The following is a 139,801-nucleotide window of genomic DNA, read 5'->3' as shown; positions in this document are numbered from 1 at the left end:
GCAATTTTGGACTTGTTGGATTTTTGGGTCAAAAACTGACTTTTTCGATGATGCCGGCTATGGAAAACGTTGAAGTTTTGGGGCATTTTGTAAAAAATCTAAAAAAGTCTTTTCTCACTGGATACTGAATGTAATGAGTTGAACTCTTCAGGGAATTCAATTCTGGCCTCTAGGCACCTCGTGTAAACTTTTGAGCAATTTTGGTGATGTTGGATTTTTGGGTGAAAAACTGACTTTTCGATGATGCCGGCTATGGAAAACGTTGAAGTTTTGGGGGCATTTTGTAAAAAATCTAAAAGTTTTCTTTCTCACTGGATACTGAATGTAATGGTTGAACTCTTCAGGGAATTTCAATTCTGGCCTCTAGGCACCTCGTGTGAACTTTTGAGCAATTTTGGTGATGTTGGATTTTTGGTGAAAAACTGACTTTTTCGATGATGCCGGCTATGGAAAACGTTGAAGTTTTGGGGCATTTTGTAAAAAATCTAAAAGTTTTCTTTTCTCACTGGATACTGAATGTAATGAGTTGAACTCTTCAGGGAATTCAATTCTGGCCTCTAGGCACCTCGTGTGAACTTTTGAGCAATTTTGGAGATGTTGGATTTTTGGGTGAAAAACTGACTTTTTCGATGATGCCGGCTATGGAAAACGTTGAAGTTTTGGGGCATTTTGTAAAAAATCTAAAAGTTGTCTTTTCTCACTGGATACTGATGTAATGAGTTGAACTCTTCAGGAAATTCAATTCTGGCCTCTAGGCACCTCGTGTAAACTTTTGAGCAATTTTGGTGATGTTGGATTTTTGGGTGAAAAACTGACTTTTTCGATGATGCCGGCTATGGAAAACGTTGAAGTTTTGGGGGTGTTTTATAAAAATCTAAATAGTCTTTTCTCACTGGATACTGAATGTAATGGGTTGAACTCTTCAGGGAATTCAATTCTGGCCTCTAGGCACCTCGTGTGAACTTTTGAGCAATTTTTGAGATGTTGGATTTTTGGGTGAAAAACTGACTTTTTCGATGATGCCGGCTATGGAAAACGTTGAAGTTTTGGGGCATTTTTGTAAAAAATCTAAAAGTTGTCTTTTCTCACTGGATACTGAATGTAATGAGTTGAACTCTTCAGGGAATTCAATTCTGGCCTCTAGGCACCTCGTGTGAACTTTTGAGCAATTTTGGAGATGTTGGATTTTTGGGTGAAAAACTGACTTTTTCGATGATGCCGGCTATGGAAAACGTTGAAGTTTTGGGGCATTTTATAAAATCTAAAATTGTCTTTTCTCACTGGATACTGAATGTAATGGGTTGAACTCTTCAGGGAATTCAATTCTGGCCTCTAGGCACCTCGTGTGAACTTTTGAGCAATTTTTTGAGTTTGATTTTTGGGTCAAAAACTGACTTTTTTCGATGATGCCGGCTATGGAAAACGTTGAAGTTTTGGGGGTTTTTTATAAAAATCTAAAATTGTCTTTTCTCACTGGATACTGAATGTAATGGGTTGAACTCTTCAGGGAATTCAATTCTGGCCTCTAGGCACCTCGTGTGAACTTTTGAGCAATTTTGGTGATGTTGGATTTTTGGGTGAAAAACTGACTTTTTCGATGATGCCGGCTATGGAAACCTTTGAAGTTTTGGGGCATTTTGTAAAAAATCTAAAAGTTGTCTTTTCTCACTGGATACTGAATGTAATGAGTTGAACTCTTCAGGGAATTCAATTCTGGCCTCTAGGCACCTCGTGTAAACTTTTGAGCAATTTTGGTGATGTTGGATTTTTGGGTGAAAAACTGACTTTTTTCGATGATGCCGGCTATGGAAACGTTGAAGTTTTGGGGCATTTTGTAAAAAATCTAAAAGTTGTCTTTTCTCACTGGATACTGAATGTAATGAGTTGAACTCTTCAGGGAATTCAATTCTGGCCTCTAGGCACCTCGTGTAAACTTTTGAGCAATTTTGGTGATGTTGGATTTTTGGGTGAAAAACTGACTTTTTCGATGATGCCGGCTATGGAAAACGTTGAAGTTTTGGGGCATTTTGTAAAAAATCTAAAAGTTTCTTTTCTCACTGGATACTGAATGTAATGAGTTGAACTCTTCAGGGAATTCAATTCTGGCCTCTAGGCACCTCGTGTGAACTTTTGAGCAATTTTGGTGATGTTGGATTTTTGGGTGAAAAACTGACTTTTTCGATGATGCCGGCTATGGAAAACGTTGAAGTTTTGGGGGCATTTTGTAAAAAATCTAAAAGTTGTCTTTTCTCACTGGATACTGAATGTAATGAGTTGAACTCTTCAGGGAATTCAATTCTGGCCTCTAGGCACCTCGTGTGAACTTTTGAGCAATTTTGGTGATGTTGGATTTTTGGGTGAAAAACTGACTTTTTCGATGATGCCGGCTATGGAAAACGTTGAAGTTTTGGGGCATTTTGTAAAAAATCTAAAAGTTGTCTTTTCTCACTGGATACTGAATGTAATGAGTTGAACTCTTCAGGGAATTCAATTCTGGCCTCTAGGCACCTCGTGTAAACTTTTGAGCAATTTTGGTGATGTTGGATTTTTGGGTGAAAAACTGACTTTTTCGATGATGCCGGCTATGGAAAACGTTGAAGTTTTGGGGGTGTTTTTATAAAAATCTAAAATTGTTCTTTTCTCACTGGATACTGAATGTAATGGGTTGAACTCTTCAGGGAATTCAATTCTGGCCTCTAGGCACCTCGTGTGAACTTTTGAGCAATTTTGGATTGTTGGGATTTTTGGGTGAAAAACTGACTTTTTCGATGATGCCGGCTATGGAAAACGTTGAAGTTTTGGGGCATTTTGTAAAAAATCTAAAAGTTGTCTTTTCTCACTGGATACTGAATGTAATGAGTTGAACTCTTCAGGGAATTCAATTCTGGCCTCTAGGCACCTCGTGTGAACTTTTGAGCAATTTTGGTGATGTTGGATTTTTGGGTGAAAAACTGACTTTTTCGATGATGCCGGCTATGGAAAACGTTGAAGTTTTGGGGCATTTTGTAAAAAATCTAAAAGTTTTCTTTTCTCACTGGATACTGAATGTAATGGTTGAACTCTTCAGGGAATTCAATTCTGGCCTCTAGGCACCTCGTGTGAACTTTTGAGCAATTTTGGTGATGTTGGATTTTTGGGTGAAAAACTGACTTTTTTCGATGATGCCGGCTATGGAAAACGTTGAAGTTTTGGGCATTTTGTAAAAAATCTAAAAGTTTTCTTTTCTCACTGGATACTGAATGTAATTGTTTGAACTCTTCAGGGAATTCAATTCTGGCCTCTAGGCACCTCGTGTGAACTTTTGAGCAATTTTGGAGATGTTGGATTTTTGGGTGAAAAACTGACTTTTTCGATGATGCCGGCTATGGAAAACGTTGAAGTTTTGGGCATTTTGTAAAAAATCTAAAAGTTGTTCTTTTCTCACTGGATACTGAATGTAATGAGTTGAACTCTTCAGGGAATTCAATTCTGGCCTCTAGGCACCTCGTGTGAACTTTTGAGCAATTTTGGTGATGTTGGATTTTTGGGTGAAAAACTGACTTTTTCGATGATGCCGGCTATGGAAAACGTTGAAGTTTTGGGGTGTTTTGTAAAAATCTAAAATATGTCTTTTCTCACTGGATACTGAATGTAATGGTTTGAACTCTTCAGGGAATTCAATTCTGGCCTCTAGGCACCTCGTGTGAACTTTTGAGCAATTTTGGAGATGTTGGATTTTTGGGTGAAAAACTGACTTTTTCGATGATGCCGGCTATGGAAAACGTTGAAGTTTTGGGGCATTTTGTAAAAAATCTAAAAGTTGTCTTTTCTCACTGGATACTGAATGTAATGAGTTGAACTCTTCAGGGAATTCAATTCTGGCCTCTAGGCACCTCGTGTGAACTTTTGAGCAATTTTGAGATGTTGGATTTTTGGGTCAAAAACTGACTTTTTCGATGATGCCGGCTATGGAAAACGTTGAAGTTTTGGGGGTGTTTTGTAAAAATCTAAAAGTTGTCTTTTCTCACTGGATACTGAATGTAATGGTTGAACTCTTCAGGGAATTCAATTCTGGCCTCTAGGCCCTCGTGTGAACTTTTTAGCAATTTTGGAGATGTTGGATTTTTGGGTCAAAAACTGACTTTTTCGATGATGCCGGCTATGGAAAACGTTGAAGTTTTGGGGGTTTTTGTAAAAAATCTAAAATTGTTCTTTTCTCACTGGATACTGAATGTAATGGGTTGAACTCTTCAGGGAATTCAATTCTGGCCTCTAGGCACCTCGTGTGAACTTTTGAGCAATTTTGGTGATGTTGGATTTTTGGTGAAAAACTGACTTTTTCGATGATGCCGGCTATGGAAAACGTTTGAAGTTTTGGGGCATTTTGTAAAAAATCTAAAAGTTGTCTTTTCTCACTGGATACTGAATGTAATGAGTTGAACTCTTCAGGGAATTCAATTCTGGCCTCTAGGCACCTCGTGTAAACTTTTGAGCAATTTTGGTGATGTTGGATTTTTTGGGTGAAAAACTGACTTTTTCGATGATGCCGGCTATGGAAAACGTTGAAGTTTTGGGGCATTTTGTAAAAAATCTAAAAGTTGTCTTTTCTCACTGGATACTGAATGTAATGAGTTGAACTCTTCAGGGAATTCAATTCTGGCCTCTAGGCACCTCGTGTAACTTTTGAGCAATTTTGGTGATGTTGGATTTTTGGTGAAAAACTGACTTTTTCGATGATGCCGGCTATGGAAAACGTTGAAGTTTTGGGGCATTTTGTAAAAAATCTAAAAGTTGTCTTTTCTCACTGGATACTGAATGTAATGAGTTGAACTCTTCAGGGAATTCAATTCTGGCCTCTAGGCACCTCGTGTGAACTTTTGAGCAATTTTGGTGATGTTGGATTTTTGGGTGAAAAACTGACTTTTTCGATGATGCCGGCTATGGAAAACGTTGAAGTTTTGGGGCATTTTGTAAAAAATCTAAAAGTCTTTTCTCACTGGATACTGAATGTAATGAGTTGAACTCTTCAGGGAATTCAATTCTGGCCTCTAGGCACCTCGTGTGAACTTTTGAGCAATTTTGGTGATGTTGGATTTTTGGGTGAAAAACTGACTTTTTCGATGATGCCGGCTATGGAAAACGTTGAAGTTTTGGGGGCATTTTGTAAAAATCTAAAAGTTTTCTTTTCTCACTGGATACTGAATGTAATGGTTGAACTCTTCAGGGAATTCAATTCTGGCCTCTAGGCACCTCGTGTGAACTTTTGAGCAATTTTGGTGATGTTGGATTTTTGGGTGAAAAACTGACTTTTTCGATGATGCCGGCTATGGAAAACGTTGAAGTTTTGGGGCATTTTGTAAAAAATCTAAAAGTTGTCTTTTCTCACTGGATACTGAATGTAATGAGTTGAACTCTTCAGGGAATTCAATTCTGGCCTCTAGGCACCTCGTGTGAACTTTTGAGCAATTTTGGAGATGTTGGATTTTTGGGTGAAAAACTGACTTTTTCGATGATGCCGGCTATGGAAAACGTTGAAGTTTTGGGGGTGTTTTATAAAAATCTAAAATTGTCTTTTCTCACTGGATACTGAATGTAATGGGTTGAACTCTTCAGGGAATTCAATTCTGGCCTCTAGGCACCTCGTGTGAACTTTTGAGCAATTTTGGTGATGTTGGATTTTTGGGTGAAAAACTGACTTTTTCGATGATGCCGGCTATGGAAAACGTTGAAGTTTTGGGGCATTTTGTAAAAAATCTAAAAGTTGTCTTTTCTCACTGGATACTGAACGTAATGAGTTGAACTCTTCAGGAATTCAATTCTGGCCTCTAGGCACCTCGTGTGAACTTTTGAGCAATTTTGGTGATGTTGGATTTTTGGGTGAAAAACTGACTTTTTCGATGATGCCGGCTATGGAAAACGTTGAAGTTTTGGGGGTGTTTTTTAAAAAATCTAAAATATGTCTTTTCTCACTGGATACTGAATGTAATGAGTTGAACTCTTCAGGGAATTCAATTCTGGCCTCTAGGCACCTCGTGTGAACTTTTGAGCAATTTTGGTGATGTTGGATTTTTGGGTGAAAAACTGACTTTTTCGATGATGCCGGCTATGGAAAACGTTGAAGTTTTGGGGCATTTTGTAAAAAATCTAAAAGTTTTCTTTTCTCACTGGATACTGAATGTAATGAGTTGAACTCTTCAGGGAATTCAATTCTGGCCTCTAGGCACCTCGTGTGAACTTTTGAGCAATTTTGGAGATGTTGGTTTTTGGGTGAAAAACTGACTTTTTCGATGATGCCGGCTATGGAAAACGTTGAAGTTTTGGGGTGTTTTATGAAAATCTAAAAGTTGTCTTTTCTCACTGGATACTGAATGTAATGGTTGAACTCTTCAGGGAATTCAATTCTGGCCTCTAGGCACCTCGTGTGAACTTTTGAGCAATTTTGGAGATGTTGGATTTTTGGGTGAAAAACTGACTTTTTCGATGATGCCGGCTATGGAAAACGTTGAAGTTTGGGGTGTTTTATAAAATCTAAAATATGTCTTTTCTCACTGGATACTGAATGTAATGGGTTGAACTCTTCAGGGAATTCAATTCTGGCCTCTAGGCACCTCGTGTGAACTTTTGAGCAATTTTGGTGATGTTGGATTTTTGGGTGAAAAACTGACTTTTTCGATGATGCCGGCTATGGAAAACGTTGAAGTTTTGGGGGTGTTTTATAAAAATCTAAAATTGTCTTTTCTCACTGGATACTGAATGTAATGAGTTGAACTCTTCAGGGAATTCAATTCTGGCCTCTAGGCACCTCGTGTGAACTTTTGAGCAATTTTGGTGATGTTGGATTTTTGGGTGAAAAACTGACTTTTTCGATGATGCCGGCTATGGAAAACGTTGAAGTTTTGGGGGCATTTTGTAAAAAATCTAAAAGTTTTCTTTTCTCACTGGATACTGAATGTAATGGTTGAACTCTTCAGGGAATTCAATTCTGGCCTCTAGGCACCTCGTGTGAACTTTTGAGCAATTTTGGTGATGTTGGATTTTTGGGTGAAAAACTGACTTTTTCGATGATGCCGGCTATGGAAAACGTTGAAGTTTTGGGGCATTTTGTAAAAAATCTAAAGTTGTCTTTTCTCACTGGATACTGAATGTAATGAGTTGAACTCTTCAGGAAATTCAATTCTGGCCTCTAGGCACCTCGTGTGAACTTTTGAGCAATTTTGGTGATGTTGGATTTTTGGGTGAAAAACTGACTTTTTCGATGATGCCGGCTATGAAAACGTTGAAGTTTTGGGGTGTTTTGTAAAAATCTAAAATTGTCTTTTCTCACTGGATACTGAATGTAATGGGTTGAACTCTTCAGGGAATTCAATTCTGGCCTCTAGGCACCTCGTGTGAACTTTTGAGCAATTTGGAGATGTTGGATTTTTGGGTCAAAAACTGACTTTTTCGATGATGCCGGCTATGGAAAACGTTGAAGTTTGGGGCATTTTTAAAAAATCTAAAGTTGTCTTTTCTCACTGGATACTGAACGTAATGAGTTGAACTCTTCAGGGAATTCAATTCTGGCCTCTAGGCACCTCGTGTAAACTTTTGAGCAATTTTGTGATGTTGGATTTTGGGAAAAACTGACTTTTTCGATGATGCCGGCTATGGAAAACGTTGAAGTTTTGGGGCATTTTTATAAAAATCTAAAATTGTCTTTTTTCTCACTGGATACTGAATGTAATGGGTTGAACTCTTCAGGGAATTCAATTCTGGCCTCTAGGCACCTCGTGTGAACTTTTTAGCAATTTTGGTGATGTTGGATTTTTGGGTGAAAAACTGACTTTTTCGATGATGCCGGCTATGGAAAACGTTGAAGTTTTGGGGGTGTTTTGTAAAATCTAAAATTTTCTTTTCTCACTGGATACTGAATGTAATGGGTTGAACTCTTCAGGGAATTCAATTCTGGCCTCTAGGCACCTCGTGTAAACTTTTGAGCAATTTTGGTGATGTTGATTTTTGGGTGAAAAACTGACTTTTTCGATGATGCCGGCTATGGAAAACGTTGAAGTTTTGGGGCATTTTGTAAAAAATCTAAAAGTTGTCTTTTCTCACTGGATACTGAATGTAATGAGTTGAACTCTTCAGGGAATTCAATTCTGGCCTCTAGGCACCTCGTGTGAACTTTTTAGCAATTTTGGAGATGTTGGATTTTTGGGTGAAAAACTGACTTTTTCGATGATGCCGGCTATGGAAAACGTTGAAGTTTTGGGGGTTTTTATAAAAATCTAAAAGTTCTTTTCTCACTGGATACTGAATGTAATGGTTTGAACTCTTCAGGGAATTCAATTCTGGCCTCTAGGCACCTCGTGTGAACTTTTGAGCAATTTTGGTGATGTTGGATTTTTGGGTGAAAAACTGACTTTTTCGATGATGCCGGCTATGGAAAACGTTGAAGTTTTGGGGCATTTTGTAAAAAATCTAAAAGTTTTCTTTTCTCACTGGATACTGAATGTAATGGTTGAACTCTTCAGGGAATTCAATTCTGGCCTCTAGGCACCTCGTGTGAACTTTTGAGCAATTTTGGAGATGTTGGATTTTTGGGTGAAAAACTGACTTTTTTCGATGATGCCGGCTATGGAAAACGTTGAAGTTTTGGGGCATTTTGTAAAAAATCTAAAAGTTGTCTTTTCTCACTGGATACTGAACGTAATGAGTTGAACTCTTCAGGGAATTCAATTCTGGCCTCTAGGCACCTCGTGTGAACTTTTGAGCAATTTTGGTGATGTTGGATTTTTGGGTGAAAAACTGACTTTTTCGATGATGCCGGCTATGGAAAACGTTGAAGTTTTTGGGGGCATTTTGTAAAAAATCTAAAAGTTTTCTTTTCTCACTGGATACTGAATGTAATGGTTGAACTCTTCAGGGAATTCAATTCTGGCCTCTAGGCACCTCGTGTGAACTTTTGAGCAATTTTGGTGATGTTGGATTTTTGGGTGAAAAACTGACTTTTTCGATGATGCCGGCTATGGAAAACGTTGAAGTTTTGGGGCATTTTGTAAAAATCTAAAAGTTTTCTTTTCTCACTGGATACTGAATGTAATGGTTGAACTCTTCAGGGAATTCAATTCTGGCCTCTAGGCACCTCGTGTGAACTTTTGAGCAATTTTGGAGATGTTGGATTTTTGGGTGAAAAACTGACTTTTTCGATGATGCCGGCTATGGAAAACGTTGAAGTTTTGGGGCATTTTGTAAAAAATCTAAAGTTTTCTTTTCTCACTGGATACTGAATGTAATGGTTGAACTCTTCAGGGAATTCAATTCTGGCCTCTAGGCACCTCGTGTGAACTTTTGAGCAATTTTGGAGATGTTGGATTTTTGGGTGAAAAACTGACTTTTTCGATGATGCCGGCTATGGAAAACGTTGAAGTTTTGGGGGTGTTTTATAAAATCTAAATTGTCTTTTCTCACTGGATACTGAATGTAATGGGTTGAACTCTTCAGGGAATTCAATTCTGGCCTCTAGGCACCTCGTGTGAACTTTTTAGCAATTTTGGAGATGTTGGATTTTGGGTGAAAAACTGACTTTTTCGATGATGCCGGCTATGGAAACGTTGAAGTTTTGGGGTGTTTTATAAAAATCTAAAATTTGTCTTTTCTCACTGGATACTGATGTAATGAGTTGAACTCTTCAGGGAATTCAATTCTGGCCTCTAGGCACCTCGTGTGAACTTTTAGCAATTTTGGAGATGTTGGATTTTTGGGTGAAAAACTGACTTTTTCGATGATGCCGGCTATGGAAAACGTTGAAGTTTTGGGGGTGTTTTATAAAAATCTAAAATATTTCTTTTCTCACTGGATACTGAATGTAATGAGTTGAACTCTTCAGGGAATTCAATTCTGGCCTCTAGGCACCTCGTGTGAACTTTTGAGCAATTTTGGTGATGTTGGATTTTTGGGTGAAAAACTGACTTTTTCGATGATGCCGGCTATGGAAAACGTTGAAGTTTTGGGGGTGTTTTATAAAAATCTAAAATTGTCTTTTCTCACTGGATACTGAATGTAATGGGTTGAACTCTTCAGGGAATTCAATTCTGGCCTCTAGGCACCTCGTGTGAACTTTTGAGCAATTTTGGTGATGTTGGATTTTTGGGTGAAAAACTGACTTTTTCGATGATGCCGGCTATGGAAAACGTTGAAGTTTTGGGGGCATTTTGTAAAAAATCTAAAAGTTTTCTTTTCTCACTGGATACTGAATGTAATGAGTTGAACTCTTCAGGGAATTCAATTCTGGCCTCTAGGCACCTCGTGTGAACTTTTGAGCAATTTTGGAGATGTTGGATTTTTGGGTGAAAAACTGACTTTTTCGATGATGCCGGCTATGGAAAACGTTGAAGTTTTGGGGCATTTTGTAAAAAATCTAAAGTTGTCTTTTCTCACTGGATACTGAACGTAATGAGTTGAACTCTTCAGGAAATTCAATTCTGGCCTCTAGGCACCTCGTGTAAACTTTTGAGCAATTTTGTGATGTTGGATTTTTGGGTGAAAAACTGACTTTTTCGATGATGCCGGCTATGGAAAACGTTGAAGTTTTGGGGGTGTTTATAAAAATCTAAATATGTCTTTTCTCACTGGATACTGAATGTAATGGGTTGAACTCTTCAGGGAATTCAATTCTGGCCTCTAGGCACCTCGTGTGAACTTTTTAGCAATTTTGGAGATGTTGGATTTTGGGGTCAAAACTGACTTTTTCGATGATGCCGGCTATGGAAAACGTTGAAGTTTGGGGCATTTTTAAAAAATCTAAAGTTGTCTTTTCTCACTGGATACTGAACGTAATGAGTTGAACTCTTCAGGGAATTCAATTCTGGCCTCTAGGCACCTCGTGTAAACTTTTGAGCAATTTTGGTGATGTTGGATTTTTGGGTGAAAAACTGACTTTTTCGATGATGCCGGCTATGGAAAACGTTGAAGTTTTGGGGGTGTTTTATAAAATCTAAAATATGTCTTTTCTCACTGGATACTGAATGTAATGGGTTGAACTCTTCAGGGAATTCAATTCTGGCCTCTAGGCACCTCGTGTGAACTTTTGAGCCATTTTGGTGATGTTGGATTTTTGGGTGAAAAACTGACTTTTTCGATGATGCCGGCTATGGAAAACGTTGAAGTTTTGGGGGTGTTTTTATAAAAATCTAAAATGTCTTTTCTCACTGGATACTGAATGTAATGGGTTGAACTCTTCAGGGAATTCAATTCTGGCCTCTAGGCACCTCGTGTGAACTTTTGAGCAATTTTGTGATGTTGGATTTTTTGGTGAAAAACTGACTTTTTCGATGATGCCGGCTATGGAAAACGTTGAAGTTTTGGGGCATTTTGTAAAAAATCTAAAAGTTGTCTTTTCTCACTGGATACTGAATGTAATGAGTTGAACTCTTCAGGGAATTCAATTCTGGCCTCTAGGCACCTCGTGTGAACTTTTGAGCAATTTTGGAGATGTTGGATTTTTGGGTGAAAAACTGACTTTTTCGATGATGCCGGCTATGGAAAACGTTGAAGTTTTGGGGTTTTTATAAAAATCTAAAATACGTCTTTTCTCACTGGATACTGAATGTAATGAGTTGAACTCTTCAGGGAATTCAATTCTGGCCTCTAGGCACCTCGTGTGAACTTTTGAGCAATTTTGGTGATGTTGGATTTTTGGGTGAAAAACTGACTTTTTCGATGATGCCGGCTATGGAAAACGTTGAAGTTTTGGGGCATTTTGTAAAAAATCTAAAATGTCTTTTCTCACTGGATACTGAATGTAATGGGTTGAACTCTTCAGGGAATTAATTCTGGCCTCTAGGCACCTCGTGTGAACTTTTTAGCAATTTTGGAGATGTTGGATTTTTGGGTGAAAAACTGACTTTTTCGATGATGCCGGCTATGGAAAACGTTGAAGTTTTGGGGGTTTTTATAAAATCTAAAGACGTCTTTTCTCACTGGATACTGAATGTAATGGGTTGAACTCTTCAGGGAATTCAATTCTGGCCTCTAGGCACCTCGTGTGAACTTTTGAGCAATTTTGGTGATGTTGGATTTTTGGGTGAAAAACTGACTTTTTCGATGATGCCGGCTATGGAAAACGTTGAAGTTTTGGGGGCATTTTGTAAAAAATCTAAAAGTTTTCTTTTCTCACTGGATACTGAATGTAATGGTTGAACTCTTCAGGGAATTCAATTCTGGCCTCTAGGCACCTCGTGTGAACTTTTGAGCAATTTTGGAGATGTTGGATTTTTGGGTGAAAAACTGACTTTTTCGATGATGCCGGCTATGGAAAACGTTGAAGTTTTGGGGCATTTTGTAAAAAATCTAAAAGTTGTCTTTTCTCACTGGATACTGAATGTAATGAGTTGAACTCTTCAGGGAATTCAATTCTGGCCTCTAGGCACCTCGTGTAAACTTTTGAGCAATTTTGGTGATGTTGGATTTTTGGGTGAAAAACTGACTTTTTCGATGATGCCGGCTATGGAAAACGTTGAAGTTTTGGGGCATTTTGTAAAAAATCTAAAAGTTTTCTTTTCTCACTGGATACTGAATGTAATGGTTGAACTCTTCAGGGAATTCAATTCTGGCCTCTAGGCACCTCGTGTGAACTTTTGAGCAATTTTGGTGATGTTGGATTTTTGGGTGAAAAACTGACTTTTTCGATGATGCCGGCTATGGAAACGTTGAAGTTTTGGGGCATTTTGTAAAAAATCTAAAAGTTTTCTTTTCTCACTGGATACTGAATGTAATGTTTTGAACTCTTCAGGGAATTCAATTCTGGCCTCTAGGCACCTCGTGTGAACTTTTGAGCAATTTTGGTGATGTTGGATTTTTGGGTGAAAAACTGACTTTTTCGATGATGCCGGCTATGGAAAACGTTGAAGTTTTGGGGCATTTTGTAAAAAATCTAAAGTTTTCTTTTCTCACTGGATACTGAATGTAATTGGTTGAACTCTTCAGGGAATTCAATTCTGGCCTCTAGGCACCTCGTGTGAACTTTTTAGCAATTTTGGAGATGTTGGATTTTTGGGTGAAAAACTGACTTTTTCGATGATGCCGGCTATGGAAAACGTTGAAGTTTTGGGGCATTTTTATGAAATCTAAAATACGTCTTTTCTCACTGGATACTGAATGTAATGGGTTGAACTCTTCAGGGAATTCAATTCTGGCCTCTAGGCACCTCGTGTGAACTTTTTAGCAATTTTGGAGATGTTGGATTTTTGGGTGAAAAACTGACTTTTTCGATGATGCCGGCTATGGAAAACGTTGAAGTTTTGGGGGTGTTTTATAAAAATCTAAAATACGTCTTTTCTCACTGGATACTGAATGTAATGGGTTGAACTCTTCAGGGAATTCAATTCTGGCCTCTAGGCACCTCGTGTGAACTTTTGAGCAATTTTGGAGATGTTGGATTTTTGGGTGAAAAACTGTTTTTTCGATGATGCCGGCTATGGAAAACGTTGAAGTTTTGGGGGTGTTTTATAAAAATCTAAAATATGTCTTTTCTCACTGGATACTGAATGTAATGGGTTGAACTCTTCAGGGAATTCAATTCTGGCCTCTAGGCACCTCGTGTGAACTTTTGAGCAATTTTGGTGATGTTGGATTTTTGGGTGAAAAACTGACTTTTTCGATGATGCCGGCTATGGAAAACGTTGAAGTATTTGGGGTGTTTTATAAAAATCTAAAATGTCTTTTCTCACTGGATACTGAATGTAATGGTTGAACTTTTCAGGGAATTCAATTCTGGCCTCTAGGCACCTCGTGTGAACTTTTGAGCAATTTTGGTGATGTTGGATTTTTGGGTGAAAAACTGACTTTTTCGATGATGCCGGCTATGGAAAAACGTTGAAGTTTTGGGGGCATTTTGTAAAAAATCTAAAAGTTTTCTTTTCTCACTGGATACTGAATGTAATGGTTGAACTCTTCAGGGAATTCAATTCTGGCCTCTAGGCACCTCGTGTGAACTTTTGAGCAATTTTGGAGATGTTGGATTTTTGGGTGAAAAACTGACTTTTTCGATGATGCCGGTTATGGAAAACGTTGAAGTTTTGGGGCATTTTGTAAAAAATCTAAAAGTTGTCTTTTCTCACTGGATACTGAACGTAATGAGTTGAACTCTTCAGGAAATTCAATTCTGGCCTCTAGGCACCTCGTGTAACTTTTGAGCAATTTTGGTGATGTTGGATTTTTGGGTGAAAAACTGACTTTTTCGATGATGCCGGCTATGGAAAACGTTGAAGTTTTGGGGGTGTTTTATAAAAATCTAAAATATGTCTTTTCTCACTGGATACTGAATGTAATGGGTTGAACTCTTCAGGGAATTCAATTCTGGCCTCTAGGCACCTCGTGTGAACTTTTAGCAATTTTGGAGATGTTGGATTTTGGGGTCAAAAACTGACTTTTTCGATGATGCCGGCTATGGAAAACGTTGAAGTTTGGGGGCATTTTAAAAAAATCTAAAGGTTGTCTTTCTCACTGGATACTGAACGTAATGAGTTGAACTTTTCAGGGAATTCAATTCTGGCCTCTAGGCACCTCGTGTAAACTTTTGAGCAATTTTGGTGATGTTGGATTTTTGGGTGAAAAACTGACTTTTTCGATGATGCCGGCTATGGAAAACGTTGAAGTTTTGGGGGTGTTTTATAAAAATCTAAAATGTCTTTTCTCACTGGATACTGAATGTAATGGGTTGAACTCTTCAGGGAATTCAATTCTGGCCTCTAGGCACCTCGTGTGAACTTTTTAGCCATTTTGGTGATGTTGGATTTTTGGGTGAAAAACTGACTTTTTCGATGATGCCGGCTATGGAAAACGTTGAAGTTTTTGGGGTGTTTTATAAAAAATCTAAATATGTCTTTTCTCACTGGATACTGAATGTAATGGGTTGAACTCTTCAGGGAATTCAATTCTGGCCTCTAGGCACCTCGTGTAAACTTTTGAGCAATTTTGGTGATGTTGGATTTTTGGGTGAAAAACTGACTTTTTCGATGATGCCGGCTATGGAAAACGTTGAAGTTTTGGGGCATTTTGTAAAAAATCTAAAAGTTGTCTTTTCTCACTGGATACTGAATGTAATTAGTTGAACTCTTCAGGGAAATTAATTCTGGCCTCTAGGCGTCTCGTGTGAACTTTTTAGCAATTTTGGAGATGTTGGATTTTTGGGGTGAAAAACTGACTTTTTCGATGATGCCGGCTATGGAAAACGTTGAAGTTTTGGGGGTTTTTATAAAAATCTAAAATACGTCTTTTCTCACTGGATACTGAATGTAATGGGTTGAACTCTTCAGGGAATTCAATTCTGGCCTCTAGGCACCTCGTGTGAACTTTTGAGCAATTTTGGTGATGTTGGATTTTTGGGTGAAAATACTGTCTTTTTCGATGATGCCGGCTATGGAAAACGTTGAAGTTTTGGGGCATTTTGTAAAAAATCTAAAATATGTCTTTTCTCACTGGATACTGAATGTAATGGGTTGAACTCTTCAGGGAATTCAATTCTGGCCTCTAGGCACCTCGTGTGAACTTTTTAGCAATTTTGGTGATGTTGGATTTTTGGGGCAAAAAATGACTTTTTCGATGATGCCGGCTATGGAAAACGTTGAAGTTATGGGCATTTTGTAAAAAATCTAAATTTTTCTTTTCTCACTGGATACTGAATGTAATGAAGTGAACTCTTCAGGGAATTCAATTCTGGCCTCTAGGCACCTCGTGTGAACTTTTGAGCAATTCGGTCAAGTTGATTTTGGGTGAAAAACTCACTTTTTCGATGATGCCGGCTATGGAAAACGTTGAGGTTTTGGGGCATTTTGTTAAAAATCCAAAAGTTTTCTTTCTCACTGGATACTGAATGTAATGAGTTGAACCTTCAGGGAATTCAATTCTGGCGTCTTGGCACCTGTCGTGTGAACTTTTGAGCAAATTTGGTCAAGTTGGATTTTTGGGTGAAAAACTGACTTTTTAGATGATGCCGGCTATGGAAAATGTTGAAGGTTTGGGGGCATTTTGTAAAAAATCAAAACGTTTTCTTTTCTCACTGGATACTGAATGTAATGAGTTGAACTCTTCATGGAATTTAATTCTGGCCTCTATGCACCGCGTGTGAACTTTTGAGCAATTTTGGTGAAGTTTGATATTTGGGTGAAAAACTTACTTTTTCGATGATGCCGGCTATGGAAAACGTTGAAGTTTTGGGGTCATTTCGTAAAAAGTCGAAAGTTTTCTTTTCTCACTGGATACTGAATGTAATGAGTTGAACTCTTCAGGGAATTTTATTCTTGCCTCTATGCACCGCGTGTGAACTTTTGAGCAATTTTGGTGAAGTTTGATTTTTGGGTGAAAAACTGACTTTTTCGATGATGCTGGCTATGGAAAACGTCTAGGCACCGCGTGCGAACTTTTGAGCAACAACAGTGTGATATTACACAAATATTGAGTGGCTCGGACTGAAATGTGAGGATTATTATCGCAAGGTAAAATCTGGACGTTTCCATTTCACGAGGCGAAGCCGAGTGAACTAGAAAAGTCCAGTTGGAGTGCCAGTCATTGCAAAAATGATAAGACATGAATCGTGGACCGAGAAATATTTCCAATTTTGTTCGGAAATACTCTGGAAAATTTTCTTGACTCTCCAAAGACTTTGTACACAACCGCTGAAGTGGCGTCAGGTTGCAACATTTTTTCCTTCTCTCTTTCCACCTAATTCAATATTGTTTCAATTATAAAAGTTATTCTGAAAATGCAAGAAGGTTTGAATATTAAGGCCTTTTCACACTATCGTCTCAGCTACCCGTGTTGAAATCAATCCGTCGTTAGCAGAACTGGGTCCCGTCGAGCACGTGTCGGCAAGGCGTACCGTTCACACTTACCTGGTGCGTACACGGGTCGGCTGTAGAGTTTGGATTTGCTACCCGGGTAGAGCCTCTTAACCCTGGTCCTGACCAGGGTTTGATTATACTAAAGCCCAAGTCACACATTCACGGTTGGAGCTACGAATATCCACGGTTTACCAACAATCAATCGATCAAGATGAACCGTCGAGATTCGTGGAGAAATCGACTTTCTAAGAATGCTCTACGGTTTCAGGACGGATAGCCACGACTGTCCTAAGGTTTCTCTACGAATACACCACGGTTTGTCAAGAATATAGACAGATTGTTGAAGAATATCGACGGTATCACTAAGAATAATGACGTTAACGCCACGGTTGTGTGCGATTGGGCCAAGGATGACCAAGGTTCTGCTACGGCACATTCGTAGTACAACCTCAGCAGAACCCTAGCACATCCGGGCATATCCGTAGGACATTCGTAGCGAATTCGTAGAGATTTCTACCACGAATGAGCTACGAATCTCCAAGAATATGCACGAACAGCCATGAATAACACTACGAATAAATACGGTTGTCCTCCGGATGTCCCACGGTTGCACTACGGATTAATTTCATGACAGTTCACCACGGAAGATATGAACAGTTTAAAACTTCCGTAGCCCCTCCACGAATACCCAAGGAAGATGATGGATTACCACGGATGTACTAAGGATGAATACGGTACTCCCACGGTTTATCACGAATTTCAAACCGTGGAGATCCGTAGCTCCAAACCGTGAATGTGTGACTTGGGCTTAACTCTCCTGTAGTTAGACCATTCAAAACACCTCAAAATCTGGGTTCTGGCAAATTGGAGGACAAAAAATGCAGGACCTTTTAAAACCCTCCAGAATTTATTGTTTCTGCACTACCACACCTTTCAATTCCTTTCGAAAGGTATTGAAAGGCACCTTACTGAATTTGCTTACAGAGTTGCTTCACCTTTCCTAAACCTTTCGAATAGTTTCAAAGTTCCAGCACTATTTCACCTTTCAAAACCCTTTTAGCCCTGCTATGCCCAGTGCAGTTGGCAGAGAATTATCAGACCTTTCAAAACATTTTAAATTTGCCTGACTAAAAGGGTTTTGAAAGGTGAAATAGTGCTGGAACTTTGAAACTTTTCGAAAGGTTTCGGAAGGTGAAGCAACTCTGTGGGCAAATTCAGTAAGTTGCCTTTCAATACCTTTCGAAAGGAATTGAAAGGTGTGGTAGTGCAGTAACAATAAATTCTGGAGGATTTTAAAAGGTCCTGCATTTTTTGTCCTCCAATTTGCCAGAACCCAGATTTTGAGGTGTTTTGAATGGTCAAACCACAGGAGAGTTAGTCAGGCAAATTTAAAATGTTTTGAAAGGTCTGATAATTCTCTGCCAACTGCACTGGGCATAGCACGGTTTTATGTAGAGCACCGGACCCAATGTAGAAGCCGTGTTGGACTCTAGTGCGAAAGGGGGGTCTCTGATATCAAGATTTCAGCTAGTGTGAACGGCCCTTTTGATAATTGGTCAAATATCCAATATTTGAGGATTCAACAGTCATCGTTTTTAGTTATTTCTTTGATCTTTGGCAGAATCCGTGTCCTGAGGCCTCCGCCTCCTTCCTGTCCAGGCTCACTTTCTGGTGGTTTACAAGGTCAGTATTTCTGTTTATTTCTTTACACCCTTAATTTAACCCTAACCCTCCAGGGTATTTTGGCTAGAAACCCTGCCAAACGCAGCAACATGCAACACTTGTCTAAGTGACAAGCCTGCCCAGTGTAGCAAGATCCATCAGGTCAAAAGTCTCAAGGCCAAACTGCCTCAGAGTCTGTGGTCACCCACTGCAGCAGGATACAACTCGGGCATTGTTCCATGGGACTAGCTCTCAGTGTCTCAGAAGTGGCCGGTTTCTGCACTGGTGTTGGTAGCATTTTCCATCAAAGTGCACCAGACTTTTCCACCTGATGCACTGTGCTGCGTCTGGCAGGGTTAGGGTTTTAAAGCTGTTCTTATTGAAACTTGTGGAAGATTGTTTCAAAGACCTCAATCCTTACCCGCCAACATCCTTTAAAAATCAACCCAAACGTTTGTGAAGATTTTGCAGGATTTTTGCAACAGCAACTATCCAGGGCTTGATGCACCCTATACATGTAGAGAATCTGCCATTGGTTTGAAGTTCAGTGGAGGATGTTGAAGATACAGGAAGTTTCCCAGCAGAAAAGCCTTGGAATCTAGGGCTGTGTACCAGACTTTTGGGCTGTGTTCCCATGGGCGTCAATCGGTGGGGGATGGGGGGTCCCCCCCCCCCCCACTTTTTAAAGTGGGGGGATATCATATCGTTTGCCCCCCCCCCCCCACTTTTTTGTACCCCTCCAAAAAAATGTAGCCTACATATGATTCTGTAGCTCAGAATAGCTGATTCAATTACTCCAAACTCAAAAATGATGTTTAAATTATGATCTTTTGCTCAAAAGAATTGTTTAAAGTGGTCAGAAATTGCCTCAAATCGCACCACAGAGTGTCTAGAATCCAAAATTTTTCAGGGCCCTGAAGTCGACCCCGACCCCCACGCCGTTAGGGCTTCACGCTTCTCGCTCGCAATAGTTCAGATCAATGAATGTCCCCCCCCCCCCCCACTTTTAGAAAGCGAATGAGGCCCTTGTGTGTTCCATTTTCGAATAATTTAGTATTCAATTTTTCAAAACTGTTCTTGACCGAATATTCAAATATTCGAAACTTGCCGACCAATTGTTTACACGCGCCAGCTGCAGCTGCCTTTTTGGATGGTCAACAGTTGCATACATACGGTAGCACGCTGGGTAAAAATTGTATGTGATTGATGGATGTCATTGAATGTAGAGTGTTTTGCAATAGCAGTAAACACTGTATCGGTCTCTGTATAGGTGGTTACATGGTGACAGAGGCTTGCATATTTTAATATATATAGACCATGCAGTTGTGTTAAAGATATAGTCCATCATTTGTAATTTGTGCATTTTGTTCATTGGCAAACCAAAGTGTTCAAAATCTAATGAAGGATACTGAACAACTAACCTGATGAAGTTTCAGCTAAGCTTCAGCTGTATATTCCGAGAAAAACAGCATTCTAGGATCTCAATTTCAAATCAAAAGTTACTGAATCATGTTTTGAATTGTTTTGAATTGCAGCTATATGCGAAGTCGCGCACTGATCCGACGAATTATAGCAACCGCGTGTGCGTCGTGCCAATGCTTGCGCGCGCTTCGCCGAATAACAAAACGAGCTTCTAATTTAAATTTTCCTACGGTGCGTCTTTTAAGACGCACCGTTGGAAAGGCCTTCTTTCGTTGATTACTTCAAAATGACAGCTTCCCAGAAAGAATAATTTCACAGGGAGTTTAGTTCCCTTACTATCTTTCAACCAAGTTTGTTTTTCAACAATAATTACGCCAGTTACTTTTCGGATGGCTGCAAATGATGGACTATAGCTTTAACTGATTCAGAATAACAGGGTTCTATAACATTTCTTTAGGACATGAATTTTTTTATTTTACGATTTCAGTCTCCTTGTATACTAACTGAGTACAATTTATTTTCATGGAATAACAGCCTTGAATACAATGCTCAGATAAACTTCAGTAAATCTCAAAAACTGTGGAGTGCTGTGGCAACATGGTTAAGGGCACTGATTCGTGGTCTGTGGGTAAAGCTGCAGGTCGTGGGTTCGAGTCCTGGCGGGGTCATGGTGCGTGTGCCCTTGAGCAAGGCACTTTGTCACTCATTGCTTCTCTCCACCCAGGAGTAAATGGGTACCTGTGAGGGCAGAGATGGTTATTGTGATTGAATTAGCTTCCTTGCGCCTAACAGGCAGCATCGAGCTGTATACTCCCCAGGGAGCTGAGATGGTATATGGAATGTTTAATTGGCCCAATGATTAGGGGTAATAATAATGTAAAGCGCTTTGATCTTAGTTAAAAGCGCTATGTAAGAACCTGTTATTATTATATAGAAGGTCACAATTGTTTGTTTGTTTTTTGTTCCCTACAAATTCCAGCATGGTTATACAGGGTTACAAGCGTGCCCTGACCACCACGGATCTGTGGAGTCTCTTAGACAGGGACAAGGCCAGGACAGTGGTGCCCAAATTCCTGACAGAGTGGGACAAAGAAAGGCAAGTCACTGGATTCAGTTATGCACATGTGGAAGGGTTTGCACTCAGCAGTAGTCTGCTCTATTCAAAACAGCCATAGATGAATCAAAACTTCTCCCGCACATTGTGTTACGATGAAACCAAAATGGGGCGTGACGAACCGGTAAACAGGTTCCCGCCACGATAAAGATAATAGTCAGAACCAGGGAGCACTCAGAGAGCGCACACCTCCGCCAAGGCTAAACAATATCCCGCCATTACACACAGCACCAATGCACAAATGCGGTTTCTAAAAAAATCCTTAAAACTCAAACATTTTGTAGTTTACATGTATATGCCTGTGTTGGTCTACCTTGCCACTCCCTGATTGTATAAAATGGTCTAGTCCATTGACCTGTGTGGTTAGATTAATAGGTGGGTGATAAGGCATACAGGGTCACCGGGTCAGAGCCACGCACACAAAGCTGGTCACACAAGGTGAAAGTTTTCCACATGATGGAAAAATCCTAAAATATCCTCTTGACGGAGGTAACAACAATGAAAAGCTCTGAGAACAGAACTTGGCCCCCATGATGGCAATAGAGTGTACATGTTTGAAATTACAACAACGAAAAAACGATCAAGTAGCTTTTTTGGAAAGGGTTCCATTTTCCCTCCCAGGTTAACAAAAGTGAATTGATTGGTTGTGAACTGCTTTCTTGTCTTTTTTGTTTGTTTTGCAACCCCTACAGAAATCCAAAGCATACATCCGGTCACAAAAGGAAGCAGAGAACGCTACGTGTCCACACAGATTCAGTCAGGTACACCCCTGGTGATTGGGCCGACGAGCCCTCAGTGACTCTTCAGACATCGGAAGTCCGTCCAAACGCCTCCCTACTCAAGGCAATCCTCCGAACCTTTGGGGGCGTTTTTCTGATCGGGTCCCTCTTGAAACTGGTGACGGACGTTCTGGTGTTTGCCAGTCCAGAACTGCTCAAGTGAGTTGTAATTTATCGCTATTATAGCTTACACTTATCCAAGTTAAACACATACCCAGACCTGCAGTTTTACATTTGCCTGTTTTGTTTGCTGCCCCCAACGACAACTTTTACACAAATTGCACGTTCGGGTCAAAACAGGACCTGAAAAAAAAAACAGCTCTCAAAAGTACCTTTTGTTCTCATTTCATGACAGACACAATAGTCGTTTTTATTTCATCACACCTTAAGCTACATATACCCGAAAAATGACGGAAATGTCTTTGAGCATTCCACGACCTCTTTAATATTATTATTTACTTCGCTCATCCCTATTCCAGGCAACTGATTCGTTACACAGAAGACAAGAGCATCCAACGCTGGCAGGGCTACCTCTACGCATTTCTGATCTTCGCGGCGGCGTTCGTGCAATCCATACTGCAGCACCAGCACTTTCACATCACCACCACCGTTGGGATGCAGCTACGCACGGCCATCATAGGCGCTGTCTATCGCAAGGTGATAAAATAGGCCGCATTTTTGTTGATGAATATTACATGATGAAAAAATGTATTGAAAATTTTGTTTTGATAACAGCAATATGTAAACTTTTGCCAGTAACCTAAGATTTACATCCTTGGTGTTCTTTCTAGGGATGTGCATATACTGGTAGTATGGGAATCGGATACCTGATTAAAAAAAAAAAGGTACCCGGGTACCCGTTAAAGAAACCCGACCCAAAAATTCAAATTTCTGAAGTTGCTGTTGAATATACATAAAGGTCCACGCAATAAAACTACCACATCGGTGCTTCAATGCAGCAAGATACAAGTGTGTACAGTGAGCTTATAGCTTTGTGGTGATAACTGCAACTTTTGGGAACGTCATAAACATGAAATCGGTTTTGTTTTTCCATGTAGCCTGGTTTTCAGTTTGAAATGTCCCCACCAATGACATTCGAAACCATATTTTTTTTCTTGTCTGAGCAGTTACTATAAATGGAGCATTTATAAAGCGCTTTTAACAAAGATCAAAGCGCTGTACAAAACTACAAACTACAAATCTACAAATAAACAAGGCAAAAACAAAAACAAAACAAAAAACTTAATTTAAGAATAACTCAAGGGAACCAGGGGATAATGAGAGGTAAAGATGAAAGTGAATTGATTAAAGAAACAGATGTGTTTTGAGCGATTTCTTGAAGGTGATGATTGCCGATGCAAGTCGGATGTTTTGAGGGATCTTGTTCCACTCCCTGGGGCCAGCAATCCAGAAAGCTTTGTCACCTGTGGTTTTAGTGTTAATAGGAACATGTAATCGGGAAGTGTCTGTTGAAGACTTAAGCCCCGCCCTACCTGATTGATACAAAGAGAGTAAATCGGTCAGGTAGGAAGGAGCCAGACAGTGTTGTGTTTTGTAAATGTATAGAATTAATTTGAAAAGAATACTAGTTACTAAGTAGTTTGTAAAGTTGGTTACGGGTACCAGATCCCATAATCTGGAACCGGTTCCTGACATCAGTGGATGCCTGGTTCAGATGCACAGACCTGGTCCTGACATTGTCCTCATTTGCTAATTATGCGGCCTCTGTAAGAATTTGATTCCTGGAAACAGTGGAGTCATGATCCTAAACTTAGAATGAATTCTTTTTAAATTCTGATTCAAATCTAACTCGCGCTACCCAAGCTTACTCAATGACCTCATAGACTCCAATCCTTGTTATCGCACTTGACTAGAAAGTATCCTGAATCCGCCAGAATCCACCTCTTGTGTCATGCAAAATATGTTGGTGTTGGTGACTGCTCAGTATGGAGGTATCCTGAGTCCATCAAAATCCTGCAGTACAGCTAGGCTTACAATCCTGAATCCATAAAAAATTCCCCTGTATGCAATATGGAAGTAGCCTGAATCCGCCAAATTACTCCAAAATGGGTATGGATTTTGATGGATTTAGGGTGGTTAGGGTTCATATCAGTCTGGTATTTATATGTGTGGATTTTGATGGATTCAGGGTGGTTAGGGTTCATATCAGTCTGGTATTTATGTGTGTGGATTTTGATGGATTCAGGGTGGTTAGGGTTCATATCAGTCTGGTATTTATGTGTGTGGATTTTGATGGATTCAGGGTGGTTAGGGTTCATATCAGTCTGGTATTTATGTGTGTGGATTTTGATGGATTCAGGGTGGTTAGGGTTCGTATCAGTCTGGTATTTATGTGTGTGGATTTTGATGGATTCAGGGTGGTTAGGGTTCATATCAGTCTGGTATTTATGTGTGTGGATTTCAATGGATTCAGGGTGGTTAGGGTTCATATCAGTCTGGTATTTTTGTGTGTGGTATCCCCAACAGTCCTTACTCCTGTCCAACTCAGCCCGGCGCTCCGCGACCACCGGTGAGATCATCAACCTGATGTCTGTAGACGCCCAGCGCTGCATGGACCTGTGCACCTACATCAACACCCTCTGGGCCTCCCCGCTGCAGGTGGTCCTGGCCCTCTATCTGCTCTGGCAGGTCCTGGGACCCGTGGTCATGGCCGGCTTTGCTGTCACCATCCTGCTCATACCGATCAACGGGGTCATTGCGGTCAAAATCCGCAAATTCCAGGTACATTGCCTTCCTGAATCCTCCAAAACTCTTATCTGCATCGGAAACCATGGCAACTATTCTTTGTACTTTTAAGGGAATCCAGCCCCATGTAAATCTGTATTGTGGTTTCTTCCCTAACCCATTACTAAGTTTGTTAACCTGGGTAAGTCTGTTAGTGGTGTAATTATTTTCATTCCCTAGGAGTCTGTCCCAGAGAGTAACATTTCAGTAGCCACTGACAAAAACACCCGTTTCGGATTGGGTTTTAGTTGGAGATTTACTGCTTTTCAGTCAGTTGCAAAACTCAAAAAAGTTGGGCTGGAATTATAGCCTCAAAGGTCGCAATGAACTCAATAAATGAATACCTTTAGACTTCAAATAATGTTAAGTTTTAAGTCCACTTGACATTTCCGCTGTCCGGCCGCCATTTTTTTTCCGTTTCTTGGAATGAACAACGCATGCATGTGACTTATTTCCACCACTGACTCCGCTTTCCGAGCAGGGTCTGTGGTAATTGACCCGGGTGAGCCCCAAGAATGAGGTCAGAGCTAAGGAACGGCACGGGGCTGACCCGTGTCGACCCGGATGAGCTAAATGAACGCGCCCAAATAATGGTCACAAAGTGCCCTCTACTGTTCACACGCAGAGTCCATAGTTGTCATTGATCAGAGTCAGTCAGAAATGCCAAGCCCTCCAACCTTGTCCCCAGGGTGTCGAGCAGTACGCGCCCGCCACTACCTGCTCTCTCACCCTGGTATTGGATCATTTGCATGTGCAAGATTTTTGAACACGTATGTAAATGAGGAACAGTCTGGTGCCTAGATATGCGTTACACATTAGCGTTTGTTTTTGTATGCGGTGTCTGGGGTAAAAACAGAGTCAATTCGTAGCAGCGCGAGCACGGCGTGAGTTACGAAAACACGATTTTTGAAATCAAACTGTTACGATCTTATCGAGACAACATGCAGTATCATATTTCATATTAATATGAGCAAATTGGAAAGGAAATTAGTATTTTCGAGAAGGCGTGGACGAATGATCGCGAAAACACGTACTGCACGTTGTGAATAATAGCACCAAGTACACGATAAAAATCCATTACTAGCCAATTGCGGTATCCAATCAGGATACAGGAAGAAAGTTTCCTATCCAGGTTTACTATTGGAAACGCGGTTGGAAATAAAGTAAGCACTGGGGACGAGGTTGCAAGCCCTCTTGTTGAGGAATCAAATGTCATCCTATTTTGAATTTTGGTTTTTGTGGAATTGCTGTCCTTTTTTTCCCCGCCACTTGTGGAAACCCAGGCCCAGCAGATGGCGGCCAAAGACGCGCGCATCAAGCTGATGAATGAGGTCCTGAACGGCATCAAAGTCCTGAAGCTGTACGCCTGGGAGACCTCCTTCCAAGACAAAGTCATGGACATCCGGAAGCAGGAGCTCAGGATCATGCTCAAGGCGGCTGTCCTCGGTGCCTTCATGACTTTTGTCTGGACCAGTGCTCCGTTCTTTGTGAGTCCTCTCTCTCTCTCTGGCCAATTTCACGGAACATTCAGCAGAGAAACTGAGCTTGCGAGTCTCACTTTTTTATGTGCATGCCATGGTACCAAACACTGACTGGTCCAGTCACAGACGCCAGTGTTTGTGATTTTCACTTTGTTCTTAGGAGTGCTTTCTGCGGCTGAACAAGACCAGTGATCTAGAGATTTTCCTCTCTACTGATCAATTAACCTATTAGCACCTAGGGCTGTCCCAAATAAACAGAGTTGTAACAAGTCACTGATTTTTGTGACTTGGAGTTGAGTCGAGTTATTTTGAAGATGTGACTCGAGTCGAGTCAGGTCATTTTAAAGAAGTAACTCCAGTCGAGTTGAGTAAGTTTTTAAGAATTGACTCGAGTTGAGTCGAGTCCAGTCATTAGGTCAAGAAAGTCGAGTCAAGTCGAGTCAAATACTTAGCTAGAGTCAATTCGAGTCACAAATATTTAAACACTGTAACAAATAAAGACAAGAAAAAAAAGACAAGAGATAAAGTCATTTGTATCACTAACAGTTAACAAGAAGTGAAACTTTGATTTTATATACGCTAGCTGCTTTGGCGTCGGGTCAAATTGCATTGTAGAAAAAAAATAGGAGGGCATCAATTTAGCCGGTGTTTGAATCCAAGAGCTTTATAAGAAATCGCCCAAAAGCCACTGATGAAACAACGAATTGGAAAATGTGTTAAAATCCGGTTTCTGGATAGTATTCTGTGCCTTCCAGAACCATGAGGTGGTAGTCTGTGACACATTGTATGTTTGTACATGATAAGTGGCCGCTGTACCGTACTGTATTCGCAAAGTGACGTGAACATTACTATTGATCCATAAGTCATTGCAAATATTTTTTTGCAAAGTTTTGCTTTTATTTTTGGGACTCGAGTCTTATTAGCCGTATTAGCCTTTGTTTGAAATCAAGTCTTTTGATGAGGGACTCGAGTTGAGTCGCGTCATTTACCCTTAGCGACTTGACTCGAGTCGAGTCACAAAAAATTGTGACTCCAGTCGGATTGGAGTGGACCAGCCAACCAACCCCTGCAACCTCTTTGGTTCAATGGTAAGAAGTCTCAGGCATGTAACTTTTCCTCTGTTCCGCTGATTTCGTCGTTTTTTTTACACTTCTCATGAATGCCATTACAAATTGAATAGTACTGTACAAAGTCTTGTGTGGTTTGGAGTTTCCTCGTTGTGTCTCAATACCCAGTTGCATGCCTGAAGTCTGCACTAGTAAGCAGGAGGTTCTGGGTTCAAGTCCTACCCAAGTAAGCTTGTGAATTTGAAATTTTTTCCTTGCAAGCCTTCAGGCAACACTGAGTGTACGGTGCTCATGAAATTATACTTGGTGAGTGCAAAAAAGCGAAACCCAAATGTCGGGACCATTGTTTTAATGAAGTTCTGCATGTAGCACTTTCAAAATCTAGGGTATGAAAGCCCAATTCATAATCCTTCTTTTAGTACAGGAATCATTCAAATCACTCATGTAACTTTCAAGTTACAGAATTTTAAAAACAACCACCGTTTTAAAGTTCTGTCCACGGAACACAAAAGTGTACGTGTTCTTTCCGCAAAACGAAAACAAATCACATAGGGATGTGTGTGAATTGTTTTCATTTTGCTGAAAGAATGCACACCTTTTTTTGTGATCCGTGGACAGAACTTTAAAACGGTGGAATTTTGTAGCGTGAAAAGTAAGTGATTTGAATGATTCTTGTACTTAAAGAAAGCTTATGAATTGGGCTTTCATTTCCTGTATTTTAAGAGTGCTACATGCAGAACTTCACTAAAACAATGGTCCCGACATTTGGGTTTCGTTTTTTTTTACTCGCCCACTACTGCAGGATTGTTGTGGCATACATGTATGTTTCTGATTGTCAATCTATTTAGGTCTTGTTATCCACCTTTGCCATCTACGTCAACGCTGACGAGAGTAACATCTTAGATGCTGAGAAGGCCTTCGTCTCCCTGGCTCTCTTCAATGTCCTCCGCATGCCCCTGGCCATGTTGCCTGGTGCCATCTCACAAGTCATTCAGGTAGGCACCGTTAACGCCTCCATTTCTAAATTTGTTCTGGTGTGACAGTTGGTTCTTATGGAGTCAATCACAAGTCAATCGCAAGAAAATCACTAGTCCAACACAAGTCAATCTCAAGCCAATCATATGCAAATCTCAAAGACACTTGCACGTCAATCTCAAGCCGTTTACAAACCAAAGAAAATCACAAGTTAGTCACAAGTTAATAATAATAATTATTAAAATTACCCTGGATTGGACATTTGGGAGACATCCCCATAGACTTGTGCACAATTTTTTTTTCAAACTTAAATGTGCCCTAACCCAATATTCCGTTGTCCTTTTTCCATGAATTTCGCTATGTTTACTGATTAGACCACGAGCAACAAATATAACCTAATTGCGACAATAAAAGTGTGCCTCTAAAGGGGGGCTGTGACATTAGGGAGACATGAAAATGTCTCCCGAATGACCGATGTCTCCCACCGTTCGAAGAAATTACGATACCGATTCTGACTAGCGCCCCTTGAACAAAGACATTGACAAAATTGGGGAACTGCCAACATAGGGCTGGATAGCTTGGTTGGTTGAGCACTGGAACGGCAATCCGGAGGTCGCAGGTTCAAACCCAGCTCTAGTCAATTTCCTTGTGTTACTTTGAACAAACATAAATTATTTGAAAGTGTTGGCATAAACAGCACGTCCCAAAATACCCGCATCAACCGGAAATATTAATTTTATATCATTTTAAAGCTTAACAAGAATCTTATCTTTATCCCTTTATATCAAACCAATACTCACCAGGGAAAAAGTTCAGATTCCAAGCTTTAAAATGATATCAAAATAATGGCGGGATGTGTTTCCACGACGACGCTAGAGCCTCGCAAAAAAAAAAAATTGCGGGTATTTTGGGACGCGCTGTACTGTTTAATGAGGGCCAAATAACATGCAAAATATGCCTGAATGTGTGGGTTGCCCGGCGGTTGCTGTCAGCATAACGTCATAACAAGTCACGTGGTCTATAAAAACAGGAATGGCTACCGGTATTTATTGACTTGACATTTGTATCCACCTTTGCCTATGTGGTACGGCATGTAAACAATGAAGCACATATATGTGACCGGCTCCACAAAAAAGGGTATTAAGTCGTGCTGAGCATGATTGTGTAATGGCCCGCTCAACGTTGAGAGGGTGAAAATTTCGTCAAAATGTGATTTTCATATTTTGTCATGAATAATTTTATTAATACCTAGAGTTTAGGTTTCATTCACAGAAATGTTGATTTTGATGAACAAAGTGGGAAAAAAACAACCATTTTGTGTGCATCGTTCTGTTGTTCTGCACTTAGCCAGCTATTTCAAAGCCTGTTTTCTCAGTTGTGTAATTTGAACTCCAAGGAAGTAATTAATATGCAAATATGTCATATCTCCAGAATGGGAGGGGCTATGGAGCTCTATTATGTACCAAATGAAAGCTTACATTGTGGGCTTTCCAATCATGTATATAACTCAATTTCACTTTTTTGCGACATAATACCCTTTTTTTGTGGAGCCAGTCACATATGTGAGAAGTGTCATCTTTTGAGGAAAATGCTTGATGATGCAGTGTAATATGAATCTGTTTTATTGCTGTAAAGTGTCTTGCCTATGGACAGACATCCATTAATGCATGGTATTTGATATGTTATATTTCATATAACGTAGCATAAAAAATAACATAGCATGGGTGGCGTAGTGCGTAAACTGCTCGCTTCTCACCACCGTGGCCTGGGTTCGATTCCTGGCAGGGGTCACACGTGAGTAGAGTTGTTCGTAGACTCTCTCCTGTGCCATGAGAGTTTTTCTCCGGGCTCTCAGGTTTTCCTCCCTCCGCAAAAATCAACACTTTCAATCTTGCTGTGTGGTCAGGCATGGGTCGCATGGCGGCTGCCTCAGGCGCCTTTACATGCCTTTGGTTCGACCATGTTGCAGAGCTGCGTCCTTCGCAACTCAGCGTCTGCTGCGAGTAAGGATGATTAGCCCCCCAAATTATTATTTGTTATTATTATCATAACTAAGGTTTGGTTCCTAATTTTCAGGCAAGTGTGTCGGTGAAGCGAATACAGAGCTTCCTCAAGAGTGATGAATTGGATCTGTCCAACGTTTCATCCCAAACGAGAGAAATTGGTGCGTACAGAAAATTTGATCTGTTCATAACTTTATCTTAAAGGGAAAATACAACATTTGCAAACATCAAAAAATAAAACTACCAAATCATTTTGAAATACCTTGCTGGACTGTTAGTGAATAACAGTGTAAAGCATCCTGTAAAATCATGGCACCTGGTATACTGTCATTCTCAAGAAAAGTGGTATTTTTGTATCAATTTCCAACGCTGATCGGCCGACCAGCGTTGGAAAAAAACTGGCTTTTTTTCAAATACTGGCCCCAGTTGACCATCGCACTTGTTTGCAATCGATTACACACCTTGAACGGGTACAAGCCAGCTAGACTGGTTCCCTGACCTTACAATTCCCCAATGTATGTAAACTGCTCTGTTTCTTCTTAAATGGAGTCGGGGAACCAGACTACAGGAAAATGATTGTTTTTCTTGGTTTTTATAGCATTTTCGAACCCAAAACCTCAAAAAAGTCAGTGTAACTATATTTGCTATATATTCCCAATTCCATCCATTTCTGAAAATTACAGCAAAAGCAAATGATGTATATTCCCTTTAATTACTAAGGGAATAAATGTGTGATAAGGAGGTGTTAAACACTCTGGTTTAATACCGGTCGGAGTCTGGATGCTGACAATTTTCACCTCGGGTAATTATCAACACACCCCTCTAGCTATACAATGGTATGGCCCTCTGTTAACGACTCCTATTATGGAGATTGACGCGAGTACTGCGTGACGTGGCGCACAAAACAGATGTACCGGTGTAGTGTGAATTTAGGGCTATGACATACTGACTCACTGGTAGTATTTTGCATGACTATGTGAGGTTTGTAAACTTTCAACCAATAAAATAGACTGAGTGTCACCCGTTATCCACGGAGCCATCTCCTGTCTAACGTCTGATATGTCAAAGCGTGCAGATTTATGCAAGCCGCGCGCCAGCCAATCGGAGACGACTTTAATAAACCGTGACGTCATTTCATCCCAAAATCAGGACTAACGCTGTGATTGGTCAATTCGTATGCAGCGTTTTGTAATACAACAACAGCTGGGAGCACATTCGCGTAACATGATACAGAACACCGCGCGCCATGATTGGTCAATTCGAAAGGAAAGCGTTTTGTAATACAACAACAGCCGGGAGCGCATTCGCGTAACATGATACCGAGCGCCGTGCGTCGTGACATTTTTTTTTAAATCCATGTCTATGATGCGCAACGGATGAATGACCGAAGACCCGATAGACCTATAGAAAGCGCCCGCTGATTGGTCAAAATCTAGGAAGTCAAGATGCGGGGTCTTGCCTAATTAATCAGTAAATCTGTTCGCCGTGGTCTATTACATAGACTACCAATAAAATGGTGCTGGCACCGGATTTCATAGGAGTCCAAATTTCATGTGACACTGAAAAAGTGTTTAAGACCAGCCAGCCATGTAAATTAATCGACCGATTAAAAACTGGCCACGTGACGGGCTCTCGACCATTAGGATTGGGTAAACTGTCTTGGGTTATTTACGAATGTTTATTTAATGTTTATTGACTCTATTATATGTCACTTTTTATGTAGTTGTTGAAATATCTGTATCTGGTTATGTCAAGCAGGTTCTTGTCCCAAATCCTGCTTTTGTAAAAGTCTGTGAATTTTTTACAACTTTCTTGTGGAAAATGCAGCTTTCCTACTACTGTATTTTCTTGTGGAAAATATCAGTGACGATGTCTCCACAGACGCTATGAGAACACGCAGGCTAAGTTGCTTGTTCATAAAATGACGTTGGCAAAAATAAAAAGATGCGAAGCACAGCAAATGAGATGCTGAGCTGTTTTCCTGCCTGTCTGCATGCCACCCCAGATGTGTATTCTTTTATTGCTTGATTCCTCCGCTCATCCTCTGTCTTATATTTTAAAATACCCAGGCCAGGCTGTTTTGGTGGAGAACGGTGAATTCTCGTGGTCCAAAGACGAAAGTCCAATTCTGAGAAAGTAAGTTGAGACTACCAGTCAACTTTTACCCCTCTTAGTGTTTCGGGAAAGTTGGAACTTTCTACAATCCGCCAAAATTGACTGCTGTGCAGTACCTCGTTGGCTTTTTACTCTATCCAAAATCTCTGTGTAACCGAGCTGGAAAGGTTACGCAGAAAATTTGAAAGTGACACTGGGTATATATTCCACTATAAATTGATCAAAATTTTATTACTACAGAAAAACGACAGTCATTCTTCAGCAGTCTGAAATAACAGAAAACAGAAGAATAGAAATTAATTTAATTACAAATAAACAATGACTATGAATCCAATATTCAATTATTTAATTATTTGAAATAACCATCTCTCCTTATCCTTGGTTATCTCTTGTCATGAGAAATTGCTTTTCTGGTTCTATAAACCTCAATTTCCATTGATTTGTTCCATAGAAATGTTTCATACAGACTTGGCTTCCAACCTTGAGTATTCATGGCATAAAAATGTGCCGTAAAGTGCTATTTAAGATAACATCAAAATTTACGAAGTTGAAAAACTTACCGGAGCAGTTGCGGCCTGTGTACCTATGCCTCAGGATGTTTGGGCGAACTACACGATATGCATGTACACGATATGTGTATGCACATGCGGCGTGCTAACCATGGCAAAACCACGTGAGAAACACAGTAAAATATAGACAAGCTGGCTCGCAATAAGGTGTGGCTGGCAGCAGCAACGACAAGCAGTCAAGTGACCTACCCATGCTTGCTTACTCTCCAAGAAAACTAGCGAAAAATTCAAGGAATGTACATGGGTCCAAAACCGAGAGTTCAGAAACCCCTTTCACGTCAGCAAGAATCCGACATGGCTTCTGCAGGGTTCCGGCGCTCTACAGGGCGAGTTTAAAAAAAAAAGCAACCCAAATGGCAGGACTAATTTTTGAATGAAGTTTTGCCTGTAGCACTTTCAAAATCTAGGTTATGAAAGCCCAGTCATTAAGCTTTCTTTTAGTACAAGAATCATTCAAATCACTCATGTACTTTTCAAGTTACGGAATTTTTACACCGTTTTAAAGTTCTGTCCACGGATCACAAAAAAGTAAGTGTTCTTTCAGCAAAACGAAAACAATTCTCATAGGAATGCATGTGAATTGTTTTCGTTTTGCTGAAAGAACACTTGCCTTTTTTTTGATTTCCTTTCTATCCTAGAAAGTACTACATGCAAAACTTCACTTAAACAGTAGTCCCGACATTTGGGTTTCGGTTTGTTTTACTCGCCCTGCATATCCACACACATAATCACCCTCTCTTTCATTTTAGAATAACATAAATGTACAATTAAATCTATTAGGCAAAAAAAATAAAAATAAGTCGGTCTCTGGTCAGCGCGCACGTCGATTTTAATCATGCGCGTTGATCTTTTTTTTCCCAAAATGTTCCTCGGTAGCTCCAACAGCGTCCTCTATTTCTGCACCTCCTCAATTTTTTTTTACCAAAGAGCACCAAGGAATGGAAAATTGCACCAAGGCAAATGATCGAAAGCTTGGAGGACACCAATGTACATGAGGACACCAAAAAAGCAAAATAGTACCCCACCTTGTCTGTACAATCCAAGCTTGAAAAAAAAAAAAAAAAGCGAAAAAAAAAAAAAAAAACAACGCGTGGCCGCGTCAATTCCGGAACTTTGGTCTGACCAGAGACTGAATATTTTATTTTTTTGGCCTTATTGTTATTTTTTCTTTTAATCTGATTTGTTTTCAGCATCAATCTTAAGATCAAGGATGAGCATCTTGTTGCCGTTGTAGGCCAGGTGGGAGCGGGTAAATCCTCCATGCTGTCAGCTCTACTAGGAGAGATGGACAAACTACAAGGAACAGTCGCTGTGAAGGTACAGCAATAAGCCTCTGTACTAATGGCGTCACACTTTGCTTATGTGTGTGCTTTCCTACGGTGCTCAGTGGACCGTGGGCCCCCACTGGCTCCATAGGAAAGTGCACATGTAAACAAAGTGTGACGTCATTACTACAGAGGCTTGTTGTCTCTCTGAAGTAATCACTCTGATAGGACTTAAGAGTTGATGTATTTGTTTTCAAAGCAGGTGGATTGTACTCGCACCTCCCCAGGATCTTGGGAGGGCATTACCAGATTTTTGTGAAATTTGGAATGACTATAAAGTCATGTAATTTCTAAAAATAATCCAGTTTTCCTAAAAAAAAAAAGAGACTTAATGGCGTACCGAAGTGTGACGTCATTTAGAATCATAAAGTGTAGTGCAAACGAATGGAGTATGCGCGTGTTTTGGTTCTCGGGCTGAATCACGCGCTAATGTCTTTCACACACATGTTGTTCGCGTGACGTATTCACTTCGGTTCTCCATAATAAGTTTTAAATAAAACTGGGTGTCAGTGTTGGTTTCTGTGTTTTAATTTTGTGAGTGCTGCCAAGTCTTTTTTTTGGACCAAGTCTTTATTTTGGTGGCTATTTTGGACTAGCCTATCAAGTTGTTGTGTATTGCAACATAAGTGAAGAAAACAACCACAAGTTGACCAATGCCCAATCATCGAACGTGCCCACAGCTTTGTTACCAGTTTTGTTGTAAATCAAATTAGGTTTTGCCCTTCACCCACGTGTAAACACTGTATACTCAGTGTGTTACCTCCCGAGTGAAAGTTGGAAAAAATCACTCGGGTGGGACTCGAACCCACGACCTCCTGCTTTCTAGTACAGATGCCGGCCCTACCTTTAATTTTGTTGTGTTGCTTTCAGGGTTCGGTCGCCTATGTGCCACAGCAGGCGTGGATCCAGAACGCCACCCTGAGGGACAACATCACCTTTGGTAAAGCACTGGAGGAGGACAGGTACCATATGGTGATTGAGGCCTGTGCCTTGGTACCAGACCTGGACATGCTTCCCGGTGGGGACCTGACGGAAATCGGGGAAAAGGTGAGGCTGTCTGTTGGTTGGTCATTCTTTGTGTTTGTTTTAGCTCATTATTCTATATCTCCAGGCAGTTTTGCCTGAGGTTGAATAATAACGAGCTGTACCTTCCTGCAAAATCTTTTTAAATTTCTGGTGGATTTTGGAGGGTCGGGGAGGGTGCTGCATTAGTGTCAATACGATATCTTCCCTACCATGCCTACTGTATTAGTCTTGATATATACCATGTAATAAGCCAGTTCGGTATTCCAACTGCACATGTGCACAATGATAATGGTTACGGGTCATTTGGGATAATCGAACGTTTCGAAGGCGCTTGAACGCGGGCGCACGACGCTTACGTGTAAATTACCAGCAGAATGGGCGTGCGCGTAACACCACGTAACATCACGTCAGCGATGTTATCCCAAATGACCCCGGGTCATTGAAATACAGAACTGGCTTATGCTGTTACTTAAGTTAAATTCTCCGGTTATTATCTGAGAAACAGCATTTTTCGGGCTCAAAATTTCCATTCATTACAAAAACCGATGTTCTCCTTTCACTCTGTTGGGAGGACACTCATGTCGGTTTCACTAGACACTGGTTCACACATGCATGACATGCTGCATGTTGAAAAAATGATTCACTTATATAAAATGGTTGGTGTGCAGACTGCTTTCCAGTCCCTCCATTATCGTTCTGTATGAAAATGTATCCAGGAGGCGGGAACCAGTGGCAGGGTTTCTGCTAAATATTGAACTGTCAATGCATGTACACATACATGTACATATTGATTGCATGTGGCCTAACTGCTCTTATGTCACAGGAAAGATGGCATTGAAATGGTGCATCACATATCTCTTTTTCAACATTGAGAAACTCGAGCATGGCGACCATAGACGTGCAGAATTGAATGTGTTTTATTTGAATATTACTTGTCGTTACACTTGACCAGGGAATCAACCTTAGCGGTGGTCAGAAACAACGTGTCAGCCTGGCGCGGGCCGTCTACAACGATGCCGACATCTATCTCCTAGACGATCCCTTGAGTGCCGTGGACTCCCACGTCGGCAAGCACATCTTTGACAAGGTGCTCGGGCCCAAGGGACTCCTCAAGAACAAGACGCGGGTTCTAGTCACTCACGGCATCAGCTTCCTGCCTCAAGTTGATCACATCGTCGTCTTGGTGGAGGGGGAGATCACAGAGGCCGGTTCCTACGAGGAGCTGCTCTCATGCAACCAGGCCTTCGCTGAATTCCTGCGGAACTACAGTAAGGGAACGTTGGATGATGAGAGAAAAGACATCCGAGGTATGAGTTATGAAAAGAAAACCCTAACAGCGTAGAGCAAGTTCAGGTGTGAACTATGGGCTCTGAACTATGGGCTCAGTGGGCCAACAAAAGAGGGCATGTGCGTACTGTACTGTACTGGTTCGCGCGTGAAGTACGCACGACTACCTGAATGTGCTAAAGCTATTAGCCACAGCATCTTCGCGTAAGCGCCAGGCGTCGTTGGCACACAACTTCGTTCAAATTTAACTTGCGATGGTCTCCTAGACTATCCCCTCCCCCAATAACTTTGGATCATTTGAAATACGAAGTGGATGGATCGGGAACCAGTCTAGGTCTCCCCCATCTCTCTCTCTTTCTGGCCGTTGAGGGGGTACTTGTACACGGAGCCCATAGTCAACCATAGTTTGATTAACTTTACTTGAATGAACGATGATTGGACTTCTTCTTGTCGACTAGTTTCAACCAGAGTTGGTTACCAATAGCCGCGCGCATCATAAAGGGCAACAGGGAGCCAGCACCCGATTTCACGAAGCGCTGCGACGTGTCGCAACTTGAGTTATGACATGTAACACGTCGCAACTCGCGACGCGTCGTATCTTCCATTTCACGAAACTTGCGATGTGTTGAATGCGTCGTAAGTTCCTTGACAACGGCTTAAAACACATCGCAAGTTAAGACGTGTCTAGTGGTCATCGCAAAATAAGAAGAATAATTTCTAAGCCAGTTTTATGCCATGAACATTACATTAACGAGATTATAATACCGAAGCAATGTGTGTAAAGTTGTAAATAGGAAATTCATTGAATAATTATGAATTAGACCGGAATATTAGAGTTGAAATTTCAAAGTAGCTATACAGTCCAATGAGAGCTTGTTTTCCTTCAAAATTGCATCGCACGGCCGCCATTTTGTTTTACGTTTTAACAAATTTCGAGCTGAGATCCGACGACTGTTTGTTGAATATCAGACGACTATTTACTGTACGCTGACTAAATACATAAAACAGTCATCGAGTTGTGCTATAAATACACCTACGACGCGTCGCACTTACGACGTGTTTCGTGAAATGGATCGCAGGACGCGTCGCAGCTGCGACGCATCGTAGAGATACGACGCGTCACATCGCTGTGATGCATCGTAAGTTACGAAGAGTTTGATGAAATCGGGTGCAGGACTATTAACTAGAAGCGTTGGCGCTTTGCTTTTGCGCAGGTATAAATACGTCACAAATGGACTTCAGTCAGCAAATTTTAGTAGTCGGATAAAGTCTACATTGTATTGGCTGCTTACTCTTGACTCCTTTATCTTTTGCTTATAGATCCATCCTTATCCGAGCAGATGGCGACGTTGAATGAGGAGGCAACCAGCTCCATCGCCATGCTATCAGAAGCGGACCAGAGCCAGAAACTTGCTGAGTCTATCATGTAAGAGAACCCCAGGGTCTTCATATGCTCAGAAATTTGGCAAAGGGAAGGGGAGTATAAGCGCATAGCCATTTCTTCATTCCAGAAAATATGTCCTGCTATCTTCTTTGTAGTTGTCGGGTGATACCTTATGAACCCCTAGATTTGCCTTTGTCAACAGAAAACTTGTTTGATGTACAAAAAAAGAAAAGAATTTATTTGTAGGATTCTCAGCGATTTAACCACTTGCCGCCGGGATTATTTTCTGCCGAAAAACACCATTTTCGAAGAATACAAGATATATTGGCAACATTTTAAAATTAAGCGGGGGTGTGAAATCTCAGCTTTAAAGCTGATTTCAGTTTTTTTTGTTTTGGCTTTCAGCTTTTTTCCCTCACGTGCTGTGTACAAAAGTATAGGAGATTTCCAAAGTTCAGCTTTTTTACACTTTTTTCCAGCTGTTTTCAGCTATTTTTATCAGTGGTCACTCACACCCCTGATTACTGATTAAAGGGAAAATACAACATTTGCAAACATCAAAAAATAAAACTACCAAATCATTTGAAATACCTTGCTGGACTGTTAGTTAATGACAGTGTAAAGCATCCTGTAAAATCATGGCACCTGGTATACTGTCATTTTCAAGAAAAGTGGTATTTTTGTATCAATTTCCAACGCTGATCGGCCGACCAGCGTTGGAAAAAACTGGGTTTTTTTTCAAATACTGGCCCCAGTTGACCATCGCACTTGTTTGCAATCGATTACACACCTATGAATGGGTACAAGCCAGCTAGACTGGTTCCCTGACCTTACAATTCCCCAATGTATGTAAACTGCTCTGTTTCTTCTTAAATGGAGTCAGGGAACTTGACTACAGGAAAATGATTGTTTTTCTTGGTTTTTATAGCATTTTCGAACCCAAAACCTAAAAAAAGTCAGTGTAACTATATTTGCTATATATTTCCAACCCCCCAATTCCATCCATTTCTGAAAATTACAGCAAAAGCAAATGATGTATATTCCCTTTAAGTCAAACACCACAAAAATGACTCTTGAGAGACATTTGTACAGTATTTGTATTCTCAGCGTAACTTCATATTGTGCAACACTCCTAGGCCCTGCCATGGAGCGATATTAGCTACGACAACAGGCCATGTACAGTGTTCAAGTTCAAAACATAGTCTGTACAAAACCAATGGGAACGACTCACATGTATACACGCTCATCACCAGAGACTCGAGGAAAGCGTGATGATATAACCTGTCACCCGCCCCTGTCAATATACATTACCAGATCTTGTTGACACATCCTCCAGTGCTAACTGGGTGAACAAACCATGACACACATACTGAAATTTGTATCCTTGTGGAGACATTTCTTTGTTCTCGTGTAGTAAAGTTTTCGAGTTTGAAAGTACAGTTTCAAAATGCTCTTTTTTTAACCAGAATTAATTTCCTTGGCTGAAATTCGGACTTAATATCCCTTTTCTAAAACTCTACCATTTGCGACGGATCAACATACCTTGGAAATTCCTAGTTTTTGAGTAAAATCCATGTTTATTTCGTGAAAACCTGATGGAGACGTATTCATCTATAGAAATTGCCCTGTGGAGACGTATACAATGTTTTGTTCCCTATTGTGTGCATGTCTCCAGAGGGCACGGTGTATCAGAACATGTGGGGCTAATAATAGAAACCATAAACAGGGTGTTGTCCACACCTGATTGTATTGTTAACAGTAAATCTGGTTTGTTTAGAAGTTGGTAGTAGGGGATTCCTTACACAGAATAACCTAACAAGGCTTCAATCTCTATTCCCCCTCGTGACAGACAGAAATAAGCCCATGAAAAGGGAGGCCAAGAAACCTGCCAAAGCTATTAGCCAGTGTGCAGTTACTGCGTCCTATAGCGTTTTTTTTTTTCTTCTAAATACGACTCGGATTGGACCATTGACTAAATTTTGTTCTTTTTTTTGCCTCTCACCCCCCATTTTTATCACTTCCCCCTCGTTTTTTTTACTGCTCACCTACTCAAGTTATTTCTTTTTAATTGCCATGTTTTTTAACAACCCCTTTTAACCTGTTATGCTGGCTTGAAGTGTCCCTTTTCTGTATGTAATTTTCATATTTTTTTTTTCCGGTGCTTTGTTCTTACATGTTTGTTTGTGTTCGATCCTGCAGAGTTATGGGAGGGGATATTGCCTCATCCCTTCTCTTGTCTGGAGAAGATCATCACTTTGCTCTTGTCTGTTTGTGACTTTTCAGTGGAATTAGCTAGTTTTAATATTTGTAAATACTGAAATGAATAAATGAAAACATATGACTCCTCCCTCCCCTGTCCAGGATGGGCTCCATCTCGGGAGATGTGATCACTCATGAGCCTAAGTCATTCCCCGAGGAGAGGACCCCTGATGAGAGAGGCAAGCAGACCATGGCCAAGGCAGAGGATGGCGATACGTTGATAGAAGAGGAGACCTCCGAAACCGGCACTGTAAGTCATGAGACTGACAACCATTCTAATGTACTTCAGTGCGACTCCTGGAGTTTTGACAGCTTTTGATTCAGGTTTAAAGGGAAAATACAACATTTGCAAACATCGAAAAATAAAACTACCAAGTTGTTACGAAATACCTTACTAGGATGTTGGTAAATGACAGTCTAAAGCATCCTGTAAAGTTATGGCACCTGGTGTGAAGTCATTTTCAAGAAAAATTGTACTTTTGTATACATTTCCAACGGTGGTCGGCCGACCACCGTTGGAAAAACCTAACTATATTTCAACTACTGCTTTAAATGTACGTTTTTTTTTTCTGTCCAAATTTTGTTTGCTTCTCCATGTTCATGAACGGGTGTAGGTCAGCAAGACTGGTTCCCTTACCTTACAATATTATTTTCCGGCATTTTTGATCCATTTCATCTTTAGTGGAGTCAGGGAACCAGACTACTTGTTTGGTTTTTTTTCTTGGTTTTTCAAGCATTTTCGAACACAAAACTTCAAAAATGTCAGTGTAACAATATGTGATCTAATATACTAACCCCCCAAATAGTTCATTTCTGAAAATTACAGCAAAAGCCAATGATGTACATTCCCTTTAAGCTGTATAAAGCAGTCCTTGGTTTTTCAGTGTACCCTGAAAAACATAGTTTGCAGTTATGGCCCCAGTTACGGCCCACAAGCAACAGAGTAACGCTCCCCTACAGCCGATTTCACAGAAATTTACGTGATGGTGTGACTGCACTTACAATTACAATTTATCGCGTAAGTGCGTACACTGCGCCATATTTCAGTTGTGACACACTTCATGAAAGTTTCATAGTGAGTATGTCGGCGAATAGAGCAACAAAATATGGTGTAACTCGCGCAATCATTTTAGGTGGCGTAGGTTGTGGCGTAGCGACTGAAAATAACTTACTTTCCTAGCAACCCGTGATTGTCGTGTAACCTGTCATTACACAACTTGTCAAGTTGATACAGCACACTCACAGTTTTGTGTTTGAGATAAATAACGAGCTGTAATTTTACTCATGACAGAATGTTTAGAGTTGCTGCACGATTCCGAAGAAAGTCGGACAACATAATCATACACAAAAACAGCCGTCATAAATGCCTTTATTATCCTCGTCCAAGATGTTTAGAATATTATCAAAAAACGTTGTGCAGCTACGCCAAGTTTCATGAAATTGTTCATAAGTGTATTGCGCAACAGTGCTGCTGCGCAACAAAGCATGGCGATTTGAATGATTCTTGTACTAAAAGAAAGCTTACGAGTTGGGCTTTCATATCCTAGATTTTGAAAGTGCTACATGCAGAACTTCACTAAAACAATGGTCCCGTCATTTGGGTTTCGCTTTTTTTGACTCACCCCGTATTGATTTACACACAACTGAACTGATACTTTGAAAAGTTGCAGGTTTCGTATCATTACTGCACAGTTGACGTACAAACTTTTTTGGGTCCTTTTTGAATGGTTTACTTCTAACCCACGTGCTCTCATTAAAGACTCGGTTCAGTCGTCTTGTGAAAAGCGTTATGACAAGATAAACAATAAAGGGGGCCACTTTGCAGCCGTCACGTTAGCAGTTTTTCCAATGGTTGTATTTTTAATTTTTTTTTACAGTACCTGAAACTAACCAAAAAGTTTTTGAAATGTGAATGGACATGTTCATGTAGGCTTATAATACATGTAATATTTGTTGAATCATTTCTTTCTTTCTTAATTTTTAAAATCACCCTCATATTTCCATCAAAAATGGACGGAAAAAGTTACCTAAGTTTTCCATCCACTTTTTGATGGAAATTTGAGGATAATGTCAAAAAGCAGTATAAGTAATCAACTCAAATCATCTTTAGCAAAAGGCTGCATGTCCATTCATGTGTTGTGTTGAAATTCTTCTTTGGTGGTTTCAGGTATTTAACCAAAAAAAATCACAACTGTTGGAAAAACTGCTATAAACGTGACGGTAGATAAGTGGCCCCATTTATTGTGTTTCTTGTCTTATGCATTTTTTTGTCCAATTCAGGTTCAGCTGGCGGTCTTCAAAGCCTACATCAATGCTCTGAGTACCGTAGTCTTCATGTTCGTCATTCTGTTCTTTGTCCTGTTCAATCTTGCCTCCGTCCTGTCCAATGTCTGGCTCAGCAAGTGGAGTAATGAGACTCCAATCAACGGCACACAGCCTGCAGAGGTGCGAGACCGTTACCTGGGGGTTTATGGTGCGCTGGGGGTCGCACAAGGTATGTCCATATCAAGCGGTTTTGTTATTCCTTATGGTATTATTTGGTACAAATTTATTTGTCAAGAAATGTTGACGTTTGTCAAAATTTCTTTACGGGTGTGCATTGTTACCGAGTACCCGACCGTTGATGTCAGGAACCGGTTCCAGGTTATGGGATCGGGTACCAGTTACAAACTGTACAAATTACTTAGTTACTTCTCAGACAATGGTGGAAAAAAGGTTTGTGGGGAATCTTAAAAATTAAAACCTGACTACATGGAATTTCAACTGAAACAGATTTCACATTTATGGACATTTTTATGCAACAGGGCAATTCCATGGTTACTCACGTTACATTTTCGTAGCGAGAGTAACCAATTTTGTGCGTCTTGTTTATCATATATAACACATTTTTCTGGATGTCGTCTTTGGTGCTTAGGTAGGTCTAGGTCTACTCTATCTACCATGGGGATAACAGTTATTAAACCTTTTCAGTAAGGTAATTACAGCCGAAGGACACACAAAAGTACATCAAAAATGTAATGTGAGTAACCGTGGAATTGCCCAACAGATGATGCTCACCGCAGTCGCGCACCCGGAAGGGGGGGGGGCGTGCCTTTTTTCGAAAAGTACGATGGGGGTGTAAGTGGCGCCACCAACGTCAAAATAGCCCCCCCAAAAAAAAAAAAAAAAAAAAAAAACAATTTTTTTTCTGCGGCCAACAATTTTGGCAATTTTTTTGTGAAAAAAATTTGACTTCTCAAAAATTTGAAACCAAAAAAAATTTGCGAGCCCCCTCCTCCCCAAAGCCAAATCCTGGGTACGCCACTGGCTATATGGCCCTTTGGACAACTTCGGCGATTTGAATTTTGGATTTGGGTTTCTTTACCCATGTTATATATTTCAATAGGGTACCCAGTTCTCATACTACCCATGAATGCACACCTCTCAATTTCTTATTATACCATGGTATTGGATTGTGAAATGTCATTGGTTGAGAACTGTTCACGTGACGTACTGCAAATGTTCATTGTATGACTTACCATAGAGCTAGGACCCAAGGAGTTGGAACCCCAAGACTTCAAACGTAAAAGGCTGCGCTCGAAGCAACAATAAGAAGCACCTGGCGGCCATCTTGCTCAGTTGCTCACCAAGCTAATCTCTACACAATAGAGATTCACGCTCACTAATGCTAGAAGAAAAGAGTTTGCATTGCTTTGTAAACAGTACCATGGTAAATACGCATGCGTAGTTGTCATACATCGCCAAAAATGAATGATTTTGAAGTGTTTGTTCGCAGTTGGATGATACTTTATATCAATGTGGTCAACAGCACTGAAACAATCATTTTATGATGAACAAAATGCTCTGTACCTTTAGTATGAAAACTTGTGAAATTTCCCAAAAATCACATTTCATAAAATGATACATTGACAACTAAAATATCCGAAGACATAAATTATCTGAAAAAAATCCAATTTATCTTCAAATTGCAGGGACACATAGTGCTTTCAAGGACCAACAACTGCCCATCGATAACTTGAGTTCCTAACTCACATCTAACAACTGCGCAGTTGTTAAAACCTATTTTGTCGTAAAATATATTTTTCAAAAAAGAGAAGGGATGTGACAGACTCATTTTGCAGCATATAGGGAGGTTGTTGGTTACCAACTAAAAAGGCGGCGGCAATCATCGTGTTCAAAGGCCGCTTGCAGTCACAAAATGAATGGCCCAGGCTTGCGGTCACAGTGCTTTAGCTATGGACATTCTCGAGGGATTGGATTGTTAATGGTCGAAATGTAAATTGCCCAAGAGTTCTGACTCCTTGGGTCCTAGCTCTATGGACTTACTGCGGAAATCCACGGAGTGCATCACCTCATGTTACCTGGCAACATCAACTTTCATCGTTCTCAAGACTTTTAATTATTTTTCATCGCTGCTGCCTTGTACAGCACAGCTAGAATAGACCCTGCGCACATTGTTGGTGATGTTACCTGGGGCATGCACGCGTCAACATGGATCCATTCGCTTGGCAAATTATCGAAGACCAAAGATTTGGACTGCTCAGTCAAAATTCATAGGGCAATAAAACTGAAAAAAAGTCATGTCTTTACAAAAATGACAGTTTTATAATAAAAAAAATAATACTGGAGTCTTATATAGCGCACATATCTACCAACAATTAGGTACTCAAGGCGCTAATTAATATGAATTTAATTTGAAGACAGGTAAATGAAGTATTTGAAATATGAGACCCGTTTTATGTAGCGCCTGACAAGGATTTTCAAACTGCTGCGGCACATGTTGCAGCCACTGCCAGGAACACTGGGGCAAACCTCTTCTCTTAGCGATAAGTGTTATTGGGTTCTTTACCGTGCATTACACAACACACGGGACCGACGTCTTTACGTCCCATCCAAAGGACGAAGCAATAATGGTTGAGTGTCTTGCTTAAGGACACAAGTGCCAAGACCGGGACGCGAACCCACACTCTGCTGATCAGAAACACCAGAGCTTGAGTCCGGTGCTCTTAACTGCTCGGCCATGACACTCTAATACGATGATTTTTATCAGCATATTGTTTCATCTTAAAGACTCATTAAATTTATAAAAAAAAATAATGTCATGATATAACAAAACAGTTGTGCCATTATCAACCCCCCCCCCCCTCCCCAGACTAGATTACAACCCAGATAATTGAATCCGTATTACATTAGGCCAAAAAAAAAAGTCTCCGGTTTCTGGTATGTGCGCGCGTCGCCATAGCCATGCGCGTCGGCAAAATGAAAAAGTTTTTTTTCAATGAAAGATGATGTCTCAAAACCGCCAAACTCACTGGTTTGACTGGAATCCTGCTGCTGCACAATTTTAACGTGCTTTTAGATTGGGTTATGGTCGAGAATAAGCTTTATGTGGCCTCTCTGGACTCTCATATATTTGCATTAAGTTTAGTGGGGCACCATTTGCAGTCATCAGCCGACATTTGAAGCAAAAAAATCAGGTAAAAAAAAAAGCGTCACCGCACCACTTTTTGGGCAAGCTCCATACCAGAAATCGGAGACTTTTTTTTTTTGGCCTTAGACAATCATTTAAAAATCAAAATATTTTCCTTTTTTTGTTTGTTCCAGGCATCATGTTGCTGCTAGCCTCCTTCACCCTATCCTTCGGTGTCCTCCGTGCTGCCCGCTCCCTCTACCAGCACCTTCTCTCCAACGTCCTCCGTGCCCCCATGTCCTTCTTTGACACCACCCCCATGGGCCGGATCCTGAACCGCTTCAGTAAGGACACCCATACCATCGATGACGTCATCCCCAACAACCTGGCCGCGTACCTAGCAGCCTCCATCCGAATCATTGCCACCCTGATCATCATCACCTGGAGCACTCCCGTGTTTTGCCTCATCGTCGTGCCGACAATAATTGTGTACTTCTTAGTCCAGGTGAAGTTTGCTTGGAATAGCACCTGTTTATAGAAGCTTGTAGGATTACTTTCATTTGTCTTTTCGACCTGGTAACAATACATTGAAAGCCGTGGTTGTGCAATCCTACCAAAGTTCCACATGAGTGCATTTATGTATGAGCTGTGCATTCGGAACATGCAGTGTGACACAGAATAGGCCCAGGCGTACATGTACTACATACTCCCCGACAAAGGGACAAAGGATGAACAAAAGATCCTTTGTGTCCACGGGTGTTGCGTCTTGTGTTGAAAACGGTCCTCTATGGTATGGTTACGTGCTTAGTCTATGGGAGAGTGTTATATCACAGGGACAAAGGGGAACACACAGCATTGTCCTCGGGAGTATAGTAAAACACAAGGACAAAGGGAAACACGCTGCATTGTCCTCGGGAGTAAAGTAAAACACAAGGACAAAGGGAAACACACTGCATTGTCCTCGGGAGTAAAGTAAAACACAAGGACAAAGGGGAACACACAGCATTGTCCTCGGGAGTATAGTAAAACACAAGGACAAAGGGAAACACACTGCATTGTCCTCGGGAGTAAAGTAAAACACAACGACAAAGGGAAACACACTGCATTGTCCTCGGGAGTATAGTAAAACACAATGACAAAGGGGAACACACAGCATTGTCCTCGGGAGTATAGTAAAACACAAGGACAAAGGGAAACACACTGCATTGTCCTCGGGAGTAAAGTAAAACACAAGGACAAAGGGAAACACACTGCATTGTCCTCGGGAGTAAAGTAAAACACAAGGACAAAGGGGAACACACAGCATTGTCCTCGGGAGTATAGTAAAACACAAGGACAAAGGGGAACACACAGCATTGTCCTCGGGAGTATAGTAAAACACAAGGACAAAGGGAAACACACTGCATTGTCCTCGGGAGTAAAGTAAAACACAACGACAAAGGGAAACACACTGCATTGTCCTCGGGAGTATAGTAAAACACAAGGACAAAGGGGAACACACAGCATTGTCCTCGGGAGTATAGTAAAACACAAGGACAAAGGGAAACACACTGCATTGTCCTCGGGAGTAAAGTAAAACACAACGACAAAGGGAAACACACTGCATTGTCGTCGGGAGTATAGTAAAACACAAGGACAAAGGGAAACACACTGCATTGTCCTCGGGAGTATAGTAAAACACAAGGACAAAGGGGAACACACAGCATTGTCCTCAGAATATAGGAAAACACAAGGACAAAGCGGAACACAGCATTGTCCTCGGGAGTATAGTAAAACACAAGGATAAAGGGGAACACACAGCATTGTCCTCGGGTGTAAAGTAAAACACAAGGACAAAGGGAAAACACTGCATAATCCTCGGGAGTATAGTAAAACACAATGACAAAGGGGAACACACAGCATTGTCCTCGGGAGAGTAGTAAAACACAAGGACAAAGGGGAACACACTGCATTGTCCTTGGGAGTATAGTAAAACACAAGGACAAAGGGAAACACACAGCATTGTCCTCAGGAGTATAGTAAATTACGACTGGGTGCACAATCTGTTGCCGGCATGTGCAGTGGATTGGTATCTTGTTAATCCGGGGTCAAATCGTGCCTGCCTGCCTGCCTGCCTGCCTGCCTCTGTACGTTTCGGGGACCAAAAGTGAAATAGGGCAAGAAACCGCTTAAAAATAATTGTAACTTATTATTTTTGAAGACTTCTCAAGCATTCCTTTCAACAATTGGCTGTGTCAGCATTTGAACCACAACAGCTGTATTGATAAAACAAACAAATTATCAGTAAGATTTGAGGCTTTGCATGGTGGAGATACTATATAATGAAAGGTTTGCGGAAACACCATGTGCGAATAATTTCTCAACTAAGAGAATGGTTCTGAAAAGAACCAGAGGTATAAACTCGACGTTCCGGTCAGTATGCTCTGACCGTCTTCGGGAGAATTATCTTTTGATTTGTCTTTACACACAAATTTGTGGGTCATTGAGTTATAATTTCTTGCAGGGAACATAAGGAGTGTTTAGAGTTGAATAGAAACACTGCAAGTTTTGCAATACCTTTTAAACTGTAAAAGAAATGCCATTTTCTTTGCAAAGTTGAATATTCTCGTGTTTTGTTCTGACTTTAAACAGAGATTCTACATTGCCACATCGCGGCAGCTGAAGCGGCTGGAGTCCGTGACCAGATCCCCCATCTATTCCCACTTCTCGGAGACCATTGCCGGAACCAGTTCCATCCGCGCCTACCGCCGCTCAGAGCGCTTCATCCATCACAACGAGCATCTGGTCGACAACAACCAGTTGACGTACTATCCCAACATAGCGTCCAACAGGTAAACCCGGTCGATTTAGCCCCGTGCCTGTTGGATTAGCTCTGAAGTCATTCTCGGGGCTCACCCGGGTCAGCCACCTCAGACCCTGCTCATGGTGCAGAGTCAGTGGTGGAAATACGTCACACACATGCGTTGTTCATTCCAAGAAACAGACAAATATGGCGGCCAACAGCAGAAATCTCAAGTGGACCCCAAAAAGCAACTTTATTTGAAGTCTTAATGTAAATATTTATTGAGCTCTTTGCAACTTTAGAGGCTATAGTTTCAGCCCGAGAAGAAAATCTCAAAGTAAGACTCAGTCTGAACAGGGTGTTTTGTCAATGCTACGGACCTCATGTAAGGATCATGACGGCCTGCGTTTTGAGCGTTCGATTAGTAGGGCTTTGGTGGCTAACCCGTCTGCCTTTACCCGAGTCAACCTGATGAGCTAATTGAATGCACCCTTTGACAAATGATTGTTACATAGTATGGGTTAAAATTATGAAGCTTCACTTGAAGTGATCGAACTGAGACAACGGCATTTCCCGCGTTATTGTTCCTCCTCTGTTTATTTTTTTTACTTGACATCAGGTCTGACTCATGATTGAGTTGTAATTCACTGGTGCTTGACTAAACATGTCTGTTTGAAGATTGTTTATGGCCTAACTGGAATTTGTGTTCGCCCATTTTTACAAACCTCCCCCAGATGGATGTCACTGCGTCTGGAGTTCCTGGGCAACTTGCTGGTCTTCTTTGCCGCTCTCTTTGCCGTGATTGGTCGAGACTACATCAGCTCAGGCATCGTGGGTCTGTCCGTATCCTACGCATTACTGGTAAAAGTCAACTTTTTTTTCTTTTCTGACTTAAGATGAGAATGACCAAGTTTAAAAACCTGTACCAAATTCTTTTTTCCTTGAAATTTGAATCCTAGCCCTAACCAATTCTGGCTTACTCAAACTTAGAGATTTGAACCATTGTGTCTGGAAAAACAAATACACCCAAAAAGGAAAACAAAATGGTGTTAATCTGGCATTGAAAAGTTCTCGTACAAACTGCAACCTCAAGGCCTACTATACCACTGACGGTACACACACAAATGCAAAGAATTAGCCTAACTATCGGGTTACAGAACAGTCTTTGGATTTTGGCAAATCGAGAAGTTCTTTCAAGGCTTTTAAGGTGTGGTAGGAATAATTCATTGTTCATATCTTTGATATGTTTGATGTAGATAACTGGGGCGTTGACATGGCTCGTACACGTCACATGCGATCTGGAAGCCAATATTGTTGCCGTGGAACGTATAACGGAATACACACGCGTCAAAACAGAGGTAAGGATGAATGCGGAAATGACTGGACTTCGAAAAACATAAAAGCAAAGGCAACATTCAGGAGCGGATTTTGAAATTCTGAGAGAGTTGGGGTTAAAGGTATAGTCCATCATTTGTAATTTGTGCATTTTGTTTGAAGCAACAAAAGTGCTGAAAATCTAAAGAAGGGTGCTGAACAACTAACCTGATGAAGTTTCAGCTCAGCTTCAGCTGTATATTTTGAGAAAAACAACATTCTAGGATCTCGATTTCAAATCAAAAGTTGCTGAATCATGTTTTGAATTGGGCTTGAATTCAGCGTCCGAGACACGTACTTACTGAGCCGATTGCAGCTATGCGATGTGGCGCACTGATCCGACGAATTATAGCAACCACGTTTGCGTCGTGTCAACGCTTGCGCACGCCTCGCCGAATGAAAAAAACGAACTACTAACACAAATTTCCAACAGTGCTTCTTAAGACGCACCGCACCATTGGAAAGACCTTCTTTCGTTGATTTCTTCAAAATGACAGCTTGCCAGAAAGAATAATTTCGCAGGGAGTTTAGTCCCTTTACTATCTTTCAACCAAGTATGTTTTTCAACGATAATTACCCCAGTTACTTTTTGGATAGCTGCAAATGATGGACTCTGGCTTTAAAAGGACACTTCTCTCTGTATTCTACCAGTCTGTTGTTGACATTTCATTTGCGAGTAACCTCCACTAGAAACTTTTGAGAGAAAACAGTCAATCTAGCTGTAAACTGGCCAGCCCTCTAATCTATCTAAATCCTTCGTCCAAACAGTGGCTTTATAATCCCTAACACTTAGTGTAATAAGGCCACATGTGCTGTCACACAGCTGATATTGACAAGTGCAGGGGATTAGCAGCAGTATCTGATAACAGGGGCCAGTTTGTTGACAAAGGGATTAACAAGATAAGAGTGTACTGCTAGAAGTACTGTAGTCTTTCCGAGTTTACAGGCCTTACTCGGAAAGCTGCTAGAAGCACTTACACCTGATGTTTTTGACAGCTAAGATGGAGAGAGTGCGCTGTTAACCAGTTCATGCCGGGATTATTTTGACCAGAATGGAACGAGGTGCGGGATTACTTTTCACTCGACCTCGACCTCGGGCAGCACACTCATATTTCCAGCCTCGCTCGCTGCGAGCGGGTCGCGGACAGATATTTCCAGCCTCGCTTCCTGCGTGTTTATCTGTCATCCGTTCTGAATAACACAAAACTTGTACGTGTATACATGCATGGCCTCCGGCGCAAACTAGTTAATACCTTTTCTGAGCCTTTGTCCAAATAGAAGCTCTCGTTTCTTGTTTTCTCTGTGCAGGCAACAGCCATAGTTGAAGACAACAGACCAGACAAGAACTGGCCCGCTAGGGGCCGCGTGGAGATGGACGACTACTGCGTGCGCTATCGGGACGGACTGGACCTCGCACTCAGGCAAATCTCCTGTGTCTTCAAGGCCAAAGAGAAGGTTGGTCGGTCTGAGAATTTGTGGAAAACGTGATCCACTCTGAGAACATTTATTAAGCCCCAAAACAAAAACAAACCCAAGACTCCGTACCATTTTTACGTTTTTAAAAAATTGTTATTACTAGTAATGTTGTAAGGACACTTGAAAGTTTGGGATGCATTTGAAAATTAGGTAAATTTGAATCAGCTATCCTGAGGTATTGACTGGTTATGACTCCCTCCCAATGGGAAACTTCAGTATCAAATGATTTTTTTTTATAAGTTTATTAATATAGATAACTATTTATATATATATACCGTAATTTTCGGAATATAAGCCGCGGCTTATACGTTGATTTTGCCCATGAAAATGTTTACTGCGGCTTATACACAGGGCGGCTTATACGCCGAGCCTTGAAGAATAAAAATGAAATTCACATGTGTATTTAATGTACTGGTATAAGAAGAGATATGTTGCTGAAATGAATTATAAATTAAGAAAGTCATTAACAAACCGAAACCACGTCTCACGTAAAGGTACCGAGCGGTAAAAAAGTACGGTGATGAAAGCTGTCTTCGACACTTGCCACCAGCCGTACGTGATACTGGTACAGTAGTGCAGCAGCGATATGCAGGCATGCTTTCCCAACAGCGGACCACACCATTTGTGGTAACAAAGGGGTGTTCTTTCTTGGGAACAATAATTACCAATATTTTCGCTGTTTACAAAAAAAGAAAAAAGACCACTACAATTTTTATGGCGTTCGAAACATTTTTTTATTACATAATCAGTTGTTCAACGTCACAATATATTTTGTTTTCTTGAAATGTATTCAAGAAACGATGTAAAACTCAAAAGAGGGACTAAATCACCCCTTACAAAATTAATGGAATCGTCTATTAAAATGTCCGCTTCGTTTTGACTATTTCCAAAGAAAGTTACGATCGAAACTTGAATTTTTCTCGCAACTAATGGCAACAATTTGATAAGTTTTGAGGTAAAAACGGACCTGTTTATTCTTAGGACAAAACAAATCAGCATCTGTTGCCACAAAGCAAGATTTGTAGCGCTCCAGTCAGACAACACACGTCGGGTTTCATATTCTCTCACGTGCTGTGGGAAAATGTTGCCATTCACCGGCGTGCGTGAACAGGCTGCCGGGCTATGACGGGGCAGCCGGCAGCAGTTCCCGGTGTTTATTTCTCATCAATTCCCATATTTGTTTGTAAAAGTATCAATTGTAAATGATTTGATATAACTTTTGTGGTCCTTTTAATAGCTTCTGTAGTGTGAATGGAACTGGTTCAGAGCATTTTGACTAGAATTTGGAGGCCTTACAAAATTGAAACTGCAGCGGTCGGTGCGGCTTATACGCCGGTGCGGCTTATATGCCGACTTCAAATCTTAATTTGCAGATTTTTGCGTGCTGCGGCTTATACGCCGCGCGGCTTATATTCCGAAAATTATGGTATTAGGGCGACCGTTCCGTAGACATGTGTACAAAACTTTAATGTGACCTAACCCAATTTTACCTTATCCTACCCAAACAAATTTTGGTACTTTAACATTTTGGACCAAGAGCAAACGATTAAGCCTATTTGCGACAATGAAATTCTGTGGCTTTGTATTACCTACATGTATGCATTATGGCGACTGGCAAAATGTCACCATAAAGACGGTGGTCGCCCTAATGCTGCAAAAGTAAGCACAACCGGTCACCGTATGAGTTTATAAGTGTATATAATCATGTGTGTGTGTGTGTGTGGGTGTGAGCTTGTCTTACATACGCAGTGTGGACTTCCGAACAAAAGACGTCCACATAATGTAGGTAGCAGCGACGAAGTGTGGACTTGCCCACGTCCACACAGTGTTTCCCCATTTCTGGAAAACAGGTTTAGAGGCATTTTTGGGTTAGGTTTATCAGTAGCAGAATGAAGAGAAACACTAAAGGGAATCATTGAAAAAAAATTGGGTTGTAAGAGTTTTCACAGTTTGAGAAAAATGAGTTTTTCCACTGGTGTTCCTTAACTACACGAAAAGTATGGTATGTGAAACAAGTCTGGGTGTGGGGGGGTGAGTTTGTCTTACATACGCAGTGTGGACTTCCGAACAAAAGACGTCCACATAATGTAGGTAGCACCGACGTTGTGTGGACTTACCCCACGTCCACACAGTGTTTCCCCATTTCTGGAAAACAGGTTTAGAGGCATTTTTGGGTTAGGTTTATCCGTAGCAGAATGAAGAGAAACACTAAAGGGAATCATAGAAAAAAAATTTGTGTGTGTGTCCGGACAAATCTTGTCAGCGCGATAACTTGAGAAATACTTAACATATGAACTTCAAATTTGGTTTGTGGATTGTTCTTGGTAATCCTAAGAAGCCTTTTGCATTTGGGGCCAAAAGGCCAAAGGTCAAGTTCACAGTGGCTAAAACAATAGAAATCTTGTCAGCGCGATAACTTGAGAAATACTTAACATATGAACTTCAAATTTGGTTTGTGGATTGTTCTTGGTAATCCTAAGAAGCCTTTTGCATTTGGGGCCAAAAGGCCAAAGGTCAAGTTCACAGTGGCTAAAACAATAGAAATCTTGTCAGCGCGATAACTTGAGAAATAATTAACATATGAACTTCAAATTTGGTTTGTGGATTGTTCTTGGTAATCCTAAGAAGCCTTTTGCATTTGGGGCCAAAAGGCCAAAGGTCAAGTTCACAGTGGCTAAAACAATAGAAATCTTGTCAGCGCGATAACTTGAGAAATACTTTACATGTGAACTTCAAATTTGGTTTGTGGATTGTTTTTGGCAATCCGAAGAAGCCTTTTGCATTTGGGGCCAAAAGGCCTAAGGTCAAGTTCACAGTGGCTAAAACAATAGAAATCTTGTCAGTGCGATAACTTGAGAAATAATTAACATATGAACTTCAAATTTGGTTTGTGGATTGTTCTTGGCAATCCTAAGAAGCCTATTGCATTTGGGGCCAAAAGGTCAAGGGTCAAGTTCACAGTGGCTAAAACAATAGAAATCTTGTCAGCGCGATAACTTGAGAAATACTTTACATGTGAACTTCAAATTTGGTTTGTGGATTGTTCTTGGTAATCATAAGAAGCCTATTGAATTTGGGGCCAAAAGGTCAAGGGTCAAGGTCACAGTGGCTAAAACAATAGAAATCATGTATTTATTCTGAGATTATAGGGATTAGGGATTAATTCATATAAAACCTACAGAAGACACTAATGCTGTCAATGAATGTTCCATGTGACCAAGGTACATGTAAGTTGATGTTAAAAGAGTGGTGTTATGTCATGGGAACTGTCACCGTTGCGGGGCATTTGTGTTTGTAAACACACCTGACTTGTTAAAGTTTAAATCAATTTTTAAAGTCTTACTATGTGTACAATTATTTTTTGTTGTTCTACTTGTCAATTGTCTTATCAGCTGCCAAGCGTTTGAATCGTAGATTTGATATTCCAGTCTTGCATTGTCTTGGTCTGAATGTTTTTTGTTTTGTTTCCTAACACCAACATTTTTTTTTCGATGGGATTGGGTTCTTTGGTTTTGGTTTCTTTGTACTTGATAACATTTTTAAGGAGAGTCACCAGATCGTGCTTCGGTTTGCTTTTGGCAATCCTTAAAGGTGTTATCAATATTGTTTTTGTTTTGTTTTGTTACACTGGCACGTTACCTTTAATGTTTGTATTGTATTCTGTGTTTATGTGTGTTCCTACCTGGGATAATAAATGAAATGTAAGTGAAATTAATCATCTCATGCCTGTGACGTGTAACAATTTACATTTCTACTCAGATCGGCATCGTGGGAAGGACCGGGGCCGGGAAGTCCTCCCTGACGCTGTCCTTGTTCCGAATCCTGGAAGCTGCTGGCGGCTCCATCAGGATAGACGACGTGGACATCTCAACCATTGGACTACATGATCTCAGATCACGCATCACTATCATTCCACAGGTAAGATCAGGGGGAGATGATGATTGCTTTTTAGTGCTTATCTGGCAATGTTGTAGTCGAGGTTCTTTTGATAGGTCGCATGTCATCCCAAGTGTTAAATGAGACATAAAGGTTTGCGTGGTGGACTTGATCAGGAGCACATTTTGGCGGCCCTTGAACTGGAACATGTTTCTGACGTCACAGCCGTGACCTGAAACATGTTTCCTGTGCACTGCGAAAACGACTGACCGGAAAATTGTTCATGACGTCATGTTACTGCCTACGTGACTGCACAACCCCCCAAAAAAATCACGCGGCGACCGGATATGATTAACAATAACATTTAAAGCAGAAGTAGGAGGTTTTTTATAGCGTTTCCCTAAAGTTCTGAAAAGAGTAGGCCTGATATTCTGTGTCAACTTTCGTACAAATTGAAGGTAAAAACCCACTATTTAAACCCTATTTATGGTAAAAAGTAACGTCGTCTGCTAAGCTTGTTTACCTTTCCGCCATCTTGAAACATAAGTGAACCGACCGGAAACCTCGGTTCAACTTTGGTCGAAACAATGACGTCATTTCAGTGTAACCGAAGCGCCGAAACGGCCGCGAACCAGAAACATGTTTACGGTCACAGTGCCAAAACGTGCCCCAGTTAATGGGAGGTTTGCGGTAACACCATGTGAATGATATCTCTTAGTGAGTTGTGTGGTTCTGAGAAGAACCAGTTGGTTTAACTCGACGTTTCGAACAGTGTGCTCTGTTCGTCATCAAGAGACTGATTATGAACAGAGCACCATCATCAGGAGGCTGATGGCGACCTGATCATCATCACAAGTCCATCATAGGCCATCCAGTCCCAATTCCGGCAATTCACAATGCAGTGCGCCACCAAGAGTTTGCCATGGAGAGGGCAGTTTTCAAGTTTACGGTCGACAAAGCATGGCCCATTTGAACGAGTGTCAGTAGAAATCTTGAGCTAATTTGTTATAGATTGGGGCATAGCGTTCTGCCGCCTTACAGAAAACTCCATATTGATAAAAAAAAGAAAACATGAGGGCAAACATATATTCGAATCATACTTTTACAAACTTTCTGACCGGAAAAACTAACAATTTCAAATGTCCCACGCTGCAAATTTGTCGACCATCTCCCACAATGCACTGGGAAAAACAAACTCTCCGTGGCAAACTCTTGGTGGCGCACTGCATTGTGAATCGCCCCAATTCAGCTCACAGGCTACTCAGAGTTTCACGGAATCGCTTGTCGGCTATCGCGTAAGTTATGGGGTGTTTCATGAAATCGGCTGCAGGATCCTTACAGTCACAAAACTGGAGCCTGAAGACGAAGCCAGACGTCCTAGCTTTACTATGGACTCGGTGCAGACAGAATAATGGTGCTTGGTGACCATTCGCACGACCTCCATGGACGTATTTGGTGTGTGCACTGTTTCGTTCATGATAGTGCAAAATAATTTAGCAAGTTAGCAATCAAATATTTGTATTATATACCTTTCTTTGCCAACCCGGGTCGGCAAAACTATAAAAGGCCAACGTTGCAAAAACAAAGAATAGTTATAAATACATGCCCTAACAGAGGACGAAGACCTTTCAACTACATTGATGTGATTGGCAGAGACACCCAATGTGAAATTGAAGACCTCCGTACACAATGAGGGATAAAGACACCTGGCGTGGCGTTGTGAACGAGATCTCGGCTGCGACCGCTAGATGATGATGATAATGATTAATACATGTAAACATATCATTGAATTGTTGAAAATACAAAATAATCAATAAATGCTTTAATTGATTATTTTAATAATAACACCTCTTTCTTACATAACGAGAGTGTTAATATGCAATTTTTGGCAAAGTCTGTTGCCAACCACGACTTACATTTATGCCCTTGTGCCAGCGCATTCAAAATGGCGCTCGGTGTTCTCTAACAAAAGAAAGGTCAATATTCTTACACAAGTTTTACTGTAAATGTTAGTACAGGGCATCATTTTTATTTGCCTCCAACAGGACCCGGTGTTGTTCGCTGGTACCCTGCGCATGAACCTTGACCCCTTTGGTCAGTATTCGGATGAGGCATTGTGGGATGCCCTGCGACACTCTCACCTGCACGCATTTGTGTCGCGACTGTCGGAGAAGCTGGAGTACGAGTGTACGGAGGGAGGGGACAACCTCAGGTCAGTTGCTTGTAATTGCTGTCGTTTTAATTCTAAACCCTGTCAGATCCTTCAAATTCCTTTAGGTTATGGAGGATTTTGTGGGATTGAGGAATAACTGATAACCAGGGCTTAAATTCCCTAAAGGCCCATGCGCATGCAACCGTTAGCACATCCACGCTATGAAGTAGTGCTTAAACAGCAGCATGATTTTCTGCTACAGTAAGCACTACTTTTCTGCTATAAACTGATCAGCAAGCGCTATCAAATTGGGCCCAGATGCATGAAAAGACTTCCAGTGAATAAATAGTCATTCTGAATCAATTTAATAGAATCTGGTGCGATCTCAGACAGCTTTATTAAAGGGAAAATACAACATTTGCAAACATTAAAAAATAAAACTACCGAATCATTTTGAAATACCTTGCTGGACTGTTTTTAATAGTGAATGACAGTGTAAAGCATCCTGTAAAATCATGGCACCTGGTATACTGTCATTTTCAAGAAAAGTGGTATTTTTGTATCAATTTCCAACGCTGATCGGCCGATCAGCGTTGGAAAAAAACTGGCTTTTTTTCAAATACTGGCCCCAGTTGACCATCGCACTTGTTTGCAATCGATTACACACCTATGAACGGGTACAAGCCAGCTAGACTGGTTCCCTGACCTTACAATTCCCCAATATATTTAAACTGCTCTGTTTCTTCTTAAATGGAGTCAGGGAACCAGACTACAGGAAAATGATTCTTTTTCTTGGTTTTTATAGCTTTTTCGAACCCAAAACCTCAAAAAAGTAATATTTCCAACCCCCCAATTCCATCCATTTCTGAAAATTACAGCAAAAGCAAATGATGTATATTCCCTTTAAGCTTGTCTTGTCTTGTCTTATTTTCCAGCCTTGGACAGCGGCAGCTGATCTGCCTAGCTCGCGCCTTGCTCCGCAAGACCAAGATTCTCGTCCTGGACGAGGCCACAGCTGCCGTGGATCTAGAAACAGACGATCTCATCCAGGCCACGATACGCACCGAGTTTGCTGATTGCACGGTCATCACCATAGCGCACAGACTCAACACCATCATGGACAGCACTAGGTAGGCTGAGGATATTGGCTTGGCCCTGAGCCTCGGGTAGTCTGATTATCATCCATTAAAGAGAATATACAACATTTGCAAACATTGAAGAATAAAACTACCAAGTTTTTACGAAATACCTTAATAGGATGTTGGTAAATGACAGTCTAAAGCATCCTCTAAAATTATGGCACCTGGTGTCAAGTCATTTTCAAGAAAATGGTATTTTTGTATATATTTCCAACGGTGGTCGGCCGACCACCGTTGGAAAAACCTAACAATTTTTCAACTACTGCTCCAAATTTACAATTTTTTTCAGTCCAAATTTTGTTTGCTATTGGTTACATGTTCATGAACGGGTGCAGGCCAGCTAGACTGGTTCCCTTACCTTCAATTTTTTGGACATCTATAAATTGATCCATTTTATCTTTAGTGGAGTCAGGGAACCAGACTACTTAAACATTTTAGTTTTTCTTGGTTTTTCAAGCATTTTCGAACACAAAACTTCAATCATGTCAGTTAAACAATATTTGATCTATTATACTAACCCCTCAAATAAGTTCATTTCTGAAAATTACAACAAAAGCCAATGATGTACATTCCCTTTAACAGAGCAGGCCCATGTGCTCTGTAACGTCTGTTGATATGTGTGCGTTAAAATTGTATGAGACCTCCGGCAACAGCCAAATTGTGACGTTATTTCAAGCAAAAGTTTGGCCTAAGCTGCTGATTGGTCAATTTGCTGCCATGTTTTTGTGTGTGATACAACGGGTTACCGAAGACCTGATAGAAGGCACCCGCTGTATGGTCGGAATCTGGAGGTCAAGACGCAGTGCTCTTTTGAACAATCTGCACACACACTATAGACACATGTGCTGTGCAACATGTGCAATCGTCTATTCCATAGACTATGCCCTCCAGGTTTGGTCTCAAAACCCTTTCCAACACAACAGCATGCAACTTTTCTCAAAGTGAGAAACATGCGAGAAGATTCAACAGGTCCAGAATCCCAAGGCCAAACTGTCTACAGGATAAAATAGTGGTTTTGTTCAAAAGTCTCAGAATTGAGGTTTTGCATCCACGTGACATTATCACGTGAACGGTGCAAGATCCACCATTTTGGATGTCTAATGTGCTTGATCGATCGATCATTCAGTACATGTACATTGCATTATGCGTAACATGCATGTTCTGCGGTAGTTCCGATTTTTGATTTTTCTCCCAAAAGTCAATGGTTAACCCCCCCAAACATTGGACAGAAAATGAAATATGATGGAATAAAATTTGATGCGCGTCTCAAACACCGTGGAGAGTTGTGAATATTTTTTATGAATTTCAGAAGAAGGCATATTCATCACTGGGAACTATGGCAGTTTATTTACTAGTCTTCAACCGTAGAGGTCCATATAGCGGCAACCTCGTGCCCCGTGGGTACGATCTTGCAGCGCCATGTTGTTTCCCATCATGCCTTGCGCGATCGTAACCCCTGGAATTGTGTAATTTAAATGTGCCAAAATACGGTACATTATAATTAGGGCTGCAGTTTATCCGTTTTACGTGCCGACGCCATCTTTAAAATGTTAAAAGTTGTGATTTTGAAGAATCAATCCTTTCAAACACAACGTTTGGATGTTGTGGTAATTAGCAAAGATTTGTATTAAATGTACGTACCCCTTTCGTGCCTTTACAACCACAGATACAGGGGGTTTTTTTAGTGAAAAACGCGGCTGACATAATCCATATCGTACAGGCATCGCGACTTTTGAATCATAATTTTTTTTTCGTACGTGACGATACGTGCAAAGCTAGGCACGCGAGCGCGAACGCATTATGGGCGCGCCCGGCGTGCAATTTTTCGAAATGCCCGCGCAGTACGCTGTGAAAAGCCATTCAGCGTCATTTACGTCATCATCACAGCCAGGGGTTAGTGTAAGGAACGAGCACGCGCCCCTGGAGTCGAGGCTGATATAGCGGGCGCATGGGTGACCACCGACCTGTGTCATCATGTGAAATTCCTCAATGGGAGACATTGGTGTCAGCAAACATACCAGTCCTTTTTCCATTGTTTGCATCATATTGAGCATGCGCATTTTAGCTTAAACAATAACGTAAACAATTGAAAAAGGACCGGTGTGTTTGCTGCCACCAACGTCTCAAAAGTCTCCCATTGGCAGTTTGTGCACATTTCTACAAAGGTTCAAATTTCACAAATACGTTGAAATATTATGCAGTACTTTCTCTTTTGGCAGGATACTGGTGCTGGACGGGGGTGAGATAGCCGAGTTTGATGAGCCTACGCAACTCCTGCAGGCTGGCGGTATCTTCTACAAGATGGCCAGAGACGCTGGCTTGGCATGACAAGAAACCGTGGTGTCATTTTCATGCAAGAAACCGGTCGAGACCAACGATCCATGGTAGGACTTATGATGCATCAAGGAGCTATGATAAGTTGTTGCTACAGTTAAGAATTTCTATAACCACGATGCAAGTGCAACATGTCCAACTGTTGTTGTACTTTGTCACTTGGGTCTGCTTGAAAGCCTGTGGTTTGATGGAATGTCAGTGAATAATAACACTGTAATATGGTTGCTAATGGGTTCAGATCATTCTATTTACTGTTGTATTACAAAACTGAGGCTAAGGCCAAAAAAAAAAGTCTCCGGTTTCTGGTATGCGCGCGCGTCGCCGTAGCCATGCGCGTCGGCAAAATGAAAAAGTTTTTTTTTCAATACAAGATGATGTCTCAAAACCGCCAAACTCACTGGTTTGACTGGAATCCTGCTGCTGCACAATTTTAACGTGTTTTTAGATGGGGTTATGATCGAGAATAAGCTTTATGTGGCCTCTCTGGACTCCCATATATTTGCACTAAGTTTAGTCGGGCACCATTTGCAGTCATCAGCCGACATTTGAAGCAAAAAAAAAAAAAAAAAAACAGGTAAAAAAAAAAAAAAAAGCCGCGTCGCCGCACCACTTTTGGGGCAAGCTCCATACCAGAAACCGGAGACTTTTTTTTTTGGCCTTAGTCTTTATTTTTTTAGAAAGAGGCTGATCTAACTTGGTCGTTGCTAGTGTTGTACAGACTGGTTCAGGGATGCTCACTTATGTACTGATGGTCATTACGAGGCCGGGTTCCATGACATAATGAATATTCACAAGCACAAGCCAGCTGTCATGACTTTAACTTAATGTTAAGTTTGTGAAATGATATACAGAGTCAAAAAAAAGGAAACCCAAATGTTGGGACCATTGTTTTAGGGAAGTTTTGCATGTAGCACTTTTAAAATCTAGGATATGAAAGCCCAGTACATAAGCTTTCTTTTAGTACAGGAATCATTCAAATCATTTATGTACTTTTCAAGTTAACGAGTTTTAAACACAACCACCGTTTTAAGGTTTTGTCCACAGATCACAGAAAAGGACCTTAAAACGGTGGTTGTGTTTAAAATTCCGTAACTTGAAAAGTACACGAGTGATTTGAATGATTCTTGTACTAAAAGAAAGCTTATGAATTGGGCTTTCATGTCCTAGATTTTGAAAATGCTTCATGCAGAACTTCCTTAATACAATGGTCCCAACATTTGGGTTCCTTTTTATTTTTACTCACCCTGTACATAGTCACTGCACTCATTTCTCTTCCATTTTTAAGGACTTGAGTGTTTTTGAGTCACGTACGAACATGTGGCTCACCGTAACTCAAGCAATTTTGATATCAAAACTCAAGTTGGACACTGAGGAGAGTCCATACTGCGACACTGGTTTTTGTCAAGTTTGACTAGTTAATGCACAAAACCTATGATCATCTATAGGTTCATCTATATTTTATGAAACTTTATAAAGTGACAAAGGCCACACAAACGGTTGCAATTTTTGAAAATATCTTTGGTTTTAATTTGGTTATGTTGAAGTGCAAAACCTATGATGATAGGTTCTTTATATGTTATGAGAAAAAAAAACGGTTACAAATTGTTGAATTTTTTTTTTATTTGAAAATATCTCATTGGAACACTGTATACTAACGGCACTTTTACTTGTACACAAAAGGAAATCTTTTACCAGGAAATGCCTGATTTTTAGAAGATTTTAGACAAACATTCACAGCACTTTTACTTGTACGCGATAAAAAGGGCCACAAAGTTAAGGTTTAGGTTTGGTGCTTTATGTATCTGAAATAATTTTATTCGTAGTCGGTAATACGCAGCAGATATTGGACAAGATGTGCCTTAACCTGCTTTTTAAAAATTTACAGTACTGTATTTCTAAAAGGTTATTCAGACTTAAAGGGAATATACAACATTTGCAAACATCGAAATATAAAACTACCAAGTTTTTATGAAATACCTTACTAGGATGTTGGTAAATGCCAGCCTAAAGCATCCTTTAAAATTATGGCACCTGGTGTCAAGTCATTTTCAAGAAAATTGCATTTTTGTATACATTTCCAAAAAACCTAACAATTTTTCAACTACTGCTCCAAATTTACAATTTTTTTTCAGTCCAAATTTTGTTTGCTATTGGTTACATGTTCATGAACGGGTGCAGGCCAGCTAGACTGGTTCCCTTACCTTACAATTTTCTGACATCTATAAATTGATCCATTTTATCTTTAGTGGAGTCAGGGAACCAGACTACTTAAACATTTTTGTTTTTCTTGGTTTTTCAAGCATTTTCGAACACAAAACTTCAAACATGTCAATTAAACAATATTTGATCTATTATACTAACCCCTCAAATATTTCATTTCTGAAAAATGCAGCAAAAGCCAATGATGTATATTCCCTTTAAAGGCAATATACAACATTTGCAAACAAAACTACCAAGTTATCATGAAATAACTTGATAGTAAGTGAAAAATAGTCTCATCCTGTGAAATCACTCAGCACCTGGTGTGCTGTCATTTTAAAAGAAAAGTGGAATTTTTGTATCAATTTCCAATGATGGTCAGCTGACCATCGTTGGAAAAAAACTGACTGTTTTGTAATACTGCCCCCAATTTACCAAATGTAGTTAATCCACATTTTGTTTGCAATCGGTAACACATCTGTGAATGGGTGCAAGCCAGCTAGTCTGGTTCCCTGACCTAACAATTTCCTGATGTCTATAAATTGTTCCGTTTCGTCTGAAGTAGGGCCGGGAACCAGACTACAAGAACAGTATTTGTTTTCCTTGGGTTTTTCCAGCATCTATGAACACAAATCTTTAAACAGGTCAGTGTAACAATATTTGCTATAAAATGCCAACCCCCAAATCCATTCATTTCTGAAAATTACAGCAAAAGCAAATGTTGTATATTCCCTTTAATTACGTCTTCACACAATGGACATTCCTATTGATACAAAATTTCATGCAAGTATAGAAATAGTTAATTTGTTTTTGGTATATTTTTGGGGTACAAGTTCAAGGCCTACATGTATTCTTCCTCACTTTTGGCTGACTTATATATACATTGTGTAGTATATTTTATAGAAATACTTGTTTTGCAATATATCAATGTGTATTACACGTAATAACAAGAATGTGACGTACTAGCCTACATTTTGGCATGTATGAGGACTGATTTTTATAAGATTTTTATAAAATTTGATTGTAATTTTGATCACTGGTGAGGCCTTGTTGGGAAGTGTTTTTTTTTTCTTGTAAGTATTATATACTTTATTGCACTCTATTTTCAAAAATTATCCAGACTGAAATGTATCCTCCTTTTAACTGCCATTTTAGTGAAAATAGTGTAGTGTTGTTATACGCTCAGGAACAACTTGGTCATTGGTCGTCAAGGCCCATTCTACCTCACATTTTGGCTGAACTATATTCTATATGGTATTTTTTTTAATAGAAATACTTGTTTAGCGAGATATCACTATGTATCATTAACAAGGATGTTGCCTACCGGCCTAGATCATTGCATGAGGGAGATGAATAGAAGTTTTACAAGATTTGCATTTTGTTCAAAAATGTGACTTTTGTTGGAAATTTGGTTGTTTTTTTGTTTTTTTTCTGAAATTTTATACCACTATTTCTAAAAATTAGCAAGACTGAAATGTATTTCTTACAAAACACTCAGTCCCATTTTATTCTTCAAAATGTGAGTTTAGTAGTACTACTAGTAATGGTGCAGCTTTTTAATACATTCAGGTAAAACTTTAAGACCTTATTACACCCTTTTTACAACGCACATTCCCTCTTTTTTTTTTGAAAATGCAATTTTTAGTAGAAATAGTTTAGTTATGTAGTAAAATACTTGTAGAAGAAATTTATTGGTACTAATAACAAGGATGTAGCATAGGTTATGGTATGTTGGAATATAAATTTAAAAAAAACCTAAGAATATTTTTAAATATTCATTTTGGACTTTGCCTTTGTACTAAATATACTTGCTGTATATACCCACTTTATCGCCAATTAATGTTCAAATATGTAATCATTTTTTTGCATTTATGAAAGGAATGAAAAGGATCATAAATAAATAACTGAAATTGTGCACATTGAACAATAGTTTTTGCAAATTTGATTTGTGCATTGACTGTCAAAAAAATGGGTGATATGGCTACTAGACTTCGAGTGCGTATATTAAAGCTCAAATTCTTCTCTAGACTGCTCTTAATGTGAATACATGTACACAATTCTGCGCTTTATACTTCCATGGGTAGTATCTTCATTTCTATTAACAGCAGGTAGGGGCGTCTTTTTCAAATCTCAGGGCCTGTTCAAAACCCCGTTTTCATGATGGCCGACAAGTAGGTCATACATTGTATATTGGAGCGCGGTGGCCTCGTGGTCTGGGGCATTGAATTTGTGGTCTGCTGTAATTCTGCGGGTTGTGGGTTCGAGTCCAGCCTGGGGGTTATGGGGCGTGTGCCCTTGGGCAAGGTACTTTGTCACCGTTGCTTCTCCCTAGAGTCCCTACCCAGGAGTACATTGGTACATGTGAGGGCAGAGATGGTTATTTAGGTCGATTTAAGCTGCTTTGTGCCGAAATGGTAGCATCGAGCTGTATAGTCCCCAAGGCTTGAGATTGTATTTGGAAAATTTAAATGGGCAGGGGTAATAATGATATTAATAAAGTTCTTTTGATCTTAGGTAAAAGCGCTATATAAGAACCCATTAGTAGTATTATTATTATCATAGATTTGTGCCAATATACATTCAAATATTCCAACGGTCAGTGTTGAATGCCTTGCAAATTCCTCATCGCCTAAAGAACCTCCTCTTCATGTGGACATTTCCACGTATGCTTTTTCCCAGATGAGAAAAAACTGCAACAAACTGGCATATCGGGGTTTGATTTGATTGATTTCATTTATTTCTATTCATCATAATTATTATAATAAGCATTTTAATTCACAGACTTTACAAAAATAAATGCGATGAATAGCCGTGGCTGGCAGAAAGCCGAAGCTTGCACTTGGCCAAGGTTATCGCCGTACATATTGTATTCACCATCGGAAGAATCAAACAAATGAACATTTGTGAGGATTGTTGTTGGCATGACCAGATCTAGTCCGAAATTTTGGGTCACTCAATACTGTGTATGACTATGAGAGTCCCAAAACTTAAGGTATTGAAAACATTGCAATACAAGAAAATCCACTGGCACCTGAAACAACCAGTCCAACACCGCTTCAGCACTGCATCAATCAACCAAAAGAATTTAAGAAACGTGTGGCATGAACAGGGAACTAGTCTCAATTTACTACACATTTCTCCAGAGTCGGCCACCAGACTAATGACGCTGAATGAAGAGGTCAGTCTTTTCAAACAGTTGGACCATGGTTGGACATGTAGGCCTACCTATCTAGTCTTTAGCCTCATTTTGAAATCACTGAACTTCCCTTTCATGTGCCAAAAATATTGAAGAAAGTCTCCTTTAAAAACTGAATCCAGTCTGCAAACTTGGGCCAAGTTCGGGCAAGGACCATTAGTCGACTAGTGGTTGATTTGTGTCATCGCAAAACTTCTGGATCCTGGCACTCTGCTAGCGTTTATGAATGCGCGCGGCTATTGGTTACCAGCGAAGCAACCAACCCCAGTAGGCTGGTTCCAAATAGTCGACTAGCGTAGTCAACCACCGTCGACTAGGCAGAGTTCGGGCAAGCGTTAGTCGAACTATGGTTAACTATAGTCCTTGCGCGAACTTGGCCAGAGTTGGTGAAATACTGAGGACCTTTTCTTAGCCCAATGGAATTTTTGGAGAAATTTGCTGGCTAAAGAGTGAGTAAAGTTGGCCTGATTTAGTTTTGCACGTTTTAGAGCACTCCAGGTCCCAGTCTGGACCAGTACACTTGGCATGCACTCCCCCGGTCATAATCAGCATCCGGAGTGCGCTGTTCACTCGGCATGCTCGGGAACGGGCAGAAGGCGATTCTCGAGAGTAGAGTCTGTTCTACACATAGTGATACTTTCCGTACTCGTGATCAATGTTTTTGCCTGCTATGCTAATATATTTACTCCGCGGGGAACATTCAACTGACCATCTTTTGCCCGAGTTGAAATTATTTCCAAATAACAAAAAAAATTGCAATACACTGAAGTTCTCGTGTTTTCACCAAGCTATGAGCAATCCATGGAACTTTCGGTCTGGCCGTCCTTTTGACAGTATTTTCTCAGTTCTGCAAAATGAAAAACAAATAAACAAATGTTAATTCCTGTGACTTCGAAGCAAACCTCAAGAGTAGTCAGAATCTTGAAGTACCACCATACCACTACGAACAACAGCTGCAAGTATTACGAGATGGACGCATGCTTTTTTCTTGAAATTGCTGTGGAAATGTGGGGTGCTGTGGTCCAATGGTTACGGTGTTCGACTCGTGTGCCGTGGTACATGGGTTCGAATTTTGACTGGGAACATGGTGCTTGTGCTCTTGAGCAAGGCACTTTACCATTATTGCTCCGTCCTTCGGATGGGACGTAAAGCCGTAGGTCCCGTGTGTTGTGTAATGCACGTTAAAGAACCCAGTAACACTGATCGCTAAGAGGAGGGGTTTGCCCAGGTGTACTTGTTCTATATCTACATAACCCCCCGAGGACAGACACACAAAGGGAGAACAACAGATCCTTTCAGTCCTCGGGAGTTGGGTCTTTTGTTTAAAGCGGTCCTCTGTAGTAGGTTTGTGTGCCTATTCTATGGGAGAGTGTTATATTACAGCGACAAAAGAAAACACAAAGCATTGTCCTCGGGAGTATATTAAAACAAGAAAGTGTGTTTCTGGCCTGGCTGCAATATGCGACGCAGCATCTTGTATTCTCTTTTAAGGTGCTACATAATGGGTCTCGTGTTTCTCATAAAATTTTGTTCACCTGTCTTTAAAAATAGACATCATTACCAGTGCCTTGAGTACCTAATTGTTGGTAGATACGTGCGCTATATAAGACTCTTGGGATTATGGGATTATGAACAATTCGTATATGTATATATACGATATGTCTCTTCATGGTGCGACTGACGAATTGTGTACACGTAATTCAAATCCTACAACCACATATTGAAAATTTATGTAGCTTGAAAACTGGGTGTGGTCTACTCACTGCTAATGATTGACAGGTAAGATTGTGTCGCAGGGGAGTCTGGTACCTCCTCAAAGAAGGATGTTCCCTCATCACAGCATTTACCTAGGGAACCAGACCGAAGGAATCAGTTAGTTTAGGTTTTAAAAACTCATTGTAATCAGCTGCATTTGTAATTTACTTCAATGTGTAAATACAAAGAACCATGTGATACAAAGAACCTCCACTCCTGAGGGTTTTATCATTTAGCTTTTCTGTACTCGTTACCTATTCTTGGATCCAGGGGCAGCTTTCCTAGGAATGGTATCTTGAGATCGTCGGCCATTTTCTCGGCTCCACCAGTTGTTGGAGGGAAGATATGTGACTCGTTCTGAAAACAAAATAAAGCCATGCCATATATATTCAGCAGCTGTGCAAGAATTTACCCTCCTTATTTTGATCTAAGGCTTTGCACGGTGGCAAGTGAAAACTGGGAGATGTTAGCACACCATGTAAAGCATCAAACAAAACAATGTTTCCTCTTTATAATGAAAGAATTTTCGATATTTAATTCTCAAAACATCCATGAACAAAATTATGTAATGAAGTATGATGACATCACTTATATATTTAACATTGTCACTATATTGCCTTCTATGTATTAAGTTTCGGCCAAAATAGATATGTAGATTTCTAAACAGTTGACTGTACAATGTGACATGTGATACCGCCATGAGTGACATAATTGTTTAAAGCACAACTTTACTACGTGGGTCTGTCTTTGAACCAAGCTATAGAATGCGAGCTTTCTTCAAGTGACCAAAGTTTGCCTTTTCCAATGCTATCAGCATAATCATTTTGATCTTGTCTGTACACACAGACAGGTTGGCAAAGCTTTGGGGAGTCAGGTTGGCGCGTAGCGGTACTTTCCTCGCCTTTTTTGGTTTTTAAAATGCTATTTCCTTTCCACATCATTGCACACACAGCCTCACCCGCAAATACCCCTTGTTCCTATTGAAATCTCAAACTACATACAATAGCATTTCCTAATAAGGAGTACTGAAATTTCTAAAGATCGAGTTATGGGGTACCATTGTCCCTATTGTTACCATTTTTTCCTGGTTCCCCCATGACCATGCACATGTAAGCACACGCACACCCACACATTCCTGTAGCTGAAAAGGACAAACACGTATTTCTCATGACTGGAATTTTTTGGATGAGAAATACATGTCCCCGTGTTATAAATAGAATCGTACTACTGGGGTAGGTTCACGTTGCTTTACTGAGGAAAAAAATTCTTATTCATCAGGGACCTTGTCGGTGAAGCAATCAATGTGTAAGCTCTCCGTGTTTTATGTCTCTTAAACCTTGCATTGGTACATACATGTACATGTAGCAGCTGCCATTTAGTACAAGTTCACCATAGGAGGCGAGTTCTAGGAGGCGAGTTCTAGAAGGCTGTCAAAGAGTCATAAAGGTGAGTAAACTTCCAGTCTACGGAAAATTGCACATACAATTTAAGCGACAAAGTAAGAAAATAGGTGGGTTTTCTTTAGTCTACCTCAGTAGCAGATCAGTAGCCACTGACTAATGTTACACCAGTAAAAAGGGCCCAAAATAATAAATGGAATGCTGAAATTCCTCAATTTATTCTCTAATTGCCTTAGAATGAATGCAGGAATAGCTTTCTAAACTGTTCAGGGGCATGCCGCCGGACCCGGTAAGCAGGGCGTGCCTTTTGCATGCCTTAGGTTAGACCTCCCCCCCCCCCCCCAATTTACAGGCAGGGAAGCCCATGTATAAACAGCGCAGGCAATGCAGAATGAACAGTTGATTCACATCTTAACTGTTACAAATCCATTTTAAAAAATTTGAGCACAAAAAAAACAACAACCCCAAAACAAATTTTCCCCATTCCCCCCCCCCCCCTATTTTTTTGTACTAGGTAACACATCATTTTGGTTGGTCTTTGAAGCAAACAGTAAACACAAACCCCCTTACATGTATGTGTCTATAACAAAAAATGAATAGAGTATGAATTTCCTCAATGGAATGCCATTCAGGGCTAAAATAGCCAAAAATGTGGGCTTTTTTTTTTTTTAGAACTACAGCCTGTCTACAAAAAAATGGTACAATCAGAAACAAAATTGGTTAAATGTGAAATTTCAAAATAAGTCATTCTTGCTTGGGGTTTGATCTTATTTGCATTTGTCAATTCAGAGATATAATCAATTAAGTGCGATACACCAAAATCGATTTTGTGCCACTTTTATGCATGGGCAGAGTTGTTTCGAGTACTGTGCCATGCTGTCTTGAAGCTCACAAAAGATTGCAACTTGGCAAAAGAAACAAACTCGATTTTTGTGTTCTGCAGTATTAAACTGGAGTTATCTCTGGATTGACAAAAGCAAATGAGATGAAACAAAAAGTATCGGAAAGCCTGGTCTTTTTCTTTAATTAATGTGATGCTCAAAACGACTTACTTATGTTGAGATTTAATATTGAAAAAAAATTGTTTTCGATTGTACCATTTTTTTTTGGCAGGCTGTATGTGGCATTCTTTTAACCACTTTCCAATGAAAGCATTGTATCGAAAATGAAAGAAAGGGTCGTTTTGAAAATGAAAGAAAGGGTCGTTTTGAAAATGAAAGAAAGGGTCGTTTTGAGAATGAGATAAAAAAAACCAACTGAGAATTGGAGAGAGGAGGCAGGGCTGTTTTTTCCCCCACAGGATCATCTCGATATACACACTTGAACTGGGAGCTACAAAGCATTTTTTAAACAGAGGTTCTAGCAAATTTGAGTCGGTCAGCTGACAACCAACCGGATTTTGCATTGAATGACTGAAAAATATTGTCTTATTTATCACAATGCCAGCAGCTGCTTATTAGAAGACCCACCTATGAATGTACATATATTTGTCTAAAACATTTCAAATTAACTAAGGGAATAAATGTGTGCTCCGGAGGTTTTTATCACTCGTTTAATACTGCTTAGAGTCTGGGTGCTGATAATTACCCGAGCCGGAGGCGAGGGTAATTATCAGCACCCAGACTCTAAGCGGTATTAAACAGAGTGATAAATACCGACCGAGCACATATTTATTCCCATTCATAAATACCTTATCCGTAAAAAAATATCAAATAATTCGTTCAAAAAATCCTGATTTTGTTCAACAAGTTCACTTCATGCTTTTTGAAACATCCCTCTAGCAAAATAATGGAGTGTTCAGCTGGCGAGAAAGATGTAAACAACCCTTTTATGGAGATTGAAGCGCGCGTAACATTTTCTGCGAGATGTCACGCAGAACGCACCTGGGGCGTTGCGTTTTGAATTTAGAACTATAAAATTCTGACTCCCTTGTAGTGTTGCGCATGCCTACGTGAGGATTGTGAACGTTCAACCAATGAAAGGGTAAGAGGCACTGGATTTTTAGGAGTCCACATTTTATTGTGACACTGGAAAAGTGTTTAAGACCAGCTAGCCAAGTCTTTATCATCCGTTTAAGACCGGCCACGTGACGAGCTCTCGACCAATAGGAATAGCTAAACTGTCTGAGGTATTTATGAATGATAATTTACAGCTGACTGGTGGAAACTATGGATGTCAAACCAGGCAACTGTTGGCGCTGCATGAAACCCCTGCCAGAGGGTCCGGTGACATGTGGTCGTTGCCCACAGGCCAAGTACTGCAGTGATCAGTGCCAAAGACAAGACAGGGTCAGGCATGGCGCCGTGGAGTGCCAGATGTTTGGGCCCAAAAGTTGCAGTTATTGCAAGAAAACGGGGGAAATGAAACCGGTGAGTTGACTTGAACTAGTAAGCCCAGCTCTCCAAATTCAGGCAGTTAGAGCCATACACAATACATACATAGCTGCTGTTGGTGATCTAATTCCTGTTTTATCCCTACATGTACATTATGGGGAAAAGTAAAAATGTTATTGTAGATGTTGCAATTCTGCATTATCCATGTTGGAGTTTGAAAAAGAATTTTATAAATTTGGGAAAAATTATGGAAAATACACTTAATTATGTGATCGGGCACAACCCGATCACCGTTTAAAATGGTCCAAATTAATCTTTCAATTCATCCTTTTCTTTTTCTGGACAATAAATACTTGAGAATTTTCTCCTAAACTGTTTATGGTATAAACTTGTAATTATGAAGATATATTGACCCTGATCCTGAGTGGTGCATATTGTTCTGATGTCGTGATGACATCATCTGGTATCAAATTACAAGCGATTTTAGTTGAAAACGTGACCAACATCTTTCACTTATAACTCTTCAACAAAATGATCGTTCATGTTCATATTTTGTAACCAGATAGATCACTGATTTATAAATATTTTTACGTGAAGTTGCTTGACCTTCCCTTTCTGGGTTTACAGCCAGTAGGTCAATGTTAGGTGAATTCAAAAAGCAAACAGAAGCCTAAAATCAAAAACAAAAGTCCTTCCTAACTGTTCATGAAATAATAAAACCTACTTTGAACTTGAACCCTGGTTTAAAGGTGTGAACAAGTTTGTGACATCATCATGATGTCACCAGGTATCAACTTACAAGCAAGATAAGGTCAACATTTGAATAATTGTTTTGAATTATAACTTTTCAAATTCAATGGCGTACAGTTCTCATTTCTTGTGATCAGTAAGTCAAAGACAAAAAGCATTTTACTAGAAAGACAAACTACGGAAGTGAGGAATGCCTAACACAAAAACAGCATGTTGACACCATCACCTAGAAGGGTGCCCTCTAGCAGAACACCGAAGACAGTTAAACTTGTTTGTTGGCATTTTTGTGAAAAGCCACTTGTCAAAATGTTACCAAATTGCCACTAGATATTATTTGGACATCAGCAAATGCCTTTGCCTGGATTTCAGAATCATGACGTCTGATGACGGGAAGTTATGTAGGGAGAATTTAAAAATGATCGTTTTCAAATTTTTTTTTATAGAAATTCATCATTTGATCCATGACTACTGAATTGTTCGAACCACAAAATAATTATACCCAATACAATATTGACCTTGGGTTTGAAAATGCTGTGACGTCATCAAACTGGAAGTAAGGTGTTGTTAATACATGTACATACACAAAAACATTCATTACTTTCAGCAGTTCTTTTCCCCCCATGATGAACATGTTGTTTGTATCCCCTCTGAACTAAATCAGTGTTCAGTTTGTACCTTTTAACCGCTGATGTCATCAAGCCGGAAATAACGTGTACATGTACGTAAAATGTACTGAAATTTACATACCGGTACTCCAAAAGATGAATTTTTTCCCCTTCAATTAAAACAAATGAATTTACTGGAAAGGCTGAATTACATTATCCCTTTTCCACAACTAGCCAATGTCCTATGAAATAGTTTTTTGCTCAATCACCCAGCGCAACATGTACCTTGACAAACTCTTGTTTTCTTTATTTCAGGCTTGTGACAAAAATGGCATGTTTAATATTGAAAAGCTCCTGTGGGAATTTCCCTTCTGATTTTTAATGTTTTATTTTCTGGCACATACCCTTGTGCATAATGGTCAATTTTCAGAATTGCTAAGTCTCACTGACAAAAATCAGAATGAACACAAACACAATGGGTTTGTTGTTTGAATGTTTTCATTGTTGCGCTCTGTCAAGCTGTTTTGAACCTGTGGTGGATGCAAGTACAAATTGTACATTTGTATCCTAGAATTAAAATGAAAATTATTACCTTCCCATATTTTCTATATTTGTGATGCAATCAAGCTAAATGAGTCGTTTGTCGGGAAATTTCATTTGGAGATACAGACTAAAATAGGGCCACTGCATCACATCACTTCATCATATCTCTTGCTGTTCCAACTTCCATAATTTTTGAGCTAAAGATGGTACCAGCATGCCGTATTCACAGCAGTAATGCTGAGATTGTGCTTTTTTTTTCAAATCTGTAAAAAAAAATTGACCGGGTCTACAAACAACTTTACCTTGATTGCATCACATTTGTCTACATGATGGATATCTACCATTTGTATGACCTCTACAGCACAGTCTCTGTTTGCAAACAGATTCTAATTACCCTATGTTTTCTGTATCTTCCCAGTGTGCAGGATGCAACAACGCATGGTACTGCAATGGCACATGCCAACGGAAGGGCCGGGCAGCCCATAAAGAGGTATGCCAAGACATCCAAGCAATAATCACCGATCTTTCTAATAAAATGACTAAAGATTATGCTGATCTTTCGAGACAGGATGGTTACAGCAAGCGGGATATATACCTAGATCCCCCTTATTACTTTGGCACCACGATGGCATATGATTTCCTTCAGCTTAAACAGAATGAATGGGCAGATGGAATCAGTGAGGAGACAATGCGTGACTTCTACATCTTCTCAGCAGGGTGTGGAGATCTGCGACACACAGTACTGACAGCTGCCTCCTTGCCTGCAGAGTACCAGGGAAAAGTTCATATTGTGCTCAATGACTCGGACCCTTACGTCATGGCCAGGAATGTACTTTTCCTTTACACGCTGATTCAGCACGAAGACAGGGAAGGCATTGCCACCAGCCTAGCCACACTCTGGTACTCCCTGCACATCTCCAAGAGTGACTACGACCTGACCAAGACCAGCCTGAAGAAACTCATCCAAGCTGATGCCAGGGGAATTTCGGAAACCACCAAGGGGTGTGTGTCCATCACCGATGAGGATGTTGCCAAACTTCGCTATGTCTGGAAAGGCTGGTACTCCCTCGAGTGCCAACGCATCAGAAGCTCCTCGGTGAACCTCACGAAGCGAAGACAGTTCGTCCTGACACAGGTTCCCTCCTTCCAACATGAATTAAAGATCTACTTTGAAAGGCTCTCACCTAAGGAAGCCGAGAGCTTAAAGACGTGGTTCCAACATGGCCTATTTCTTGCTCAAGACACCCCGATTGGAAGTCTGCCATTTGACAACCCAACTCTCACAGCAAGAATACGTCAAAATATAGATGGACATTTGTTAGTCACTGAGAATTTTGTGTACTGTATTCATAACAGTAACACACCTTTCAAAGCTTGGGACAGCCTGCAAGTGCAGGAGTGTAGTGCAGGTGAAACAACTTCTGCCACCGTCATGTACCACAAATATGTGGCACAGCAGCTTCAGAAAACATCAACCCTCTTAAGCCAAGGTAGGCTCCACATACACATGCTGGTTTCCTGCTGCTTTGAAATCCCACATGATCACCAGGCTCTGAAAATGGCCAAATTTGACCGCATCTTCACAGCCAACCTGGCTGACTTTTTCGAATTCCGCAAGCTTCTCCAAACTCTCGGGCCACTGCTGAATCCAAACAATAAGAATGCCACGCTAGTTACCGAGATTACGAGTTGGATCATATGGATGCCAGAGGCAAGCGGATGGGATAGACGCACTGGGAGAGATATCAACAATTCCATCAAGACAACGATGCAGCTATGCAAAGATGACACGGGGAAGGAGCTGTCCTGTCCAGAGGCCATCAGATACCGCATAGAGTATTTCAACAACACTCACTGGTTTTGTGCATACCTACGTGCAAACATGATGGCCGGGGGCTTCCATATCCCAGAGCTGGACCACATCCCATCTCTCAAGGAGGCCATGAAGTGTGAAGGGCTGCAGATGCGTGACTTCCGGGAGGAACTCAACAAACTGGTGCCGTTCAAGAAGCGAGTGAATGCCAGGAGCCTTACCTCTCCGTCTGGTCAAGAGAGGGCACTGGAATGGTACTTGCCTTCTGACCGCTAAGCTGTGGTATATCTCGCGCATTCTGATGGAGCGTCAAACCATGCCAATCGTCAAGAAGAACATTCAGACTTTGATCGTGCATGTGTACATGTACATACTCATTTTACGGATTTATTTGATTTAAATCAGATTTTTTAAAATTTAAATTTAAATTTAGACCTTTTAAAAAAAAAAATTGAACTTTCAAAGTACCAGGGGTATTGATATGTCTAATAATGTGTCTTTATCTCCCCATGCACCCTTACACCCATCACTAAGGAGTTTAAACAGGTTCCTAAGGAGTACCGAAGAGTGACGCCATTTAGAACCAGAAAGTGTAGCACAAACGAATGGAGTACGCCCGCTTATTGGTTCTTTGGGCTGAATCCCGCGTTAATGTCTTTCTCACACATTTGTGCACGTGACGTATTCACTTCGGTACTCCATAAGGCCAAAAAAAAAAGTCTCCGGTTTCTGGTATGCGCGCGCGTCGCCGTAGCCATGCGCGTCGGCAAAATGAAAAAGTTTTTTTTTTCAATGAAAGATGATGTCTCAAAACCGCCAAACTCACTGGTTTGACTGGAATCCTGCTGCTGCACAATTTTAACGCGTTTTTAGATTGGGTTATGGTCGAGAATAAGCTTTATGTGGCCTCTCTGGACTCCCATATATTTGCACTAAGTTTAGTCGGGCACCATTTGCAGTCATCAGCCGACATTTGAAGCAAAAAAATCAGGTTTAAAAAAAAAAAAAACCGCACTGATCCTTGTGTAACTTATAGTGTTTGATTGATGGTCCTTCATACAAGGTGCAGAACAGAAATCAGGCCTACACCTTTAAAAGGCATTATATGGCATTAAATCTAAATTGTTTTGGAGAAATGTTAGGGGTAAGACTATCAATTGGGACTTAATACACCTGTTGATGGTTCAGGTCAGCCTACACCAGCACAGTTGATTCCAGTGGTGTAGCACGGTCCTTTTTATTGGGGGGTACAATTTTTTGAAAAGGGCACTTGCACATTCGTGGTGAAAATGTAGACAGGTAGACATATGGAGCTTTTTAGGGTGATACATGTGCCAAATTCAGAAAAAGGCACCAAAAACGGCAGAAGCAACAAAAAAGGGCAACACTTCTTGTCAAAAAAGGCACCTAAAACAAAAAACGGGCACTCTTTACAAATTATTGAGGGGGGAAAAAAGGGCATTTGAATGGAAAAAGACAAGGGCATTTGAATGGAAAAAGGCAGTCTTTACAAAATATTGGGGGGGGGGGTAAATACATTAAAAAAAATCTCGGTCATGTCCACTGGTCTGTTGATAGATAAGGGTACAAAAGCGTGACGCTTCACCTTATACCTAAATGTTGTCGTACATTTGTTCTATAGATCCATGTACATTACTATACACCATTACATAATTCATTGCATTCTGCTCTGTATACAGGTACTTACACGGCATTGTAACATTTTATAGTGTGGAAATGGCAACATTGAAAAAATTGTTTCTACTACTACTATTTAAATCGCGTTTTAAATCAGAGATTTAAATTAGCCAACCCTGTGTGATATTGGCAGGAGTGACAACTGTTTGTAGCATAACTGTACTACGTGGGTTGGTCTTTGAACCAAACTTAAAATGAGACCTTTTGAAGTGACCAAAGTACACATTCTATTGGACTAAAAGTTTTATTTCAAAGGGCTCTGAAAAAATAAAGCAAAGACTTAAGTTCTGAAAGTCTGTCTTGAGAAGAAAAAAAAGCCATGAAAAATCGACACAAAATAGGACATTAGCGTTTGCTTTTGCCAATGCTATTAGGGCATTTTGATCTTGTATGGACCACGTATGTTTGTGTCCCATTCAGCCAATGAGCATTAAATATTTTCAACATGCGCATATGTGTAGACGGCTTCCTAGCTAGATGACAATGCTTGTTTTTCTATAGCAGACAACGCCAAGCCGATGACGACGAAAACATTGTAATAATAATAGCATTAAAATAGTTCTTAACATTTCATTTAATGCATAAATATTGAAGATTCCTTATTAACATATTGTCACAATTTGAAAACGAAAACATCAATCCCATTCTGACCCACAGAATCACGCGAAAAATAAATTAACCTTTCGGTGGCAATATGTCGCGCATGCGCATAATTAAATGGCACCCATGAACATATGTGCCACAAGATCAAAATTTTGAGAGGGGGGGGGGGAAGCAAAAACGTAACCACCTTTCCATGTCATTGCAAATGTGGCTGGGCCAAATTTAATTTGAATATTTTCAATGTATTTTTGTAGTGCTTTAGTATAGGAGTACCCCCCCCCCCAAGGAAATCCAGTGTTTTTATTAAATGTCGATCCCCAACACTATCAGAGTAGTGCTTCCCCCTGATGAACTTTCCCCAGTAACAATTTCGTATTGTATGTAAATTGAACTCATGCCATTGGTCCCCTTCCCCCAAGACCATGTGCCCTGCCACCCTGTAAGACCAAACACCCCTCAGAAGCAGACCAGCGGCAGTGGAGAGAACACTATATTTTTGAGCCTCTCTTTCCTCTTGATTTTTCTTAGGTGCGCTTTGCCCAGTGTGAGTGTTTTTCTGCTAGTCGAGTTACAGATTTTCTGCCTGAGTGTTCTTTAGGCCAAAAAAAAAAAGTCTCCGGTTTCTGGTATGCGCGCGCGTCGCCGTAGCCATGCCCGTCGGCAAAATGAAAAGGTTTTTTTTCAATACAAGATGACGTCTCAAAACCGCCAAACTCACTGGTTTGACTGGAATCCTGCTGCTGCACAATTTTAACGTGTTTTTAGATTGGGTTATGGTCGAGAGTAAGCTTTATGTGGCCTCTCTGGACTCCCATATATTTGCACTAAGTTTAGTCGGGCACCATTTGCAGTCATCAGCCAACATTTGAAGCAAAAAAAATCAGGTAAAAAAAAAAAAGCCGCGTCGCCGCACCACTTTTTGGGCAAGCTCCATACCAGAAACCGGAGACTTTTTTTGGGGGGCCTTAAGGTCCACTTATTATTTTCACACTGTGTTGGTTTTAGGGTTTTAGTTTTTTGGTTTAAGTCCTTGTTTTATTGTTTGTTTTAGGTTATTTATTCTTTGCTTAGTTTCTGGTTTTTGGTTTAAGGTTTTTGTAAATAAATTCTTTTTGGTCCTTTTTGGATTGAAATCTAGAATTGTGTCTCTTGTCTCTATTAATTCAATTTCCTCGCGCCTTTTCCTTTCAAGATCCTGAGTTTAGTTTAGTTGTAGTAGTTTTAGTGCGAGTTCCCCACAGTGAGTCAATTGTCCAGGTTACACACACACCAGCCTCACACACACAAATTCCAGTACGCTGAAAAGGGCAAAGCACATTCATATTTAAAGGGAATATACAACATTTGCAAACATCAAAAAACAAAACTACCAAATTATCACAAAATACCTTACTGGAATGTTAGTGAATGACAGTCTAGGGCAGCCTGTAAAATCATGGCACCTGGTGTGCTGTCATTTTTAATAAAAGTGGTATTTTTGTATAAATTTCCAACGATGGTCGGTCAACCAGCATTGGAAAAAAACAGGCTTTTGTTCAAATACTGCCCCCAATTTACCATATTTAGTTAGTCCGCATTTTGTTTGCAATCGATTACACACCTATGTTAGACTGGTTCCCTGACCTTACAATTCCCTGTTGTCTATAAATTGCTCTGTTTCATCCTAAGTGGGGTCAGGGAACCAGACTACAGTAACTTGATTGCATTTCTTGTTTTTTCCAGCATAGTACAAACACAAAACTAACATACTAACCCCCAAAATCCATCCACTTCTGAAAATTAGGCCTATACAGCAAAAGCAAATGAAATATTCCCTTTAACAGGTATTTCTCATGACTGGAATTTTTTTGGATGAGCAATACCGTGCTATAAATAGACATTTGTCATGACTGCTTGTTTATTTTGGATGAGAAATACACATAGAGCTGTATTATACAGCTCTATGGAAATACATGTCCCAAGCTATAAATAGACATTGGTTGAAGCTGCTATAGTGAAAAAAAATCGTATTCATCAAGGAACTGGTCTGTGAAGCAATCAATGTGTAAGTTCTTCCTGCTGCTTAAACCTTTGACACATGTTTGATAAGTAGCTGCAGTTTAATACAAGTACATGCGAGGTGTGTTCTAGCTGGAAGGCTGTCAAAGATTCAAATATTCAAGGTGAGTAAATGCCAAATCTACAGAAAATGGCACTTCAAACTTTTGGCAACAGTGTGCACAAAGTAAGGTAATAGGTGGGCTTTCTTTTGGCTATCTGTCCTTTGATCATCAATCACTAACACTCAACTTCCAACGAGAATTTCTGCTTCATTAAAGGGAATATACAACATTTGCTTTTACTGTAATTTTAAGAAATGGATGGATTTGGGGGTTAGTATTTTATAGCAAATGTTGTCACACTGACTTGTTTGTGTATAAACATGGTGGATGCTGGAAAAACCAAGAAAAACAACATGTTCCTGTAGCCTGGTTCCCTTGACCCCACTTAAGATGAAATTGAGCAATTTATAGACGTCAGGGAATTGTAAGGTCAGGGAACCAGTCTAGCTGGCTTGTACCTGTTCATAGGTGTGTAATTGATTGCAAACAAAATGCGGACTAACTAAATATTGTAATTCAGGGGCAGTTATTAAAAAAAAGCCAGTTTTTTCCAACGCTGAACGCTGTCGGCCGAGCAGCATTGGAAATTGATACAAAAATACCACTTATCTTAAAAATGACAGCACACCAGAAGCCATGATTTTACAGGATGCTTTAGACTGTCATGCATGCACTAACAGTCCAGAAAGGTATTTCATAATAATTTGGTACTTTTGTTTTTTGATGTTTGCAAATTCCCTTTAACCCTAACCCTCAAAGGGCTGTTTGGGGGTCAAGTACCAAATACCACAGAATACTACATGTGTTGTGCACACTTGTATGGAAAGAAATTCATACTACAGGTTACTCCTCAGTAGTGTTTTGTAGCATATTGGGGGCGGTTAGAGTTTTAATATATTAGTTGTAGCAGGTTATAGGCCTATAGCACTATTACAGTTTAAAGAGGTTGTGGAATGCTCGAAGACATTTCCGTCATTTTTTGGGTATATGTAGCCTAAGGTGTGATGAAATAAAAACGACTATTGTTTTTGTCATGAAATGAATACAAAGGGTACAGTGTACTTTTGAGAGCTATTTTTCAGGTCCTGTTTCGACCCGAACGTGCAATTTGTGTAAAAGTCGTCATTCGTCAAAGAAATTCATACTACAGGTTACTCCTCAGTAGTGTTTTGTAGCATATTGGGGGCGGTTAGAGTTTTAATATATTAGTTGTAGCAGGTTATAGGCCTATAGCACTATTACAGTTTAAAGAGGTTGTGGAATGCTCGAAGACATTTCCGTCATTTTTTGGGTATATGTAGCCTAAGGTGTGATGAAATAAAAACGACTATTGTTTCTGTCATGAAATGAATACAAAGGGTACAGTGTACTTTTGAGAGCTATTTTTCAGGTCCTGTTTCGACCCGAACGTGCAATTTGTGTAAAAGTCGTCATTCGTCAAAGAAATTCATACTACAGGTTACTCCTCAGTAGTGTTTTGTAGCATATTGGGGGCGGTTAGAGTTTTAATATATTAGTTGTAGCAGGTTATAGGCCTATAGCACTATTACAGTTTAAAGAGGTTGTGGAATGCTCGAAGACATTTCCGTCATTTTTTGGGTATATGTAGCCTAAGGTGTGATGAAATAAAAACGACTATTGTTTCTGTCATGAAATGAATACAAAGGGTACAGTGTACTTTTGAGAGCTATTTTTCAGGTCCTGTTTCGACCCGAACGTGCAATTTGTGTAAAAGTCGTCGTTGCGGGCAGCAAACAAAACACAGTAAATCGTGACGTAATAAACAGGACTCGTTTGTGCTACTCTGCATCGGGAGTCCTGTTTATTACGTCACGATTTACTGTGTTTTGTTCGCTGCCCGCAACGACGACTTTTACATAAATTGCACGTTCGGGTCGAAACAGACATGACAGGACTTGAAAAACAGCTCTCAAAAGTACCTTTTGTACTCATTTTATGACAGAAACAATAGTCGTTTTTATTTCATCACACCTTAGGCTACATAATACCCGAAAAATGACGGAAATGTCTTCGAGCATTCCACAACCTCTTTAAAGAACTGTTTCTCTATCTATCGTTGGGTAAAGTCTATCAAGATACATGTGTATATACATACATGTAAGTTTCACTCAATGGCCAGCATAGTACAGATCCAAAAAGGTCCCTTTTGACCACTTTCCAAGGAAAGTGTCGTGTCGTATCAAAAACAAAGCAAAGGGTTATTTTTTATAAGGAAAAAAATGACAAAACTGAGATTTGGAAAAAAAGAAGTCATTTCTGTGTTCTTTTTTTTTATAACAGGGTCATATCTTGATATTCAAAATGTACATGTAAGCACAATATATATTTGACACTGGGAAATAAATGGGGTTTTGTGTGATTCTGGGATAATGCGTATAGGCATTAAAGAAAAAATCAACCAAGTTTAAGTCAGTCACCAATTGGTAAGCTTGCATGGAATATATCTGGGAAAAAAACTTGGTCCTTTTCTGTCCGTGTTGCCTATGAACTTTGTACTTTGCCATCCAAGTGTTTAAAAATGAGTTCATACTACTTATTATTTGTTGAGTGGTTCTTTTGTGTCAACAGTCCTTCTGATTTGAGGCGTGCGATTGCACCTCCACGCCATCACACGCCTAAAAGCTTCCAGATAAAGGCGAATAATCGCACGTCTGAATCCCCTCTGTACGGCACACCTCGGCATACATTTACGGCATAATTATACTTCATCATTTGTGAGAAAAAAACTACATCGGTGAAGAGAAAACGGATTTATTGTAAACCAAGATGAATATAATCTATATATATAAGAGAGAAGTTTACTCGCCCCCGAGACGATGTTTGCTCCTGAAAGGATCCGAGACCGCGGGCTCCCGCGGTCTCAAAATCGCTCCACGTCCGTGGAAAAATGCGGAGGGTGTCTTCCGCCGGGTCGGACGCTTCGGGTCGTCCTAAGTTTCCCGTACGGACTGGCGATCCGTTTCGTCGATTTTTCGTGACTGCGTTTTGCACAGGAATTTGCCGTCGTGTGCGCTTTCACGTTGACTGCCTGGCCGCCCCCTGTGCTGGCTTTTCTGCGAGTCTAGACTGTGCAAGGTCAGCGAGGTCAACGTAGGGGTTTCGTTTACGTGTTCTACTCGGCCCTTCTGCAAAAGCGTTCACCAAACGTTAGTATGTGGTGACCTTGGTAAAATATTTTTTCTCCATGGTGCGTGGCCACCAAGTGTCCCTATTCTTTCATATGCTTCGCTTGCCGCCCCTGCGCCGAGTGCAACGAATACCCAGAAGGACTACACATTAGTATGCCTTGCCGCGGTCCGACCAATCGAAAGTCTACACTGCGTAGTACTTCCGGGCTATGCGTAAAACCGTCACTGGCAATGCGTACTGCAGCCTGCTCCACACCATGGAAACGAGGTTGAGTCTACGGTGCTCGCTATTTGAAGCGCAAGCATGTGACGTCGCGTGATAGAGTGCTGTTGCTTCCATAATGTGTTTACAGCTCCATGCTTCCACTAGCTCTATGCTTCCACCAAGGCTGAGCGTTGTGAGTTCGCTGCACGTCACAGTCAGTGTCGCGTTATAATTTCGGGGGCCTGTTTGGGATCAACGAAGGGTCGATGCATTGCTTCAAATATTGCGATCTTGAACGCAGTCACAAAAAAATCGACAAAACGGATCGCCGGTCCGTACGAAAAATTAGGACGACCTGAAGTGCTTGATTTGGCGGAAGAAATTCTCCGTATTTTCTATGGACATGGAGCCATTTTGGCGTCGCGGGAGACCGCGGTCTCGGAACCTTTCAGGAGCGAACATCGTCTCGGAGGCCGAGTAAAACTTGCTCTTATATAGATGATTGACCAACTTGAATAAAAGTTGAATCGACGTTTTCCTCGCAGACGGTCTCGCAAATTGTAAGAAGTTCAAGTTTACGTTTGTTGAAGAGTCCAATACTGAAACTTAATTATGACCTTCCTCCATCATTCACACCATTTGTAAGTTGATGGTAACACTCAACATTTCCATTGCAAATGACAACTTCACGTTTGATTACATTATGATTTAGTGTCAACACTGTACAATCAGCCTTCGCCTGTGTACTACGGTAACCTTTTCACTACGTTCTCCCGGCAATGCCACTGCCTCACAAAATGCCAATTTAACAGACCAACGGGAACATTTACAGACAGTTATCAGGGTACATAATTATCATGTGCGTAAATCGGTGGGGAACCGGGGACCCCCCCCCCCCCCCCCCCCCCACATTTTAAAGCGGGCACATTGTTTGGTCCCCCCCCCCACACTTTTTCTTCCCCGAATAAAAATTGTAGCCTACTATAATGATTCTATTGCTCAGAATACCGTGTAGCTGATTCAATTACCCCAAGCTCAAAAATGATGTTTAAAAGATGATCTTTTGCTCAAATTGGTTTCAGTGGTCAGAAATTGCCTCAGATCACACCACAAAAATTGTTTTTCTATAACTGCATGTCTCCTCAATGATCCCCCATTTACATTTAACTGCCCACATTTTCATCCCCAACACTACGCCCTATATACCCGATCTACCGGTATGATCGGGTAAATCAGCTTGTAAAAAATATACCAGATTGTTCAGTCCCAGCTTGGAGCACAGAATCACACGCCTAGAAAAATGACACGCCTAGAAAAATGACACGCCTAGAAAAATGACACACCTAGAAGAATCACACGCCTAGAAAAATCACACGCCTAGAAAAATCACACGCCTAGAAAAATCACACGCCTAGAAAAATCACACGCCTAGAAAAATCACACGCCTAGAAAAATCACACGCCTAGAAATATCACACGCCTAGAAGAAAATCACACACCTAGAAAACTCACACGCCTAGAAAAATCACACGCCTAGAAAAATCACATGCCTAGAAAAATCACACACCTGTATGTAGAAAAATCACACGCCTAGAAAATGTCCACCGTTTTCAACACGCCTGTGATTTTCAAAACAGAAGGACTGCTTCACATAATCACTCTTTGAGGAAGAAGGCATCAGGGAGTGCATCCAGAAAATTTACAAAATCATAGATGTCAGATGTAACAGGGACAGGAAGAAATGTGGACCCCAAATTTATAGAATGACCAACTTTTAAACTCTTTGTCTTTCTTTCTGAAACAACTCAAATTTTGAAAATTTACAGCTTGACTGGTGGAAACTATGGATGTCACACCAGGAAACTGCTGGCGCTGTATGAAACCCCTGCCAGAGGGTCCGGTGACATGTGATCGTTGCCCACAGGCCAAGTACTGCAGTGATCAGTGCCAAGAGCAAGACAGGGTCAGGCATGGCGCCGTGGAGTGCCAGATGTTTGGGCCCAAAAGTTGCAGTTATTGCAAGAAAACGGGGGAAATGAAACAGGTCAGTTGACTTGATCACGTAAACCAGGAAAAAGTGAATATGTGGACTGTAGATGTATCAAAATGGTATTCATTCTGCATTATCCATGTTGGGGTTTTCAAAGAAATTACGTGAATCTGGGGGGGGGGGGTGGGGAATATGAAAATACATTAAATGCTTTTTAGGCTTGGGACAAAAATGGAATGTTTAACATTGAAAGGCTGTGATTAGTATTTTCTTTCTGATTTGGAATGTTTATCTTTCTGGCAAATCCTCACATAAACGTACAATTTAACCAGTTCACGCCGGGATTATTTTGACAAAAAAGAAACGAGGCGCGGGATTACTTTTCACTCGACCTCAAGCAAGGCGGGTTGAAGCCATCACCCTCGGGCAGCAAACTCATATTTCCTGCCTCGCTCGTTGGGAGCGGGTTGCTGACAGATATTTCCGGCCTTGCTCCTTGCGTGTTAAATCTGTCATCCGTTCCGAATACCGCAAAACTTTTGCATGTATACACGGCCTCCAGCGTGAACTAAATGGTTAATTTTAAGCACTGCTATAAATTAAGACCCACTAACCAAAATCAGAATGAACAGAAACACAGCAACTTTGTAGTATCATTAATTTTTCATTGTTATGCTTTAGTTGTCAAGCTGTTTTGAAGCGTTGATCAGGTGCACGCACAAAAAATACATAAATTGTTTATATATTATTCGATGGACTTTTTGGAGCATAAGCATAAAACTGACAGACTCTAAATTACACTATGTTTGCTGTATCTTCCCAGTGCGCAGGATGCAACAACGCATGGTACTGCAATGGCACATGCCAACGGAAGAGCTGGGCAGCCCATAAAGAGGTATGCCAAGACATCCAAGCAATGATTGCTGGTCTTTCTCTTGAACTGACTAATAAGTATACTGATCTTGCAAAACGAGATGTTACCCACACACGGGAGACATTCCTAGATCCCCCTTATTACTTTGGCAACACGATGGCATGCGATTTCCTTCAGCTTGGGCAGAATGAATGGGCAGACGGAATCAGGGCAGACGAGACAATGTGTGACTTCCACATCCTTTCAGCAGGGTGTGGAGATCTGCGACACACAGTGCTGACGGCTGCCTCCTTGCCTGCAGAGTACCAGGGAAAAGTTCATATTGTGCTCAATGACTTGGACCCTTATGTCATGGCCAGGAATGTCCTGTTCCTTTACATGCTGATTCAGCACAAAGACAGGGAAGGCATTGCCGCCAGCCTAGCCACACTCTGGTACTCTCTGCACATCTCCAAGTGTGACTACAACCTGACCAAAACAAGCCTGAGGAAACTCATCCAAGCTGATGCCAGGAGCATTCAAGTAGCCACGAAGGGGTGTGTGTCCATCAGCGACGAGGATCTGGCCAAACTTCGTTATGTCTGGAAAGGTTGGTACTCCCTCGAGTGCGAACGCATCAAAAGCTCCTCGGTGAACCTTTCAAAGCAAAGACAGGCTGTCTTTGCAGAGAATTTCTTCTTCAGCCATGAATTACAGCTCTACTATGAAAGGCTCTCACCTAAGGAAGCCAAGAACTTAAAGACGTGGTTCCAGCGTGGCCTATTTCTTGCTCAAGACAGCTCGGTTAGAAGTCTGCCATTTGACAACCCAACCGTCACAGGAAGAAGACAACAAATTGTAGGCGGATATATGGAAGCCACTGACGATTTTGTGTACTGCATCCAACGCAATCTCACTCCATTCACAGCTTGGGACAGCCTGCAAGTGCAGGGGTCTGCAGGTGAAACAATTTCTACTCCCACCGTCATGTACCACAAATATGTGGAGAAGCAGCTGCAGAAAACTTCAACCCTCCTAGCCCAGGATAGGCTCCACATACACATGCTGGTTTCTAGCTGCCTTGAAATCCCACGTCATCACCTGGCTCAGAAAATGGCCAAGTTTGACCGCATCTTCACATCCAACCTGGCCGACTATGTGGGCTTCCGCAAGCTTCTCCAAACTCTCAGGCCACTGATGAATCCAAACAATAAGAATGCCACGCTAGTTACCGAGACTATGAATTGGATCCTATACATGCCAGAGGCAAACGTGTGGGATGAACGTTCGGGGAGAGATATCAACGACTCCACCAAGACAACGATGCAGCTATGCAAAGATGACACAGGGAAGGCGCTCTCCAGTCCGATGGCTATCAGCAACCAGATTGAGTATTTCAACAACACTCACTGGTTTTGTGCATACCTACGGGCAAACATGATGGCCGGGGGCTTCCTTATTTCAGAGCTGGACCACATCCCGTCTCTCAAAGAGGCCATGAAGTGTGAAGGGCTGCAGATGCGTGACTTCCGGGAGGAACTCAACAAACTGGTGCCGTTCAAGTATCGAGTGAATGCCAGGAGCCTTACCTCTCCCACTGGTGCAGAGAGGGCACTGGAATGGTACTTGCCTTCTGACCGCTAAGCTCTGGTATATCTCGTGCATTCTGATGGAGCGTCAAACCATGCCAATCATCAAGAAGAATGTTCAGACTTCAATTGTGCATCTGTACATACTAAGTTAACTTTAATACACCATCCATATTTCAATGGAAGCTGGGCGAAATTTTTCACAATAAGCAGTTGAAGTACGAAGACTGATGAATCCAACTGTATCAAACAACTTCTTCTTTGTCCCGTACACCTCAAGCTCTGTCTGAAAACTTATACAACTTCCAATTATGACAGTGGTGTGCTGTAAGCTAGAGGGTCACAGACATTTTAGACTCTGGAGTTGGCTTCATCAATGGCAGTTTATCATCATCATAATCTGGAACTGCATGCTGCCAAGAAAGGTGAATCTGTTCACCATACTCAGCTTTGGTCCTTGACAGATAAATGCTGGACTTGTTGTTATTGTTGTTGTTGTTGTTGTTGAGTCGCTACATTATGCCTTACCCAGGCTCTGGCACATTGAATGTAGCACTCTAGATCCTCTTGCTTGCAGGACTCTGTCAGTAGAGGGCAGATAAGGTGATGTTCCATTGTCTGAGGGGCAACTCTACAGTCATAAAGGTCATATGAATATCATTGTCGTATCTCCACTTCTGCATTAAGACTTTGCATCTAACTCCAACCCATAATGCCGGATGAGACAGAGCCATCCTTGACTATGGCTCAGTAGCTCCAGGTGGCAGGTTTCTGACATGGTCTTTACTGGTCTAGAGTAACTCCAAGGTACACTGGCTTTGAGATGTGAGACAGTTTCCTGCCATAACAGTGGGCATTAAGTTATCTCTGTGAATCCCTCCTCTTTAAGTGACATGCACTACCTTGTGTTTTCTCTGGGTTGGCTAGCAGGTGGTTGGTTGCATAGCAGCCAGTCAGTGCACAGGTGAGAGACTGTTCTGTATCACCACAAAGCTTTGGGCCTGGGTGGCGATGCAGAGGTCGTCATCATACAAGAAACTCGTTGTGCCAGGGTACATAAGCTGATCATTGGTGTATCCATGAATTGTTAGCCTTCCTTCAGTTTATAAGCCCTTACACCCATGGACGTGTGAAAATCATATGAAAATCAGAGGATTCAGCACCCGATTTCACGAAGCGCTGCGACGCGTCGCAACTCGAGTTACGACGTGTCTATTGGTCGTCGCAAAAAAAGAAGAGTAATTTCTAAGCCAGTTTTATGCCACAAACATTACATTAACGAGATTATAATACCGAGGCAATGTGTGTTAAGTTGTAAATAGAATATTCATTGAATAATTATGAATTAGACCGGAATATTAGAGTTGAAATTTCAAAGAAGCTATACAGTCCAATGAGAGCTTGTTTTCCTTCAAAATTGCATCGCACGGCCGCCATTTTGTTTTACGTTTTAACAAATTCGAGCTGAGATCCGACAACTCTTTGTTGAATATCAGACGACTATTTACTGTACGCTGACTAAAGACATAAAACAGTCATCGAGTTGTGCTATAAATACACCTATGACGCGTCGCTCTTACGACGTGTCGCACTTACGACGTGTTTAGTGAAATGGATCGCAGGACGCATCGCAGCTGCGACGCATCGTAGGGATACGACGCGTCACATCGCTGCGATGCATCGTAAGTTACGAAGAGTTTGATGAAATCGGGTGCAGGATTGTTAGGGTGTAGTGCTCAGTAACAAGAAAGCATCAAAATGTTGACAAACGCTTCTCAATTATGATTAATAGCTCTGCAGTAAATTAGTGCAGCCGAACCATCGAACCGAACAAAATTTCGCTTAAACATAGGACTTCCGAACCAAACAGAACCAAACTCAATTGTTCAGTTTGGCATGTTCAGAAACATGATACTTAGCCCTGTGTGTTTCTAACTGCACAACTGAAATAATCATTTTAATAAAAAAATATTTAATTTTACTTTATATAATTAAAAGAAAACAATATTTAAGGTTGACACGTATACACAACACGCACACACAAGTGTGTATTTCACGCATTCATAATAACAGATTTTTATACAGCACTTTTAACTAAGATCAAAGCCACTTACATTATTATTATTACCCCTGTACAGTGTTTTTCAATTTGTAATGGCAGTCATGAGAATTAAAAAACGAGGAAATCAGCGGATCGAGGAAAAGTTGCATGCTTGGTATTCACCTGCAATCGTGGACCCCCTATTGTCCCTCTTTTGTTTGTACTCCAACTTTTTAGGAAGACCTCCCATATGTTTTGTACACGAATCCAAATTGGGGACCTCTCGGGAATAGGGGACCCTTTTGTCCTCTATTGTTCAACGTCCCCTATTGAATGCAGAAACAAACTCACACCCAATGAAGTGGTGTTCCGAACTCCAAATCACCTGTAATCATTCACACGCTAGTATACACAACTTTGGAACTCTCTCACCAAGACCACTGTCAGGACCGAAGGGCGCGCGAAATTACGGCAAAAAGTGAACAGTCTAAGGCTTTGGCTTTGCGTTTAAAGAGGTTGTGGAATGCTGGAAGACATTTTCGTCATTTTTGGGGTATATGTAGCCTAAGGTGTGATGAAATAAAAACGACTATTGTTTCTGTCATGAAATGAGTACAAAAGGTACTTTTGAGAGCTAATTTTCAGGTCCTGTTTCGACCCGAACGAGCAATTTGTGTAAAAGTCGTTGTTGCGGGCAGCAAACAAAACCAGTAAATCATGACGTAATAAACAGGACTCGTTTATGCTACTCTGCATCGGGAGTCCTGTTTATTAAGTCACGATTTACTGTGTTTTGTTTCGTTCGGGTTGAAACAGGCATGACAGGACTTGAAAAACAGCTCTCAAAAGTACCTTTTGTACTCATTTTATGACAGAAACAATAGTCGTTTTTATTTCATCACACCTTAGGCTACATATACCCGAAAAATGACGGAAATGTCTTCGAGCATTCCACAACCTCTTTAATGTACCGGTAGGTCCCTTTTGTTTTTAAGTCGAATTTCTAATAAAAACATTTTGGGAAAATTTGTAAACGGATTGAAAATTGTTTTCGTTTAAACATGCAAATGCCATAGGCCATCAGCCTCGGTCCAAAATGTTGGCCACCGGTAACAAATGAGGGGAATAATCGTCATAGCGATTTTTGGCAAGGTATACACCTCCAGAGTTGGAAAATATGTGATAACATTGCAACGGTGGCAGCTTTTTGGGTGTTATCACCTTTTTTTTCAAAATGTCCATCAAAATGCTTGTTACCACTCTAGGAACGGTATACCTTTGCGCATGCGCACTATAATCATTTATGCCCTGATTTGATACTGGCCAAACCCCCAGGCTGATGGCCAACCACGTCCTTAGACCATTCATCTTTTTTAGTTTGGTGAAAGCTTTATATGGACGCTCTGTCCACCTATCAAAGGAATCTACGTTAAAAAAGTGTATCGTACAAAATGAAGCAGAACTGCGCAGCACTGAAGATAAGTACATAGAATGAATATAACATATGTAGCACGATATGACACAGAGGGAACCCCCCATTCCTTTGTGTTAGTCATTGTGTGACCAGAATCTCAGGAATTATTTTAAGATATCTAGGGGGATGTATTAGGTAACAATTTTCTAGGGTTTGCATAAGGTATAGAGAGATTGGGGGGGGGAGGGCGGTACCCCTTCATCTCATATCGTGCTGGGTATAGAAAATAAGTTCAAGCAGTGTTCACCAGGAATTTTTGAGCTGAATTTTCGGCCGACTAGGCCTTCATCGGAGCTGGGAGTTGAACTGGTGGTTTGAATGCAGAAAAGTCCACATTCAAACCCCAGAAAATTCTACATTAAAACTGCAGAAAACTCCACATTCAAACGCTCACGCCAGGCCGTTTGAATGTGGAATTTTCTGCGTTTCAACCCCCAGTCCAACTCCCAGCTCCAATGAAGGCCTAGTCTGGCCGAAATTTCAGCTCCAGTACTCCTGGTCAGCACTGCTTAATAACTTTAAAAAAGTGTACTCACCTTGCACTTGGGGCAGACAAAGCCACTCATGTTTTCAACAACACCCAGGATGGGAAGGTTGACCTTCTGGCAGAAGTTGATTTCTTTGCGAACATCCATCAGAGAAATTTCCTGCAAATTGACCAATAAAAGCTGCCTCCATGAGTTAAAATAAAATTAAAAAGGTTGTTCAATTCCTGGGCTAGTTAGTGCGAGCTTGTTAACTCTTTACTGGTAAAACTTTTACATGGGTTTTTTTTTGCCCTTCAAAAGTGTAATGTATTATTTGACCATAAAACCTCAATCACACTTTTGCTTCTTATTATTCTTCACGTTAGGCTTAAAAAAAAGAATAGTTCTGCTTCTGATTACATGGCATTTGAAAAAAATTGGGAGGGGGGGCATTTTTGTGTGTACAATCTTATGGAGGTGTCTGCGCAGGGGTAGCAATTGATGATTTTCGGGTTTTTTCCTCATTTTTTCCCGAAAAACAATTAGGGTAGGGGCTGTCAAAATAGGGTCGGTAGGGTAACCGGAAGCAGAACTATTAGTTTTTTGGCCTTAACATTGCTTTCAGTTAAAGTTTACCATTGTTTAGTAATTAATCTTGTTTGTATAAAAGGCAAAGGCTATAGCAGTATATTCCGTTTAATAGACCTTATAGCTAAAAACTATGTACACGTACTACAGGAGTTTAAATTAAAACAACACTGTACACGTTTAAGTCATGCATTTATTTAGTGTAAAAGTCTCGCTGTTTAAATAGGATTTTCTCTTGTTTCCTTCAAGCCTCTAATAAATGTGAGTCACATGCTAATAAGCTTTTAATGTTACAGTCGATATTCACTGTTCTATTTTAGATTTAACTTGTATTCCGTATCGTCCACTGTCATTATTTTCCACACTGATTACATCTCGGATGTCTTACGGAATCCGTGCAGGAACTATACAAGGTGTTTCAATAAAAAGGAAACCCAAATTTGAAGAACCAGTATGGACAGACTAAATGTTTACTGGCTATAAAACTGGTATCATCTGAAAGCGTAATCTCTATGCTTTTCAATGATACCTTGTTTACATTTCCAGGGTCATGCATCACTGAGCGCCATTGTCATGAGATTTTGATGCAAAATTGCAGTTGGTTCACTTTCATGTCAAACACAATAAGCATGGTGTGCATGAGAATAAGTATTAAAGAAGAAGACACGAGTGCATAAAAAGAAACCAAAAAAAAAACAAGTCAGGTTGGTTTCAAAACTGGATTTTATTGTTTGTCATGAATTTGCCAAACTCCCGAGGATTAAAATTCAAGCCATTTCAGACATTTCCATAACAATAGGCACACCGTGCCCAGTGGTTTTTTATGAAAGTGAACCAACTGCATTTTTGCATCCAGTTTTCAAGACAATGATGCTCAGTGATGCATGACTCAGAAAACCTAAAGATGGTATCATTGAAAAGCATAGAGATTACGCTTTCAGATGATACCAGTTTTATAGCCAGTAAACATATCGTCTGTCCATACTTATTCTTTGAATTTGGGTTTCCTTTTTATTGAAACACCCTGTATAGCACTATTGGAAAGCTCATGGCCATCTTGAGATGTCTGTGGCTTCAGCGTGGCCACTCATCAAATTTGAAAATCCCAAGATGTTGGCAGTAAAACTCCCGAGAATTCCCAAGATATCCCAGTGTAGTACGGATGATGGTAAATCAATCCTTTCCATCAGAAAAGCGGCAAGAAGGGCCCAATTTTGATGGGGCCATTACCAGCGCTGCGTGTGTGGCAAGGGCCAAATTTATCTTGCATTTTTTTCTTGTATTTAATGTATAGTGTATTGGGAATAGGAGTAGCTCCCCTTAGATATAGAAAACCATTTTAGTCTCAGTTTAGATGTCTCTCCCTCCCCCCTTTTGTTGGTAGTGTTTCCCCCTGTTTGTTTATTTTAGCCCACATGTGCCCCCTTTATAAGCTGCCACATGGTCAAGCCACAATTCAGTTCATCCAGCAGACCAGCAGAGACAAGTCATACATGCATATATATTTTCCTCCTAACTGGAGTGCTGTCCTGCTTGGGTTCAAGTCTGTTGTTGGAGTCATTTGGTGAGTTTTCTATTGTCTTAAATGTGTCCTCTTTTTATCATGCATAATTACTTTAGAACCTTATTTCAGTTTTCTTTGAAAGTTTGTTTATAGTTCAAGTAAAAGTTGATTTTGGTCAGCTTAAATCTTTGAAGAACTCTCATGCAGTTTTGAAGTTAAGATGTAGCCCTTTTCACATTATTTGGCTTAAGACATAAGTGTGTTACTTCTTTTGATGATGATTGCTTTGTGACCAGTTGTGACAGCCCCCAGTGGGAGGAACACGTCACGTACGTGTACTCAATTACCAGCATACGGCACACACTGCCGCAAAGTACGTGCGACTAATTGTGACCTGCTCTGCAAAAATGAGTTTGTTGTGGCAAAACTCACGTTTTGAGTTAACTACATCAATGAAATGGGAATGAAGTCAGCTTTGATTTGGTATGTCATGGACCTCTCTGGGATATTTGGTTGCATTGTTGTGCTTGTTTCATTCTGGCCATTTTTTACAAAGCTAGAAACGTCTCAATGGAGAAAAAAGGGTTTGCAAAATGACAAATATACTGTAGCTAACCAAGAAAAGCACAAAAAATCACAATTTTGTTATTATTTTTCGTACAATATTTAAATTTCCTTGTAAGATATTTAAACTAATACTATCTACATAAAACAACCAAAATAAAAAAAAATTACAAAAAATCATCAAAATTCTGATCAAATTTTCACTGTTTCCATTGCAAAACGGCCAAAGCTTGAGTTCAAATTATGCGACATCAGCCTCATGTTTTGCAGAGCGGGTCACAATTGTATTCTAAATCTGCACAAACCCGTAGTGTCTTCGCCTGAGTGAGTGTCAGTTATCTGCAATATTGGCTGAGATATAATGGAAAATTGATTTTTGGGTAATGGCGGCACTAATTTGCATAAATCAATACATGGGATTTTTTTTTAATTTTTCAACATAGCAAATAATTTTTGACGCATTTTTTTTCTGACCTAGAGACATGAATAAGATGTTGATTTCTGAGGGTGAACGATAACCCCTTCTTCCCACTATTAAACTAAGGGAGGATAACAAAAGGATTTTTCCCGTTCCGACACGAGCGCACGGGAGGAACGGGCCTATTGTTCCTAATCCCCCCGGGCGTTCGCCCAGGCCCCGTTCCGACCGCGGGATCACGCCTGAAATTGCCTAACAATAGCACAATGAAATGGTCACGTTGAGTGCCCACAGCACGGTAGTACAATAGACCTGTGCAGTGACGACCGTGGATAATGGCAACTGCTCAGATAATATCCGAAGAAACATCGGCCACACTGAAATTGACAAAGAGACTTTTCAAGATGTTTTCTCATCTCTTGCAGGCGATGTATACTTGAAGATGGATAGTGATTTAACTTGTTAAAATGCTCAACAAATGGAGAAGACGTCTCGGAAAGTAGAGTTACACATGCATGTTTTATAGTGTTGTGTATTTGAAGGGAAATGTGCAACATTTCACAACAGAGTGAAAGTCTGATGGAGTGACTGAAGGAAATATTCCTGAATATACGATCCCAACTGGACCCGCCGACCAACCCATGGACTAAATTAGTGCCCCAACCACGTGTTTCATCTTACGAAAGACGCACTGCTCAACTATGTCACGCACAGCTGGCCACTGGTTATCTACCGTCAGATCAGCGAGGCTGGCTACATTTATATACAATTGTAACAATCGTGAATCGTTGGTGGGTATTTTTCGGTGTGGATCTTGAAAAGCATGAGCAGGTATATAAACCAATGGCCCAATGTCCTACCTGCGGTGTCGTTACCAGCACAGCACCGTCCACATTGGTACAGCTGAGGTACTGCACAATGGACAGGTGTTCGTCTGAGGTCCCTGGGGGCGTGTCCACTATGAGGTAGTCCGTGTCACCCCAGTCTACATCTCGTAAGAACTGCTTGATGAGACCTATAATAATGATGAGGGGCTGACAATATATTAAAGAGGTTGTGGAATGCTCGAAGACATTTCCGTCATTTTTCGGGTATATGTAGCCTAAGGTGTGATGAAATAAAAACGACTATTGTGTCTGTCATGAAATGAGTACAAAAGGTACTTTTGAGAGCTGTTTTTCAGGTCCAGTTTCGACCCGAACGTGCAACTGTGTAAAAGTCGTCGTTGCGGGCAGCAAACAAAACACAGTAAATCGTGACGTAATAAACAGGACTGTTTACTATCTTTTAAAAACCGAGTAAGCTTTTCAATAATACTTTGGTCAGTTACTTTTTTATAGCTGCAAACGATCTACTCTACCTTTAAACTGAATGTACCGAGCAGTGTTTCGTTGAGTCTATCACACAGACCAGTCACAAGGAACAGTGGATGAGCAATATAAACAAAGGAATGCCTTTGTCACAATTCACCTAAATAGCTGGTGACTGGAATTGGGACTGGAGGACTTGTGAGGACTTGCAGGGACTTGTGACAGACTCGACTAGCAACACTGGTACCGAGTGAAACAATAAATTACCGTTTTTCTTGGGACCTCTCCAAATGACTGCATCGTCCGGGCTACTCAACAGGAAACCAACAGACATCACACTCAGGTTGTCTTCCACATACTGAGAACAATTGAGAGAAAAAAAAATTTGTTTTTAAATGCATCAGCATCTCGGACAAAAATTAAACATTGTACATTAAGTAAGAAAAACCAATAAAAGCACATCCAAGACGATTTATGTCCTATTTGTACTTCACAAGAATCAAAGAAAACATGTTGACTCCACGAAACATTCACTCCAAAATTGGAAATGCGTTCACATTTTGCAAAATAGCAATTTCAAAAGTTGACACAAGGTCACAAATTAGTGTTTGCTTTCCTTTTGCTCATTCAAAAAGGCAAAAAATTGTTTTTGAGATGTACAATTGGCCAAAAAAAAGAAGAAGAAAAAAATCCACAAGGAATACTTCGGTCAACTTTAAAACTGTATTCTCTGAAATGAATGGGGTTGTACTAGACGATGGTACGTAATCAGAAGTTAAGTAGGATTTTTTTTTATGCTTTCATTGTTCTCAAGTATTTTCTTGGCAAGATCCATTCAACTTTGTGAACCCCACCTCCTTAATAATTCAACATACCGATTGGAATCTTCCTCAAATAATCTGGGATGGGAATTTGAGGTCAGGCCTTACCACAGGTGACCATCCGGACCCACTCTGATGAACCTGCTCCCCCTCCAGACCCATGACTCTAGGAATGGAAGGGATTGTAATTTAAGGTCAGGCCTTAACACCGGTGACCATCCGGATCCACTCTGATGAACCTGTTCCCCCTCCAGGCCCATGACTCTAGGAATGGAAGGGATTGTAATTTGAGGTCAGGCCTTACCACAGGTGACCATCCGGACCCACTCTGATGAACCTGCTCCCCCTCCAGGCCCATGACTCTAGGAATGGAAGGGATTGTAATTTGAGGTCAGGCCTTACCACAGGTGACCATCCGGACCCACTCTGATGAACCTGCTCCCCCTCCAGGCCCATGACTCTAGGAATGGAAGGGATTGTAATTTGAGGTCAGGCCTTACCACAGGTGACCATCCGGACCCACTCTGATGAACCTGCTCCCCCTCCAGGCCCATGACTCTAGGAATGGAAGGGATTGTAATTTGAGGTCAGGCCTTACCACAGGTGACCATCCGGACCCACTCTGATGAACCTGCTCCCCCTCCAGGCCCATGACTCTAGGAATGGAAGGGATTGTAATTTGAGGTCAGGCCTTACCACAGGTGACCATCCGGACCCGCTCTGATGAACCTGCTCCCCCTGCAGGGCCATGACTCTAGGAATGGAAGGGATTGTAATTTGAGGTCAGGCCTTACCACCAGTGACCATCCTGACCCACTCTGATGAACCTGCTCCCCCTCCCAACCCATGACTCTAGGAATGGAAGGGATTGTAATTTGAGGTCAGGCCTTACCACAGGTGACCATCCAGACCCACTCTGATGAACCTGCTCCCCCTCCAAGCCCATGACTCTAGGAATGGAAGGGATTGTAATTTGAGGTCAGGCCTTACCACAGGTGACCATCCGGACCCGCTCTGATGAACCTGCTCCCCCTCCAGGCCCATGACTCTAGGAATGGAAGGGATTGTAATTTGAGGTCAGGCCTTACCACAGGTGACCATCCGGACCCGCTCTGATGAACCTGCTCCCCCTCCAGGCCCATGACTCTAGCAATGGAAGGGATTGTAATTTGAGGTCAGGCCTTACCACAGGTGAACATCCTGACCAACTCTGATGAACCTGCTCCCCCTGCAGGCCCATGACTCTAGAAATGGAAGGGATTGTAATTTGAGGTCAGGCCTTACCACGGGTGACCATCCGGACCCACTCTAATGAACCTGCTTCCCCTCCCAACCCATGACTCTAGCAATGGAAGGGATTGTAATTTGAGGTCAGGCCTTACCACAGGTGACCATCCTGACCCGCTCTGATGAACCTGCTCCCCCTCCAGGCCCATGACTCTAGGAATGGAAGGGATTGCAAATTGAGGTCAGGCCTTACCACAGGTGACCATCCGGACCTACTCTGATGAACCTGCTCCCCCTCCAGGCCCATGACTCTGGGAATGGATGGGATTGTAATTTGAGGTCAGGCCTTACCACAGGTGACCATCCTGACCCACTCTGATGAACCTGCTCCCCCTCCAGGCCCATGACTCTAGGAATGGATGGGATTGTAATTTGAGATCAGGCCTTACCACAGGTGACCATCCTGACCCACTCTGATGAACCTGCTCCCCCTCCAGGCCCATGACTCTAGGAATGGATGGGATTGTAATTTGAGGTCAGGCCTTACCACAGGTGACCATCCTGACCCGCTCTGATGAACCTGCTCCCCCTCCAGGCCCATGACTCTAGGAATGGAAGGGATTGTAATTTGAGGTCAGGCCTTACCACAGGTGACCATCCTGACCCACTCTGATGAACCTGCTCCCCCTCCAGGCCCATGACTCTAGGAATGGATGGGATTGTAATTTGAGGTCAGGCCTTACCACGGGTGACCATCCGGACCCACTCTGATGAACCTGCTCCCCCTCCAAGCCCATGACTCTAGAAATGGAAGGGATTGTAATTTGAGGTTAGGCCTTACCACAGGTGACCATCCGGACCCGCTCTGATGAACCTGCTCCCCCTCCAAGCCCATGACTCTAGAAATGGAAGGGATTGTAATTTGAGGTCAGGCCTTACCACCAGTGACCATCCTGACCCACTCTGATGAACCTGCTCCCCCTCCAGACCCATGACTCTAGGAATGGAAGGGATTGTAATTTGAGGTCAGGCCTTACCACAGGTGACCATCCGGACCCACTCTGATGAACCTGCTCCCCCTCCAGGCCCATGACTCTAGGAATGGATGGACCACAAATGTCGATGTCCAACACTGCTACCTGTCAATTGAAATAAAGCAAGACATAAGTACAAAAAAAGTAAGTAAAGTCTGTCAAGAGCCAATGTGGCCCATCAGGCCGGCATTTATCTCATGTTTACCATTTCTATTCACCCTGGATGGGGTGCTAGTCCATCGCAGGTTACTCCCCAGCTAATGCCGGTACCCATTTATACTCCTGGGTGAAGAGAGGCAAATTGGGGATGAAGTGGCTTGCCCAAGGACACAACATATGGCCCGCGACTTTATTCTAACCCTGGACCCTGTGATCGTGAGTCACAAGCCCTAACCACTAGGCAAACTCCCCCACGCAATAAGACAAGGAAAGCCTAGAGCGGGCAAAAGTCTATTCAGAAAGGCTCTGCACAGGAAACTTTTTTCTATGAATCTTATGTCAAATATGGGCCAGATTTAGCCCCTGTAGTATGGAGTATTCTTGTAAAATTGCACTGCCGGGTTTCTTCATCAGCCGAAAACCAGGCCAAGCCACAAGTGACAGTCGGGGGGTCAGTCGGTCAATCAGTCTGTCGGTCAGTCGGCGAGTCAGTCTGTCTGTCTGTCGGGGAGCCATTCCGTCACTGAGTCAAGTCGGTCAGTCAGTCAGGTCGAAAGAGGACTACAAGTCGAGTCTCGTTAACAAAAACTCAACCGGACCTTGCCAAATTGCTGTTACATCAGACAGTGGTATTAAAAGAGCATCGGTCTTGTTACCCCGGAATCTCAGGAATTCTTTTGAGACATCTACGGACACATGTGTTAAAGTAACAGTCTAGAGTGTGTATGGGTTATAGGGACAAGGAGGGGGGGAGTACCCTCTGCCAAAATTGTGCAGGGTGTTTACCTTGAGTGGTGACGGGATGGCCAACATTCAACTCTTGATTTGAACAGAATGTCAAAAAAGTTATAATCCCCCTCTCCCCCCCCCCCCCTCCCCCTCCCCACTCCCCCCCCCCCCTTTCCAAAAAGGTCACATACCTGTGTATTTTCATCTCTGGCTAGACCCCTGGCGAGATGGGCTGTGAAGGTGCTTTTACCCACTCCGCCTTTGCCTGACAGTACAAGGATCTTGTGTTTGACGGAGGACATTCGCTCTTTTATCTCCTCAACAGCTGTAAGGAAATATCGGAAATTGGCAACCCATCAAAATTAAAAGCAAGTGTAGGGGAACGTCGCTATAACGAACATCGCGGGATCCACATCAATTGTTCGTAATAGTAAACGTTTAGTATAGCGATTTTAAGCCAATACTTACTAACTTGTGGTTTTCACACATTAGTGGCGGCCTCTTTTGACTATTGTTACCCTGGTATTTACTGAAAGATGACTTTGAACACGTGTGACTATTGAATCATGAAATTACACGGGGGGCTTTCCCCTTTTATTCCTTGTGATAATTACAGCCACTTGTTGCTCTTCTGTTGACAATGTTCGGTACGTTTTGTACTCAAAAATTGGGAGCCAAGGATGATGTTCGGTATAGCCGAATGTTCGGTTTAGCGGTGTTCGGTACACCGACGTTCCACTGTATGAATGTCCGTGAATTTGACGCAGATGTTACACACGTATATAGGCCTTTTCACACTATCTTTTTTTCATACTATCTTATATTTTTGTAATTATCTTTTTAAAAAAAATTTCTACGGAGACCCTCTGTATTGTAATGCTGTATTTTGGTAATTGCTTTTTATCTTTGTATCTAGTGCTTTTAGGCCATTATGGCAAGTTGGCGCTTTATAAATATCTTTTTATTATTATTATTATTATTATCTCCATTTCGAACCGTGTTGAAACCAATCCAGATCCAACCCGGTTCAGCCCGAGTATTTTTCGACACGGATCGGAGAGACGCGACGTTCACACTGTCCTTTACAGGAACGGCCGCTACGTGAACAGTGTAACGTTCAATCCGGCTACGGCCCCCGTGAATTCACACTACAAATTCTCGACAAGGATTGCATTCAGCAGAGGGCGCTGCGATGATTTTCTCAATCTCATAATGCATTGCGACGCACGCGGCTGCGCGCACGAGGCTAATGCACAGACCAGTGTGCAACGTGAATTTACTACTCTGTGAAATACGGACTCATTGGTAGTATTGCGCATGCCTAAGTATGATAATTAGAAAAAGGACCAGTCAAGTGAGAGGGCTTGACCAATAAGAGAGTAAAGGAATCCGATTTTCATGGGAGTCCGATTTCCATGTATGACACCAGCGCAGCTGTGTGCAATATTTCCAAAATGGCTCCGGTCATTTTGTTAGACGATTCGTTCTATTTAACGTTAGAAATGTACTTTTTTTGGGTGCATTTTGCGGACTTAATACAAGCCCAGACTCGGTAAAGGATGCTCCATACTCCGATACATTGTTGGATGATAATTACGGAGCGATTGTTTCGTGATCGGTGTTTGTGATGGCGATGATGGTGGAGGGAAATATGCCCGGCGTGTCAGATTTTCGGTAGAATGTCGGCCTCAACTCAACTCGGGGCGGTTCACACTATCATTTTCGACACGGTTCAGGCCGAAAAATGCAATTTCGATCCGGGTTGAGATTTTCAACCCTGGTCCCTCCCAGGGTTGATTTCGATCCGGCTAGAGCAAGCTACCCGGGTCGGAACCAGGTTGAAATTTTAGAAGTGGGAAAAGGGGTTGAAAAAAATCTCGGGGTTGGAACCGGTTCCAACCCGGTGGTTTTGGACAGTGTGAAAAGGCGTAAAGTGTTAACTCTTGGTCATCAGTTGAACAGAACCACATGAAAGGTCCAAAGAATACACCAAATTGATGTTTAGGTGAGCAAAAAACTGCGGCCAAGCATGAATTTGCAATTTTACAAAACAATGTTGTAGTAACCCTAATGTCCTAGCCATAACTTGGGGATAAATAACTGAGTACTACAGAATACTATGAGTGTTGTGCACACTTATACGTTGAAGCATTTCATACTACAGTTTACTGCAAGTAGTATTTTGTAGCTTTACATGAGGTTAGGGTTAATGCCAGTTGGCAAAATGAGAGAGTGTACACAATGTAAATTCTGTTTGATATTTTTTCTTTTGCTATCATCAGTGTCTCTGGATGAGTATTTATACAAATAAATTAATCAACCCTGAAAAAAAAAATTTAGTAATATCTATTCATTTTTGATTGAGACACTGCCCAAAACAAATTGTCCCACATTTAGTTATGAAATACATGTAATTACTTTGCAAATTTTGAATTATTTGTGCCCGACTATCAGTAAACTGGTTCCTGTGCCCGACTATCAGTAAACAGAAGTTACCAGGATCTGGTGCTTGGGGCAACCCACTGGCGCATATATTCTGATTAGGGCAGCCTTGGCATGCCGAGACCTTGCCGGCTGACTCGCTCTGTGTTCCTGGGCAATCTGCAAAAATGCAAAACACATACAAGGAAAGGCGAAAGAAACTCTGATTTACAGAGGTGAATAGCAGAAAAACATCAGTAGTGATTTCCTGAAAGCTTCCCCCAAATTAATAATATTTTGAACTTCTTTTTAAAGCTATAGTCCATCATTTGCAGCTATCCGAAAAGTAACTGGCATAATTATTGTTGAAAAACATACTTGGTTGAAAGACAGTAAGGGGACTAAACTCCCTGTGAAATTATTCTTTTTGGCAAGCTGTCATTTTGAAGTAATCAACGAAAGAGGGCCTTTCCAATGGTGCTTCTTAAGACGCGAAGCGCGCGCAAGCATTGGCACGACGCACACGCACTCCCAGTTGCTATAATTCGTCGGATCAATGCGCGACATCGCGTAGCTGCAATCGGCTCAGTGAGAACGTGTCTCGGACGCTGAATTCTGGCGCAATTCAAAACATGATTCAGCAACTTTTGATTTGAAATTGAGATCCTACAATGCTGTTTTTCTCGGAATATACAGCTGAAGCTGAGCTGAAACTTCATCAGAATAGCTGATTTTGAGCACTTTTGTTGCTCCAAACGAACAAAATGCACAAATTAGAAATGATGGACTATATCTTTAAAAGAGCCAATCTAGGCACCAATCTATTCCAATCTCTGCTCAGGCTTTCCAAATCACAATTAAGTTCAATATGGTGCATCCAATAAAGCCGTTGAATAAAGCTGTTGAAAATTGCATAACGGCTGCTGTGGGCATGGTGCAGGGGCTTTATAGCACCTTAGGCACTTCATTGGCGGATCCAGGGGTAGGGGGGTGCCAATGTGGGCCATGACGAAAAAAAATGTAATATCCAGACAAAAAAGTGGCATAACGTGGCAACATTCTTTCGGCCATGCCGCCCCCCCCCCAAAAAAATTCTCTTTATTTTCAGGAAATCAACCGCCCTAAATCCTCCAAAATCCTTTTTGCAAATTGGAGGAATTTGCAGGATTGAGGTTACATGGCCAAAGTGCGTTGCTGATTTCGGAGTACGCACTGTGTCAAGGTCTTGGGCCGGACCTTGTGTTGTTTATGCTCAGCCGTGCATAAATTTAGTCCTTGATTATACTTGACATTCTGCACTGCTCCAGGATGTCACTGCCTCTGCCTCATACTACTGAAAGTCATAGCCGGAGGATTTTGCAGGATTCAGGCAGTGGTCACCCCTCCATGGACCATATTCAAGAAATAATGGAGGAATTTGCAGGATTGAGGCTATGAGGCCAATCGGAGGATTTTGCAGGATTGAGGCTACATCCTAGCAGAAAGGCCTAGGGAGTTAGGGTTTTAAACACTCCATATCTCCCTTGCAAGGTCAGGCCATCAGCTACACATCTAGCTTGAGTAACTCCAGCTCCAATGCTCATCAGGAATTCGACATTTTATATGTCAAATTTCTGATGATCGAGCATTGGAGCTGGAGTTACTCAAGCTAAGTAACAGTACTAGCTTGAGTAACCCTAGCTTGAGTAACTCCAGCTCTAATGCTTATCGCATTAGATAAGCATTAGAGCTGGAGTTACTTAAGTAACTCCAGCTCCAATTAAATTGGAAAAAATGTTGCAACCTGACGCCACTTTTTTTCTGCATATAGGCCTATCATCTCAATGAAGGTCAGAAATGAAAAGACATGAATCTGGGACTGAGAAACATTTCCAATTTTGTTAAGAAATATTTTGTTAAGAAATATTTCTTGACTCTCCATTGACTTTGTACACAAACGCTGAAGTTCCTGAAGTGACATCAGGTTGCAATGTTCATTTTTCCCCATCAATTATCATTTTTAATAATAATATTAGTGGAAATAGCACACAATGCTATATACTTAATCCCCTTCCCCTGTTTGTGAGAGAAAAAAAATCAAGCCCAGCCCCGTTGGCCCCCTGAAAATTTGGTTCTGGATCCGCCCTTGTCATGCTTGTTTATCAACACAAAGTCAACAGTCATGACAGTGAGATTGCACGCTTGAAAAGGGCTTTGCCAACCCAAGTTTCGGTGGTCGAGGTACAGAGCAAAAATCAAAATATTCTTGATTATTAAAGTAACACTTAATGCATACTAATCTACGCCATCAAGATCAGCAGTTTAATTTTCTTAATCTCCTTTCTTCACAAAATTAAAAGTGAAATCTAGCCCTACGTACGTTCAGGTGCATTTTCCGGTACGTCGGCCATTTTGCATTTGCAGGAAAGGTGTAGTGCGCCCTCGTGTGACAAAAAAAGAAAGGTTTTTTTTTTAGGGGGGTGGGTACCGTCAAAAGTTCGGGAAAAAATGTTCGCATGCAGCCACCTTTGTTTCACTTTTTTTGTACTGTATAGATCGTAACAATTATTCAAGTACAACGATTCAAGATTTCTGTTCCTGAATACAAATATTTAAACAGAAAATAGTACACGGATACGCTAGTCGTGTATTATTCATGTTCAATAATAACATCACACAGTAAATATTAAAAAAAAAAAAAAGACTAAAATAAATTGTTAACGTAATGCGATTTCCAGGGATTTTCCTTTTTTTTCTTTTAAAGAAATTAGCAAAATTTACAACATGCTGCAGCACATTCCCTCTTGTACTTATATTATGGAGACTTTATATTGGAATAGAAATCCAGAAGACATAATGCAATAGCTGAAAAAAATTAGTGAAAACAAATATATTGCATTGTAAAAATGGTGCCGTATAAAGCCCGGGAAGGGACAGGGTGGAATTTTTTTTGGAGTTTGCTAATTCGTTCGCACGAATTCCTATTTCGTTCGCACGAATTACTAATTCGTTCCCACGAATTACTAATTCGTGCGAACGAATTAAGAATTCGTGCGAACGAATTAGTAATTCGTGCGAACAAATTAGCAAATGCCCAAAAAAATTTCCACCCTGTCCCTTCCCGGGCTTCATACTATGCTTCATAGTATAGCGAATAGAGAGCCGCACAATGAATGAATTTGACGCCATATTGGTAAGACCGGTGAGACCGCGGCTGGTGATCTACACAGGACAAGTCGCCGTCTTTATAGACAACATGATTTCTTTTGTAACATCGCGGCACACTTGACTTATATTTTGACCACCACCACTGACCAAGGTTTACAATTTTGCTAACGACGTGATTTACTTTTTTAATGCCGCAGTTCACTTTTTCGGCGTTTTGGAAATAATAATCACTACGGAAATGTGTCCCTTTTAGAACATCATAATATGTGTACGTGACTAAAGTGCGCGTCAACTGTTGATACAACGCGCGCGTATAAACGCGTAGAACGTTCGTATATACGCAGCCATCTTCGTGAGACCGGGGGCGAATTGGTCAATAAGCAAAGTCTATTGGGTGAATGCTGTATGGATATCCGCTATCCCAACCTCGTCCCCAGTGCTTACTTTATTTCCAACTGCGTTTCCAATAGTAAACCCTGGATAGGAAACTTTCTTCCTGTATCCTGATTGGATACCGCAATTGGCTAGTAATGGATTTTTATCGTGTACTTGGTGCTATATATTCACAACGTGCAGTACGTGTTTTCGCGATCATTCGTCCACGCATTCTCAAAAATACTAATTTCCTTTCCAATTTGCTCATATTAATATGAAATATGATACTGCATGTTGTCTTGATAAGATCGTAACTCACGCCGTGCTCGAGCTGCTACGAATTGACTATGTTTTTACCCCAGACACCGCATACAAAAACAAACGCTAATGTGTAACGCATATCCAGGCACCAGACTGTTCTCATTTGCATACGTGTGCAAAAATCTTGCACGTGCAAATGATCCAATACCAGGGTGAGAGAGCAGGTAGTGGTGGGCGCGTACTGCTCGACACCCTGGGGACGAGGTTGCCGCTATCCGAGGCCAAGTTCGGGCAAGGACCATTAGTCGACTAGTGGTTGATTTGTGACGTACCTTACGCCTGTGCACTAATAGCAAAGTGCGAACGTCTCTAGTAGTCGAACGCTGGTCAAAATGTCATTGCAAAACGTCTGGATCCTGGCTCCCTGCTGTACGTTATGAACGCGCGCGGCTATGGTTACCAGCGAAGCAACCAACCCCAGTAGGTTGGTTCCAAATAGTCGACTAGCGTAGTTAACCATCGTCGACTAGACAGAGTTCGGGCAAGCGTTAGTCGACCAATGGTTAACTATAGTCCTTGCGCGAACTTGCCCCAGTCTTTATATAGAGATCAGTGGTACACCGCATGTTTACATAAACATGAACATCTTATCATTAGTCAAGCCACCCAACATATGGAGAACTTTGCCACCCATATGTGCAGAAAATCAAAGCCCTGCATGCTCTGCGGTCACGCACAACGGTGCATTGATCCGGCGACCTGCACAGACCCACTGCGTTGACCGGGCTATACATAAACAGCAGGTCGATCCTCAGAACAAAAGCGATGTCTGATTCGACAAGAAAAGTGCCCCTTGTTCTTCTCAACCAATCAAAACGGTTGTTACATGAATGGAAAGCTTATTGTGTTATCTTTCAAAAACCGTGCGAGGTAATTGTATGCGACCGAGTTCACACGTGTGCTGTTCGAAGAAGTAAACCCGCACCCTCAAAAATCGGGAAAATGTGCCGTGACCTCCATAGGAAACGCGAAATTTTCACTGAGTTACCCGTAGTGCACATAACTATTCGCCTTTAACCACGAAGAAATTAGATTCATTTGAAAGAGGAGAACCTATATTTTATGATGCGATGCGAGGAAGTAAGTTTATTTAACATACTTTCCGCGGATTAACGAAAGTTTGCTGAGAGCGCCTAGATATGAGCCAGTCTTCCCACGTAAACAGAGCTGCACTAGTGGCGAGTGAGCAAATGCTCCCTAGTTCTCCATATTGTCAGATACCTGCATACATACATTAATTGACCTATCGCGGTAGAATCGCGTCAACGCAGCTTGTGAAATATTGTCCAATCACATGATATACAAATTGACGCGGAACGCGCAAAATCCTAGACAAAAAAATATATATCAGGGCAAATACTCCCGACTCTTTAAGTGCGTGCGTGTTTCGTGCACACATCAAAGTAAAGTTATTGTAAAAGCCTTCCATAATAATTATGTTCACCTCCTACGATTTATTGGTCACTTTCGGGAAAAAAATCCATCCAGAAATGATCACCCCTAAAAGTAGTCCAAAATACCATCGCCTTCTAAAAAATACCGTATTCATACGCCCCAAGTAGCTCAGTCCGATGCTTTCCAAATTTCACAACGGTAGGCCTACGACATCACACAACGCACGGCAGCCAACCTTCTGTTTCTTAAACCCTCCATTTGTTGGCCTGCAAAATGCTCAAATAACAGAAAATTTCATTTTTTTTGAGTAAAAATAAAACCAACAAATCATCCGGAGCCACGAATCACACGAAGACATAAGATTTTTGTGACCGGAACGAAGATCCGACAGAAAAAAATAATAGATAAAAGGAACACATAATCGACACTGCAAACCCGACATTCGAACTTGGGACCTTTCGCATCACCTTCCTGTTCAATGCACCTTGAATTGAAGTATATAGACTCCAAAAACGATATTGTAAGTGATGTTCATACATTTTGATTTATATTTTGAGTTATTACTCAGACAATTTATGTGCAGGTGTAAAATATTGCCGGTTGCGTCCCGGATGAAAAAGTAAAAATTGAAATCAGAGTGGCCATATCATCTCATCCCCTCCTAAGCGGATCGCTGCCCACGTAAATTAAACAAATTGAGTGGAAATTTTGAAGTAAATTGATTGAGGCGGCTTTTTCATAAATCAAAATTTTCAAACAAATGATAATAAATGCAGCTGTATTAGGTAACAACGATTTTGCAGATCACGCCATAGATAATGTTACACATGCAGCGCACATGGTACAAGAGTGATAATTGAGAACGCACCGAGCGTTCAGCAGCGACGCCGTTACGTAGTAAGGTTCATATTTTTGACCCAGCTTGTCTTTGAATTCAGCTCATTCGGATTTGAGATCGTTTGTACATGAGCACGTCTGGACCTTAGCTAGTATAAACTTCAGGTCATTCGGACCTCAACTCGGACTTGAGCTCGTTTGTACCTGATCGAGCACACCTAGATTTTAGCTAGTAAACTCGAGGTCATTCGGACTTCAACTCGGACTTGAGCTCGTCTGTACCTGAGCACGCCTTGACTTTAGCTCGTTAAACTCGAGGTCATTCGGACTCATCCGGACCTGAGGTCTTTTGGAGTTTGTTTGTCGGGACATCTGAGATTTTGAGGAAGGCTTGGTCATATCATCCCAATTTTGAAAGGTAGGCCTTCGTTTTAACATTTCATATTTATTCATAGCTAAGTGCAGGTTATCACGTTGACAATACCGAATATTTAACGTTTATGCAGCATATGCGGGGCAATTTTTTAAAAATTTAAAAAAATGGTTTTTAAATTTAAAAAGTCAATCTCTATTTTATATGCCACTAAAGGGCACCCTTTCCGGTGATATCGTCATCATTATTTTCTTGGTGTTTGGCATCTCCCACTAAACACTGAATATCACAAATTACTTGTCTGTACTAAAATGCCTCCACTTTCGAGTTAAATTCAATTTTCATTGCACTTCCAATAACACCGGAAGTGAAGGTCAAGTGGTTTTGTGCCCGGGAAGAAAATGTTGCTGAAGGCACCGTCTACCACCTCGCCACAAACGATAACGACACTCAGATTCAGTTTGTAAGAGAGAGTTAAAAGTATTTTGTCTAAGTCTGCCCTTAAATCGCTTGTAATTTGATATCTGATGACGTCATGATGACGTCACAAAATCCATTACATCTTCGAACCCATGTGCAAGTTCTACCAGGTTTTATTATGACCACGTCAACCGTTCGGAAGAAATCTTGGTTGTTTTGACTGAGGCTCTTTTCTGTATTTTTAATTCAACTTACTCTGACTTTTCGGTCATACCAAAAACTGTTTAGGAGGAGAATGTAGACTTTTTACTAATAAATTCCTAATAATGCACGCATTCGCATCAATGGGCCTGGCGACAAAAAGTGAAAGTAACCCACTGTAATGTACAGGGGTCAAATTTTTGTCATCTGCTCTCAATTTCTCCAGGATTTGTCATATTTTTAATTTAGAAAAGGCCCTAAAATCGTCATAGGCATAACTTTCTGGTCTCAGTTCTGGTCTCATTGGGTTTTTTTTTGGGGGGGGGGCCACGAAAAATTATCTTTAAAAATTGCTTTTGTCCCGTGCGCACAAGGGCGACTATCAGCAGGGTTCCTTTCCGCACCGGTGCGAAAAATATACATGCTTGGAAGATTCCCGGTTCAACTACAAAACACTAGCGATCATCTTTTCAAATGTCGGGTTTTGAAATACCATCGAGTGTCAAAGGTAGTGATTGACGAGAATGTTGCAACTTTTTGCCGCTGACCGATAAAGTGCAGCGTGATTTTCGCGTGGCAGTCGTCCGGGCCTGTACACCCGATCCCCGGTCAACGTGACCATCAGTGCACGGTGAAATCATTTTGTGCCGGCGTATCCCGTAATTTAGCCACGGTGACGCCTGCGCAATTCAGCACCGAGATTCGGCCCGAAATTTGGTGGATGGTACCCCAAAGCAGACGGTTATTTTCTTGTATCTAGTGCAGACAGGAGCCCTGCTGTTTTCTCGCCCTCGTGCGCACGAGACGAAAGCAATTTTTAAAGTTTTTATTTTGTGCCCCCCAAAAACCACTAAAGCCAGAAAATAATGCTTTTGACGATTTTAAGGATTTTTCATGCAACAAGTTCAAATTTCTTTGAAATTTGCGTTCATAAACAAAACGACTATTCGGATTTTAAATTCCAGCAAATTATCAAATTGCTTTCTTATACATACAAAATGTACACATTTCCACTGTCACTTTTCGTAAATAAAACAAATAATGCAATAAACATACAATAGCTCAAGCATTAAAATTCACTAAAGTAGCAGTCTGGCTGAGCCCTCTCCTTTGGCTTATCTATATCGGTAACTTCACACCAATAATTTCTCAAAATCATCGAGGCTGGTCTCTGCCCTCTCCTCGGAATCTCATCTCAGAATCTGCTCCATTCCAAACTCGTCTTGCTGATAAACCCGCGAGAAATATTAAAGCGATGCCACATGGTCCAAGAATTCGGTATGCATTCAAAAACAAACTAATATGTATTCGACAATCAAAATGATGCAAAATATAAACACACTTCTCAATAAACCTTTTCACTGTGAAATAATAATTTATGCCCTAAAAAATGGCTTTGATGCAAGAAGCGAAATCGGTCCATTACAAATGTACAGCGATACAAACAAACAGAAAAGGCCCTGAAATCGTCATGGGCATTACTTTCTGGCCAAAGTGGGCTTTTGGGGGGTTAAAAAAAAATCACAACTTAAAAAAATGCTTTGTTCCCGAGCGACTATGAGGGCGAAGGGAATCAGCAGGGCTCTTTTCAGCACGAGTGAAAATTAGTAACTGTGCACTTCGCGGTACCATCCACCAAATAACGGGACGAATCGCGCTGCTGAATCGCGCCGGGCTGAACCGCCGGCTGAATCACGGGCTGCGCCGGCATTAACTATGTCAATGTCACCGTGCACGAACCGTCACATTGACCGGGCACAGGGCGTACAGGCCCGGTGGGCGCCACGCGAAAAATCTCGCTGCGCTATATCGGTCATTATTATAAAAAAAAATAAAGCAATAAACAAAACAAAGTCCATACAATTAAAAAAGAATTTCAAAAATATTTTCCAAAGTTAATTGTCAAATTGTATCTGTCGATAGCAAGGGCGGATCAAGAACACAATTCTTTTGGTGGGCCAACAAATTTTTGGACCCCCAAAGTGGGTCAAAAAAATTACGGCGTGGGGTTCGGGGCCCGCTTAAGGGACCCCGAATTTTTTTTGGATTCTAGATGCTCTGTGGTGCGATCTGAGGCAATTTCTGATCACTTTAATCAATTTTTTTTGAGGAAAAGATGGTGGTGTACTCATTGCCTGCCTTTATTGCGATGTCACATACCGAAAAAAAAAATGGTCTTGTTTTTTTTGGGGGGGGGCATGGCCCCCTTTGCCCCCCCCCCCTGGATCCGCCCTTGCCGGCAAACCGCTGATCTGATTTAGTAAAAAAAACTAAAATGAAAACTGGAAGGAGGACGAGAGATGATAGGAGGGAGTGAGGTAAGAAGGTGTAACCGGAGCACTTATGAGGTGTAGTGAAAGTTGCTAGAGGGAGTTAGGATTCTTCCATCGATGTGCAGTAGCGATCACAAAGAGGTGTGACAAGATACCGACGCGATGGGACTATTCACCGACGTGTAGCACACCCAAAGGCGTTAGAAACAGCCCCGTACTACATCAACCGATGTCCGCGCCGGACCCGACGATCTATATCGCCTCGTAGAAGAAGAGGTTACTCGGGGAATGGCAACAAATTCAATCAGGCCTCGTACGTGTCGCTAAAACAATTAATTTACGGTATCGCTTCAACTGTCGCCGGCTTCTGAGGCGATGATGCTGCCTCGGCCCGTGGCTCATCATCGTTGCATTACGTTGCTCTCTGTCTCTCCTCGTTCATCGCGTATGCATCACGCGCAATATTAACGGAAATTGTTTTACCTAAGTTTGTTGTGTGTTTCTTCAACGCCGATGAGCTTTTTGGGCCGATGTTTTTCAACGTGCCGTTTCTCTCGTTGTAAGTTGACGCAGCCGCGCCTTTTTTTTGTGACAATTTGGGCGGGAAAGACCAGATAGATGACATGTCGATATTCGGCTGACGGGTTTGGGTAGCCGGCGAGTTCGTTTGCATTCGTGATATTGACTTGTGTTTCTTTGTTAACGGTTATTTTTTGGCAGTCCGGACAACTCGACAAGCACGTTCTGGTGATAATATTGTGCGGATGGCGTTTAGGTTTCGGTTTTAGGGCAGTAAGTCCAATTTAAATTGATTGTACGTGCCCGACTTGAATGTGTTTTCTTCTGTTTATTTTCAATTGACTTATATTTACTTGTCTTTTATTTGAAAAGAGATTATACGATTTTTGAACGACAACTTTTTCCTTAGTGCAACCGTAAATGCTCTATTATTTCTGCCTTCGTTTTAAGGTTTCCACACCAGGGTTTTTGCTGTATTTCGGTTCGTTGTGAGCACCTTAATATATTTATGCTCTCTTGTAATTGAAAGGTAATAAGAACCAATCGATGTCAGGTTATTTGTCCTGATAGTGCCAGTTAAACAAGGATTCTAGATTGCAAGATCATGGGAAACACATCAAAAATTACTTGCCGTTTAACACATTTGCAACAGAGAGTCTTTTCCATGCATGTTATAAATGATCGGGTACCATTGAAGTAGGGGTATGCCTACCACTGAAGTCGTTTGCTGTTTACATGGAGATGTGAAACCGATTTCTCGCGTGAATGTTCTTGAAATCTCTCGAGATTGAAGTGGAGAATTTTGCTGCGCCTTTGTTTTCAGTGTCTTGACACTTTTCCTTGAATCTTAATTCATTTTGTTTTCACATTGGGCCAACTTTATTCGTGTGGCCGTGAAGGATAGACAGTCCATTTCGTTTTAATTTTCAAAAATAGTTTTTTAATTAGTGAATGACTGACGTCATTGAATGCAACTGTCTAAACTGTGAAAAAAGTCTTGGAATTCTATTTTATTTATCTGACGTACTAATAAATATTGTATTTATTAACAAGAATAACTTGCATGGTTCACTTAAATATTGTTTGCTTTCATAAAAAAAGGATGAAAAATTAGTCATAAAAACAAGTTTGACTATAATGATCTATTTCCCACAAAGATTCAATGATAATTGATGTCTGTTCATGAAAGCTTTTTTCTCCTCATACCTATTGCGGTAATTAATTGTATTTTTATTATTTTTTTTCATTCTGATTCGTTTTTTTAATCAACTTTAGGACCAAAAAAAACCACGAAGACTACAGTATAACCGCTGAGCCACACTCATGAGTTGTGCACAAGGGCGGATCCAGAACACAATTTTTTGGGGGGCACCCCCAAAAAAGTGGGTCAAAAAAATTACGGCGCGTGGTTCGGGGACCGCTTAAGGGCCCCCGAAATTTTTTTGGATTCTAGATGCTCTGTGGTGCGATCTGAGGCAATTTCTGATCACTTTAACCATTTTTTTTTGAGGAAAAGATGGTGGTGTACTCATTGCCTGCCTATATTGCGATGTCACATAAAAACAAAAAAAATGGTCTCGTTTTGGGGGGGCCATGGCCCCTTTTGGCCCCCCTGGATCCGCCCTTGTTCGATAGTGATTGACGACACTGTTGCAACTTTTTTCAGCTGACCAATAATATATAGCGCAGCGTGTTTTTTTCGTGTGGCTCCCGCCGGGCCTGTACGCCCAGTGCCCGGTCAATGTGATTGTCCATGCACGGTGACATCGTTTGTGGCCCGCAGCCCGTAATTCATCCCACGGTTCAGCCCGGCGCGATTCATCACCGCGTTCAGCCCGTAATTTGGAGATGGAACACCGAAGTGCACAGTTACTCATTGTCACTCGTGCGGAAAGGAGCCCTGCTGATTGCCTTCGCCCTCGAGTGCTCGGGACGAAGGCAAATTATTTGCTTACTTTCTTTCCTACGTTGTTATTCACCGTCGTGCAGTACGTGTTTTCGCGATCATTCGTCCACGCCTTCTCGAAAATGCCTATTCATTTCCTTTCCAGTTTGTTAATATTAATATGAAATGTGATATTTACTGCATGTTGTCTCGTTAAGATCGTAACAGTTTAATTAAAATGAAATCATGTTTTCGTAACTCACGCCATGCTCGCGATGCGACGAATTGATTCTGTTTTTTACCCCAGACACCGCATACAAAAACAAACGCAAATGTAACGCACAGGCAGGCACCAGACTACTTCTAATTTGCATACATGTTCAAAAATCTTGCACATGCAAATGACCCAATACCAGGGTGAGAGAGCAGGGAAGTGGTGGGCGTGTACTGCTCGACACCCTGTGGACAAGGTTGATGACATCCCCACTGGAGCTGACCACACATTCTTAGGCGGTTCAATACTTTGACAAAAAATGTTTGGGCGTGGCAGCCCAAAGAAAATATAATTTTGTATCTCAACTGCTAGACGTGTGTTCAGCAGAAACCACAAAAATCCCTGCCACGTAAACTAAATTCGTGTTTGTCATTTTAAACAGTAATTTCGTTCCAAAATAATTATCACCTTGTGACACGTGGCCAGCGGTTTCATTGGATGATTCATTAAAAAAAGACAGTTGTGTTGTCAGTCAGTCAGGAGCACAATAACGTATTCCAATAACGAATTGATACCAAGGTATTAAATCAGCATTATTACTTAAAGTAGATGTACAGGGTTTATCATCCCCACCCCAAACTAAGAATGAGTAAGTTCTTGAAAGTTATGAACTTGGGCATTGTCAGTAAGGTTGGATCACCGCAATTGCGTCCATGCCGTCATTTATGACTAAGAATCATTTATTTCAGAACAAAGACTAGAATTCTATATTAACGTTGTTCCGATTCATTGGTAAAATGAGTTGTCAAGTGTCGTCGTGTTGACGTCATCATAATGTTAGGTGACACCATCCTAAATGTCAATTTCTCAAAGTCGTATATCTACAGAACTACAAGCCGCATTGGCTTACAACTTTGTTGGTGAATAGTCGGGCACGAGTTCAAAATGAACAGTGGAGAGACGTCATGATGACGTCTTCAAGTGATTTTAAACGGATTTCCAATCCTTTTATAATTTGTATGAGTTTAAACAAATAAAGAAAAATACTTTGGAGGCCCGAATCAGACAAAGGAAACATATTTGGTGACCGAAAAGAAGATCCGACTGAAAATAGCAAAAAAGAATCGTTCTTTGCCAACCCGGGATTCGAACTCCGGACCGTTCGTATGCCAAGCGAGAGTCTTAACCACAAGCCAACGCAGCTTGCACGACCGCGCGCACTGTAAAATGACGTACGTAATGATACACGTACACCTGCATGTTAACATAAACATGTCCATCTTATCATTAGTCAAGCCATCCAAACATTCTTTACCCCAGATGCCTGCGCGATAAACATTAACTGTCATAGATCCCTGTGATAATTACAAGTATGTCCACTTAAAAAAAACCCAATAATTAGGACAAATACTTCCGACTCTCCAAGTACGGACGTATTTCATGCACACATCATAGTAAAGTTATTTTAAAAACCTTTCATAATCTGTTCAGTTCTTCGACGTTTATTGGTCACTTTCGGGAAACATTATCCATCCAGAAATGATCACCTCTAAAAGTGGTCCAAAATCCCATCGCCATTCTTCGCCCAAAGTAGCCCAGTTAAAGGGTCATATTCTTTCCAAATTTCACAACGGTAGGCCATCGACATCACACACGTACGCCAGCCAACCTTCTGTTTCTTAAACCCTCCATTTGTTGGCCTTCCAAATGCTCAAATAACAGAAAAATTCATTTTTGTGAGTAAAAATAAAACCAACAAATCATCCAGAGCCACGAATCACACGAAGACAAAAGATTGTTGTGACCGGAACGAAGATCCGGCGATAGAAAAAAATAGATAAAAGGAACACAATCATAATCGTAACTGCAAACCCGACATGCGAACTTGGGACCTTTCGCATCACCTTCCTGTTCAATGCACCTTGAATTGAAGTATGTAGACTCCAAGAACGATATTTTAAGGCACGGTCATAAATTTTGGCTTTTGATTTATATTTTGAGTTATTACACAGACAATTTATGTGCAGGTGTAAAATCTTGGCGGTTGCGTCCCGGATTGAAAAAAATAGAAATAAAATGAATAAATAAACATTTGAGTGGCCATAACATCTCATCCCTCCTAAGGGATCGTTGCCCACGTAGATTAAAGAAATTGAATGGAAGTAAATTGATTGAGGCTTTTTCAAAAATTAATTTCAAACAAATGATAACAAATGCAGGTGTTTTAGGTAACAACGATTTTGCAGATGACGCCATAGATAATGTTACACAGCGCACACTGTCCAAGAGTGATGATTGAGAACGCACCTGTAGTGCTGCAGCAGTCCACGCCGTTGGTATAGGTTCACGTTTTGGACCCTGTTTGTTTTTGGATTCAGCTCGTATAAACTCGAGGTCATTCAAGGGCGGATCCGGAATTTTTTTGGGGGAGGGAGGTCAAACAAACCTTTATTCCCCGAAAAATGGGTCCAAATATCACGAAGAGGAACTAGGAATCTTCATGGCATTGGTGCATGGTCGCGTGATTTTAATGCTACCCTCCGAGAATCTCATTTTCTCATTACTCAGTCTTTGCGGGTGTCAGTTGTTTCTGCGGCTTACCCCCAAAAAATAAACTAAAGAACAACAACAACAACAACAAACAAACTAAACAGAACAAAACAAAACAAGCGAAAAATCACGCTGCGCTATATCGGCCAGTGGCAAAAAACATTCTCGATCTCGATATATATGATTATCTCTCTTTCTTATTAAAAAAATAAAGCAATAAACAAAACAAAATATTTCATTTTCAAAACACATACAAGCCAAAGTCGGATCGACACGAAACTCGGCAGACACTCAGAGGTTATTGTAATGCAAAATCTGAAGTTACGGCATAATGGCTGATTTTTAACATTAACATTTACATTTTTTTTTCTGCTTCGGAAATTTCGCACTGCTTTTTATCGGATCAAGTCTAAACTTGAACACAAACAAAGAAAGCATTGTACGTGTGATCGTGTTTAAGTGTCGTCGTGATGACGTAATTATACACGTATGTCGGGCGACGCCATGCTAAAGGTCAATTTCTCAAAGTCGTATATCTACAGTACGTACTTGGAGAGTCAGGAGTATTGTAGTAATGTTTTTTGTTTAAGGTGGACACAATTATCACAGGGATCTATGACAGTTAATGTTTATCGCGCAGGTATCTGGGGTAAAGAATGTTTGGGCGGCTTGACTAATGATAAGATGTACATGTTTATGTTAACATGCAGGTGTACGTGTATCATTACGTACGTCATTTTTCAGTGCGCGCGGTCGTGCAAGCTGCGTTGGCTTTTGGTTAAGACTCTCGCTTGGCGTACGAACGGTCCGGAGTCCGAATCCCGGGTTTGCAATTACAATGAAATGAAGTATATAGACTCCAAGAACGATATTAATCAATTTAGGTTTTGCCCTTCACCGACGTTTTTTAAACACTGTATACTCAGTGTGTTACCTCCCGAGTGAAAGTTGGAAAAATCACTCGGGTGGGACTCGAACCCACGACCTCCTGCGTTCTTATTATAAGAACGATATTGAAAGGCATGTTCATATATTTGGCATGTGATTTATATTTTGAGTTATTACAACGAACATTTATGTGCAGGTGTAAAATCTTGCCGGTTGCCTCCCCGATGAAAAAAATAAAAATAAAATGAATAAATGAACATTTGAGTGGCCGTATCATTTCATCCGCTCCATAGGGATCGCTGTCCACGTAGATTAAACAAATTGAATGGAAATTAATGCAGGTGTATTAGGTAACAACGATTTTGCAGATCACGCCATAGATAATGTTACACAGCGCACACTGTCCAAGAGTGATGATTGAGAACGCACCTGTAGTGCTGCAGCAGTCCACGCCGTTACGTAGTAAGGTTCGCGTTTTGGACCCCGTTGTTTTTGGATTCAGCTCATTCGGACTTGACCTCCTTTGTACTTGAGCTAGCCAACTAGTACAAACTGGAGGTCATTCAAGGGCTGATCCAGAACACTTTTTCGGGGGCCAACAAAAGTTTGTTCCACTTAAAAGTGGGTCCAAAATTAATTCTCCCCCTATGGGTGGCATTGGTGCATGTTGGTGCAATTTTAATGTTGCCCTCCCAGAATCTTATGTACTCAATCATCGCGGTTGTCAGTGTTCCGGCGACTTAGGCCTATAAAAGAAATAAACCAACAAAACAACAACAACAAACAAACTAAACAGAACAAAACAAAAATAGTTCGTAGGAAAAGCGTTCGAGGAAAAATTGACATTGAATTTTAAAGGGTGTCAATTGCGTTTCAAACAATAGTGGGGGACATACCTTGATCAGAAGTAGTAGCCCTTACGGCGTGGGGTCTGGGGCCTGCTTATGATCATCATTTAAACATCATTTTCGAGTTTGGAGTAATTAATCAGCTACTGAGCTAATATAGGGGACATGTTCCCCCCCCCCCCTCCCCTGTCCCATCGATTGACGCCCACCGATTGACGCCCATGTCGTTTTACATTTTGGACATTACAGTAATCCTGACTCGAGAACCAACAATAATGATGTGGCAGTTGCGGCAGGTGATGCAAAATATTCTTGAATTATATCCAGTTAACTCGGACTTGGGGTCGTTAGTACTTGAGCATGCCTGGATTAAGATAAAGTCGAGGTCATTCGGACTTCAACTCGGACTTGGGCTCGTTAGTACTTGAGCACGCTTGGAATAAGATAAAGTCGAGGTCATTCGGACTATAACTCGGACTTGGGCTCGTTAGTACTTGAGCGCGCCTGGAATAAGATAAAGTCGAGGTCATTGTCACCACTCCAAAATTTGGCTAATTCTAAAAATTGGGAATGGTAACCCCGGATCCTATAGGACACACCAACAGACACAATAAATGACAAGAAAGAACAAACTTCTAATATTTCCAATAATATTAACAACTCTCCAAGATCTGAGCACTATAATTATGTACAGCAAAATCTTTTAATCAAATTCTTCAATTTAAATCACACCCTTGATCTTGGAAGAAGATTCCCAATTCAACTTCAGATCAGGTGAATTACTTCCAACTTATATAATCAATCAATGACAAGATCATAAAAACACTTATGTTCAATTAATCAGTTAAATCACTTCCAAATTATTACATCAATCGATGACAAGGATCATAAAAAGTACGTTCAATCAATTAATTACAAAAAACCTTTAAAAAAAAAAACACTGTTCAGTCAATCAGACACTATCAATTTGTTTCCAAATGTAACTCCGTTACCAGACTTCTCTTAATTATGTATAGTTCGGCACTTCCCTTTTACCAGTTTCCACAAACTTTAAAGCGTTGGAGTTCCCAGCGTCTGAGGGCTTGCAAGACCGAGGTGGGCACAAGTCATAGGACTCGGCCGGCTACGCCTCAGTAAATACTCTACATCCGTCTACAGCACCTCAGTGGTAGACTCCTTCTCCAGTCGGTGTTAGAGTCGACAGGGGAATACTCAACAAAAAGGCCATCTATAATCAATATAAATCAAAAACCTTCATAGTTCTCAAATATCTACATAGGTTCTGATCTAGTTTGTCATATCGTCAAATTCGATTTTCACAATTGCATATTATCAAAATTCTCAATGCTAAATAGTTAACTCCAGTCTCCTCGAAATTGTTCAATCAGAATCGTTATTTCACAATGAACTTAATAATTCTTATCACCAATCTTTAAAGCAGCTGTAACTCAGTTCATGACATCCTTGAACTTAGATATAATAGGCAGGAAAATCACAAATTTAATATACTCACGGTAATTTGCTGTGCAGCTTTCTTGGGGAGGCGAACTGTTGCCAGGAAATGTCAAGGACGACCGGGACAGTTTTACGGCTGGAATTCGGCCTGAATTTACCAAATTCTAGATACGGACTGAATTTCCGTCTCTCTTCCCATAGGGATCAAACGGATCCACAAAGGCTATGATCTGCTGTTCTCAGATATCTGATGCAAGGGAAGTTACAACCGGTCTCTCAAGCACAGGATCGCTCTCCAAAACTCTGTCTTTTCTCGAACAAGTCAAAATGTCTTCCGCCTCTCTCTATCTCTATCTCTCTCACAACAAAACAAACTTCAACAAACCACACACAAAAGGCCCTAAACGGCGTTTCCGAAAAGTACAAAACGATCTATTCTTTACTGACTGACGTGATTTGTTCAACAATTAGGGTGGGCGTTCTCTGACAATTACCATGGCCTTGTACAAATGCTGTTGCGTAAGATAGAAGGGCTTTTTTAACACTCCACGAATGCCTTAGCTCTAAGTGAATGAGTAAGGTCAACGCGGGACTGACTGACACGTTATTGGTTAAAACTTTCGGACGATTTCATTTATGGCGGGGTGCACAGGTATATACAAAATAAAACAATAAACAGCGGAACGCAGTAAACACATGATCGGCGAAAAGAATTATATACTTAGTTGGGTCCAAAACATAAGTTCCGTGACCATTCTCTGGCTAGGATGGTTTGACGATGGATTTGACTTCTATGGACCATTTATAAAGAAATTAGCCCCCCGGTCCCTCCCAAAAATCCCGGCATTTTTCGCTAGGGGGCCAAATCCAAGATGGCCGCCGGCGCCATCTTGAAAAATTAACTTTTGAACCAGAGCACCTAGAATCATGTATGAAGACACTTTTTCAGGTAAGTCGACCATGAGGATTCCGATTCCGACATCAGTTTGACGCTATGGCATCATTTTGACCCAGAAATCCAAGATAACCCCCATTTGATAGAGCAAAAACATAACTTTTGAACGGGAGCACATAGGATCATGAATGAACACATTATTTTGACAAAATCGTTGCGCTGATGCAATTTAAGAAGGTCCTGGACCCATCCAACATAAGATGCAAGGTCCTAATGGGATCGAGGACCTTATCGGCTGGATTTTGTATAAACTTGTTTAGCACAACGACGTTCTGAGTTGTTTTAACAAAGCGCACTTCCTTTTTTAGGTTGTGTCCCTAATGAGGCTACGGCAATCATCATAATCATCATCATCATCATAATCACTACATATATGTTGGCACCAAATTATTCTTTTTTTATATATTTTATATCACAAAACACTTCCGATACTTCTTACTGTTATACGTTTCCTGGAATTGTTACGCGTACTGCAATGATGCTGTAGTTTCGGTGGTTTGAGATGAATTGGGAACGTGCATGTTTCTTACGACAATGTCCATCGTTCCATGTGCCCTCCAGTGTGGTAGGCTTTGCGACAAGGCCACCGATTCTATGACCTCAAATGAGAGGTTGGACAATGTCAAGAAAAAGGCCCTGTAATGGAGCGGTCTGGACAAGTTTGGAGATGTCCACGCAACTGACAATTCGGATAAAAGCCCTGTCGGACAATATGTGTCCGTGATGCATGTAGCTTGACCTTATGAAATACCAAGAAACTTGAACAGGCCAACAAAAGACAAGAAAAACAAGAGGGTGATGAATGCCAATTTCAGTCTTTGTCTATGTCTGTTGTCTAGTTCTGTTGCCCAGCTGCGGCTTCAGCTGCCAAGGAGCTGCAATCGAGTTTGGCGGCAATACATCATAAAACAAAGTGCCAATGGTGCTGTAAGACAGATTCAGCAAAGCACCCAGAATCAAAGCCAATCCTGATTTCGTACGATCACGCCAGCTTTCAAGAGACAGAGTGGCCTTGGAAGATCAGAGCCTGCAAGATAGAATCAACTGTCTGATCGATCCTGCAGCTGATCAGCCCTACGCGCTTGAAATCAGATATCACCTCAAATGTCGTTTGAAATAATGCGTTGCTATCAGAAAATAAGTGAAGATGACAAACTCCCACGCATGCTCAATGTAACTCTCTATAAGGTTCAGACCACCTTCTTTGGTTATGTAAGAACAGTAACCCTAACCCTAACCCTAATCCCAGCATCCAGGGTCAAGTCATCCTATATAAAATATATCCTAAGCCAGGAGTTTGAGGGCAAGATCGGCTTTCGCTCCAACCCTCGGAGGAACCTGAGTGATCTAATCCATGACACGTCTGGGGGGGGGGTCTTGTAGAAGTAGCTCTGTCCTCTATCGGTGTCGGCATAGTAGTAAGCAATTGGTGCGCAATGTGGCTGAGCGGCTCAAAGATGTCATCAGTTCAATCCAACTCGTCCCAGAGCTGGAAAAGGGGGAGCAACTCTCGCTTCTCATGGTGCAGCAGATATCTGCTTTGCGTGGGAAGAGGGGGTAGATCTGTCCCCAAGCACACTCTCTCTCACCTCTCTCATCACACAGTACGTCATAAAGTGACCAACCACATCCGCCATCAATGCCACCGTCACCCTTCGCGGGATGACTTACATGCAGCAATGAGCGTGTCGGCTCTTATTAGAAGCTGGTCATGGGGTTCAGCTACCCAAGCGTGCTTCTCCTGCAAGACGTCTGAACCATGTATGACCTGGAGCGGTGCTCGGTCTATCCCAAGGAAATCGCTGATGAAGAACCAATCATCAGTGACATTGACACTGATGACTTTCTCAACAACAACTTTATAGGAGGAGGAAACGCACCGCTGTAACTTGATGTTTCTGCAGCGTCTAGAACCTCTTGTACATGAGAAAAAGGCAAATATCCAGGATGAGCTTATGCGCATCAAAGACGCAAAGACTGTCTCACAAATACTGGCTGATGAGGAGGCTGAGATGAAAGCAGGTACGTCATTAAGGACCACACGGCGCTGTGAGCCGCCCATCCACCCTAATCATGCAACAAAGAGCCATGCGCTTAGTGCCGATGATTAAGACAGCTTGTCTTTGACATGATTCACAACTGACTTGTTGAGCAGTCAGTGTAAGCCTTGCGCTTCCCCTGCTCCATATTCAAGCCATCATGACACCGAATAGTTTGCTCGGCTGCATCAGGTTGCTTAGTTCTCCTTCAGCGATCTCCTCAGGAGAGACCGAGCACCGCTCCAGGTCATGCATGGTCTAAAGGCCGCGGAGGAGAAGCACATTAGGTAGCTGATCCCCATGCCCAGCTTGTAGTAAGAGTCTAGTATAAGCTCCTTGCTGTAAGTCATCCCGAGAAGGGTGATGGTGGCACTTCTGGCAGATGTGGTTGGTAGCTTTATGACATACTGTGTGATGAGAGAGGTGAGAGGGGGAGTGCTCGGGGACAGATCTACCCTCTCTTCCAAAGCAAAGCAGATTGCAAGCAGAACTCCTTCTCCTCCTGCTCTAGCACCTTGACCCTCGGTGCCTACGGAACGAGTTTGATTATTCATTCCTAAGCCAATCAGCCACATTGTGCACCAGTTGCTATCTGCTATGCTGACACCGATGGAGGACACAGCTGCTTCGACATAAGAACCACCCTCCCCCCCCCCCCCCCCCCCCCCACAGACGCGTCACAGTCTAGGTCGCTATGTCTCCTTCGAGGATGGGAGTGGAAGGCAATCTTGCCCTCGCATGAATAGGGTGACTTGACCCTGGATGTTGGGAAGCCATATACACAGAGAAGGTTTATCCTGTCATCTCTGAGGAGGCTCTAAAGTGCCCTTAGCTTATGTTCCTCAAAGATAACTGTTCTGATGTGGTCAAAGAAGATCGTTTGATCCTCATGGAGAAAGGCATAGTGCATTCGGGAGAGTTTGTCATCTTCACTTATTTTCTGATAGCTACGCACATAAATTCAACCGGCATTTGAGGGTGATATCTGATCTCAAGCGCATAGGGGTGATCATAATGCAGGATCGATCAGACAGTCGATTTTGTCTTGCAGGCTCTGAACTTCCATGGTTAATGTGTGTCTCTTGAAATCTGGCCATGCGTGATCATACAAAATCAGGATTGGCTTTGATTCTGGGTGCTTTGCTTAATTCATGTTACAGCTCCATTAACATTTTGTTTTATGATGCATTAAACCCAGACTCGATTGCAGCTCCTTGGCAGCTGAAGCCGCAGCTGGGCAACAGAACTAGACAACAGACATAGACAAAGACTGAGATTGGCATTCGTCAACCTCTCTTTTTCTTTTTTTTGTAGGTCTGTTTTAAGTTTCTTGTCTCGTTTCTTGGTGTTTCAAAGGGTCAACCTAAATGTATCACAGACACACTGTCCGACAGGACATTTATTGCAAATGACAGTTTTGTGGACATCTCAAAACTTGTTCTGACCGCTCCATTACAGGGCCTTTTTCTTGATTTTCCCAGATCTCAATTGAGGTAATGGGGTCGGTGGCCTTGTCGCAAAGCCTACCACACTGGAGGACACATGGAACAGTGGACATTGTCGTAAGCTATGTTCTCAATTCACATCACAAACCAGGGAAACCACAGCATCATTACAGTGCGCGTACCAATCCGAGGAAACAATAACAGTAAGAAGTAGCAGAAGTGTTTGTGATATAAAATATATAAAAAGCGAATAATTTGGTGCCAACATACATGTAATATGCAGTGTGATGATTATGATGATTGCCGTAGTCAGTAGGGACAAAACCTGAAAATGAAGTGTGCTTTGTTAAAACAAGACAGAACTTCATTGTGCTAATCATTTTTAAAACCAGCTGATATGGCCCTCGATCCCATTCGGACCTCACTCCTTAAGAACCATTGGCCATCATGTCTGGCTGCGGGTTCTCGCTCCATTTATGCTGGATGGGTCCAGGACCTTCTTAAATTGCATCAGCGCAACGATTTTGCCAAAATAATGTGTTCATTCATGATTCTAGGTGCTCCCGTTAGAAATTTATGTTTTTGCTCTATCGAATGGGGGTCATCTTGGATTTCTGGGTCAAAATGACGTCATAGCGTCAAACTGATGTCGGAATCGGAATTCTCATGGTCGACTTACCTGGAAAAGTGTCTTCATACGTGATTCTATGTGCTCTGGTTCAAAAGTTAATTTTTCAAGATGGCGCCGGCGGCCATCTTGGATTTGGCCCCCTAGCGAAAAATGCCGGGATTTTTGGGAGGGACCGGGGGGCTAATTTCTTTATAAATGGTCCATAGAAGTCAAATCCATTGTCAAACCATCCTAGCCAGAGAATGGTCACGGAACTTATGTTTTGGACCCAACTAACTTGTCGGTTGCACTGTAACAGTCATTCGAACTTCAACTCGGACTTGGGCTCGTTAGTACTTGAGCACGCCTGGATTAAGATAAAGTCGAGGTCATTCGGACTTCAACTCGTCCTGAGCTGAGGTATTTTGGAGTTCGCTTTTTGGGACAACTCAATTGACAACAACGAATATTCAACTTTTATACAGCATTACCACGAACAACTGCAACCCTCATGATAACACTATTTTGTTTTAATTTTTGAGTAAGATTTGAGGCTTTGCATGGTGGAGATACTAATAAATGAAAGGTTTGCGGAAACACCATGGGCGAATAATTCTCTTAGGCCAAAAAAAAAAGTGTTATGTTGGCGTAACCCGACCTACCCTAAAAATGCGGCCGACCCTGGATATTTTTTTTTTTTTGACGGGAAGAAATATTATTAAAATCTATAGAAATGAATTTTAAATACATTTTGAAACCATTTCTGACTGTTTCTCCTCAATTGTATGACGATAGCACGCGTGGAACGTTGGAGTGCACAATGTTTTGCACCTTCCTACAACGAACATGCAGAAGATCGCGCAAGCCTACAGGCTAGGCAGTGCGCGTGCCGAGATCGATGCACGATGCATGCATGATAGATGCACATGTACATGTACAGTACATGTATAGCCTCGTCCTAGACTGTTGCACGGCGCGAACTGCTACGTACACTATTGAAAATACTTCGCTATTTATTCCATGTTAAAAAAAAATAGTTCATTATAATATAAATTATTTTAATTAATTTTCCACTATCTTACACGATAACAATTGATATATATTTATTCTAAAAATGGTAAACAATTTTGTAAACCTAGGCCCTGCGGCCGACGCGACCCGGCCGGCCCCCGGCCCGTGGTTACGCGCGTACGCCGTCGCATCATGGCGCCCGGTACCGAAGCGTACAGTGTTTCCATCAAGGGCAAATGGGGATCTTCGGTCATTTTCGACCGTTTAATACGGATAAATTTCAGTCTAGAGCTGGGGGTAATCGCCCAGAGCTGTGCCGATGGTGTAAAAGCGGGTTACACCGTGCTAAAAATACAAACTTCAAAGGAAGAATCGGGTCCATATAAAGATGTCGACGCAGATGAAACGGCTAACATTTTGTCTGATTTTGGATTCCGCTTTTTGATATGTACCTTTGGAAAGGTTGATGATGAGTTTAAAAGTATACAAATATTGTGTGTAGCCTTGTTTTCTTTTGTTATCGTGTACTACTACCGGCTTAATGTCATTTTCGTTGCTGGGATTAAAAAAAAAAAAAAAAACCCGACCTACCTACCCTATTTTTTCTGGCCCGTTACGCCAACATAACTTTTTTTTTTTTAGGCCTTAGTTAGGTAGTTATTCGCACATGATCTTTCCGTAACCTTTCATGTATTTTGATTTTTTTTGTTTTCCCCCAAACACGTTCTCCCTGCGGATACACTGGCATTATCGAGTCCGATGGGAGCAGGAACCATTCTACCCTGCGAGAACTGAATGATTGTCGGGCCCCAAATAATTTAAACTGTGTAAAGGGATTGTTTATAAAGATTGAAGAAATATTTAAGCAATTCCACATACTAAGGTCGAAGAATTCGGTATATGCTTCAAAATATGACCAAACAAATATTTAACATTCAAATGTTTGCATAAAAAGTATAACCACGCCACCAAATAGACATTTTCAGTGATAAATTACAACTTATGCAAACATGGGTTTGAGGCAAGAAGCGATTGCCGCTGACCGACATAAATATAGCAGCGTGATTTTTCGTGTGGCTCCCGGCGGGCTTGTACGCCGAGTGCCCGGTCAATGTGACTGTCCATGCACGGTGACATCGTTTGTGGCCCGCAGCCCGTAATTCAGCCCGCGGTTCAGCCCGGCGCGATTCATCACCGCGTTCAGTCCGAAATTTGGAGATGGAACACCGAAGTGCACAGTTACTCATTGTCACTCGTGCGGAAAGGAGCCCTGCTGATTGCCTTTGCCCTCGTGTGCTCAGGACGAGGGCAATTTTTTAAGTCTTCAATTTTTGCATCAAGACAAAAGCGAGAAATCCTTGGAGAAATTGCGAAAAAAATTACCCGAAAGTTTGTACCCCTGTAGCTTTTCTTGCCTCAAGACCATTAATGCGCATGCGCATTATCTTTGACATCCCAACTGGAGCAGACCACACATTCTTAGGCGGTTCAATACTTTGACAGAAAATGTTTGGGCGTGGCAGCCCCAAGAAAATAAAATTTTGTTTCTCAACTGCTAGACGTGTGTTCAGCAGAAACCACAAAAATCCCTGCCACGTAAACTAAATTCGTGTTTGTCATTTAAACAGTAATTTCGGAAAGAAATTATCACCTTGTGACACGTGACCAGCGGTTTCATTGGATGATTTGTTTAAAACACAAAATTGTGTTTTCAGTCAGTCAGGAGCAGAATAACGTTTTCCAATAACGACTTTATATCAAGGCAATTAAATATGCATACATAGAGTAGATGTTCAGGGTGTATAAAACAAAATATCATCTCCACCCCCAACTAACAACGAGTCAGTTCTTGAAATTTATGAAGGTGAGCAATTTCAGTAAGGTTGGATCACGGCAATTGCGTCCACGCCGTCATTTATGACTAAGAATAATTTATTTCAAAACAAAGACTAAAGTCCTTTATTCACGTTGTTCCGATCATTGGTAAAATGAGTTGTCCACTCGGAGATAAACAAATTGATTTTGACCAAGAAAATTAAATGAGTATTTTTCCTTGCCAAAATTCATATACGGCCTCAGCATACACCTTCTTTTCTTTGGCAATGTGTTAGCTATCTATTAATGATAAATAGAAAATGTCTTAAATAAAGTACTTATTCATGCAGAGCAGAACGGGTACATTGTGTGCACTAGCATACTCCTATTCAACACACAGTGCACAGTTTCAAGGCATTGTAGGTATCCATCTCGCCACTGCGAACTTCATTTGGTTTCGGGCATCCATGAAAGTAAGGATGAAAGATGGATTTTAAAGAAAAGTTTGCAAACCATCCTATAAGTTGAAACCATGCTATAAACAGAGCATACCACCGAATTATTTTTGGATTCTCTTGCTGGTTCGTTTCTTTTCTGGCGGGGGGGGGGGGGGGGGGAGGGCCCAAGGGCGGAGTCAGAACACAATTTTTTTGGGGGGGCCAAAAATTTTTTTGGTCTCCCAAAAAAGTGGGTCCAAAAAATACGGCGTGGGGTTGGGGGCCCGCTTAAGGGCCCCGAAAATTTTTTGGATTCTAGATGCTCTGTGGTGCAATCTGAGGCAATTTCTGACCACTTTAACCAATGTTTTTTAAAGGAAAAGATGTTGGTGTACTCATTGCCAGCCTTTATTGCGATGTCACATAAAAAAAAAAAATTGGTTTCGTTTTTTTTTGGGGGGGGGGCATGGCCTCCTTTGGCCCCCCCTGGATCCGCCCTTGGGAGGGCCGGGGTGCGGCTGAAAAGGGCCAGTATTGTTTCCTTTTTTTAGCCAGGTTCAACTCTTTTGAATTTCTGATTTGAAAAAAAAAGTTGCAGAAAATTTGAAAAAAAAAGCTACATGTTAAATTGACTCATTTAAACGCGCATCAGATTTATTTCAAACTCATGTGCAATCCCCTTGTTCAACCAAGTTTACCGATGGAATGTAAAAGGTCAACTTTTTTTTTCACTTTCAGTGATTGACGACACAGCTTCAGCACTTCTACGATGGGTTGGGGTTGTTCATCGTTGTCCCTGCTGGCCACCATCGCATTCATGCTGTGTGCCATCTCGTCTGCGCAGAGAGGTAGGCATCTTCCATAAAGTGATAAAATCTTAGTCTCTCCGAAAATGACACCGTTTATTATAGATTTCCCAGAAGTTCACGATTCGTTTGCTCCAACTCGACAAAATTTGTAGGATCTATCCCTTTGTTTTTTCCACAATTTGTGGATTCATTTTACATCCCCTGATAACGATAATGACATTATCATCTGTCTGCTTCTCTCGGCTGGACTATCAATTCATCAGAAACCATGGGCGAAGACGAAAATCTTGTTGATATTAGAAGTTCGCCGGTGAATGGATTAAATTTGGGCAATTACATTCATTTTGAAACTTCACTCCATTCTAAGTACACTGTAAAAACTCCCTGGTCAAAATTGACCCCGAATCTGCGTCTATATCTGCCCAACCATTTTCCGGGTCAAAATTTACCCTTTTCTGGTCAAAATGAACTTTTTTTCGGGTCAAAAATGACATTTCTCTGGATCATTTTGACCTAGAAAAGCGTCATGTTTTGACCCTGAAACGGACTGTGCAGATACAGACTCATATCGGGGTCAATTTGACCCCAGAGTTTTTAGATTGTATGATACTGTACACCAGTGTTGTAGTCGAGTCACTTGAGTCGAGTCCGTCTCGGGTCGTTTGGTTCAAGTCCGAGTCACGAGTCACGAGTCATTTGAGTCACGAGTCATTTGAGTCAAGTCCGAGTCCAGCTAAATATATCTTGGTCCAAGGATTGGACCGGATACACTGGAGAATAACCACAGCTATATAAGAGAAGTGCCAACCTAATCCAAACACACCAAAAAGCAGTTTATATACAACAAATTATATCATGAAAACCAAATGTTTGTCAGTTTGCCTCTTTTTGGATCACTCGTTGGTATATTCCTCGAATGAAACTTTCATGCATGGACACTCAGTGGCGTACTAAGGGGAGGCCTTTGTATGCCATCCTTAATTGGGGGGGGGGGGGGGGAGCAAGCATAAGCTTTTAATCGTTCAAACTCATTGAGTATACCCCCTCCCTAAACCCCCACCTCCGGCAAATTGGATAAGCTCTCCATGATGAGTTGGAAATAATAATATAAATCATGCTTGTATTTTTTACTCTAAAATATTCAATAGACATAAGACACAATGACGTCACGCTTTGGTTACAAAGTCATGTGCGCTTTCCATTGGAGCTTGGTGGATCTCTTCCCCGTAGGAAAGCGCATATGTATGACTGTAGGCAAAGCATGACGTCATTACGTCTTAGGTCTATTTTCTTGAAATCAGCAAGTTTTAAGACAATATTAAAGATGTACTGTCCGAGCTGTTGAACAAATTCCTTTTTTATCTTTATGTATAGTCATCTTGAACCTTCTGTTCTAACGATTAAAATTTCCCCCTTTTTTTGACAACTGCAACCCCCTTGAGAAAAGGTTTTTGGATCGTGATTGCGCACAAACAGATCCGCCCTGCGAGCAGACTGGTTGCCTGTCCCCAAAATTATGATCGTTTCTGATATAGAGGCGGGAACCAGTCGACGAGTGTCGGGGCCGCAAATAATTCAAAAGTGTGAAGTAAATATTCCAAAATTATTTGGTGTTTTCTCGTGTTGATGCTCGAAAATGGCCCGGACAGAACATCTTAAAAAAAAAAAAATCTTGGTATATAGACAATTATTTTGCTTATATCTTGGGGCATAGGTCGAGCCGGGGTGCAATGGAAGTTCGTGCATGATGTCACACTGATCACTGAAGGCCGTGTAAAATATCAGTCTGACTTGGGACACAATGACACCGGTCACAAAAAGAAGAACATTCCAATCATTCAAAGATTGACCTCATACGAAGTTTCATTTTGTGTAACGAGATGGATACCATTTCTCACCTTGAGATTCTACAATCCAATCAACGATGACATTAATGTTGATTCTTTTTCGTTTTTGTGCTGTAACAGAAAGCCTAATGCCTGGGTGTATGGACTTCCACACCGATTCCGATTCAACTTTAGTTTTCTGTGCTGGTGATTGGAATCTTGAAAGCATCCACAGCATCGACCATGGAGTACAAATTATGTAAGAAACAAGCCTATAGTTTACATGTTTGATGAAACATTTCGCACACTTAAACTGTTAAAAAAAAATACTGTTAAAGTGAACTTTTATTTCTTTTATTCAGTCATTTGTTCTTCTCATATATAAATAACAATGACAAAAATCGAAAATAATCGGTAAAATTAATTTTCTTTGCAACACAATAACGGAAGACAGTAATACCAGGATTTTCAATGAGAACCAAGAACCGTCGTGTGCCTGTCAGAAGGGCGTATGCGCCCTCACGTGCGAACGCGAAATCACCCAAATCTAGTAGACTGTTTGCAGAACATTGCGTCTATTTTAATAAAATTTCAACATTTTCATCAGAAATTAACTCAATTTTTTTTCAAAAATTGTGATTCATACGTGTGATAAATTTAAAATGTTATAATACGCGCGGGAGAACATTGGATTTATAATTCGCGTGGAGCTTGGGAACCGTTGGAGCTTTTCAATGCAATTTTCTTAAATTGTTTTTTTTTTTTTAGGTCAGAACGTTCGTATGCTTTTCTGCCGGGCACAGGATGTGCCCAATTTGACGGATTGAGATAAATTGTGTGCATTACAATTAAAGTATACCATTAAATTTGCGTTTAAAAATGATGGTCATCAATGTTCGAAATTGAAATACTAGGTTTATTCGAAGCTGTGGCCAAGATATTATGGTCTCCTTGCGCTGTTTGTTAAGTCGGACAATGTCCAGCAGTTAGACTCTCGTGAACTTTTTCCAGCCAGTGCAGGTACATGAGTCGCTGTCGTCTCCTGCTCGTTTACCCTCGATCTTTCCATTGATGGCCAAATCTTTGAATTTTCCTTTTCGAATGTCTTGTCCCAGGAAGCGTATAAGTGTCGGTTCAAAATGGTTGCCATCAGCTACCAAGATCAGACGTTCCAGTGCGTTGCAGAACCGCCCGGTTGGACACTCTGTCGACCCATGCAGTTCGCAGCATCTCCGCAAAAGCCAGGGAGAATAGGTCTGGTGATCAAACGCATAATACTTGCCTCACAGCGCTCTTTATCTTCACATACTTCACTCAAGACGCCATTCGGTCTTATTGTCTGTTAGGAGACTTCCTTTTACCAGGTTCTTAATCAGCGCTATGCACCTGTCTGTCAATGCAGTATCGAGTGCGTCGATAAGCATTTCGACCAGGGGTTCATGGCGCACTCAGTCGAATGAAGATAGCGTTTCGCGTGTCTTTATCCGGTGTGAAGCCGTACCGCTCTTCTACGGTTCTTCGTTCTTGCAATCTGTCAAGCATGATACGAAGGACTAGTTTCAAGAAATGACTCATTAAGCTGATCGTTCGATGTCGTTTGCATCCCGTTACTCGCGGTTTTTCTTCGGAAAAATGATGTACACAGATTTGCAAATCTCATGGGGAAACCGACCTTCGTCGTAGATTCTGTTTGCAAGCCGCATTAACCGATCGACACCGATGTCACCCAGTACGACGAGCATCATCTACGACGACTGCATCTTAACCAGCTGCCTTGCCAGTCTCCAGCGCATTCGCTACCTCGTCCGTGCACCCTTTCGAACCATCGGTCTCTCTCCCCTGTTATCTGCGAATAGATCATCGACTTTTGCCACCTCGTCAGGATCCCCTTCTGTTCCACAAAGATGATGCCGACCTTCGCCTCGAACAGCTTCGCCTTTTCTTCTCCCGTCACCTGCCGAACCGTATCGTGCATCTTCTGTGGGTCTACTCGTTCAACCGCTTCGATGTCTGCACACCGGCTGTTGTAAAACTCTTCTTTCGCTTCTCAGCAGAGAGTACGGATTTACGATTCCGGCGCCGTTTTACTTTACTCTGTTCGTCCATCAGCTCCAATATCCGATGGGACGTCATTCAGTCGTGATTTGCCGCCCTGATAGTTCGCAGTAGCACCTGATCAGCGGCTTCTGTAAACCGGTTGAGTGAGCTTCAGGAAATCTTCTTCTAGCTCGATGGTGTTGGCATCACTCTCCTTAGGTTCCATCCTGTCTCGGACTTTAAAGATATAGTCCATCATTTGTAATTTGTGCATTTTGTTCGTTTGAAGCAACAAAAGTGTTCAAAATCTAATGAAGGATACTGAACAACTAACCTGATGAAGTTTCAGCTCAGCTTCAGCAAAGGCGGATCCGGGGGGGGGGGGGCAAAGGGGGCCATGCCCCCCCCCCAAAAAAACCCCGAAACCAATTGGGTGTTTTTTTATGTGACGTCGCAATAAAGGCAGGCAATGAGTACACCACCATCTTTTCCTCAAAAAACATTGGCTAAAGTGGTCAGAAATTGCCTCAGATCGCACCACAGAGCATCGAGAATCCAAAACAATTTCGGGGCCCTTAAGCGGGCCCCGAACCCCACGCCGTAATTTTTTGACCCACTTTTTGGGAGACACAATTTTTTTTGGCCCCCCCCCAAAAAAAAAAATTGTGTTCGGGATCCGCCCTTGAGCTTCAGCTGTATTTTCCGAGAAAAACAGCATTCTAGGATCTCAATATTAAATCAAAAGTTGCTGAATCATGTTTTGAATTGCAGCTATACGCGATGTCGCGCACTGATCCGACGAATTATAGCAACCGCGCGCGCCTGTGCGTCGTGCCAATGCTTGCGCGCGCTGCGCCGAATAACAAAACGAACTACTAATTTAAATTGTCCTACGGTGCGTCTTGGAAAGGCCTTCTTTCGTTGATTTCTTCAAAATGATAGCTTGCCAGAAAGATCAATTTCACAGGGAGTTTAGTCCACTTACTATCTTTCAACCAAGTATGTTTTTCAACAATAATACACCAGTTACTTTTTGGGATGGCTGCAAATGATGGACTATAGCTTTAAATCAGTTATTTCAGTTTGTTGTTTACTAATTACTCATTAAAATAATAACTACCTAATGCAAAAATGTACTCAAAACTTTAGCTTGGGCGTTATAATCCAACTTGGCATGGCTTTGGCTATGCTCATTGCAAACTATGTTTTAAAGATTTGAAATTTCATTGCTATAGTTAGTGATGAAAAATCTTTGGAATGACTAATTATTAACCCTTTCATTACCACATTGTTTATTGACTTGGCTCTCCCCATGACCAAATTGTTTGCTCAGTCATGCGGAAATCACTAGAGCGTGAAACAAACAACCACAAGTCCAAAACTCACTTTTTTCAACCCAGATTTTCACTACCAAGGAGTGATTTAAATCGTAGGTGTTGCAGAAAGTTCTGCCTTTTTCTTCATTTGGTCCCATTTATCAAACTGCAAGCCATTTCAGCACATGGCCAGATGGCACTCCATACCTCAATTTGTGGGTGGATACTTCTGAAGCACTTTTCTCATTTTTTTGTAATGGTAACACTATGAATAAACTACACCATTAGAACGATCTGAAAACACTCTTTCAGCTGATTTATGGCTGATGTATGGGCGGCCAAACATATCAACATGCTGCCTTTCTGAAAAGTAGTAAATAATCTGTGTTGAGGGTGTTCTGTGTGTGGTTTCCTGGTCGACTAAAGTCGCCCATGGGAACCAGCAGGGGGGTTCTTCTTGTCGACAAAAGTCGCCCATGGTAAGGAAAGGGTTAATGGACAACCTAAGGTACCATTAATTGGCATACCTCCTTTTACCGCACTGTCCACAGCTGCAACAGCACATTCCTCCGACAGCTTTACTCACCACTTATTCAGCAAACTTAGAAAAAGAGGTTTTTTGGTCTTTGTTTTGCAATCAATGTTGTACAATTTTGCACATGAGCCCGTTGTTTTTGGATTACCTTTTTTTATACACCCTGAACATCGATACACGGTAGTCCGATTATGTCTGGGATGTCCTGCGTGACCAGCAAATCCCTACCGGGCGAGGCAGCTCCGATGAAGCGGCCTGGCTTCCCTTTACGCCGTTGTGTCTGCTGTTCGAATAGGACGTCGTGGTCATGTTCTTGGGGAGAATACAGAGGTAGAATCCCCAGCTCCCCTCCTCCGAATGTTTGAAGACGAGTCACTACCTCAACCCTGGACCGTACGTATAGCAATGTCCGCTAACTGGACCGTTGAGTGCTGCTGTTGGTTTTGCCACGTTGACCCATCCGCCAGAACCCTCATCGAGGTGTGGTTGGCACATCAAGTTCTCATCCGTCTGCCTCATGCTGCTGCCCGTGGTGGTTGCTTTTAACCCCTAGCTGGGGCGGGTGGGGGGGGGGGGGGCTTAAACTTTACTGTCGCACACCTGATCGCCATGAGCCTCTGTGCTTAATTGAAACCAGGGGCCCCCGGGCTCACACCTCAGCCACGTCCGTGTAGATTACTCTTAAATGGACCCCCCCCCCCCCGCCCCCACCTCCCCCTCGCCCCCAGTGTTGGGATATATGGAATGCAATAATGAACGCATGAGTGTTATAAATTGCACTGCAAATGCAAGTGTAATACGTGTGTATCGGAATGGGACAATTATCTAAATCAATTACCAATCCTGTCCAACCCACCAATGCATTTTGTTATCGTTCCACGATTGTCTACAGGATGCTAGAGGATGGCAATATCTCACATCTGGAGCCAGGCATATTCAACGGATTTTCTCGTCTCGCATGGCTGTAAGTGTTTAGTACCAATTATGGGCGTTTGCGTTTGTGGCTTAAAAGACCCGCCCTGTGAGTAGACTGGTTCCCGGTCCCTACGTTATGGATCCTGTTATGGATGTTTCTAGATTAATTGGTCTTAATGGGTTTTGTATATAGATATTCTCTGCCAAGTGGCACATGATAAAAAAAGCAAATGAAAGGCCCAATGGGTCCCTACGTTATGGATCCTGAGAGGATCTACTGTCTACACAGCAAGAAATGAAATACTGACAGGCTTATTTGTAAAAACTAAACGAACTCAGGCCGATTTTTATAGGAAATAATTTTGTATTGCACGGGAAAAGGCAATGACAAAAGGCTATTTTATTCAGGGTTCTATTCGAAAAAAAAAAAGCCACTTCAATCTGTAATGGATTATGTAAAGAGTAACTTTCACCACGTTATGGCATGACTCGGAATGATAAAAGATGCGTTCCTTATGCTATTTTCGAGTTTCCCCACGAAAAATATTTGTTATTTTTTCAATTAATATTTTTCTAGCAATATAAAAAGTTACTCACTTTTGAAAGAGATATCGAACAACGAAATCCACCCATGATTAGTTATTCAATTATTTCTTCACATAATTCGAATTATTTTCGGATCTCGCAGGGCGGGCTCATTATTTTATGCGCAAAATGAAAACCCAGAATTCTGTCACCCAAACCGGATTTTTTTCCGCTCGAACAAATTATACACATCGAAAATTCGTCTGGAGGAAAAAAAAACTTCTTTAGGTGCACGAGTATGATGCAACTTTAACTTTGCCAAGTAATATTAAGAGTGTTCTTCCCTATTGTAATTTAACTATTTGGTACAATATTTCAACTTTGCTGTTCTTCATTTGATTCGATTTACCCTGGTTCATTTCATGGACTCCCCAATCTCAAACATCTGTAAGTTTGGATATGGTTTGGATATATCCGACATTAAACTTTATTGTCGTTGTTGGTGAATAACTGATGCAACGAATATGGTTGTAAATTGATTTTAAACTCGTTAAGATATGTTAGCGGTTTAATCAGAATCACACAAAGATGACCCTGTCCGAAGGAATTTCATTCCCTGTAGTCTTTCGTGTAATTTTTCTTGTGCTATTCCCCTCAACACATTTTCAGAGTCACGGCAGATATAAGCAACACAACACACACACAAAAACCCAGTTCAATACAATTGGTTTTTAATAATCAGGTATTCATTTAATTTATCCGATTTTGTCTTTATTACGCGTGTTCTCTTTAGTGCCAGCACTGATATGCTTGAGTTTATTTTGGGGTAATTAACTTCTTCCACGTAATCCTTGTTCATGTATTTATTATTTACTTGGCAACACTTCCTTTGATTTAGAATATTCTAATTCAAATGTTGATTTTTCACGAATTAATCGTAACGCCCTATCTGTGGGAGAAATGAATAAATCTAAATTTGTCCAAAGTTTCAATAAAAATGAAGAGGAAATTTACGTTTATACCGTGCAGGCACTTTAATTGAATTGCAAGCTATTTGAATGGTTATCAATCTCACACTAAAAAATATATCGATCTCACACTAAAAAAGCTGTTTCAGCAACAACAAAATTGGATCATATGGGCAATGTCTTTACGGCTCCTTTTTTTTTAGTATAGTTTGCGGAATTGCAGTTGACGCTAAATTACCTTTACTGATGTTTCTACATACATGTATTGCACATGAACCACACGTCTTAATCGGTTTTGTATAGACATTCAGAGCCAAAGGGCACATGATAAAAAAAAGCAAATGAAAGGCCCCGATGGATCCCTACGTTATGGATCCTGAGAGGAGCAGTATATACAGTATTCTGTTTTGCTTGGAAAAAGGCAATGACCAATGGCTATTTTATTCAGGGTTCTATTCGAAGAAAAAACAAAGCCACATCAAACTATAATGGATTGTGTATAGAAACTTTCAACACGTTATGGCGTGAATCAGAATGATAAAAAATGCGTTCCCCACGCTATTTTCGAGTTTCACCACGAAAAATATCGTTATTTTTTCAATTGCTACTTTGCCAGCATCGTTACTCACTTTTGAAAAGCCACATCAAACTAGTCGATGTCTTTTGAAAAAGACATCGAACAACGAAATCCACCGATGATTAGTCATTGAATTATTTCTTCACACAATTCGATTTTTTTTGGCTCTCGCAGGGCGAGCTCATTACATTTTGCACAAAATGAAAACCCGGAATTCCGTCATCCAAATCGGATGTGTTTTTTTTCGCGCAAACAAATTATACACATTGAAAATTCGTTTGGAGAAAATAAACTTTCTTTAAGTGAACAAGTTTGATGCAACTTTAATTTTGCCAAATAATATTAAGAGTGTTCTTCCCTATTGTAATATAACTATTTGGCAGAATATTTCAACTTTGCTGTTCTTCATTTGATTTGACAGTTACTTGATGAATGTTCCCCTTGAGTCGATTCCCGCAGGAACATTTTCTGGACTGTCCAATCTCCAATATCTGTAAGTTTAGATATGGTTCGGATATATTCAAACTCTTGTTGTTGATAAATAGTTGATGTAACGAATATGCTTGTAAATTGACTTTAAGCTTGTTAAGATATCTTAGCGGTTTAATCAGAATCACACAAAGATGACCCTGTCCGATGGATTTTCATTCCTTGTAGTCATTCATATAATATATTGTGCCAGTCCCCTCAAAACGTTTTCAGAGTCACGGCAGATACTATGCAACAAAACACACACAAAAACCAGCTCATTACCATTCGTTTTAAACACTCAGGTTTTCATTTTAATTATCCGATTTTTGTCTTCATTGCCCATGTTTTCTTTATTGCTGCACTAATGTGCTTTTATTTATTGGGGGGGGGGGGGTAAATCAATTCTTCCACGTAATCTTTGTTCATGTATTTTTATTTTGACTTTGCGGAATATTTAAATTTAGGCCGAATAAAAAAAACATGTATCTGGTCCGGGTTTTTGAAAAAAAAGGAAGAAGCGGGGCTTTTTATTTTTAATTTTTTTATTTTCTTCAAGTTGGCCCCAGTTTAAAATTTCCTGCTACCGTTGGTGTTTCCACTGTTCAAAGACACTTTTAAAATGAAAGACAAGTTGGACAAGAGAACTGAACATATTTACAGTGTCATTTAGAGTTGTATTGGTCTACAATGAACAGTTTTAGATGCATTTGACTTTTTTGATGTTTTTTTTACTGCATTTTTCAAAAATAACAAATAATAAAAAAAAATCCAGGCGGTCTCCAAGAAGGAAGCGGGCGGGGACGAGAAACGTGGTTTTTTTTTTTTACTTCGCCTTAATTGCTGATTTTTCACGAATTAATCTTAACGGCCCTCTTCGTGGGAGAAATAAATTAATCTAAATCTGCCCAATGCTTCAATAAAAACGAGGAAGAAATTTATGTTCATACCGTACAGGCAATTAAACTGAATAGAAAACAAATAATTTCAATTGGAAACAGTACGTTTAACACAAAGAAACCTTTACATATTTTGCAGTGTATTTCAGCTTTGTTATAGGCCTATTCTCCTTTTGATTTGACAGTCTTTTGGAAAATCTTCCCCTCGTGTCGATCCAGGCTGGCTTTCTTGATGGACTCTTCAATCTCACAAAGCTGTAAGTTTTGATAGAATTTCTGATGTCACAAAAGATACTCAAATGTTTATTAGCATTGCAAGCTATTTGAATGGGAATCAATCTCACACTGAAAAAGCTGTTTCAGCAATTCTTTTTTTCATTTTCGATCACGCAATGTCTTTACGACCTCATTTTTAAGTATAGTTTGCAGCAGCATTGCAGTTGTTGCTAAAATTACTCTTCCTGCATGACTTATCTACAGCGCGTCCCAAAATACCCGCAACTTATCTTTTGCAAGGTTAGCGTCTGCGCGGAAACACGTACCACCATTATACCATTGTCATTTTAAAGCTGGGAATTTTAACTTCATCCCTGACGAGCATTGGTTTGATATTTAAAAGAGTTTTAAATTTATTTACGCTCATAATAAAGGCATTTCGAAAACAAACTCCACTGATTTCAAGGAAAATCGATGATGCGGTACATCAGATGCAAACTCGAGTCAACAAGCTGTTGTAATAAGAAAAAAACCAGTTGATTTATATTAAAAACACATTGAACTTGAAACGATGCGCAATTTTGTGAATTTATTTAAGGTGTA

At 41.1% G+C, this 139,801-nt stretch overlaps 4 protein-coding genes and 1 pseudogene across 5 annotated transcripts; 4 read left to right on the top strand and 1 right to left on the bottom strand.

Moving 5' to 3' along the window:
* The first annotated feature begins 18,425 nt into the window (after window positions 1-18,425).
* On the top strand, window positions 18,426-60,847 carry LOC119734340 (multidrug resistance-associated protein 1-like). The gene is made up of 24 exons (XM_038207795.1): window positions 18,426-18,482; window positions 20,863-20,979; window positions 21,690-21,935; window positions 22,256-22,433; window positions 24,264-24,518; window positions 25,805-26,008; window positions 27,918-28,064; window positions 30,121-30,208; window positions 32,117-32,183; window positions 33,922-34,048; window positions 34,927-35,103; window positions 36,035-36,389; window positions 37,690-37,795; window positions 40,115-40,262; window positions 42,293-42,506; window positions 45,617-45,927; window positions 48,054-48,253; window positions 48,939-49,065; window positions 49,461-49,562; window positions 50,887-51,033; window positions 54,814-54,972; window positions 56,976-57,142; window positions 58,018-58,212; window positions 60,441-60,847. Exons 2-24 carry the CDS (start codon window positions 20,864-20,866, stop codon window positions 60,547-60,549), a joined length of 3,945 nt encoding a protein of 1,314 aa, XP_038063723.1. The 5' UTR covers window positions 18,426-18,482; window position 20,863; the 3' UTR covers window positions 60,550-60,847.
* A 5,500-nt stretch (window positions 60,848-66,347) lies between these two features.
* On the bottom strand, window positions 66,348-104,525 carry LOC119734420 (cytosolic Fe-S cluster assembly factor nubp1-A-like). 2 transcript variants are annotated; one of them, XM_038207920.1, is made up of 10 exons: window positions 104,370-104,388; window positions 102,170-102,274; window positions 99,865-99,998; window positions 98,789-98,890; window positions 95,971-96,061; window positions 95,254-95,408; window positions 91,389-91,499; window positions 67,960-68,062; window positions 67,714-67,797; window positions 66,348-66,797 (listed from the first exon to the last, which is right to left on the bottom strand). In XM_038207920.1, the coding sequence occupies exons 3-10, from the start codon at window positions 99,973-99,975 to the stop codon at window positions 66,739-66,741; spliced, it is 816 nt and encodes a 271-aa protein (XP_038063848.1). In that variant the 5' UTR covers window positions 99,976-99,998; window positions 102,170-102,274; window positions 104,370-104,388; the 3' UTR covers window positions 66,348-66,738. The 2 variants fall into 2 exon arrangements, with proteins under 2 accessions (XP_038063848.1, XP_038063847.1); XM_038207919.1 differs by lacking the exon at window positions 104,370-104,388 and adding an exon at window positions 104,454-104,525 and having other exon boundaries at window positions 66,349-66,797.
* On the top strand, window positions 71,274-75,506 carry LOC119734421. Its single transcript, XM_038207921.1, has 2 exons — window positions 71,274-71,474; window positions 73,755-75,506. The coding sequence occupies exons 1-2, from the start codon at window positions 71,274-71,276 to the stop codon at window positions 75,423-75,425; spliced, it is 1,872 nt and encodes a 623-aa protein (XP_038063849.1). The 3' UTR covers window positions 75,426-75,506.
* On the top strand, window positions 79,487-88,263 carry LOC119734419. The gene is made up of 3 exons (XM_038207918.1): window positions 79,487-79,612; window positions 84,732-84,949; window positions 85,719-88,263. The coding sequence occupies exons 2-3, from the start codon at window positions 84,749-84,751 to the stop codon at window positions 87,390-87,392; spliced, it is 1,875 nt and encodes a 624-aa protein (XP_038063846.1). The 5' UTR covers window positions 79,487-79,612; window positions 84,732-84,748; the 3' UTR covers window positions 87,393-88,263.
* Window positions 104,526-128,876: 24,351 nt separating the features above from the next.
* Window positions 128,877-139,801, top strand: part of LOC119734550 — a 13,143-nt pseudogene continuing 2,218 nt past the window's right edge.

Source organism: Patiria miniata, unplaced genomic scaffold (assembly GCF_015706575.1).
Source record: "Patiria miniata isolate m_02_andy unplaced genomic scaffold, ASM1570657v1 HiC_scaffold_27, whole genome shotgun sequence".
Taxonomy (NCBI): domain Eukaryota; kingdom Metazoa; phylum Echinodermata; class Asteroidea; order Valvatida; family Asterinidae; genus Patiria; species Patiria miniata.
This window is presented reverse-complemented; position numbering and strand designations above follow the sequence as displayed.

Bases quoted from the DNA above. Each gene is read 5' to 3' on its own strand.
- LOC119734340 (XM_038207795.1), top strand. From the start codon at position 20,864: ATGGTTATACAGGGTTACAAGCGTGCCCTGACCACCACGGATCTGTGG. The intron at 37,796-40,114 runs GTAAGAGAACCC...TCCCCTGTCCAG, and splicing joins AAACTTGCTGAGTCTATCAT to GATGGGCTCCATCTCGGGAG. The intron at 57,143-58,017 runs GTCAGTTGCTTG...CTTATTTTCCAG, and splicing joins GAGGGAGGGGACAACCTCAG to CCTTGGACAGCGGCAGCTGA.
- LOC119734421 (XM_038207921.1), top strand. From the start codon at position 71,274: ATGGATGTCAAACCAGGCAACTGTTGGCGCTGCATGAAACCCCTGCCA. The intron at 71,475-73,754 runs GTGAGTTGACTT...GTATCTTCCCAG, and splicing joins AAACGGGGGAAATGAAACCG to TGTGCAGGATGCAACAACGC.
- LOC119734419 (XM_038207918.1), top strand. From the start codon at position 84,749: ATGGATGTCACACCAGGAAACTGCTGGCGCTGTATGAAACCCCTGCCA. The intron at 84,950-85,718 runs GTCAGTTGACTT...GTATCTTCCCAG, and splicing joins AAACGGGGGAAATGAAACAG to TGCGCAGGATGCAACAACGC.
- LOC119734420 (XM_038207919.1), bottom strand. From the start codon at position 104,484: ATGGCCGACGTACCGGAAAATGCACCTGAAC. The intron at 102,275-104,453 runs GTACGTAGGGCT...GCATTTTTGCAG, and splicing joins ACCGGAAAATGCACCTGAAC to ATTGCCCAGGAACACAGAGC. The intron at 96,062-98,788 runs GTAAGGCCTGAC...AATTGTTCTCAG, and splicing joins GGTCCGGATGGTCACCTGTG to TATGTGGAAGACAACCTGAG.